Source organism: Giraffa tippelskirchi, chromosome 14 (genome assembly GCF_054371585.1).
Source record: "Giraffa tippelskirchi isolate mGirTip1 chromosome 14, T2T-mGirTip1v1.2.pri, whole genome shotgun sequence".
NCBI classification, from domain to species: Eukaryota; Metazoa; Chordata; class Mammalia; order Artiodactyla; family Giraffidae; genus Giraffa; species Giraffa tippelskirchi.
The window spans coordinates 64,853,606-64,997,778 of record NC_137288.1 but is presented as its reverse complement, the minus strand read 5'-3'; the positions used below and the strand labels follow the sequence as shown (position 1 = coordinate 64,997,778).

The 144,173-nt window shown below is 42.4% G+C and overlaps 1 protein-coding gene and 5 long non-coding RNA genes across 7 annotated transcripts; 4 read left to right on the top strand and 2 right to left on the bottom strand.

The window, feature by feature from the left end:
- Positions 1–22,703: 22,703 nt before the first annotated feature.
- On the bottom strand, positions 22,704–24,513 carry LOC145534523 (uncharacterized). Its single transcript, XR_014074715.1, has 2 exons — positions 23,501–24,513; positions 22,704–23,058 (listed from the first exon to the last, which is right to left on the bottom strand). It is a non-coding gene; the product is annotated as an uncharacterized LOC145534523 (long non-coding RNA).
- A 795-nt stretch (positions 24,514–25,308) lies between these two features.
- On the top strand, positions 25,309–89,110 carry MBD2 (methyl-CpG binding domain protein 2). Of its 2 annotated transcripts, XM_081562145.1 has the most exons (7): positions 25,309–26,017; positions 40,615–40,774; positions 58,350–58,487; positions 79,484–79,574; positions 80,856–81,033; positions 85,898–86,036; positions 88,635–89,110. In XM_081562145.1, exons 1-6 carry the CDS (start codon positions 25,467–25,469, stop codon positions 86,022–86,024), a joined length of 1,245 nt encoding a protein of 414 aa, XP_081418271.1. In that variant the 5' UTR covers positions 25,309–25,466; the 3' UTR covers positions 86,025–86,036; positions 88,635–89,110. The 2 variants fall into 2 exon arrangements, with proteins under 2 accessions (XP_081418271.1, XP_081418272.1); XM_081562146.1 differs by lacking the exons at positions 58,350–58,487; positions 79,484–79,574; positions 80,856–81,033; positions 85,898–86,036; positions 88,635–89,110 and adding an exon at positions 42,641–43,084 and having other exon boundaries at positions 25,393–26,017.
- LOC145534522 (uncharacterized) lies at positions 70,263–76,467 on the top strand. The gene is made up of 2 exons (XR_014074714.1): positions 70,263–70,382; positions 70,496–76,467. It is a non-coding gene; the product is annotated as an uncharacterized LOC145534522 (long non-coding RNA).
- Positions 89,111–89,389: 279 nt separating the features above from the next.
- LOC145534520 (uncharacterized) lies at positions 89,390–92,332 on the top strand. The gene is made up of 2 exons (XR_014074712.1): positions 89,390–89,490; positions 89,955–92,332. It is a non-coding gene; the product is annotated as an uncharacterized LOC145534520 (long non-coding RNA).
- A 4,664-nt stretch (positions 92,333–96,996) lies between these two features.
- LOC145534517 (uncharacterized) lies at positions 96,997–106,805 on the bottom strand. Its single transcript, XR_014074709.1, has 3 exons — positions 105,833–106,805; positions 101,479–101,572; positions 96,997–100,529 (listed from the first exon to the last, which is right to left on the bottom strand). It is a non-coding gene; the product is annotated as an uncharacterized LOC145534517 (long non-coding RNA).
- A 29-nt stretch (positions 106,806–106,834) lies between these two features.
- Positions 106,835–134,668, top strand: LOC145534515 (uncharacterized). The gene is made up of 5 exons (XR_014074707.1): positions 106,835–107,052; positions 108,138–108,207; positions 116,810–116,880; positions 131,193–131,223; positions 134,137–134,668. It is a non-coding gene; the product is annotated as an uncharacterized LOC145534515 (long non-coding RNA).
- Positions 134,669–144,173: the final 9,505 nt, after the last annotated feature.

Here is a 144,173-nt window from a genome sequence, read left to right as displayed (position 1 = left end):
TATTATTAGAGTACTGGAAAGAATAGGAACTTTGCTATAAATCAATTTCAAGTTTCCTCATTTATTAATTTTTAAATCTCTCCTTCAATGTTTGCTTTAAAAGATAATAATAATAATATCTATCTCTCAAATTTATTGTAAGTATTAAATATGAAGGATCTAGGCTTTTGCTGCACACACTGTGGTCTGGGGACCAGAAGGTAGCAGTCACTGAGAATCTGGTAAAAATGCAAAATCTCAGGCCCTGCCTCAGACCTGCTGAATCTGAACATACTTCTTAAGAGGATGCCCTGGCTGGGATGCCTGGTGGTCCAGTGGTTAGGACTCCACGTTTCCACTTCAGGGATGCCGGTTCGATCCTTGATGGGGGAACTAAGGATCCCACAGGCCCCAGTGCAGCTAAATAAATGACTAAATAAAATAATCTTGAAACACATCAGAAATGACTTGAAAAAAATAAAAGATGCCTTGAGTGATTCATACACACTTTAAAGTTGGCCAAGTGCTGACCTTGTCACTAAGTAAGGGTTCAGGAAATACTAGATTCTTTCCTTCTCATTGTATTTATTGTACTAATAATTCAACTCAACTAGGATTCCATGATTGTCACCACGTTACTGTTGCTTACTGTTGGTTTAAGCCCATCAGGTACACTTTCAGCTCTTATACAGTGGAAGCGCGTGCGTTACTCGCTTAGTTGTGTCCGACTCTTTGTGACTCCATGGAGTGTAGCCGGCCAGGTTTCTCTGTCCATGGGAATTCCCAGGCAAGAATACTGAGTTGGGTAGCCATTTCCTTCTCTAGGGGATCTTCCCGACCCAGGAATCGAACCTGGGTCTCCTGCATTGCAGGCAGATTCTTTAGCATTTGAGCCTATACAGTGGAAGGTTCAGCTGATAAAGAATCCACCTGCAATGTGGGAAACCTGGATTCAATCCCTGGGTTGGGAAGATCCCCAGGAGAAGGGAAAGGCTACTCACTCCAGTATTCTGGCTTTGAGAATTCCATGGTGTATACGTGGCTCAGATGGTAAAGAACCCGTCTGCAATGTAGGAGACCCAGGTTCGATCCCTGGGTCAGGAGGAGCCTCTGGAGAAGGAAATGGCAACCCACTCTAGTATACTTGCCTGGAGAATTCCATGGACAGAGGAACCTGGTGGTTTACAGTCCATGGGGTCGCTAAAGAGTCGGGCACGACTGAGCGGCTAAGATACAGTGGAAAGTCATTCCTAAATAAAGAAGTGCATGGGCTGGCCATCAGGCTGCTGCAGAAGGTTGACTCTGAGGATTTGACTTCCAAGCCTCTGCTCCCACACACTGCCACAGGTGCGAAGCCGACACCACACACTCTCCAGTCTTTCCTGAGGATTATTTCAAAGTGCTTCCCTGAGAAGCACTGAGAGCTTTCATTACTATTTAGCAATTGTTGGTAGCAGGAGAAGCCTACAACTTATAATTAAATTGGTTGCTATTTGAAAAAAAACAGGGGGAAGATTTCATAAAAAGGATTGGGGGCTTCCTTTTTTTTTACCCCCCTCCTTTTACTTCCAGTTTTTATCATGAAACTCCGCAGAGTCAGAAGAAGAGAATTAGGTACAACCTGTCTTACTGCCTCAAAGACATTTTCAGTAATTGCCTGCAGTTAAGGCGGAGAGCACATGTTAATACATGACAAATGAAAATGAGAACTATATTTTAAACTTTGGGGGTGTACTCAGTGAACAATGGAAAAGGCTGGTTGCTGCCATGAATATTTTAGCTGAAACGCTCTTATTAAAACCGAAAATAATTTTAGTTTAATGGTGAGAGATAAATGACTAGGATAATTCTCAGATTTCTCGATAATCCAGCCATACACAAAAAAGGCTTCTCCAATGCCATGTGTCTCTTAAAGAGTGTGCTCTCCAACAGGACGTATTGATATCTGGCATTTGTAAGTGTTCCGTCACCAGTGTGTTCATTATGGAAATATTTTTTAATTTTCTTTTTTATACTGATGGGCACCCAGCCTTGGAGGCTCCTGATCGCACTGTGTGCTATAGCTCAGCCAGCGGCCTGACTTCAGCCGCAACCACACCATTCCCATTTTGTACACTCTTACAGAAAGCGGGAAGATGAGTTCTCACCTATTATTACAGACCTTTCCAATAGATACATTGGAATACCTATTGGGTATGCCTGGAATACCGTTTGGTAAGTTTTTGAATTCACTGCCAATCCTTTGTAATATCGTGGTGGTGGTTGTTGCTCAGCTACTGAGCCGTGTGCTACTCTTTGAGACACCATAGATGGCAGCATGCCAGACTTCACTGTCCTCCACTATCTCCCAGAGCTTGCTCAAATTCATGTCCTTTGAGTTGGTGATGCCATCCAACCACCTCGTCCTCTGTTGTCCCCTTCTCCTCTTGTCTTCCATCTTTCCCAGCATCAGGTCTTTTCCAATGAGTTGGCCCTTTGTATCAGGAGGCCAAAGTATTGGAGCTTCAGCATGAGTCTTTCCAATACTGTGGAGGTCAAGCTACTTTCTTTTTCCCCATTTCGGTGAGATAGATCTCGCAGTGGAAACGAGACATGTCTTGAAATTGAAAGAGTGAAAAAGAAAGAACCATCTTTCACTACAATCAATGACTCATCAAAGAATTTGTTCTTAAGAAAAGGACTTTCCACCTACACTCACAAAGGAAACTATTCTTCATATTGTGGGTTTTGCCCCCAAATTCATGTGTTGAAGTTCTTACTCCCAGTATCCCAGAATGTAGAGAGAGGGTCTTTACAGAGGTGATCCAGTTAAAATGAGATCACTAGAGTGGACCTTAGTCCAATATGACTGGTGTTCTTATAAGGGGGAATTTTGGCACAGACAGACATAGAAAAAGACAACGTGAAAAGACGTAGGGAGAAGATGAGCATATGTGCTAAATCACTTTGGTCGTGTCTGACCCTTTGTGACTCTATGGACTGTAGCCTGCCAGGCTTCTCTCTCCATGGGATTCTCCAGGCAAGAATAGTGGAGTGGGTTTCCATGCCCTCCTCCAGGGGATCTTCCCGACCCAGGGATCAAACCCACATTTCTTAGGTCTCCAGGCATCCATAAGTCAAGGAGAAAGGCCTAAATAGATCCTTCCCTTACAGGAGGAAATAACCCTGCTGACACTTTGATGTGGGGCTTCCAACTTCAAGAACTGTGATACAATACATTTCTGTTGTGTAAGCCACAAGGTTTGTGATACTTTGTTACAGCAGCTCTGGTAAGCACACTTCATGAGTTATCATGAAGAGAAAACAACAGTGGATTTGTATCCATTAGGATTCAGTCCAGTTCAGTTCAGTTCCTCAGTCCTGTCAGACTCTCTGCGACCCCATGAATCACAGCAGATCAGGCCTCCCTGTCCATCACCAACTCCCGGAGTTTACCCAAACTCATGTCCATCGAGTCGGTGATGCCATCCAGCCATCTCATCCTCTGTCATCCCCTTCTCCTTCTGCCCCCAATCCTTCCAGCATCAGGGTCTTTTCGAATGAGTCAGCTCTTCGCATCAGATGGCCAAAGTATTGGAGTTTCAGCTTCAGCATCAGTCCTTCCAGTGAATATTCAGGATTGATCTCCTTTAGGATGGACTGGTTGGATCTCCTTGCAGTCCAAGGGACTCTCAAGAGTCTTCTCCAACACCACAGTTCAAAAGCATCAATTCTTCGGCACTCAGCTTTCTTCACAGTCCAACTTTCACATCCGTATATGACCACTGGAAAACCATAGCCTTGACTAGATGGACCTTTGTTGGCAAAGTGATGTCTCTGCTTTTTAATATGCTGTCTAGGTTGGTCATAAATTTCCTCCCAAGGAGTAAGCGTCTTTTAATTTCATGGCTGCAATCATCATCTGCAGTGATTTTGGAGCCCCCCAAAAATAAAGTCTGACACTGTTTCCCCAACTATTTCAGGGCAGCTAAATTGCCTATGATGCGCTTATAGTATTAAAAAAACAAGTTTACCAACTTGATGATTTATTTTCCAATGCTGACACTGGCTTTCTTTTAGCTTAATAGTAACAACTGTGTGAGAGTTATATCACCACAGTTCAGGAATGCTTTCATTTTTTATTGTTTCATTGTCTTTACCAAATACTTTCTCATTCATTAGCTCAGTCGGTCTTCAGGGAAACCTTGAACCAGATAGGAGTTTAGTTTATCACTCTCAGGAATGGGGCCATGTACCAGGACATAAACATCGCTAATACTTTCTCTCTATAACCTTTGCTGATTTCCCGTATCTTTACGGAACTCGGAGGGGTTTTATTCCCCATTCAGGAATAATTGTGTCAGAGAGCAACAGAAAGCAGAAAGTATTCTGGTTCGAGCTACACACACACACACACACACACTTTTTTCTGAGCTATTTGGGAGTAGGTTTCATACATCATACCCTTTACCCCTTAATTTTTAACTGTCATTTCCTAAATCATATCACTTTTTTTTGGCTGTGCAGGGTGTTCATTGCAGTGTGCAGGCTTAGTTGCCCTCATCATGGAGGATCTTAGTTCCCCAGCCAGGAACTGAACCCACCTGCCCTGCATCGGAAGTGTAGAGTCTTAACCACTGGACCACCAGGGAAGTCCCCATATTTTGGCATGTAATTGGTAGTTACAAACATTTTTATTGTAATCTAATCACCAAGTTTTTATCCCTCCCTAGTCTTCATTCTTTCCAGCATGGTCATAGTTGTGTTTTTCATATGCTATTATTTTTCAAATAGTTTTAGTCTCTGAGTTCTTCTCCTTTACCTAGCTTTAGGGCTTCCCAGGTGGCTCAGCAGTAAAGAATCTGCCTGCCAATGCAAGAGATGCAGTTTGATCCCTGAATCGGGAAGATCCCTCAGAGGAGGAAATGGCAACCCACTGCAGTATGCTTGCCTGGGAAATCCCATGAACAGAGGAGCCTGACAGGTTACAGCCCGTGGGGTCACAAGAGAGTAGGACATGACTTAGCAAATCAACAACAAGAAGTGGTCAGAGTTTCCTACTTCTTGGCATTTCCTCATGGCTTTGTCCCCGACCACTTGTACCTTATCACTACATTTCTGGTAAGGGGTGGCCATAACTGAATCATAACTTTCCTCCACACTGTAGCCTCAAACTCACCCACCCGGAGCTCAGCTGTTATCTTTCAATCCCTTGTAATTACCCCATATTCATATTACAATAAAGCACTGGCCATTTTATTACTTTCATTTCTGGTATTTACTTTTACTTTGAGTTAGTGTGGTTTGAGTAAAGGGCATTATCACCAGTAGAAGTAATACCCGCAGGTAATTAGTGATTCCAAACAGTCATGCTTTCTCTTGCATCTTTTTGTGGCCTATACAGGTGTTTGCTGGAGTCAGAAGACCCGAGTTCTTGTTCCAGTTCTGCCATTTATCACATAGGTAATCATTGCCAATCACCTAATTTCCCACAATCTTAGTTACTGCTTAGTTATCATCTTAGTTAAAAGGATACCCAACTTCTTTATCTTTTCTCCAAAGACCAGCCTTATCTACTTTAATGGTTCTCTTGAAGCCAAAATGATATGTGTATGTGAAAGGGCTTCATGAGAAATGCCAGAGTATTTTAAAACAGTATATTCAAATATTCTGAATTGGAAAGGATCATAGAGACTAAAATGACTGGGTCATTATACAGATGAGTAAATGAATGACTGGAAAGATTAAATAACTTGTTCACAATTGTTGAGCTCTTTGGCAGAATCAGGTTTCCTAGTTTTTTTTTAATTTATTTTTTTATCGAAGGATAATTGCTTTACAGAATTTTCTTGCTTTCTGTCAAACCTCAACATGACTCAGCCATAGGTGTGTGTGTGTGTGTGTGTATATATATATATATATATATATATATATATATATATCCCCTCCTTTTGAACCTCCCTCCCATCTCTCACCCCATCCCACCCCTCTAGATTGATACAAAGCCCCTGTTTGAGTTTCCTGAGCCACACAGCAAATTCCCGTTGGCTATCTATTTTACATATGGTAATGTAAGTTTCTGGAGAAGGAAATGGCACCTCAGTCCAGTACTCTTGCCTGGAAAATCCCATGGATGGAGGAGCCTGGTAAACTGCAGTCCATGGGGTCGTGAAGATTCAGACACAACTGAGCGACTTCACTTTCACTTTTCACTTTCATGCATTGGAGAAGGAAATGGCAACCCACTCCAGTGTTCTTGCCTGGAGAATCCCAGGGACAGTGGAGCCTGGTGGGCTGTCGTCTATGGGGTCACACAGAATTGGACATGCCTGGAGCGACTAGCAGCAGCAGCAGAATGTTAAGTTTCCATGTTGCTCTTTCCATACATCTCACCCTCTCCTCCCCTCTCCCCATGTCCATACGTCTATTCTCTATAGTTCTTATACCATTGCTTTTTAATCTCAGCAAGCTGTCTTCCTAGACAGAGTCTACCTCTCAGTTTGCTCAAGCTTATGCTTTGAGGTTGTAAAGAGCTTAATCCCAAGAATCAAATATTTTTAAAGTACTCATTGCACAGAGTATTGAAAAAATACAAGTATGAAAGAGAGACAATTTAAAGAAAATGCACAATGATTATAGGTGACTTAGAATTTCATTTGACATTATTTGAAACAGCTGTTAAGAAATTATTCTTGCTCACTGAGTTTCAGGCTTTGTAGAAGTGTCAACAACTAGGATCTATGTTAAGTTTGAACAGATCAATCCTCAGTTCCCTGATGCTGGGAAAGATTGAAGGCCAAAGGAGAAGGGGGTGGCAGAGGATGAGTTGGGTAGAAAGCATCACCGACTCAATGGACATGAATTTGAGTAAACTCCAGGAGCTAGTGGAGGACAGAAGAGCCTGGCATGCTACAGTCCACAAGGTTGCAAAGAGTTGGACACAACTTAGCAACTAAACAACAACAAAAACAACATTCCTGAAAAGGACTGTGGTTGGCAGAACCACTGTGGTTATGATCCTAAACATGAAGAAGATACAGCGTGAGGACAAAAATGCATGCCATAAAAATATGGTATGTGTTTTTAACTCAGTAAATAAAAGCAGAAGGCATCCGCTTTAGAAAAAAAAAAAAAGATTTGTTGAGTTTAAAGATCTGCTCCCTTTTCTTGAGTAACCTTTATCCATTCTTCAGGAAAAATTGCTGAGGTAGATACTCAAGTTAACAGCATGTTATCAAACCATAACTCTATTTAATGCTTTCAAATCAGCCTTCTCTACCTTAAAATTTTCTCTTTCTTTTCTTTCCTTTTTGCTTATGCTTTCCTTTGTTTTTCTGCAAGTCTCAGCAAATGCTTGTGTAACACCTAGACTTTTTACAAGATATCTCACTATTCAAGTATCAGGGGAGAGAGGAGTGAGTCTGGTTTTGACGGCATATCAGAGAGGGTGGGGCAAAAACCCAGAGCTGGCCCTGGACAGTAACCTGGGCCACGCCTCCCCAGGGGCCAGAGTGGAGCCGCACTTTGACAGACGTCAACCCAAGCTCTCCTCTCTTTCCTGAATCTCAAAGGCCATGGCTCAAATCCCCTCCAGACGGAAGACATGTGGATCCTAAACTATATTAGCAGTAACACTAGGTTTAAAGTTAGAAAGCATTTTCCTGAGGCCTAACCCCCTACCTCCACAGAGCCCCACCCACCGTGAATTGAAGATAAACAGCCACATGTGAACAGCCGAGCTGACTTTTCCACCCAGGAACAGGCTAAGAAGCTGGTTCTGAAAGAACAGAGGCCTGTCAGGGCCTGTGGAAGGGCAGACACATCTGCCAGCTCACCGATGAGAACCTGGACTCGCGGTGAACCTGCAGTGCCCTGGGGGACGCCGTCCAAGAAGGATTCTCAGGGCTGAGCCCGCCTGGCTTTAGGACTGTCAGGCTCTCCTCCCTAATTAAATAAATAACTGTTCTTGCCTTGGGGAAGAGAAAGGAAGGATGAAGAAAGAAAAAGGGAGAGAAAAGAAGTAAACACCCGGCTCTGGGAGAGCAGAAATCCTCTCCACAATTAAGGGCAAATCTCTAACAACCCCTGCCTGCCCCCCACACATACACATCTGCAATAGTTGGAAAAATAGATAACCACTATTATGTTGGATGCGACTCGCATCTTTTTCATCTGGATTTTGTTTTATCAGGTAGTATTGATTTCAAACCTGGAGGAGGAAATGGTAACCCACTCCAGTGTTCTTGCCTGGGAAATCCCATGGACAGAGGAGCCTGGCGGGCTGCAGTCCATGGGGTCACGGAGAGTTGGACATGACTGAGCACACACTCACCCATTAATTTCAAAGTCCAATTATGCATACAACTCAGAGACAGCTATTCAAGATTGAGACGAAGGAGATATCAGTCACTGTCTATAGGGTCCAAAGACTCTCCCCTCGGACTTCCCTGGGGGTCCAGTGATTAAGACCCCATGGTTCCAATGCAGGGGTGCAGGTCATTCCATCTCTCATTGGTCCACATGCCATGCAGCACAGTAAAAAAAAAAAACAACAAAATCAAAGAATCTCCCCTGAGGATAAGAGTGAGAAAAGAGAACTTAATTGTTTTTCAAGTTACCTTTCTTGTTTTAAATAGATAATTCTAAAAATTAAAGGTAAATATAAAGTATTTTAAAACTATTACTCACTCAGTCATGTCCGACTCTCTGTGACCCCATGGACTATAGCTGCCAGGCTCCTCTGTCCATGGGATTCTCCAGGCAAGAATACTGGAGTGGGTAGCCATTCCCTTCTCCAGGGGATCTTCTCCACCCAAGGATCAAACCCGGGTCCCCCGCATTGCAGGCAGATTCTTTACCATCTGAGCTACCAGGGAAGCCAATTTTAAAAGTACCCCCTAAAAAAAGTACCCTCTAGATTTCTACTGGCAATATCTCATTTATTAATAGATAAACAGTTGGAGAAAATTTTCTAAGTTGACATTCTCTCCTTAGAAGGATAAAATTTCCATAAAGACAAAACACCCAAAAAAATTTCTTCCATTCTACATTGATTGCAAGGGGACTTTCTATTGAAAGCCCCTGCACGAATTCTAGTGCTCATGTCTCCAATAACATTAATAGTATCTACCACAACATAGGTGATATAAAGAGGGTACCTGGTGGCTCAGTGATAAAGAATCCACCTGCCAGTGCAAGAGATGCAGGTTCAATCTTTGGATCACAAAGATTCCCTGGAGGAAGAAATGGCAACCCACTCCAGTGTTCTTGCCTGAGAAATCCCATGGACAGAGGAGCCTGTCAGGTAGAGTCCAGAGGGTCACAAAATAGTCAGACACAGCTGAGTGACTAAACAACAACGACCAAATTGTATCAACATTTTAACAAACAGCGCATGTCCTAGCAGAAAAGATATACATATAGAGATAGAGGACCTCTAACATACTAGGTGATTGGATTGAGCAGTCCAGAACAGATTCTTATTATACAGAAAGTATGAGTCTCCTCAAGTTTGGCAGAGATCAAAGAGGTTAGCTTATCATTTTCTGAGCCAAGATATTCAACATGAGGAAATGGGTAACTTGAATGCCAAATCTTTCCTAGACATCCTCATTAAAAACATACTGGATAACCTAGGGAAAAAACGGGCAAAAGATTTGAATACCTCACATACACACACAGACACACAAAGATCCTTAACATCATTTGTCACTGAGGAAATGTAAGTTAACACAACTACACACCCATTAGAAAGACTGAACTTCTAAAAACTGTCCCATGTGTGGATAAGGATATAGAGCAACTACAACTCTCACACATTTTTCATCAGTTCAGTTTAGTTCAGTTGCTCAGTCATGTCCGACTCTTTGCAACCCCACGGACTGCAGCATACCAGGCTTCCCTGTCCATCACCAACTCCTGGAGCTTGCTCAAACTCATGTCCATCGGGTCAGTGATGCCATCCAACCATCTCCTTTTCTGTCGTCCCCTTCTCCTCCTGCCTTCACACATTTTTTCATGAAAATGCAAAATGGTACAGTAACTTTGGGAAGCAATGTGGCAGTTTCTTAAAAAATTAAATGTAACACCTACTATATGCCAATTCCATTCCTAGCTGTACACCCTAGAGAAATGAAAACGTATGCCCGCATAAAGACCTGTACATGAAAAGACCTGTACATTTATTTGTAAGAGTGAAAAATTGGAAACAATCCTAATGTTCATCAATAATGAATGGATAAACAAATGTGACATATCCATTCAATGGAATACTATTCTGCAACAAAAAGGAATGGAAAAATTGATGCTCACCACAGGATGAATCTTTTTTTTCTAATTTTTATTGGAGTATAATTGCTTCACAGTGTTGTGTTAGCTTTTGCTATATAGCAAAGTGAATCAGCCATACGTTTATCCATACTCCCTCTTTTTTGGATTTCCTTCCCATTTAGATCACCACAGGGCATTGAGTACAGTTACCTGTGCTATACAGTATGTTTGAATTAGTGATCTACTTTATACATAATACCAGTAGTGTATATATGTCGATTAGAATCTCCCAATTCACCCCACACCCCTTTCCCCCTTGGTATCCATATGTTCTATGTCTGTATCTCTATTTCTGCTTTGCAAATAAGATCATCTATACAATTTGTCTAGGTTCCATGTATATGCATTAATTATATGATACTTGTTTTTCTCTTTCTGACTTATTTCAAAGGATGAATCTTAAAATGAGTAGCTGAGTGAAAGAAGCCAGGCAAAAGGAGAGGACAGAGTGTATGATACCATTTAATTTCATAAAATATTAATCTGTGATAACAGGAAGCAGAGTAGTGGTTCTGAGGGAGGGGTTGGAGGTAGGGAAGGATTACAAAGAAGCAAAGGAAACCTTTGAGACAGATGGAAATGTTCATTATCATGATTGTGGTGTGCACGTATGTTAAGATGGATCAAATTATACTCTCCAGATGTATGTGGTTTGGTACATTTCAATTATATCTCAGTAAGATTAGGGGTCAGGGAAACCCTTGAGAAAGCTAACACTTTAGGACATTTAGATTTAGGTCTTTCTTGACCCGATCCCAGGAGAGGAAACCTTAGGAGGCATAGACCAAGGAATATAGTGTTTAAAAATCTTGTCCTAGACTTTAGGCAGCCTACAGCCTATAATTAAAGCTATAGCTGACAGTTGAAAAAACCTACCTTGGCTGATAAAATGTGTCTAGATAGATCTTATATATTCAGATTTAAGGCTTACTCAGCGACACAAGAAAGGCTATTGTATATTTCTGTAGTAGAGCATCACTGGGGTCTTGATCAGGTTCAAAAAACCTTAATATAGGAGATAATATCAGTAGTCCTATATTCAGATTGGGTGAATATACAAATGCTCAAAGTATATAGAAGCTTCATAAGTCCTATTTAAGAAAGAACTGAATTAAATTATTAACTTGATTAGGTTCTTGAATTTCCTAGATTCATTTACTAACTGAAGATCCAGCCTTTCCAGTACTATCCTGTTCAAACTCTTCTGTGGCAAACTATTTTTTAAAGCAATAGGCTTTTCAACGAACCAAAATTTCACTTAAAACATCCACCTCAATCACTGCTGCTGCTGCTCCTGCTGCTGCTAAGTCGCTGCAGTCGTGTCCGACTCTGTGCGACCCCATAGACGGCAGCCCACCAGGCTCCGCCGTCCCTAGGATTCTCCAGGCAAGAATACTGGAGTGGGTTGCCAGTTCCTTCTCCAATGCATGAAAGTGAAAAGTGAAAGTGAAGTCGCTCAGTCGTGTCCGACTCTTAGCGACCCCATGGACTGTAGCCTACCAGGCTCCTCCATCCATGGGATTGTCCAGGCAAGAGTACTGGAGTGGGGTGCCATTGCCTTCTCTGACCTCAATCACTACCCATGCTATAAATAAAAGCAGAAACTTATGACCATATGTTTATTTTTTAAGGTTACATTTTAAAATCCATATCAACAAGTATAATGTAGGCAGAGATCAACCCCAGCAGTCATTTTTATATCTTGTTGGGATTGCAGAGTTTTCAGAAATTGTAGATTCATGCAGATAAGGAATTTCAAGTGGTATTTTTTAACCAGTGCCTGTAGAAAACTCTTCAGTTAAACTGATCCAGAAGCTTGCTGCTCCTGCTGCTAAGTTGCTTCAGTCGTGTCCGACTCTGTGCGACCCCATAGACGGCAGGCCACCAGGCTCCCCTGTCCCTGGGATTCTCCAGGCAAGAACACTGGAGTGGGTTCCAGAAGCTTAAGCAGATGTTAATAAAGGTTTGCCTCTTAGTGGTATCCCCAGTAATATCTAACAACTGATTTCATTCCTTACTGAAAAAAGGCAGGGAAAAAGCACCAGAGACTTACAAAAGTCAAAATCACCTAATATAAAAGTTCCACAAGTCCAGGGGCTGTGTATTTCCGCTAATGACACAGCCCCATGGTACATACACACAAAGCAAACATACCTGAGACTTGCCTGCTATTTCACAACAGTGCACACAGGTTATAACCAGTGTCTTTACTTGTACCGTTTTATGTGTGCTGACATGCAAAAACTTAAATTAATATCAAGAAAAGAAAAAGCTGAGTCAGAACCGAGTGACAAACCCAACAGCCAACTGATGCAGTACAAGAGGTTCAAGTGTGTAATCCAGATGGCAAAACCGAAGGGGTTTTGCAGGGGTAATTAAAATGCCTGATTAGTTTACACTGAGCTGATCAAAAACGGAGATGACCCATGGCGGCCTGACTTAACCAGGTGAACACTTTCATAGCGGGGCCTGAGATCGGAAGCAGAAGCCAGAGACTCTTTGCGGATCTTGAAGAAACAGACCTCCCTGAGTGCTGTGGCTTCACAATGAATACTGCCTACCGTTATACGGACTGCAGAAGACTGAGCTTCACGTGGAGACTCTGGGCCCAGTCAATGCCTGCAACATTCTAAAGGTCAGAGGACCCAGAAAACCATGCCCAGACTCCTGATCCATGGAAAATGTGTGATAATAAGTGTGTATTGTTTAAGGATATATTTGTGGTGATTTATTATCCAGCAGTAGAAGAATGAATACAGATGCTTTATTTCCAGGCAAATAATACTATGAGAATTTCAGGGCTGTCACTCAATGTTAAAAATTCTCAAATCTCAGAAATATGGCTGAGAGTGATCTCACATTAGCTCAGAAAGCTCAGCTAAAAAAAAAAAAATTATAAAGAATCATTTAACATTATGTTGTAAGAACCTGAGAAAAATAGTAAGCAACTGGCTAGGCTCTATGCAAACATGAGTTAAGCCAAAAACTGGAAATGGCCTCCAATATATCAAAATCTGATTTATAACATATATATTTGGGTATTTTTTATCATCATTAAATTTTTTTAGCCTATATATTAATACTAAAATACATACAAGCTACAAAAGTAAAAAAGGTAAACTTACAGGGGAGGAGCTTGCCAGACACCACCATCAAGTGATCAAAGTTAACACGACCAGTTGTGGGACAAATTGAAATCCTGGGTCTGCTGATGGGATGTAACGAGAACACAACATTGCTTCTACCATATTACTGCCCACGTTACATAGCTACCTGCATTTTATCACAAGGAAACATCAGACAAACTCAAAGTGAAAGATATTCTACAAAATAATCAACCTGTAATCTCCAAAAACTTCAAGGTCGTGAAAATCAACAAAAGACTGAAGAATTGTCCCACAGTTGAAGTAAACAAAAAGACACAACAACCGGATGCTCTGTTACTCTAGACTGGATTCATTTGCTCTAAAGACTATTGCTGGGACAACCGGCAGAACTTGAATGGGGTCTGGGGATCATGGTTATATACAAATGTTAATTTCTTGTTTGAAAGGTTCTACTTGCAATTGTTTTAGAGAAGAACATCCTTGTTTGTAAGAATTACACATAAAAGTATTTGGGGTTATAAGACATCATGTTAGCAATTTACTTTCAAATAGTCAAGACAAAGATGTTCTTTAAATTTTTTTGTAAATCTGAGATTGTTTTAAGATAAAAGATACACAGAAAACTATACACTTGGACTTTCAAGAAATTATGCACTTGGGCAACCCCTTGAAGTACTTCTCATGGAGCACTGTTTTTTAAAACTGTGATTTATTTTCTCCAAATATAACACAACGTTAAATAAAACTACTTCTCATCTGTATGGCAATCATACACTTTCCTACCTATTTAAAAAACTGTAAAACGTATCATTTTTCTTTTTTGTGGTTTCATTAATTGTTTTTTTCCTTTGTGATAGGTCATGATTTGTATAATCATACACTTTGAAAAATCTGCAGGAGGTATTTGCTAAAATAAGTACAAATTTCTTATATTTTCATGCATCCTTTAATTCTCCATTTCTCTCAGAAATATAATTTGGTTTGGAGTCTTTTTTCCTTATACATCCTCTAGCGCTATTTATTATTTAGAATCAGTTAATCACAGTATTCTATAAGTTGTAGGGTCTAACAACAAATCCACCATACATGTTCAAATATTATTTTAGGGTAAACAATAAAGAGTGTACAACTGGAAAATCATTTCTTTCTGAGTTAATTTTAAAGGCTAAAAAAGTCAATTTATAATCCTATCTTTTTATTGTGAACTAAGATTCCAAAAATAGCTTTCTCATGTAAAATTACTGGAGACAAGTCACATATTTAGAAAAGTCTGTAAACATTTGTTTCATGTGTTTTAAAGAAAAATACTTCCCACTAAATTTTTTGACGTTTAATATTTTCATATATTTTCACTGTCATGAAACTCCTATATCAGAATAATTACTTCCTGATTACTAGATGGAGGTAACTAAGGCAAGGGAATGAGGTTATGATCCTCATCAAGAGAGCAAGCTTTGCTCTCTCTGGCTCCCAAGGCTGCTGCTATATAATATTTGGCCGTGTAGTTAGTGAGCCTGCAGAATCTCTTCCCTTTCTAGATGCATCTCACCTTCTTCAATTAGCACTTTTCTTCACCGGACACCAAGGAATCCAACTTACAGCTGAACACTGTCCACAGCTCAGGCCTACCATTCAGTGCTAAAAATTTCTTTAAGCTCAGAGTTAGGGCGGAGAGCAACCTCTGAAACTCAAATCAGCTAAAAAAGAAACAATATGGAGTTATCCAAAGTGACACAGAAGGAAAGTGAGAAAGATAAGTATGCTGCTTGCTGAAAATGTCAACTTAAGGAGACCTTCAGAGTGGACTTCCCTGCTGGTCCAGTGACCCGGAGGGATGCGATGGGGAGGGAGGTGGGAGGGGGGTTCAGGATAGGGAACACATGTAAACCCATGGCTGATTCATGTCAGTGTATGGCAAAAACCACTACAATATTGTAAAGTAATTAGCCCCCAACTAAAATAAATAAATTAAAAAAAAAAAGACTCCGCCTTCCAATACAGGGGATGAAGGTTTGATCCCTGCTTGCGGAACTAAGATTGCACATACTGAGGGGCAACTAGGCCTGCCAAAGACCCAGTGCTGCCAAAATAACTGAACAAAAAGAGGGGTGATGCATAAAACCCAGGTAGGGCTTTATGTAAACATGTGCAAGACGTACAAAAATTAAAATTAATATAATCAAAGATAAAGCTGTATTCACCACAATGTGTAATTCAAAGAGCCTAGGTTTTGAAACCAGATGGCTACCCTCTAGCTTTCTTTTTTACCAGTTAGGTAAACTCTGATGGGTAATTTAACCTCTCAGTGCCTTAGTTTCCTCATGTATAAACTGGAGATAATACTATTAACTCTGCACAGTGTTGCGAAGATTAGATAGGATGCACAGGAAGAATCCAACATGAAGACTGGCGTGTAATAAACACCTGAGGAAAAACTGGTACTCATTCATATTTGTGAGGTGGTGAGTGATGGTACTAAAAGAAAGTCATGTGACAATTTAAAACATTGTTATATTTTTACCAAAATATACACGCACATGATTCAAACAGTTACATGATACTAAGAAGCATATAAAGAAAATATGCAGTGCTCAGCCCCATCTCTCTAATCCTCTGTCTCACCCTCCACAGGTAACATATTTCTGTTTTATTAGCTGCTTCCTCTAGTGTAGACTGACCTTCTCAATATTTAGTTAAATTACTCAAATATTACTACCTATTACATAATATCCCAATAGTATCATCATGATTATATTTCATTTATTTTTTTCCCTTGAACTTAATGATTACCTCTTCTTAAAAATGTTCTTAGTCTTCTATATAATTATCATTGATTTTTTCCCCCACAGTCTCCAAGAGCTTTTTAATTGTAATTTTCTGCATTTTTGTTGTTGTTCAGTTGCTAAGTTGTTTCCAACTCTTTGTGACCCCATGGACTGCAGCATGCCAGGCTCCTCTATCCTCCACTATCTCCTGGAGTTTGCTCAAATTCATGTCCATTGAGTCAGTGATTTTATCTAACCATCTCATCCTTTTCCGCTTCCTTCTCCTTTGCCTTCAATCTTTCCCAGCATCAGGGTCTTTTCCAATGAGTTGGCTCTTTGCATCAGGTGGCCAAGGTATTTTCTGCATAGGCAAAGTATTTTCTGCATAGGCATCAGCATGGATAAATGGTCCTTTTTTTTTTTTTTTTTCTTCTAGAAATGCACCTCCTACAACTTTTATCTCTTTTGCTCAACCTGGAATATTGCTCCCTGGGCCTCTTGCACGTCTCTTGGGAGCTCTTTTCCTGATCACCCAGGGCATTCCCTTGCCTCGCTCCAGTGTTATTGGAATCTCCCTTTCCTGGATTCCCTAGCTTTCTCAATCTTGTTTCACTCTCATGTTCTGGTAGAGCGCATCTTTCAGCAGCCTCCTGGTTAAGACCCGCTTAGCAGATTCATCTTTAAGACCTATCTTGGGTGTAGAATCAGAAGACAATGTACCTACAGAGGGAACCTTGAAGAACACCATCATTTAAGAAACTGTTCAAGAAAGAAGCTATAGCGCAGCACAGGGACCTCTGCTCAGTGTTATGTGGCAGCCTGGGTGGGAGGGGAGTTTGGGGGAGAGTGGATACATATGTATGTATGGCTGAGTCTCTTCGCTGCCCACTTGAAACTATCGTAACATTGGTAATCAGCTATATTCCAATATAAAATTAAAAGTTTTTAAAAATTAAAAAAATAAATGTAATGTCCATGTTTATTGACAAATAAAAAGATCTTTAAAAAAAAGAAAGATGCTATACCAAAAACAAGTGGAAAGCAGTAGATAGAATGAGAATTGGAAGAGTATGATGTCTGATAAGCCAAGGAAGGAAAGAATTTTAAGAAGGAGGGGGTCACCAGAGATGAATTATCAATTTCTCAGAAATCTCTTTGCTAAGGAAAAGAATATGACAAGGAGAGTGCGAGCTTTTCTTAACCTTGAGGGCACTTTTTCTCAACCCTGAGAAAGGCACATATTCCTTTTATGAGAAAAATATTATTGGGGGCCTCCCTCCCCCATGTTGAGTTAAATTATTGTTCTGATGTTACTTAAATATGTAAAAATATGAAGCTTGTTTTAACCTCATTACGCTTATTGTTCTTATGTAAATAGAAATGAACAAATCTATAGGTTAAATGTAAGTAAAATTATCAAATTAAATCAATTTAATATTGTAGATGATTCCCAAACCCTCCAATGCCCATGCCCCCTCCTCGAAGCCAAATTACTGATTTCACATTTAAATTTCACTGAAATGTACTGATTTCAGCCAAATTGCTGATTTCATGTGAATGTGGTACAAATTACCATAGTCAGACAGTTTGGGTTTCGGCCTAGGAACACCACTACATGCTTCAGGTCACAAGTTTTCGCACCACTTTTCTCTGATTGAAGGACAGAAAAACTTATCCGCTGTGCTCTGAAGTTACTTGGCTTTCATGTGGCACAATCTCATCACTCACATATTAAGTTGGCGTCTGTCCCCTTGTCATCAGTCAATGTCATTCAAAACAGCACTGTTTGTTACCAACTAGACCAGTCTTGGGCAGTGAAATTAGATCCCATGACTCAGACACCAGGTGTTTATTCTTATGTTTGGATTCTTTTTAAGTAAAAGATTTTCTTGAAATGGAATCTTCAGCTATAGCAACATTGATTAGGCTCTTTCTCCCCATGCTTATTACTCTACTTGAGGCTCGGATGATATGATCAATGAAGTGATCAAGTTCAAAGACAGTTTACTGAACCATATTCTCTGGAGTTGGACCTGTCATTGTGTGAAGTGAAAGTCACTCAGTCGCATCTGACTCTTTGTGACCCCAAGGAATTTTCCAGGCCGGAATACTGGAGTGGGTAGCCTTTCCCTTCTCCAGGGTCACTGTGAGAAGCAACGGGATAAAAATAGAGCCGAAGTAGGAGGGATCTCTTGGAATGCTTTCCTTCCATTGGAGTATGGAAGGAGGACTTTCCTGGTCTGCTACCAGCCATTCACCTTCCCTTTCTCTCTCCTCTTTTCCCTCACTGTCTCCCTCACCCTGTGCAATATGCCACCCTGAGGTCTTAAGCTCGAGAGCTGCCCAATTTCCAGCAAGATACACACATTTCACTGAGGGTAGGAATCATATCTCAGTAAAGGCTGTTTTTTGCTTTGGTTATCCAAAAATTCAACAGTAGTTTAATCCAGAAACGGTCTAGTGACTTCCCTTGTGGTCCAGAGGCTAGGACTCCACACTCCCAATGCAGGGGGCTCGGTTTGATCCCTGATTAGGGAACTAGATCCCACATGCCACGACTGAGAGTTCACATGCTGCAGCTAAAGATCCTGCAAGTCACAACTAAGAGCCAGTGCAGACAAATTAAAAGAGAGAGCTGTCTTTAAAAAAAAAAGTCTAATTTCTTACCTAGCACAGAAGTGTGGAGATAAAGAGTTGCAAGACTTGGTTCAGCTGCTGAATAATGCCTTTCAGTCTCCATCATCTGGCTCCATTGCTCTTAGGATGTGTGTCTTTATCTTTCTGCCCTTTGCTTCATAGTTGCAAGTGGCTGTCAAGGCTTCAGAAATCATGCCCATAGCAGGAACAAAGGGACGAGGGTAGTTCTGATCAAGTTTTTGTTTTGCTTTAATAGAGAAGTAAAAACTTTCTCAGAACCACTGCCAGCTCTTTCCTGTTCTTGTCTAAACTGTTCTGGGATAGCTAATATTTACATAGAGTTCCTTGGTGGCTCAGAAGTAAAGAATCTGCCCGCAATACAGAAGATGCAGGGGATCGGAGTTCAATCCCTGGGTCAGAAAGATCTCCTGGAGTAGGAAATGGCAACCCACTCCAGTATGCTTGCCTGGAAAATCCCACGGACAGATGAGCCTGGTGGGCTACAGTCCATGGGCTCACAAAGAGTTGGACATGACTGTGTGACTGAGCACGCACGCACATACTGCAGGCAGGCAAGGGAGACTGGTAATGGGTATTGTTAGACCAACAGTGTGTCAGCCACAGATGGTGACAGTTGCTGGATCGTGCTGTTCCTACCTTCCATCTCAGAGGACAGACTTGCAAGCTGTGCCGGAAATTATGAGACATTAATCACAGATGCTGGGAGATAAGCAATATGAGGGCTCAAGTTTAACTGTGCGATTGTGATTAACACAGAGTGTCAGGGTAGATGAAATGTTGGGATATAAAGTCTGAAAGTATTTCAGAATAGAATCATGAGCTATGCTAAAAAAAAAAAAATACCACAGATTAGGGGAAAATCAGAAATTAAGAATGCAAACAAAACAAAACAGAACAAACAAACACCACTCTGACAACCTTGTAAAAGATTCCAAAATAAAAAGACATTAAAATACATGTGTGCATATAATTTCAGAGAATACTAGAAGGAGTCAAGTTATTTGAAGTCAAAGAGGAGAAACATAAGTGTAGATAAGTATACAAATTCAGAAGTCGTTTAGAAGTGGAGTCTTATTTTGTGATTAAGGTCTTTTTAAAATTTTTAATTTTATTGGAATATAATTGCTCTATAATGCTGTGTTAGTCTCTGCTGTACAACAACATGAATCAGCTATATGTATACATAAATCCCCTCCTTCTTGGGAGGGCTGCTGTCACCCAACCCCCATCCCACTCCCCCATCCCATCCATCTAGGTCATCACACAGCACCAAGCTGAGTTCTCTGTGCTATACAGCAGTCCCGTGATATATATTACACAAAATTTTTGAGAAACTGATGAATAACTGCATTCAATTCACGTATGAGCGACTACCCAAAGAAAACGTTATAACTGTCTTGTAGTTAAACATGTTTGTAAAATGAATTTAAACCTCATTTTTAAGTAAGTCAAATTTATTGTTAAGTAACTCTTGGGACATGGAAACCTATTCAAATTTTCTAAGATAAGAACAGTTGTTAGCATTCTGATTTTACAGAATTCATGTGATTATATACATCGAGAAGAAAATAAGTCATTTGTTATTTTGAGAGTACACAATTTTTACAAAGTGTGTTAATTTGATTTATTCATCAAGTATCTAATAACCTCTCCCATGTTCCAGGTAAGCCCAGTAATAGGCATTGCAGATGCAATGGTAAACATGAAGAACAGCTGTTTAGGCTGGTAGCAGAAGAAAGACAATTAAATAACCAACTATAATAAAGGTCCCCAAATGGATGGGGCAAATACCTAACGGCAGTGTGGCATCCAGCACACACCCAGGGGGAGTGCAGGAGAGGAAGGTTAGGGGAGGTCAGAGAAGGCTCTGGGGGTAAGTGATGTCTAAGGTGAGACCCAAGGATAAACAGGAATGAGCCAGAGAAAGGTGCTGGGGTGGGGAGAGGGCGGAAGCAAAGGTTCCCACTCTGAAGTAGGGCACGTTTCGGGGTGAGAAAACCAGAGATAATGGGGCAGTTTGAAGGCAGTTAAGGAGACAAAGCTCTAAACTTGGAGTCCGGAGGCCTGGGTTCCAGTCCTAGCCCTGTTACGTCTGAGATATACATTGAGACATTGGGGAAGTCACTAACAGCAAGATCTCCTAGCGAGGTGCATATTCCGATGTATTCAGATTCCACTCTTCAGCCCTCTGGATCACCTGTCCTGGCATTCTGGTGCTGTTTGTTTGTTTGGGTTTTTCTTTTGGACAGATTCTGCCTCAGGTTTATTTGCACAAATAGCACAGGAGGACCCCAGCGCCATGCACACAGCAGCCCAGTGGTCACACCAGTCCTCCTGTCCTCACGTTGGCAGATAAGGGCCTCGACTCTGGAGGCTTTGTGGGGACGTGGGCACCTGTGAAAGCCTGAACTGGAGCCGAAGCTGAAGTTTGCTTCGGTTTGAGCCTTGGCCTGGGGCTTTGGCTGGGAGAGCCTGAGATGTTTGGCGATGTGGGCAGGAGCACGTTTCTGGAACTTGGGGTGCACAACGCAGGCTAGGCGACGAGCTTGCAGCTGCTGCCCTTTGGGAACTCGGGCTTGAGTGTTCTGGTGATTCACAGCCAGAATTAAGTTAAAAAACCTCATTGTTGAGCGTGTTAAATGGCATTCTAAGGCTCCTGAAACATAAATGAGGCTTTCTTTCTATTCTTAGTAGTGCGTTTTCTATTTTTAGGAAGTTAAATCAAAGAAGCCCCTCTCCACTCCTTAATCCTAAATGCTTAATACCAGCTACTTACCTATAGCTAATGTACCAACCCATGGAAAATTTAAAAAAATACAACATACTATCTTCTGAAATAATTTCCCTTGGTACAAAACTTACTTCTCCTTGTTTTCTCTTGCCTTTCAAGTAATTAACCCTTCTCTTTTAAGTTTTAACTATGCAGTGTAAGATTCCTCTGTAGTCATTCCAAGTGGCAGGTAATAATAATAAAAAAAAAACCCTTTATTTATACTGTATGTACTTGAAAGTGTCATTTGGCAACCTGATGTGCCATGCCAGCAGCATTTCGTTTTAGTTGGGAATTAGGTGAACAGTAGTCAGGCCAATTCAGTGAATCATAAAACCTGCTAATTGGAGCTGGAAAATGGTTTTTGGCTATGCCCTCACTTGTATTTAATGTCTTGATAAATTCTGACCCTACTGCTTGGACTCTGTTAAGAGAGGGAAAGTGACGTCCCTGTTATCTCCTGATGCAAATATGCTCATTAGAAACAAGAAGATGTCTAATATTTAAATCCTTCTTTTGCTGAGTATCACATTCAAAAATTCAAATGCAGGGTGTGTGTGTGTGTGTGTGTGTGTGTGTGTGTGTGTGTGTGTGTGTGTGTGTGTGTGTGTGTGTGTGTGTGTGCGCGCGCGCGTGCTCAGTTTCTTCAGTTGTGGCCAACTCTTTGCAACCCTATGGATTGTAGCCTGCCAGGCTCTTTTGTCCAAGGGATTCTCCAGCAAGAAAGCTGGAGTGGATTGCCATGCTCTCCTCCAGGGGACCTCCCCAATCCAGGGATCAAACTTGAGTCTCCTGCATATCCTGCACTGCGAGTGGATTCTTTACCCACTGAGCCATCTGGGAAGCCAGCAGGTTATGTATCTTTAACAAATACACAGGTCTTAAAACCAGCCTGTTGACTTCCCTGGTGGCTCAGACGGTGGTAAAGCATAAAGCACAAAGCGTCTACCTACAATGTGGGAGACCTGGCTTTGATCCCTGGGTCAGGAAGATCCCCTGGAGAAGGAAATGGCACCCCACTCCAGTACTCCTGCCTGGAAAATCCCATGGATGGAGGAGCCTGGTAGGCTACAGTCCATGGGGTCGCAAAGGGTCGGACACAACTGAGCGACTTCATTTTCTTTCTTTAAAACTAGCCACTACTTCACATTCTTTGAAGTTTCATTCTCTGAATTTGTTTCATTTTTCTCAATAAAAATCCAAACTAACACCTATTTTGTTGAAAACTACATTTCTGTAGTGGCTTAACCTCAGCTGTCTCTGGAAATAATGCAAGGAAAATATTTCAAAGAATAGATAGTCTTTCAGGGGTGACAGTTGGTGTTTCAGCACCTGCTTCTACACCTGAGAGTAAGAGATCCAAAGTGGTTAACTCTCAATTGTTTGCTTAATTGGCCAGATTTCATACATAATCCTCGCTGGTGTTGTCTTTCACGTTTCCCATAAGGTGAAGTTAGCAAGACCTTTTCCACTGTAAGAGAGATTAAAATTGAAAAATTTGGTCACAGCTTTCTTGCTTCAGAAAAACAATGTTGCTATTCTTCAAAGGGTGATAGAAAATGCATTCTCCCAGGGTTATAAAAGGATTATTATTTGTCCAGTATTTTAAGGGAAACAAAAGGATCCATCTCTTAGGTGTTTAGCATTTATCCTCAATACTTTTAGGTGTCAATCTAGTCCCTGCGAGAATTTAATGTTTTCTTAATTAGATTATTTTCTTCCTTTAGTGGTAGAATAATTAAGTGCTTTTGTTTTTATCCTTTGGTTTATGGTATCACAGCAGAAAAATTCAAGTTTGACCAGAGAAGCTTTTGAAATGCCCTAAATGAGAATTATCTTAGTGAAGGGAGCACTCCACTTTATCTAGTAGGATTCAGCAAATACAATCTGGTAGTAGAAGTCAAAGTAATTACCTTAAATTGATAGTGATTTGCTCTTTTAGACATGTTTTTACATCCATTGCATCATTTGATCCACAGCCTTGTTAGACACAGCACGGAAAGGTAAAAATTTGCAAAAGTATATCTTTTCCCTTGTGTTATCTCAATAATTAAGTGTGAAAGTCAACCCCTTCCTCCTACAGGGTGTTTGTTATCCAAACTTTTTTTTTTTGGTCGCACCACACGGCTTGGGAATCGAATCCCGTCCCCTAGCAGTGGAAGTAGAGTCTTAACCACCGGACTCTCAGGGGATTCCCTGTTATCCAAACTTTGATCTCATAAATCTCTGACTTTAACTCCTTCACCTGAGCCATAAATGTATGTGTTCCTTATGATTCAGTTCTTGGTTCCTTTTTCAATTATCTTTAAATGTTAAATTAATTAATTAATTTACGATGCATGCTCTTCCTTGGAGATCTTACTCACTTGCAGGGTTCCCTTCAATTATCACTTTCACAAGTTGAGTGTATCTTCAGAACTGACCTCTCTCCTGAGAACTTGACTTTCCAACTCTTCGCTAGACACAATTCTAAACAGATTTCTTCATTAAGCTATAGCTTAATGTAGCTCAACTCATAGACATTAAAAGCAGTCTAAGGTCAGGCCCAGAGACAAGTTTGTGTGTTTTAGTTGCTGTTTGTCTTAATAAATTGCAAAAGCAAATCAAATATAGATTTTCCACTACTTTATGTTCATCAGTTTTTTTATATCCATTAAACTTGGCCCTCAAGTTTTAGGTCCTGTGTGTTCAAAATCTGAAGATACCATAACACTGTTTTCAGTAACCCAACATTTCATAATGTATTCAAAAGGTTATACAAATACAAGTTGTACTCCTCTTAAATGGAAATCAGTTTTCTTAATCAATTTGGTATTATTCTTTAAAAATCACTCCTGAACAATGGGTTGGCACGTGTAAGTGAATTCCACGCAGATTCCTTAAGGCTAGTGAGTGAAAGAGTGAGTGAAGTCGCTCAGTCGTGTCCGACTCTTTGCGACCCCATGGACTGTAGCCCACCAGGCTCCTCCGTCCAAGGGATTCTCCAGGCAAGAATACTGGGTGGGTTGCCATTTCCTTAAGGCTAGTGATCAGGTTAAATGGGTCTTTCAGCACCAGGGTGCATTAACGAGGCCAAAGGCCATGGATATTTGTTAAAGGTCATTAGAAAACGAAGTATAAGTTTAAAAAAAAGATACTAAGAAGTTTGGTCAATTCTAGGTGGATTCAGGAATTCTGGTCATTTTATGGGGACGTTAGAGGTAAATCCTGTAGAACTGGAGGGAACTTTCCGGGCTGTCATTTCCCTTCCTATGGCCTTACAAAGTTCTGGGATGACAATCAATCCTGAGTCCTAAAGTTCCGAAAGCCGGACTCTGGAGGCTAGTGACAGTCTGCTATGAGGACACTTCAATTCACTCCATCAACCTGAGCTCCCTGGCGAGCTTCGACGTCGAGGCAGGAAAAGGTATCTCCTATTCATTAAATGAACAGTCGAGGTGGTAAATATAAAATAAGAGATACACTTTGTTTGCCGCTCACTAATTGGGAAGCAGACATAGATGAGATTGCACACCGAGCGAGTATAACCCAACTCGAAACAAAGGTACCGCAAAGGCCCTAACGTCTCTCCGCCCGCAGCCGGGGGCCTAGACGCGCACCGCGTCGGGGCGGGGGGCCGGAAGGGCGCGGCCGGAGGCACGGTGGGCGGGGCCGAGGGAGGGGCGTGTCCCACAGGAGGCGGGGCCAAGATGGCCGCTCGGAGGACCTGAGAGGCGGCGGCGGAGGCCCCGCCCCCCGGCGGGAGGGCCGCTCTGTGCGCGCCCGCTCTATGATGCTTGCGCGCGTCCCCCGCGCGCCGCGCCGCGGGCGGGGCGGGTCTCCGGGATTCCAAGGGCTCGGTTACGGAAGAAGCGCAGCGCCGGCTGGGGAGGGGGCTGGATGCGCGCGCACCCGGGGGGAGGCCGCTGCTGCCCGGAGCAGGAGGAGGGGGAGAGCGCGGCGGGCGGCAGCGGCGCTGGCGGCGGCTCCGCCATCGAGCAGGGGGGCCCGGGCTGCGCGCTCGCCCCGTCCCCGGTGAGCGGCGCGCGCAGGGAGGGCGCGCGGGGCGGCGGCCGTGGCCGGGGGCGGTGGAAGCCGGCGGGCCGGGGCGGCGGCGGCGGCGGCGGCGGCGTCTGTGGCCGTGGCCGGGGCCGGGGCCGTGGCCGGGGACGGGGCCGGGGCCGGGGCCGGGGCCGCGGCCGTCCCCCGAGCGGCGGCGGCGGCCTTGGCGGCGACGGCGGCGGAGGCGGCGGAGGAGGCGGCGGCGGCGCCCCCCGGCGGGAGCCGGTCCCTTTCCCGTCGGGGAGCGCGGGGCCGGGGCCCCGGGGACCCCGGGCCGCGGAGAGCGGGAAGAGGATGGACTGCCCGGCCCTCCCCCCCGGATGGAAGAAGGAGGAAGTGATCCGAAAATCTGGGCTCAGCGCCGGCAAGAGCGATGTCTACTACTTCAGGTACCGCCTTAGGGGGCGGCGGGGTCAGCCCGGGGTCGGGGGGTCGAGCGCTGACCTGGGTAGGGGGGTGTCAGCAGGACAGCAGAGGGGCCCGGGCCCGTGGCTGAGAGGTGACTCCCCCACCCCCCACCCCACCCCCAGTGCAGTGACAGTCACAGCGTCCGAATGATGCGAGCCCGTCGGAGGGCGTCTCCACCGGGTGGGGTCCCGGGGAGTGATGGTTTGCGGGGGGGAAAAATCAGGGTTATTCTGGCAGGGATGACTGGTCCACCGAAGGGTTAAAAGAAGGTGCAATTCATCGAAACTATAAAACCAGCCGCTGTTGGCTGCCGTCCCAAGCCCGTCCCAGATTCATCATCGCAAAGAGTGTTTAATCACGCACACGTGGAAGAAAGGAGCCATCTATGACAGTAAACCAGGTTTTAGTTACTTTGTTGGGATCCCCGGGGAAGTGTCATACAAAGTCACCATTGGGGATGCCTGAAGTTTTCTTGGAACCGCCCTTGTTGCAGAATTGACTCGCCTTTGGAAGCAGACACTGTGGTCAGCTGTCAGGCTCCTCAACCAGAGTGTGTCCCCCCAGGGGACATTTGGCACTGTCTGGGGACGTTTTTGGTTGTGGCACCGTGGAAGGGGGGTGCTACTGACATGTAATGGGTAGAGACCAGGGATGCTGCTAAACATTCTGTAATACACAGGGCAGCCCTCACTGCAAAGAATTAACTGGCCCAAAATGTCACAAGTGCAGGATTGAGAAATCTTGGTCCGAACGATGAAAAGTTTTCAGCTTGATGATGAATCCTGTGGTCATGCTCTCCGTGTCGTTAGTTTGGATGACCCAGTAAGCTCAGGACAGGATCTGTGTCTCTTGATACCAGTGGAATTTTCTTAACAACAAATTTGCGAATTTTTCTTATAAACTGTCCCATTTCTAGAAGAGAACATAAATGTGTTATACTCAGTGGCTTGGAGAGCAGCGTGTGTGGGTTCATTGAATCATTTTCAGGGACTAAACATAGGTGTTGAAGTAGTTGTCATCTGCCATTTAACCATCAGAGTGTGTTAGGAAGGGTTTCCTGTTTTCTGACATCAAGTAGGTTTGATTCATTACCCCTGGGAAAAAGTGTGTGTGTGTATTATAATACACATACAAATGCACACACAAAATACCATGTTTATGAATTGAGAATACTCTTAAATAGATTTAAGAGGTTAAAAAAAATACACATGTATGTGTGCATATGTGTACATATATACATATATCCAGGTATGTGTTCTCTACTGGCACGACATGTAAATACGAACACATTCCTGATGGTTGCTCAAATATATGGATGAGGAATTCTAGTAAAATTGTTTCACCTATTCAGTAAAAAAATGAAAGTTCACCTATTCAGGTAAAAAAATGAAAGTGGTGTTAGAGTTTATTTTGACATTAAATCTGAGACCACTCATCTGAAATCTTAAATGATGCTTAGAAAGCTTATTTTAAACATACAAAGGTGATAATTGTGTTTTATATTTCCCCATCATTACATATTAAATTATACTTTGGTAATACTAAGTTATTTTGGAGCAAATTGTTATTCCTCTCAGGCTCACGTTTCATGTTGTGCTTTTCACGATTGTTCATTTTTGCATATTCTTTCGTTAACAGCTCCTTTTGTTTTCTTTCTAATCAAGTAGCATGCCTACACTTCTTCACATGAAGTCTGTTTTGACGTCTTATAGCCAGTGATGTTTGACAAGAATATTCCGTGTCTGGGATTGACCTCCTTGAGGAATGGGTGACTAGTCTGTTCTCAGTAGAGCATCTTCAGCTTTGAATTTCACCCCTTATGACTTTTTCCTGGGATATGCTTTGTTTGGTTTTGGGATGATGTATTTGTTCAAACTAACTTGGTTCCTGCAGAGCTTTTTTTGTTGCAGTTCTTGCAGCAGCTGGAAAAGTTATTTCAAAAAGGCAGATTGTCATAGCGCTCATTCTGGCGTGTGCTCACCTTGGTGTATGGGTGTGTTGTCAATTTTTGATGTTAAGTTTTTAATATTAATAGATTATTTTATGATAGAAAAACTGATATAATCAATTTAAAAGTCTCTTTATGAGACAGTGCAGAATGATGTGCAGTTTTTTGTCTGTGCCAAATGAGAACACACGTTGAACAGATTTGTGCCACAGGCACTTAGCTCAAGGCTGGAGGGAGTGTTGGCTGTCATTGGTTGTCTGCCTGCAAAGCTTAGTTACGCTACAGGATTTCCTTCTGAGAGGTTACGAGGCAGGAGGACCCAGACAGTGTGATGTGATGCCTGTGATACAGTGCTTCCTCAGACTTTGACTTCTGCTTTCAGTGATGGATGACGGAAGTCACCTACTCATATTAAAGGTGAACACGTAGGGCTTCCTTGCCGGTCCAGTGGTTAAGACACTGCAGGTGGCATGCCTTCCATCCCTGGTCGGGGAGCTAAGATCCTACATGCTGCGTGGCGTGGCAAATAAAAAAAAAAAGTGAACATACTATTTTTCAATCCACAATGTCAGTGCTTTGTATATTAGCATCCGCATATACATGCCACTCATTAAAAAACCAATAACTCACAAAATTCTGGCCATTATCTGTTAATAGGTAGGCTGCGTTGACTCTTCCGTTGGTAATGTGAGCACCTGCACACACAATTCTAATAATGCGAACTCCTGATTTAGCCTGCCCCTCGGGAGAGGAATTTAAACAAATCTGTGCCTGTTAACCCAGGGTGTGTCTTACACTTATTAATTGGACTTCAATTAAGCTTATTCAAGAAAGCCTCAAATTTTGATAGAATTTTTCTTTTTTTTCCCCTCTTTGCTGAGATTGCCAGGTTCTAATAGGAAGGTGTGCCTCTGGTTGCCAGTTAAGCAATATAATTATGTCTTCTGTCAGGATTACTGGTAGTGCTGTGGCAGTTTGTGTACTATCATCCAAAGTTTGTTTTCTAAAAGGGTGTGGCTTGATCAAGTGTTGGATCTATTGGTAGAGTTTCTGAAAAAGTTCATTGCTGTCATATGAGCTGATTATTTCAACGATACTTTTCTTACTGGTCTACTTGATTCCTGTCATTTCTAGCTCTTGGTTCCCTGCAGTTGCAGATTGGTATTTTTTGAAATATCATTTTCCTTAGCAAAGGAACCTTTTAGTAGCTGCCTTATGCCTTTTTAAAAATCAATCCTCTTTTTGTGAACTGTGTATCAATATCTTGTTGAGTTCTAGACTACTGGTTATAAGTAGGTTAAAGGCCTGAGAGTCAGGGTAAACAGCTGCAGCTGCTGCCATAAAGTATCAGTTGGTTGGGTATTGGAAACAAAATAGTAACTGTTTTTGACTCTTGTATCAAATTATGATGTATTTACACCAGATCACTTCTCTGAAGAGATGAAATAGAACCAGAGGACATTTAAAATAATCACCAGGGAGCAGGTGCATGATGGAGAGACTCAAGAGATTTCACCTTGATCTGGAAAGAAGAGGACTCAGAGGCAATATAATTGAGAGCTTTAAGTCATGAGTGTGATGATGAAAGGAGGAGTCTCTAGGGAAGGCAGCAGGACACAGGGTGGAGAGGTCTGGAGCTGGTACCCACCTCTGCAGTTACTGGCGCAGTCTCGAGCACGTCACTTACTTCCAGGGCTGTGGTCTCTCCGTTTATGACGTGGATAGTGGGATTGTACCTGTACCTCATGGTGAACTCAATTCTAGAACACCCAAATACATATATAGCGCTCTTAAAACTTTGCATACGTTTAAGGACTAATTAAAGGGAAACAGTTCATTAACTCAAGTTGTATGGACTGAACATATGAATAGATTTTAAAAAGTGTATAGGCATATCTCATTTGTTGTGAAAGACTGGTATGGTTTTTGAAGCCATGAATTCTGAATCATTGAGGATGTCAAAGTTCAAATAGGGCCTGTCCCTCCTTTTTTTTTTTTTTTTGGTCTTAAAAATACAGACTCTTCTACATAGTCTTTGTTGGAAAAAACTAGCTCAGTGGACCAAGGGTCATAGTTCTTAATTGAAGTCTCATTGGTGTTCAGTAAACTATCAGTCGTGATATTTTCTTTCTGGTCATCACCATGGAGTTAAATGTGGTGTCTCCTGTATTACTCTCTTGTTCATTTCCCTAGAACCTGTCTTCCTCCCGGCTCCCCAGACACAGTGCTAAACACACAGATGCCAAATAAGTGTTTACCCATTGATATGGCACTTACAGTTTTGTGAAACAAGGCTTAAATGACTTCCTGGCCTTTGCTTTGTTATTATGCTGTACGGTTATCTCCATTTTACAGGTCGAGGAGTTAGGACAGGGAAGCTAAGTGCTGCTTGAGGTTGTACTGCTAAGAAGGGCAGGGTTAGAATCCTGACGCGGGTGCTTCAACCCCACGACTCTGAACCACCCTGCCCTGCTGCTGCCTCGAGAGATCCTGAGCTGTATCCTCAAGCATTGCGACTTGGGCTTCCCTGGTGGCTCAGCCGGCAATGCAGGAGACGTGGGTTTGATCCCTGGGTCAGGAAGATCCCCTGGAGAAGGAAGTGGCAACCCACTCCAGTATTCTTGCCTGGAGAATTCCATAGACAGGAGTCTGATGGGCTACAGTCCATGGGGTCGCAAAGAGTTGGACAGGACTGAGCAACTAACACTTTCACTTTCAAGTATTGCAACATCTCATGCTTAATCTGCTGTATTAAGCTTGGTGTACCACAAAATAATGTATTTATTTACTGTTATGCTTGCATCCTGAAGTCGACAAGGGATACATTTTAAATCCGGTTTTGTAGTGAAGCCATTGAACCAAAAGAATCTTCCAAGTTCTATGTAATATTGAAGGGGGAAAAAGTGGAAAAATGGTGATAAATTAAGCAAAAAGCTTTGTTTCTTTCAGAGTTGAGACACAGTTGAAATGTACTACAGACCAACTTTTTTAAAAAAGCATTTTTTTCCTGGGTAATAGAAGTGACCATTTTGTTAAGAAATATTTCTCTTTTCTCTTTTTCTTGTTCATCCTAGGATTGCCCCTTATTTATCAGATATTCAGATAGGCAACACATTACCTAAGGAGCCTTTTAAAAGCTTTCACTTAAATTGGAAGAAATCACATTGTAATTTGCAGGCTCACTGTGGTTTATGAGGTAGTTTTATATAGTTCCTGCAAAAAGCTTTGTTTCTTTCAGAGTTGAGACCCAGTTGAAATGTGCTACAGAAAAAAAAAAGTCCCAACCCTTTAGTTGGAGAAAGGATCAATATGCAATATTTATTAAATGCTTATTGCGTAATTGAAAGTTTGCCTTGCTTTTAGTTTCTTTTGTTGATAATGCTTCTTATCAAACTAACTAATGTTAGCCTTTTCTGATTGAAGCCTGGACCCAGAAATAATGTAGAAATGTAGAAAGCCTGGGCATGGCGGAGCTGTGCTGGGATGCTTCTTTCTCAGCTGTACCATCACATCTTTTTGTGATGCGCTAGAGGGATTTTTGTTAGGTTGCAACCTTACCGTCTGTCCTGCATCTGATTTTTAGAGTCTGACATGCAAAGTCTCACCTGCCAGGAGGCCCATAATACCTGTAGTGGAGGAAATACTTAGCTGAAAGGGAACTGATACACATACATTCTAAAAATAATCTCTAACAGAAATTGATGTATGATCTTTTTTCAGATTGCTGTTAAAATTTCATTTGTGAGATTTAGTCACAATTTTTTTCATAATTTAACTTTAGTTAGTGAAACAAACAGGCACAGTTGGTGGTGATTTTTTTGTTTTGTTTTTGTTTTACACTTTATAGTGGGACTAATAAAGATTCATAACCTTTAGCTTGTGTTTGAGGTTTCTCAGACCTGCAAGATGAATTAGAAATAAATCATCAGCTCTTTTTTCATGCACTTACTGTGTGACTTGATAGAAATTCCCTTTGCAGCTCTTTTCTATTGGTGTTTGCCATTTCCACTAAGGAATAACTAGAAATTGAAAATGAAGTTTAACTTAATTTACTTCCTAAAAACGAAAACTTCTCAAGGAAGGAGAATAGCACTATGAAATAGGTGAAATTTGAGTAATACATGGGGATCTTTTGATTTTACCTTATTAGAGTATAAATTCAAACTCATTTGTTTGGAAACTGAACTATGTGTAAGCAGTATGTAAATGAAAATGATAGTAAATGTAATTTAAAATTAGATCCTAAAATCAAATACTTATCATTTGTCAGGAACAATTATTAGTGAGTCTTGCTTTAGTGTTTTAACATGGACAGATTTTTAAACTTCTGTAAGCTTCCGATTCCTCATCTGTAAATCAGGGATAAGAATTCTGCTTCATGGAATTTTTTGAGATTAAATGAAAATACATGTAAGGTATCCGGCATATGTAGTAGATGGTCAGATCAGTAAAATATTAGTTCCTTTCTCTTCACTTAATTATTCAACATAAATAGAAGTATGTGCTTGTTAATTATGTGAAGATTCCCAATATTTTATTGTATTTTGAAATGTGAATAGGGTAGAGCTTAGGTTATACATGTTCACCAGAGTTTTAAAAAAATATTCCATTTTTCCCCTGATTATAAAAATAACCCATATTCAGTGTGGAAAATTAGGCAGATATTGAAGAGTATATAAAATATATAAAGAGAAATGACTGTCTTTATATAGTTCTAAAGAGAATCACTGTTACCATTTTGACATAATATTTTGACTTTCATCCTGCCTCCTGGATATGTTTGTCTGTGCATAAACATATACACGTATACACCCCCACACACGTATGTATATTCTTTTATAGTTCCTTTCATTTTGGAGGAATCCATAGATTAAAGCAAGGATAGTTAGTGTTAGCCCCTCAGTCGTGTCTGACTCTTTTGAGCCCGTGGACTGTATAGCCTGCCAGGCTCCTCTGTCCTTGGAATTCTCCAGGCAAGAATACTGGAGTGGGTTGCCATGCCCTCCTCCAGGGGATCTTCTCAACCCAGGGATCAAACCCAGGTCTCCCACTTTGCAGGCAGATTCTTTAGCATCTGAGCCACCAGGGAATGAATGAACTTAAAATTCTTTTTAACGCATATGCAGTGATGTGTGCATTTCTTTTAAACGGCCTTTCCCAGGGACCCTTAGCCTCTTTTTAAAAGAATAGTTTGTTTTGGGGGTGTTCCTATCTACCTACATGTATTTTTTTTTTATTATGGGAAAGTTCAAACATGTAAAAACAAGAGTAGATAAAAAAGTGTATTGAATCCCTCCTGTGCTTGTCTACCAGTTTTAACAGTTACCGACTCCTGGCCAATCTTGTTTCATCCCTTTCCCCACCTTTCCCGTTATATTTTGAAATGATTTCCAGACATGTTTAATTTCCAACATTTCCATAGCGGTGTTCAGTCCCCAGTTCAAACAAAATAACCAGTGTTTTTCCTTTTTCAGAAAGTGAGTGCTTATGGCAGTGGGATAAGATTTAGGGAGAATTCTACATTCATTCATTTTTTATTTTTTAGTGGCCCACCCTGACTTTTTAACCATTTTCTTAACCATGATACAGAGATAATAGAATTTGCTACCAATCATATGCTCTTTGCATATAATTCTTGTTAAATAAATGCTAGTTTATGGAATGATTGGTACAGAATTCAAATTCTACTGAAGATCTTTCATACCATTTAAAATTCTGTGGTGATTCCTTAAATACTTAAGTTGAAGGAAAAGGTGGAATGTTGTCACATCTTATGAGTAGCCAAATTGTTAATATAATAAATATTTGTCCTTACTGATTACTTTAATTCTCCACCTCAAACCCCACCCCAACTGTTAGGGAAATTATTTCATGCTCAAATTTACTTGCCTAGGCTCTTCATATTTTTAAAAAACTAGTTTTTGATTTTTAGGGGGACATACTCAGCCTGTATTCTTCAGTGTTTATATTTAAAAATTGTTATTGTAGAACATTTCAAACATACATAGAAGTAGAGAGAATTAAATAAAAAAACTACCAAGTATCCACTTCAACAGTTGTCAACCTTGTTTCATCCATACTCAAATCTACTACCCCTGACTCAACCTTCATTGTTTTGAAGAACATTTGAAATTCTGTCATTTCATTTGTTAAATAACTACACTTCAGTGTGCTGTTTGTGAAGACAGAATTTAAACTTGTAGCTATACAGAACTTACAGCTATACAGAACTCAGTATTTCAAACTAGAATACAAGAGATGCCAACAGGCAATTCATGATTATTTACCGAATTCCGGTTAGTTAATACTTTTTTCTGTTAAAGTTTTATGGAAGAGGCATAGGATGGATTGGGCTTCCCTGGTGGCTCAGTGGTAAAGAATCGGCCTGCCAGTGCAGGAGACAGAGTTCAGCCCCTGGGTCGGGAAGATCCCCTGGAGGAGGACGTGGCAGCCTCCTCCGGTATTCTTGCCTAGGCCCATTGGCAGGGGAGCCTGGTGGACCGCAGTCCATGGGGTTGCAAAAGAGTCTGACACTACTCAGCCACTAAACAGCAGTGAGGTGGATGAATGTTTCTGGACTCTCGGGAATTCGGGGTGGAGATGCGCATGCTGGACCAAGTAAAAGACATGTTTGTCTAGGGCTGAAGAGTGAAATCCTTCAGCCTGTCGATTCAGAATAGACTTGAATAAACCAGTATGGCAGGGGCAAAAGTCACTGGGTAAGAGAAGTGTAAAGTAGGGTTGAAAGGTTAAGAGAAGATTAAATGAAAAAGAATCTCAAATGCAAGGCTGAGATGTTTGGCTCCCTTTTGATGATGGGTTGAAGTCCAGTGAAGGCTTTTAAACTGGACCTGGGGTGATAGTGGGATTTGAGGAAGAGCAGTCTGGAAGGTTGCGGAGAAGGTGATGGCACCCACTCCAGTGTTCTTGCCTGGAAGATCCCATGGATGGAGGAGCCTGGTGGGCTGCCGTCCATGGGGTCGCACAGAGTCAGACACGACTGAAGCGACTTAGCAGCAGCAGCAGCAGTCTGGAAGGTTGAGGATGCAAAGAGACTAGTGAGTAGAAGATCAGCCCATTGTAGTGATGGAGGCTTGAGGTGATGAAGACTCGATTTAGGCAATGGCAGTGGAAATGGAAGAGGAAGGATGGATTCAAAGGTGATTATGAAGGAATTGGATTCAGTGATTGATCGGAGATAGGAGATACTAAGTAAGATACTGAGTAGATAACTTCTGCCTGGGATAAACTGTAGAGCAGTGCTGAGGATGGTTCATTTCAGGAAAGGCCTACACCTGAAGTTTGGGAGGAGAGGAGCGGAGGGGACGGGGAGCTGACATTTAGATAGATTTTCCTGTGTGTGTGTGTCATGTGGTTTTGAGGGGAAAAAAATGGTATATATTTTTTCAAATTAATTGGTTTGGCAGTTTTCTGATTGTGCCAAGGTACAAAAAGATCATTTTAATTTCAGAGTTTTAGTCTTAGCTAAAATTTGACTTCTGGAGACGATTGTTGTTTCAAGTTAGAGAAATCTTTCTTTCAATACTTACACTTTTGTAAGTAACAAGTAAACTTGAACTTACAGGGATTAAAAAAATAGGAAGTTGGTATTTCTTTATTCTCAACCTTTTCCACTGCTGTAGCTTATAGGATTATTATTCCCCGCAAAGCCCTTCCTGAAGTTACTGGAGAGCGGCGAGCCTCGGGTCTTGGCCTTGAACCCTCGACCTAACCGCGTCGGCCGTCCACACTGTCCCTCGCTGTCTTAGGCCAGTCCGTCTTCCTCGGCTCTGAGTTGCCGCCGCCCCCACAGGTCATCCTGGTGCAAACTGGTTTGAAGGGATGCCTGTGTTTGCTCAGACCTCTGGGCTCCTCATAATGGTTTGACTGAAGCATCGCGATTATCCCTGTTACCAGAGCCCTGAAAACGCATGCTCTGCTCCGTCACTCACTTTCAGAGCGCAGTCTCGCGCCCGCAGTGAGTCTTCGGAAGAGTTAATTCCCGAAGCGTAGACTGGCAGTTGTCTAAGGCGATACGGATGAGGTGATAGATTGACATCGTGGGAGTGCTAATGAGCTTTTTTGTTTTTTGAGTAAATGTATTTCTTTTTTAAAAATTCTTTATTTAAGTTTGGTTGTGCTGGGTCTTCCTTGTTGCCTACAGGCTTTCCCTGCTTGCAGCGTTGGCAGCTGCTCCTTTGCAGAGTGCAGGCTTGGGGTGTGTGGGCGCTGGCCGCAGCTCCCAGGCCCTGGAGCGCAGGCTCAGGAGTTGAAGTGCACAGGATTAGTTTCTCCACCGCGTGTGGAATCCTCCGGAACCAGTGATCAAGCCCGTGTCCCCCGCATTGGCAGGCGGATTCTCACCCACCGCGCCACCAGGGGAGTCTGCGGAGCCTGCTAAGTTAACGTGGCTGTTGTTTAAGTCTTTCTGGGATCCCAGTCAAGTTTTTTTAGATTTGAAAGTCAGATGCCAAATAAAATTTTCTTTCTGATAATCTGTAGTTAGAAACTTCTCAGGTAGAGTTAGGTTTAAGAAGTGCTTTAAATCAACTGTACTTCAGTAAAAAAAAAAAAGAAAAAATTTTAAAAAAAAGTTACTTTAAACAGCTTAATCAAAATGAAAGCAAGCAAAGACATAATTCAAGTGGTGGAATGTTCTTATATGAACTGGAAAAATGTAACTCACGCTTTTGATTTTCATTAATAATTACTTTTCTTCAGGGTATTTAGTCGGGAGGACAAGTAAAGGTGAGATCACAGGTCGGCTCAGGATAGGCAGATCTAGGGGGCAGTTGGTAGGGAATTTTTTTGTGGTTGAAAGTGAAATAGTAGTATTTCGTTACGGGACTAGAAGTACTCGCTTTGGGCAGAGAAAACTTAAAATGACTAATATCCTTCACTAGTCTACTAGAGGTTTTTTTTGTTTTTTTTTTTAAGTAATTTCCCTGAGTTGCAGTTGGATGCTTTTAGAATAAAAGCTTAGTCACGTTAAGTCCTGTGGTGTCTGACTGTTAGCTGACAGCTGCCATTTTGGAGAACAGGCAGATGATGACTGAGTCACTCCAGTGACCCTCAGTCGTTTTGTTTATCTAGCCCTGACTTCCTCGGCCACACTCAGAGTTGTTTTGCTGCTGTGAAGACGGTCCCCACCTGATGGACAGAATTTCTGCTTCACCTTAAGCTCCCATGGGCCTTGCCTTTCTAATAGGCTTGCCTCCGTCTCCTTCAGAGGAAGGTCCCTGGTCTTGAAATCCACTGGGACAGCCAGGTTGACTCTCCTTAAAGCCCAGAGCACAAGCTCTGGCAGTTATGGACAGAAAAACAGCTTGCACCGTATTCTGAAGGCAGCAGTGTGTGAGACTAGTACTTACAGCTGTGCAGTGCACATGCTTGTATCTGTATGTCAAGTTGTTCAGCAGAATCATGTTTACCAGTAGCTGGAGTATCTGGTTATACGGACTGTTATATGGCTATTACAGCTTAATTAAAATTAATTGTAATTATATTAAAGTGACATAATAACAGGGTACTCTTTACCAGTTTTTCACTAACTTAGATTTTTTTTTTTTGTAGTATTTCCTTTGTTATATAGTGTCAGATTAACCATGAGACAATTTTCCAGTTCAGTATTTTAAATTCCAGGCAATATATTAATGTTTTAAATTAGCATAGACTTTTCTGTTTCATTGTGTCTGCAAATGAAAACCATGTTCTTAACTATTCAACTGATGTTGTTCAGTCACTGAGTTGTGTCCAACTCTTTGCAACCTCATGGACTGCAGCACGTCAGGCTTTGTCCTCCACTATCTCCCTGAGTGCTCAAATTCCTATCCATGGAGTCAGTAATGCTATCTAACCAGGTCATCCTCTGCTGCCCCTTTCTCCTTTTGCCTCCAGTCTTTCCCAGCATCAGGGTCTTTTCCAGTGAGTCTGCTCTTCACATCAGGTGGCCCTTTGGAGCTTCAGCTTCAGCATCAGTCCTTCCAGTGACTGTTCGGGGTTGATTTCCTTTAGGATTGACTGGTTTGATCTCCTTCCTGTCCAAAGAGACTCTCCAGAGTCTCCTCCAGCACCACAGTTCGAAAGCATGAGTTCTTTGGCACTCAGCCTTCTTTATGGTCCAGCTCACACATCTGTACATGACTACTGGAAAAATCATAGTTTTGACCACATGGACCTTTGTTGGCAAAGCGATGTCTCTGCTTTTTAATATGCTGTCTAGGTTGGTCATAGCTCTCCTTCCAAGGAGCACGCGTCTTTAATTTCATGGCACAGTCACTGTCTGCAGTGATTTTTTTTTTTTTTTAGCCCAAGAGAATAAAACGTCACCGCTTCTACTCTCTCCCCTTCTGTTTGCCGGGAAGTGACGGGACCGACGCCATCTGTCTTAGTGTCTTGAACGTTGTGTTTCAAGCCAGCTTTTTCACCCTCCTCTTTCACCATTTTTGCTCTCAGAAGTTACTTTGTTTAATACTAGCCTATATAAGCTTTGCTTGAGAGTTTTAATAAGGGACATTGTAATTTTGGTTTGTTTGACCAATCAAGAAAATGTATAGGATTGTAATAAAGTAGATTTGAGGGATAGTAGAATTATTTCTAACTGGGCTTGCAGAATCACAGACGGCGTCACAGTTGGCAGTGACATTCTACCCGGGCTTGGAGGATTTAATAGTTTTATGATAGGCAGAATATTGCTTATGTTCACCCTTCCTCCTGGAAAGACATAGCTGGAAGTCAGAGGTACGTGACATATTTTTGGTGACGTTGAGTTCAGAATGTGGAGTGTCTTGACGTCTGGTAGGAAAAAGTCAGGAAAAAGTACTTGAACAGTTGGAAGGTTTTTGATGTTTTACTAAGAAGGCAAAGCTGTTTTGCCAGCATTGACGAGTGTCTGAGCATTTAGAACTTGGTGTGGCCTTCTAGCCGGAAGATGAGTTGCTGGGTAGACAGTGATGCTGCGACTGATGATGCTCCCGAAGATCAGGTTGGGGGGTGAAGTTTGCAGCGGCCAGAGGTGATTCACATTTGGACAGCATTGAGTGTTGTGTGCTGTTTATTTCGTGATACTGACCATGTTTGGAGATCCGGCCTACAATGGGAGTTGAAGCTCGTTCACACAGAACCGTGTATTCTCTCCTCTGCTGTGTTCTGGTTGCGCTTTGCTTCCTTCTATTCTGTTACATTCTGGTCTTAACCGGTTGTTATCTTCATCTGTGGGCTGAATTCTATACCTTGAATTGTGTTTCAGGAATAGCCACGTCATGTGATTGTGGAAAAAGAGTGTTGATACGATCTTCAGCTGCCTTGAGGTCTGCGGTGGCTGATGGAGTCGGTGGCAGGCTGGGGCGCGCTGCTTCCGACTTGACCCTGAGAGAAAGTTTTCCTATTCCAGGGAAATGTAAATTGCTTGGTTTTCCAACCTTTTCTCTTTTGTCTCTGGGTTGAATTATTTTTCTTTTATTGTGTTCACTTAGTGTAAGGTTAAGTTCTCAATATGACATGTTGGCTTTTTTGAGAGGTATTCTAGAATTCTCACAATTCTCGTCTGTTGCCATAGCTCACTGAAGTTTATTCTAGCACATTTGGTTCAGAAAATTTATTAGATAAGACTTTGGGGCATTCTTCCTCTAAATTTTTTCTTACAGTTCAGTGCCACATGGGAAATTTTTTTGTTTTTGTTTTAGGAAAGACTAGTTTAGTTCAAGCCTCTGTATAATTCTGGCACTTTTGTAATATTCCAGCTGTGACAATTTTTCTTACAAAAAGTAAGTTATCCTTGATATACTTCTCTCTGATAGGAGTTAGGCTAACGAAAGTCATGTCAGCATCATACAAACACATGTGCAAATGTTTACCTTAGTTTTTCTCCTTTTAGTAACATTAGGGAGCATTTATTATTGTCAGAATTGATTTTTTTTTTTTTTCCTATTTTGAGTTCAAATCGGTAGCCCAGAGGTTATATGGATTACAGGTGGTGTGTGTGTGTGGTATGTGTGGTGTGTGTGTGTGTGTGTGTGTGTGGTGTGTGTGTGTGTTTGGCTGTACTGCATGGCATGTGGGATCTTGGTTCCTCTACCAGGGATCTAACCCATGCCCCGTGCAGTGGAAGCATGGAGTCTTAACGTCTGGACCACCAGGGAAGTCCCTAAGTGTGCTTGTAACAGGAATTGTTGACATCAGAACAATTTGTGTTGAAGTTCTTTCTAGTTACTGTTGGCATTGTGTATATGTAATATAGGGGAAAAAGCATTTCAAAAATCAGCTTGGAAAATGGGTAAAATAGAAGACATTTGCAGTGTGTGTATTGTGCTGTGCGTGATCTTTGGATCGGCGTTCTGTTAATGGTTGCTGGGTGAGTGACGAGTGGGATAACCTGTATTAACATCTGTCATGTGTTCCAGCAGTTTATCTAGGGGTGGTGTGGTAGGTGACAGACACAGTGTCTCTTTCTTTAGGAAGTTAAGAAGTTCCTTTAAAACTTTTAATATTTCTTTGGAAAAAATAAACATATGTAAAGCCATGATGTGATACTAATTGGGAGCAGAAAGGAAGGCATGAAGAAAAGGTTTATGTAGCGATCTGGGGTATATATTGTTGCCTTTTATACAATTAATGTTTTCTTTCTTCTAGTCCGAGTGGTAAGAAGTTCAGAAGCAAACCTCAGTTGGCAAGGTATCTGGGAAATACTGTTGACCTCAGCAGTTTTGACTTCAGAACTGGAAAGATGATGCCTAGTAAATTACAGAAGAACAAGCAGAGACTGCGGAATGATCCTCTCAATCAGAATAAGGTTGGTTCATCAAATGAGTGCTGTTTCAGCTCTCCCCAAAGTATCTTGCATTGTATGTCACTGGAGTTTTGGTTGTCTGAATGTCCCAGTTTTTTTTTTTTTTCTTCCTTCTCCCCCCTGCAAAGCATTTTGACTTAATAAATCTGATTAATTTTCTGGTAGTTGGCTTACAGAGAGAGAGCGCCTAAGTAAAGATGTTGAAAACAACATTTCAGTATCTCCCTAGGCCAACATATATCGCACTTTGGGCCCATTGGGACTGTTGACAGAAAATTTCTCTGTTGATGTTAATTGCCTCCTTTTTTTCCCCATTAAAATAGTTCGTGTTGCCCATTAAGAGGCAAAATTTTGTTGTGGCTCAAGTACCCTTACTTACCACATAGTTTATTTATACTTCCCTGTTAATTTTCAGGATTAGGATTTGAGAAAGAACAGTTTTTATTTTGACTTTCTGATGGTGTTGCAGAATAATATTCCTTTAGGAATAATATTCACATTCTAATACTGTGATTGGAGATTTTTCCATTAGCTCTTACTCTTAGTGAGTTGCTTAGTTGATGATTTATCATATAAGAATTTACATGAGTAGCATTTGAATTATGCTAATTTGATTTATTAAAGCCCCCAGTATCTTTACAAAGAAAGTGCGCACCTCCCCCTTCCCCCAAGTGACTAATCTTACAAACCTTCTCCCCCTCCCCCAGTTTTTTTTCCTCTAAATTTCAGAGAAACACGTGTGTGTGTGTTACCACACGATTGTCTCACACTGACTGTGAAAGTGGTGGAGGGAACAGGAAGGACTTTTCTTTAGGGACGTGACTGGTGTAGGCCTGCGTGCCCCCTGGGAGCGCTGCATTCTCTTGAGGACCCGGGAGCCCATGTGTCGGGGGGCGGGCCGTGGGTCCAGGCAGGCGTGCGTTCATGCTTGGCTCTGCCTATTCCTAGCTCACACGGTCACTGGCACCTTGATTAACCTCTGATGGGCTCAGGTTTCTCATCTGTAAACTTACGACCATAAAATCTTCCCCTTAGCATTGTGAGCAGTAAACAGGAGTTTCCGTGAAGTCACCTAGCATGTTCCTTTCCTTTTCCCGTTATAGCTTCCTAAGCACCAAGCTGCCTCGGTGAATAGTGTTGCCCGGTGGCTAGGATGGGAAACTTTTTGACCCAGCCTGCCTTCCTCCTCGCCTTTTACTTTTCCTGGAGAATATGGGGTCTCTGCTTCATATCCCTCTTTTTTTCAGAATTTAGCTCAACATTTTTTTGTTTTTTTTTAAACAATATCTTGATTTCCAAAAGCATCGTGTGGAGGTGAGAAGCCCTTGTCCTCACGTACTGCATTAGTTACCTGGCCCAGTTTCCAAAGGGGCGTTGGCAGGTTCCTCGTTTAGAGAGGCAGAGCTGGAAAGGGGTGCTTGGAATTGCCTCCGAGTTGCCTACCTGACTGTGGTGTCGATGGTTCTGAAGGTGTTCAGGGGGCTGGGGTATAGTGGTAGGAGTATGGGGTGCTCAGGTTAGGACCTTGAGTGTAACTAGGGTCACTAGTATAACTAGGGGTGAAGCTGTGTGATTTCAGCTTAAGAAAATCTTGATTTGGGTTTAGTTTGCTTTTTAAATGTAAGAGGAAAATTAAGATATATTTTTCTGAAACTGCCTTTTTAAAGCTTTAAACAGTTCTGGACATCTTTTGGAGGGGCTTAAATATTTATGAAATGAACAGAATGCTTCCAAAGCACCCTGTTGTTACTAGAATCCCAGTTCACCTACGCTCAGTGTAATATGAAGATATACCTCTTGCTAGTTACGGTTCACTACAAACCTAAAACTAATTCATCTCTTTAGTTTGTGTGCACCTTTCCGCTCTAGCTGCGCTGGACCGCTCATCATCCTGCACCGTGGCATGTGCTTTCAAGACTCTGCTTGCTCATGTGCTGTTTCCTCTGCTTGGAATGTGCTTCCCCCCTTCCCCTCCATCTGGTGACCTGCTCCTCATCCAAGGCCCAGCTCCATTGTCTCCGTGTCTGTGAAGCCTGCCCTGCACCCTCCGCCCAGAGCCGGGCCCTCCTCTCGTAGGCCTCCCCGGTGCTTGGCCACGGGATTTGTGGCTGTCGGTCTGCTGCAGCTAGACTGTGAGCTCCGCGAGGGCAGGGCCCAGGTCTCTTGTTCTGCTTTGTTTTGGTGTATATATATATATAATCCAAAGCCCAGCACACGGTAGGTACTTAATAATGTTTGCTGAATGTTTGTTTATTATTTAATTCATTCCAGAAGTTTATTGAATAAATTAATATACCATACATATTTTGGAAATGCCTTTTGTTATCATTGTTTCCTGAAAGCGCTCTGTCTGGATTTTGGGGCCCTGATCTTATTTTTGCATCTGATTTTATTTTAGTTAAGACACAAAATGGGGTTTTTCCTTTTTTTCTAAGTAAGCTCTCTTTTGGAGTAACACCAACATTCAATATCTCTATAAAGCAGAAAACATATTTGTGGGTAATTAATAATAACTGTACCAGGTCTTTTTAAAGTAATAATGCAGTATAGAGAAAGTTGAGAGATACAGAGATTTAAAGAGATTTAAACAAGAATCTGAGGTAGTGTTTGCTTTGTAGCCAGATTGTGAAACTAGCTGAAGTTCATTAATTGCATTAATATTTTTAAATATTCACTGGTTTTATTTTTTAGATTCCACATATAAATGATAATATACAGTATTTGCTTTTCTCTGTCTCACTTTTTTCTCTTAGCATAATGCCCTCCAGATACATCCATATTGTTGCAGTGCCAAAATTTCATTCTTTTTAAAAAAATTTTTTTTTTTTTTTATGGCTGAGTAGTATTCTGGGGGTGGTGTGTGGTGTGTATCGTGTGTGTGTCTATTTATGTGTACATTTATATATCATGTCTTCTTTCTCCATATATGAGTTGATGGACACTTTAGGTTGCTCCCATGTCTTGCTTACTGTAAATGATGCTGCTGTGACCATTGGGATGCATTTTATCTTTTCAAATTAGTGCTTTCATTTTTGTCAGCTACATACTCAGGAATGGGATTTTTTTAAAGACTCTTATCTTGAAAAAAATTAGAAATGTAAATAACAATATAAACTTTGAATTATAAGCAATACAATTATAAACAGTATAAATTATAGTTTATATTGACTGGTATATCGATTTTAATATATCTTTTGTATCAAAGGGGAATTTACTGAGTGAATATCTTCAAGTGTGTTTGGAAAGATACCTTTTGAAGAACTTTAAAAATGGTTTTTAATTCTTTTAGGATTGATGGGTACAGTAGAGTGGAGATTGTCTTTCAGTTGATATTTACTAAGGCCTTTGCGGTACCTCTTCCTGTTTGTCTCAAACTCAGTCTCAACCTTACCCTGGAAATCTGTTCCATTCTTGATTATATTGTACCTTATTGATTTTCTTACCACTCTCATAATTATTTCCAGCCCTTACTTCCATCTCTTTAGTTGATAAAGTCGAATTAAAATAACCAGTTTGTTACTGAAGATACTCCATTTAGTTAATGGAAAAAGACTGGAGAGCGATTTGGAAGTCATCAGCCTCGAGCTGATTTGTTGAAGTCATGAGTGGCTTCCTCGGGGCTCACTCAAAGGGAGGAGTCAAAGGGCAACACTGTCAGTAGCAGTTTCTGTGATGATGGAAATGTTTTAGCCGCCAGCCACATGTGGTGCTGAGTACTTGAAAAATGCCTAGTGTGGTTGACTAACTGAACTTGTAGTTTTATTTAATTAATTTTAAGTTTAAATAGCTACATGTGCCTAGTGGCTACCATATTGGACTACATGGTTCTGGAGTGTGCCTCTTAAAAATGACTTTTGCTTCAAAATCTAAATACTGTTTAGGTGTTTATGCAGGCTTTGTTTTTCCAAAGAGGAGATGGTTTCAAGGTTTTAAGAGATATGATCCTTAACCTTTTAAGAAGGAAGTTAATTTCTTAAGATATGTTTCTTTAAAAATTGGAGAACAGTCTTAAGATTAGATAGAGAAGAGTACGGTGACCCGCAGTGCATGATATATTTAAAGAACTTTAGTAGCTTAATTTTCTTGCTAGAAATTTATTTTAATGTTTCAGATGTGTAAATATTAAACTAAATTCCTGTGTTTCTAGCTCTTAACAACACTGAAACATTTATGAATTAAATCTACAAAACTAATAAAATTCAAATTCCCTAACATTAATGTGACATATATTTTACAGCTTGCTCACGATATGGATCTGGTATGGAACAAATTATATTTCAGCCTGACTTGTCAATGTTGCTAATGCCTTGGAAAGACTCAGTTCTTTCATCATATTTCTCTAGTCACACAAATTGGATGTATTTGGAAATAAAGAGCATTATGGTCCCTTGAAGGAATTAATTGTATAAGTCTGCCATTATTTCTTCTCATGAATTACCTTGGTTTATGGTAGTATACTGGGCTTCCCTGATGGCTCAATGGGTAAAGAATTCGCCTGCCAAGGAGGAGACGCAGGTTAAATCCCTGGGTCAGGAATATCCCCAAGAGAAAGAAATGACAACCTACTGCAGTATTCTTGCCTAGGAGATCCCATGGTCAGAGGAGCCTGAGCAGGCTACAGCCCGTGGGGTTGCAAAGAGTCAGACACGACTGAGTGACTAAGCATGCTTGGTAGTCTACTGTTGTGACTATAACCACAGACTGGATTCTGTGTGGTTCTATCCTGAGTGCTCAATCAAATCATCCAGCAGGTGATTCGCTCTAGTTATCTTCAGCAAAATAATAATAACAAATTCTTGAAGTGAGCCAATATTTCTTGGGAGCAGTAGTGTTGCACATTGAGAAACTTCAGTGAGTTGGTGGTAGTGGTGGGAATCAGCTTGGGTGTCGGATATAGAATGGATACCATTTGGAAAAGTGGAGGCTGGAAGCAGGGAGAGGAGTTGGAGCAGTTTAGTCCAGAGAAGGAATGAGGGCCTGGATTAACGCTGTAGCCAGCAGGTGTAAAAAGGTGTGAGACTCAATCAAGACAAGTTAGTACATGAGTCCTTGATGATTGCAGAGCGTAGGAATTGTTGATGCCTGCTCCAGTTCTGGGTTGAGTCCCTTGGGACAGGGGTCAATGGGGAATAGGGCAGGAAGAGCAAGTTTGGGGAGAGGGTAGGTAAGGAAGACTGAGTCGAAATACTCTTACTGCTTGGACTCCGAAAGATCTCATAGACTTGCAGGGATTCCCAGGTCACGCTTTGAGAACTCCTGTCATTGTGGTTTGTGAAACATTGAGATTGCCCAGTGTAGGGGCAGATAGAAAAGTATCTTGTCACATTGTAGGCAGTGAATAAAAAATTAGTTATATGGAGAGGAAGAAGGAACTTCCAGCAAGGTAGTAGGAGAGTGAAGAGAATATGGTGGTGTAAGAGCCTAGGAGAGGTTTTTTTTGTTGGATGCCATGGAGAGCTCGAGGAGGGTGAAGACTTTGTAGTGTTCACTTGATTTTCAAATAAAAGTCACCTGGTGACTTAGATATAACCAGCATCGGAGAGGTAGAAGGACCAGAAGTCATGTTTAGAATGCCAGAAACTTTCTAGGAAACCAGAAATTACGAGCAAAGATGTAGCCTGCCGTTGTAAAAGTTTTAAAATTTTTTATTTAATCTTACTTGATTACAACTTGCACACACGGTGGAAAGGATATTCCATGAGAAGCATCTCTCTCCTCTCTGAGTCTGTCAGGCTCAGGCTCTTCCCTAGAGGGAATTATCGTCGGCCAGTTTTGTTTGTAAACCCGTTCAGAGCTTCTGTGCACTTACTGAGCATGTACGCATATGTGCATTTCTACCTCCGTCCTCAGAAAACGGTTAGACTGCTCTTGTGAAGTTTGAATGTGAGGTGGAGGCAAGAGGACAGTGTTCCAAAAAGAAGGCGCGATCACGGAACATTATTGTTGTTGTTTTTCCTTTAAAAGATGAAAGAGACCCATTTGGAACAGGTAGAGTCAGGAAGGTGTCTAACCTGAGAGTCCACATTTCAGGATGCTCTCCAGGAACCTTTGAAATGTGTGTAATATTTTCTGTTGTTTTTTTTCCTAAGGAGAAAGTCATCTTCACCAATTTCTCAAAGGAGAATGTAACTGAAAAAGTTAACTACTGTTTTACGACAGGAGAGGGAGCAAGGCTTTAGCAAAAAATGTTAAGGATCAGCTCACTTGCTGTAGCTCAGATTAGACCTTTGTTTAACTGATGAGGAATTTTTTCAGTTATTGAAGTAGCACCTTAGTGGGATGATTTATTTCAGAACTAGGGACCCCATTGTCAACTAAAGGGCCCTGTGATAGGATCAGTCTGATTACCAGCTCCTGGTATTGTGGTAAGGTCTACTCGTTGGCTTCCACCTTCCTAGTATCTTTCCATCTAAACTGAAAATAGAGATCCCATTCCTTCCATAAAACGTTCCTGACCAATAGGAAGGTAGCTAAAATCTTTCCCAGAGATGCTGGTGCTTTTTTCATCATTTATTAAGCCTTTGTTGAACACAGTGGCTTCTGGTCTCTGTTGGATACATTGGGGGTGGGAAGGGGAGAGAGTAGATCACAGGTGATGAATCCAGCATTTCTAGGCCTTGAAGTCCTTACAGGGGATTCCTGACATCTCACTTAAGTGTGGGCCACTCTGAAGTACAGGTTTTTGTTCAGGCGAAAGAAATGGACAAAAGCAGAAGTGAGGAGCGAGTAGCTGTTACAACAGTACAATGAGGAATGATGATGGCCTTGACATACGTGGTGAAAGAAGTGAAGGGATCTTAGTTCTGTTCTGAGTATGGAATTGACAGAATTCACTGATGAACTGGGTGTGAAAGATGACAGAGTACTCAAGTGTGAGCCCTTAGATTTTAGATAGATTGAGTGAAGAGGTGAATTGGGTTGCCATCTACTGAGATTGCCTTAGGAAAGAATTTATATGGGTGAATACAATGAGTTCAACTTTGAGTGTACAGAGTTTGAGATGCTTATTATTAAACATCCAAATGGATTTGTCGTGTCGTGTGTGTGTGTGTGTGTGTGTGTGTGTGTGTGTGTACTGATTGAGAGGTCTGAGCTGGAAAGTCATTAGGTAGAAAATCATGTAGGTAGTTTTTCAGGTAATGGGCCTGGAGAGTATAGGTAGGTAGATAGACAGAAGGATCCAGAATGAAGCTCTGAGAAAATCCAGTGATTAGAATTGAGTCAGAGTGGAAGGAATCACCAAAGTGGATTGTGAAAGGTAGGAGAGACATGGGAGAGGAGAAGGTTCAAAAAGGAGAGCGGTCAGTTACAATGATTGCCGCTGAAACATTGAATGGAGGACAGACATTCCCATTGAGTTTGGCAGCGGGAAGGTCATTAGTAACCTCGTTACTAGTGGTTTCGAGGGGGAAAGAGAAGTCACATTGAATTGGGTTGAAACTGAGTGAGAGTTAAAATTGCTCATTACGGACAATTGTTTCAGTAAATTTTCTTGGCTAGGAAGGAGAATCACTAGATGGCAGATGAAAGGGATGCTGATTTGGCTAATTTCCCGTTTTAAATACTGTGGAAAGGTAAGAATGGAGCCTGTGGCACCAGTGGAAAACCACAGAAGTTTAAGCGCATTGACAGTGTAATGATGCTGATGGACCATGGAATCTATACTGGGTGGGGAGGAATGTGGAAGAGGTTTTGAAAGAGTAAGAAAACAGGTCAGCTAATGGATAGGGAGTATTGATGGGTTCAAAGAACCTGGAGGGCAGTCCTCAGTGAGTTATAAGGATAGGAAGTAGAAATTGGAATTTTGGATGCTTGCCTGAGATGTTGGACACGGTATAGTTACCAGTGTAGACAAGCCCGTGCCTGTCATGGGGTGAGGCTGGGCACAAGACTAGGTCAGAGGACTCAGGATGTTGGGTGGATTATCCACGTGGGTATTGAGGCCTCTGAGAATGAAGACTTAAGAGCTGGGTTGGGGAAGAAAACATGAATCAGAAACTAAAGTCTTCAGTGAGTAAAGGAGAAATCAGGGAGGAGGAAGTCATACAGTCGGACCCTATGAGCTTCAGAGGAGCTCTGCTTTTTGAAGGAGGGAAAACAGAGAAGTGATGTGAGAAAGTGATGGGGAGAAGGGATGAAACCTACACCACTTAGCGGGCCTTAGAGATGCGGCCATCAGAGAGGACGCGCGTTAGGGGAGACAGGGTCTTTGAGGGATGGCAAGTTTAGGGAAGTCCAGGAACTGGAGAGGATGTTTAAAGAAGGTGTTGAGGCTGTAGGAGAGCCTGCTGACCAACCACCCAAGAGTGTACAGTGCAAAGACTGGCAGGAGGAGTGAGGGGGGTAAGGTTAGGGGGTGGTTTTCAAACTCAGCTGGTGAAGAATCCGCCTGCAGTGCGGGAGACCTGGGTTCAATCCCTGAGTTGGGACGATCCCCTGGAGGAGGGAACGGTTACCCACTCCGGTATTCGGGCCTGGAGAATCCCGTGGACTGTTACAGTCCTTGGGGTCACAAAGAGTCAGATGCAACTGAGCGACTTTCACTTTGTTTCGCTTGTTCCTGACTAGAATTTTTAAGATACGAGACAATGGGATAGAAAATAGTGCACATCCCATTTAGTAAGGCTAAGTATTCTAGGTGATTTTTGTGATATATACATGCTTGTGTGTACTGAGTCATGATTTAAAGTATATATTTCTACTCTTAGTTGAAGTCAAAAAAGTTTGAGGGCCACTGAACTACAGGGTGGATGTACAGAATATTATAGAGATGAGTGCTGCATGATGATGTATGATCTGGGGGAGCTGGCTGTTTGGTTATTATGAAGATAGGATGTGGGAAATTAATTGCTAGAGCAGAGTACAAAAACATTTCAAATATTATTGTCCTGATTTTTTTGAAAGGAGGTATGTGTACCTCTGCCAGATAACTATTATGAATGAACTTAGAAGAACTTTCTTAGGCAACTAGGACTTGTTTGGATCTCTGAGCCCCCAAAGAACTGACTATTCCTGCCTTAGTTCTCAGCCCCCTACATGCCTGATATGTTACAGGACTACTCAGCAGAGTATGGGCTCCTTAAACAAGCACCTTTGCTCACGTTCCTGAAAGAGAACAGTTTTACCATTTGGGGCAGGCTAAGTTCTCAGTAAAGTTTTTGGAATCCAAAGTTGATTAGCTCCGTTTATCTCCTTGTTGTCATTTAGTCGGTTAGTCGTGTCTGACTCTTTGTAACCCTATGAACTATAGCCCACGAGGATCCTCTGTCCATGGGATTTCCCAGGCAAGAATACTGGAGTGGGTTGCCATTTCCTTTTCCAGGGGACCTTCCTGACCGAGGGATCAAACCCACATCTCCTGCTTGGCAGGCGGATTCTTTAGCACTGAGCCACCATGGAAGCCCCTAGTTAATATTATCTGGTTTATCACCTAGTTAATATTATTATTATAGATAAAATTGTGTAACTCAATCAAGTGGTTACCTGTCTCATCTCTATTACTTAATCTGTTGACATCCTATTAATTGACCTTATACTTTGCCGCAAGGTTTTAATTTCCATACCAGTCTCCTCTGTCTAGAACTACTGCTAAATTTTAGGTTATTTTAATATACAGATGAGAAGTTGTTATGGCAAGTTATACTGAGGTGATCTAAGTTTTCAGATCCATAATGAACATTTTTCCTGAATCATGGCTGTCTTAAGAGCAGCATGGCATGCTTCTTGCCCATGTACATAGATTGCTCTGATGTCTTAATCTCACGTTGGCAGGCTGCTGGGTTATAAATTCTTTGTACTCTTTCATTTCCCATGATTTCATGATATAACATCACTCTAACTGACAGTGACTTTGCCAAAAACACCATCTGAGGATTATTTTCCCATGGGATCCTTTTGTAGGGCTGGCTATGGATCTATAAGCATAACTTCATGTTATATAGTAATTAATGGAACAAGTCTGGGGGTTATTTTACATTAGTAATCTTGAGGTATAGAGTACAGATGATTATGTTAGATAATTTTGACATGGATGTTGTAGACCACATTGAATTAGTAGCTTCCACTTACATAGCATGTGTAGCTTGAAGACTGACAGACTTTTTAGGAATAAGGACTGTATACCATAAGATCTTACATGTAACAGACATTTTATGCATCATTTACTCCATAAATTTTTTTTTAGCACATTTTGTGTGTGCAGACATTCCAGATTCTGGAAATACTGTAGAGGAAGATTCTGTGTTTGTGGAACTTTTTATTCTAGTGGGATGACTAACACAATTTAAATATTAAGTGCTACACAGTTAATTAAGAATGGTTGAGATTGACTCGGTGGCTGTGTTAGGCCGAATGATCAGAAGGGAATGATTTTGGGCCAACATCTGAATGAGAAGATTGAGCTCTACAAAAACCAGAGGGTAAACTGTTCTAAGCAGAGGGAATAACCAAGGCAAAATCCTTAAGGCAGGATATGTTTAGCACATGAGGACAGGCAGTAGGCTGGAGGTTAGTGAATGGGAGAGAGGTACTAGGTGAGGCCAAGGAAGCAGACAAACCTAATCACTGGACCTGGCAAACCAGGATGAGGAAGGGTATAGAATGCTCTTGTGGACTTTATGTAGGTAGCAATATGATTTTTTTTTTTTTTTTGCTGCTGTGTGGAGAATGTACTATAGAGGTACAGAAGTGGAAGTCAGGGGCCAGTTATAACAGGAGGCTGGAATGATGGTGGCTTGGACAGTGCTCATTTAATGAATAATTAAAGAAGGAGTAAGATGTAGCAAGAGACACTATAACTAAAGTTGACCTTTGAACAACATGTTTGAACTGTACGCATCCACATATATGCGGATTTTTTTTTTCATAGTAAATAACTGCAGTACTAGCGATCAGCAGTTGGTTGAATCCACGGCTGCAAAACCACAGATCAAGGTTTTCTTTGTGTGAAGAAGGGTTGACACTCCAAAGTCCCATGTTGTTCAAGGGCCATTCTAGAGAACTTCTAATTTTCTCATATGCAGAAATCTTTAGCTGAAAAATGAAGAGAGCTAAGAAGTTATTAACAACTAACAGCACTGTTCCATTTTTTGGCTAATTTGAGTTAGGTATTTAGATATGGATTGGATAAAGATTTCTAGGAAGCAAACAGTGAACAGAACTTTAGCCACGTTAGCAGACAGACTTGCTGATGAGAGTAGTCTGTTCAGTATAAGTAGGTTTAGCATGTTATAAGTTAGTTCCTCAAAGATACCAAAGGGCACTAGACCTTCTGAGAGGTTCTGGGCTTGACCTTTGTGCTAATAATGAGAGTAGATGAGTCATAGTTGCCCGTGGTATGGTTTTGTCAACATTTATTTTGGATGTTGGAGTTTCTGTCTCTGGTGGTCAGTTTCACTTAAGTTTTATAGGTCCTGCGCAGTTACCTGACTTTCAGACTCTAGGTCAATGAGAGAATGAAGCCCTGCAGAAAATGATTTGTGTGACTGTTTTCATAATTCTAAGGTTGTGTACTCAGCAAGTGCCAGCCCAGATGTAAAGGAGATGATGAATTCCATGCAGGAGAAGCCTTAGTTTGAGCAGAGCTGCTCTGGTTGAAACTCAAATGTCTTTAGCCATCAGTCCTTTTATGACCTCATATTAACTAAAGTTCCAAGAAGTTCTTCTTCAGACAAAACTCTTCAAAACTTGATTTCAATGATGCATTTCAAACCTCCACTTCCGTTAACTACATCCTTTTTTAAAGAGCTCAAAGTAGAGTCCACCCGTTTTACTATCTTTTACATATTCAATATTCCATTGATCTCTTTAAAAAGGTATTATCTTATTTATGATATTACATGAAGTGGATTTTCGTTACAAAATCATAGATCCCAGATACATATTTTCTTTACTTTTTCCAAAAACCTTTTTGCAAAGTTGCATGACTTTGTCAATATACTAAAAACCACTGAAGGTCAATATACTAAAACCCACTGAATTGTATAAAATGGTGGATTTTATGTTGAGTGAATCATATAAAAAAAAATGAAGGACTATAAAGCACTTTATATTATTGGCTTTTGACTTTTGTGGAAACTCATTGGCTACTGTGTATATTCGGAAGCAAATCCGAAATTAGGTTTTGAGGATAATCTTGGTTCCCCCTAAAGCTCAGGCTCCTCTCTGCATGAACCAGGAGGTGACTTTCTTTGTGGGGAAGCTTAATAGTTTAAGGTTTTAAATTTCAATATCATGTTCAATAAGATGATAGTGCCAATAATAGAGATGCTGCTGCTGCTGCTGCTAAGTTGCTTCAGTCGTTTCCGATTCTGTGGGACCCCATAGATGGCAGCCTACCAGGCTCCTCCATCCCTGGAATTCTCCAGGCAAGAACACTGGAGTGGGTTGCCATTTCCTTCTCCAATGCATGAAAGTGAAAAGTGAAAGTGAAGTCGCTCAGTCGTGTCCAACTCTTCAAGACCCCATGGACTGCAGCCTACCAGACTCCTCCATCCATGGGATGTTCCAGGCAAGAGTACTGGAGTGGGTTGCCATTGCCTTCTCCAGATAATAGAGATAGCTTCTATTTATTCCGAGTTTATGTACCAACATGACTATAAGCTATACCACTGTTTTGTCTCCTCTCTGCCCTGTGAGTGTAAGTTCTGAAGGATTTTGGTATTTGTGAATGACTGTTCACAGCGCATAGTCTGTACCTGGCAGATAGTAGGCATTCAATGTTTGTTCAATAACTGACTTAGTGAAAGCTGCTTGAGCAGCAGCATCACACATGCATTATCTTGTTTGATTTTTGTTAGAATCTCAAGAATAGTTACTGTATTTACCTCGTTTACAGATGAGGAAAGCGATTTTAGAAAAATAAAGTCTTTGCTTCTCAAATTGGGACATGGATATCTCTTGGGATATGCAAAACCACAGAATTAAAATGATACCTGGAAGTGTCCTGTTTTCTTTTTTTTCTCCATTTAAAAAAATGAAGTAGGTGGGGTTTATCTATTTTCAAAAAAATTAGGGAGTAGCAGTGAAACAGTATTTGAACGCTGCAGGTTAAAGACACATGATCTGCATCACCGCTTTAGTCTTCCTCTTTTCTAGCATTGTGTGCCTAGCCGCTAGGTCGTGTCCGACTCTGGGACCCCATTGACTGTAGCCCGCCAGGCTCCTCTGTCCACGGGAGTTCTCCAGGCAAGAATACTGCAGTGGGTAGCCGTTCCCTTCTCCAGGGGATCTTCCCAACCCAGAGATTGAACCCATGTCTCCCACATTGCGGGCAGATTGTTTACCAGCTGAGCTAGCACGGAAGCCCTTTCTAGGATTAATCACATTAAATCATTGAAAGGTTACACAATAATCAGGCCACGCTGGTTTAGTCCTTTTCAGAGTCCTCTTCACTGAGTTGTCCTTTAAATATGTTCTTGGCTTTTATGGAAGGTCACTGGAAAAAGAAAAAGCATTTGAAATCTGTTTAATATCTGTTGTGATGTTAAGTGTCTATTTTTTTTTCTAGATTTAATACCAGGATTTAATACCAGCTTTTGTTTTCCTCTTTAACTGGTATGCTTCCTCCTTTCTGAGTATGAAATCTATGTCATTGAATGTTTCTTTTTTTGCCCACACCCCTATAAAGTTCTGATCCACATCTGATGGTTAAGGCTAGTATCAATCACGGTTAACCATTTCAAAAGGAAATTTGTTTCTCCTTGTCCTTGATTAAAATTAATTTTTATTGTGTATTTGTTTTTTGAAGTTTTAAGAGCCATTTCGGATATTTATTAGAGATAAAGTAAAAGTTGAAAAAAAATTTTAGAAAGGTTTACTTTTGTGTTCATCCCGGGGGGATAGAATAAACTGTCAACAATTACTTGAGTTATTTGAAAACTTCCCAGCTTAATACACACATTATTATAAAATATACTAACTTTTTATTTGTGTGCTAGCCTGTATACTGAGAAGATATATCCAAGGTTGGAAACTTTGTTAGAATGTGTGTTTCTGTCAGTTTAGTTTTATAATATAAGGAACTTTGTTTCACTTATTCCTATATTGAAAGGAAAGATTTCAAATACACAAATAGCTTTAATCTTGTCCCATTTTGAAAAAAGTACTTTAAAGGCAGAAAATAGTAGCAGTCCCTTCTTTTCTGATCTGTTTATACAGTAAGGTTAAAATTTTGCTGTGATTTTCCAGATAGCTTTCTATTCAGTAATTCACATTTGCATTTTTGGATTGTCATGTGGCAATACACAGATATATTAACTGTGTTTTAGTATTGAACTCACATGTGCAAAAGTCTCAAAAAGAATGCTAAAATAACCACCACTATAATGACCATTGTTGTATCCACCAGAGTTTATGTGGGTATATTTCCTAAAACTGTACAAATGTTAGATTTTTAATCTTTGACAATATGATATTACAAAGAAATTGCTTTTCTTCTGTTATTGTTCAGTTTGGTCATCTTCATATATGCTTAATCCTTACTGGTCACTTCATTTTGTTTTTTTTTCATTTCCCTTGGTGTATCAATGTCTTTGTTACTGGTTTCTAAGAACTTATTTATGACTGAGGATGTCATGCAGTACAAATGAAATACCATATTTGATTGCCATCAGTCTATCATAATGTTTTGTAATTTGTTTTGTATTTATATTAAAATATAATCATGTGTTTAAAAAAAAAAAAGTTTGCTTTATAACTCCTAGGTTCATGGCAGATTGGTAGTTATTTAGAAAAACTCAGACAACTGGGTGTGAATTAACAGTGACTCTTTTGACAGTCCTCAGGAGAGAATGGTAATAAAATTTACTTTTTTTGTAACAGTTTCTGGAAAAGCAGTTAGTCCAGCTTTTCAGGATATTTTACATGATACTATTGTAGAATACAAAATTAAATAGTAAAAAATTTTTTCTTCAGAGCTTGCAGGCCAGTTTAAAAGAGGAAAAATAATAAAATATAAATAAGATCAACGGAAGAGAACACTCTTGAAAAATCTTGTTCCGTTCCACTGGGCAATAAACTGTCATTGTCAGACAATTAAATTTTTTAGCCAATAAATTAATTTTTTGTTGCATCAGAAACATAATGAAAAAAAGTTAGTCTTATTGTAGCAGCAGTAGTTTTATATGTTTTATGCTTCCTTCCAGTCTGTGTGGATGCAGGATTTTATAGTTTTTTTCCTTTTATAGTTTTGAATAGTTTAAGTTAGTCTCTACTTCCTCTAGTCATTCTTTGTAACAGAATCGTACAGGCTTGACTGTGTTTGTTCATACAAATAGTTGCTCTGTATTTCTTTGTCTGCTGAGCCCATCTTTGTTCTAATTACCAGCAGAGTATATTGTTCCTTATTAAAGTACAGAAACATTAAAAACCAAGCAAGGTATTTTTTCGTGGTAGATACTGCTTATAACAAATTAGTGGCAGGGAGAGTTCTTTGTAAGCCATATGTGTTAAGGGTCTTTTGGACTGAAGACTGACTGATACAGGTTGGGTGGCTTCACTTAGGGTCTTAGAATGCTCTTGATGTCATAAATCAGAGGGATCCAAACCTTCTGCGCATCACAGAATTACCAGAAGAGTTTTTAAAAATACACATTCCTGGGCCTCACGCTCTTTAAAGATGGAATCCTAAGCGGTTATTTTGCAGCCTGTTGGCCAAGTTTCCACACCTCTAAACCAAGTTTTGTTTTGTTTTGTTTTTTTTAAACCATAAAGATAAGAAAATGAAATGCCTGAGAAGTGGTATTGTTAGAATTTTTTAAGTTGACTATGCCTCTTAAAGGTAAGCATGTATGTTGGGAGAAACGTGAATGAGAGAAAGAAATGACAAATGCCCAGCGTGGACAGAAAGTAGTGGGCGTTGGGGGGGGAGTGGAGACACATTGATTAGGACACCCAAATAGTATAACTGATAATGATCAGATTAATGTCTGATGTTCTTTAAGCAGAGATCACAAACTCAATATCTGTAGGGTTCAGACAGGTAGCACAAATGTGAGCTGAGGCCTTTTGCAAAACAACAACCCTTGACACCTCTAGTGGCCGCCATTACTAATCAGTCATGTCCTGTTTTGGCCAAATCAGTCCATTTCTAGATCTTTGAGTTTTTAAGAACCTAGAATTCTCGATTTTAGTGAATTTTATTTGTAACTCTTAGCTTCATTCACTAAAGAGACTAAAAACTGAGCAAAACACATCTGTGGGTTAGACCTGGTCTCCCTGCTGCCAACTTGCAATCTTTGTTTTAGAGCAGTGGTGCCCAAGTGTGGTCCCTGGACCAACATCTCCATCACCTGGATCTTAATAGGAATGCAAATTCCCAGGCCCAGCCTCAGACCTCCTGAATCATCATTTCTAGGAGTGAGACCCAGTAATCTGTACTTTAATAAGCCCCCTGGGTAACTCTGATGCATGCTCAAGTTTGAGAAACACTGTTTTGGAGTCTGGAAGTTGATACAATTTTTATTTGGAGATAGTTAACAAAAGTTCATTGACATCCTGTAGATGATTTATCAAGTACACTTCTATGCTGAAAATATCTAATGTACTATATATTGTTTTCGGATATATTTGACCCTTTCTATTTTTCACCCAAATCTGAATGATGTTGTTTAGTCACTAAGTCATGTCCAACTCTTTGCGACCATATGGATTATAGCCCACCAGACTCCTCTGTCCGTGGGATTTCCCAGGCAAGAATACTGGGGTGGGTTGCTATTTCCTTCTCCAGGTAATCTTCCTGACCCAGGGATTGGACTCATGTCTCCTGCATTGCAGATGTATTCTTTACCGCTAAGCCACCAAGGAAGCCCAAATGAGAATACACAATGAGTCAAATCACTTTTTGTTCTTTTTCTTCACGCCCCCCCACACACCTTATGTTACAGTAATTCATGTGAATTTAATAGCAATTCTGTGCAACATTTTCATTTCATTCAGAAATGAAAATCTTACATCCTACATTGTTTTTTTACTGGTTGATTAAAAGTCTGTGTAAGTATGTTGCTTGCTTTTCTGAAACTTCAATTTTAAGTTTCTTTTTAAAAAGTAAATGTGCTATAAAATTAAAGAATATTTTATTACATCTTCCTAAATTGAGCTTTGTTTGTGGGAATTACAGCTTTCTAAGGGAAGATTAACCTTTGTAGTTTCATGTAAGCCTGGACCCCTAACAGTTGAGGAGGTTATTTATATTTTAATAGCCAAGTACGCCATTATTTTCCTACATTGTCAGAATGTAGAAATGATTGCTTTCCTGGTTATTGACCTGAAAGCCCTCCTTCCCTCTTGTATAACCCAACCATAAATATATATTTGTTTGCTTAAAAGTTGCTAGTATCTTGTTAATCAAATCAATTATGAATTTTATGTAGAGAATTTTTTGACACTTTAAAGAACAAGACACTTTTTATAATGAAACTTTACATAAGTCTTACATATTTAAGTGTTTAAAATGTACTTCAGAGTATTTAAAATGCTGAAATTGGGAAGTTGGGAATAATCCAAGTTAAAGTAATAGATATTGAATTAATAAGTAATTATATTTATATATATTTATTAATTAAAACACTTATATCCACAGGGTAAACCAGACTTGAATACAACATTGCCAATTAGACAAACAGCATCTATTTTCAAGCAACCAGTAACCAAAGTCACAAATCATCCTAGTAATAAAGTGAAATCCGATCCACAACGAATGAATGAACAGCCACGTCAGGTAAGGATCTAGTTGGTTCTCCAATTTTATTTTTCAGAAAATTGTGGTATCCTTACCAGTCATAGTTCAAGTTAACTCTGGTTAAAATGGAATATATTTAAGAAAATTGTTTTATATCCTAGGCTATTACATGAATGCTGGAGAATAGCTCTAAGACAATATTTAGATAAAATGTTTTAAGAAAAAATTAATTTAAAAAAATAAAAAATTAATTTCATGGACTACCTTTTTATGCTTTTGTGTGAACGTATATCAGACTTGGTTCTGCTCGTCTTAGCTTATTTTTTAAAGATTATCTTTCCAGGGAGAATATTTCCGAAGGGGAAGAAGCATGCAGTTTGTGTTGCTAAGTTTAAAAATATTTTCTATTATTTGAAAACTACTTTTTGTTCTGATTTCTTATTACACGAAAGCAGTCCCTCCCCTTTGGAAAAACAGAAGTAAATAAACTTTGTCAATAGGGTATATTGTCCTGTGACTTCCATTTTTGTATAAATGGCATTTATTTTTCTCTTTCTTTATTGCTTCAAGCTGTATTCCACCAGAATCTTTTCTCAGAAAATAAGTATTATCTGAAAGGCCTCCCTGCCGCTTAATAATGCCACAGCCAGGGGAGGGAGACTTGGCAAAACGCTTTAACTCTCCAAGTAATCTTGCGCACTCACTCCCTAATTGTGGTAAAAAAGTTCAGGTACTTGGTGAAATTTTAGTAGCAATTGGGGTGAGGGAGTGGAGGGAGAAACCTCGGTGCATTTTTTTTTCTCTCCTTTCTCTGCCTCCTCCCACTTAAGGATTAGAAACACTGATTTACCTACAGCCATTATCTTTGACTCTCGTGTTCCCCTTTTGGATGTCTCACTCCACCTTCTCATTTGAATTTTGTTTTTCACTAGTCCCTCAAGTGTCTCATCTGCAGACTTCATAAAGGACTGGGCCAACACTTTCAGACAGTTGCTCTAGAAGAAGCTACCTAAAGAAATGCAGTTCCCACATCCTCTGTAGTGTTTTTTCCTCTTCAGGTGAGCCAGGAAAACAGAAGATATTTGGAGCCACATTGGATCAGCATCTTGCTATAGATGTCTCAAGATTTGAAGTTCTAGACTTGCTTTACTGTTGGTCCCCAAGAGATTCAACAGGGGCCATGTAAGTGTATCACATCCAATATAAAAGATGCGTACCTGCATGTGCCTTTAGGTTCTTGCCACCACTCAGGTTTTCTTTGGGCCATTCAACTTTCTGTGCCAGGCTTTTCCCTTCTGTTTTACTATTGCACCCAGTGATAGTCACCCAGCCACCGGCAGTTTTAGTATATTCATTCCAACAGGGAAGGAACGCGGCCATTCTGAACTTTGCCCACCTTGACAAAGCCATTCCCCGATTGTGTTCTTTCTTAGATACTGTCTAAAGTCTTGAACATCTTGTCCTTTGGCTTTTTGGTGATTTTAAAATTGTTTCTTTGTAAAGATTTTTTTGTTAATTGAAAATTCTGCAAGTATGTAATTGGGTAAGACAGTTTGCTTCAAAAAGCCACAAAGATAAAGAAAGTGGAATAATGCATAATGTTAGTTCCATGTCGAAAATTTGAGTTGTCTCATTGAGAACAGATAGTGTTTAGTAAATTTTATCCCCCTTTGCCTTTGTCACATCATTCTCAACAGTCTCCGAACAAATATTTTGGTTAAAGACAAACCGACTAGCAAATTATGGTCATTGTAACAGGAATTTGTTTTCTGCACCTAAGTTCAGTCACAGATTTTAAAAACTGTACTTATTATATTCACTGGGTGTTTTATCTGGTTATAGTGGTATTGGCAACCTCGATGTTTACAGCTGAAGTAACCAGATTAGTTGCTCCTTACTCTTTGGTACATTGAGGAGTTTTTAAGTTTTCCTTCTTTAATATTCTCAAGTGAAAAGATCTGTCAAAAAATCAAATCCCCCCCAGCTCCCATACACAAAGCACTTTTATCATTTTTAACCCAGATCTTTTGAGGGTTTATCTTCATTTTAGCTCTTTCATAGACAGAAAGTATTAAAAATTATTTAGGAGGTTACTTCTGCAAATACTTGGACTGTTTTTCACATTATCCTCTTGTCATTTGACAGTTTTTGCTGGATGTTTTTGATTATACTGAGACATTAGTTGTCTCTCCCCCTTCCTCTTGAACATAAGAACTGAGGTCATATTTGACTACTGCCCCCCAGTAGGATTTCAAAATATAAGGCTGTGCCTTGAGTAAAAGTAGGAAAATGGTAAGGAGACAACTTTGGTATTAATGTTTTCAAAATCATGATCTTGTCATCCTGACTGTTGCAGTTTAGATTTGGGTTTTTTGGTAAAGGAAGATGCTGATTTTAATTACATTTTGACATTCATATGGCAAATGACTGCTGCTGCTGCTATTGTTGAGATAGGCAAAAAAATTCATAGGCAGAAATTCTTCCAGTTTTGCTACCTTTTGCATAGCTTCATGGAACTAGATTAGAAATATGAATTGCCAGATATTTCATTTGGAGGAGTTATTCTGATCATAGAGTAAATAAGTTAGTCAATGAGGTGTCTGTTTTTTGAGGTTCCTGTAGATATTAGTGTTTTTTATCTTAACTGTAAATATTTATCTACTTGGCTGTGGCAGGTCTTAGTTGTGGCATGAGGGATGGAGTTCCCTGAGCAGGGATCAAACCTGGGCCCGTTGCATCGGGAGCACAGAGTTAGCCACTGGGCCACCAGGGTAGTCTCTACCTTAACTGTACCACATTCTTTTAGGATATTTAAGCTAGTGGTTTTGTAATTCCTTTTGGAGTCTTGAATTTTGAGACCTAGAGTTAGGATTTGATTTTTGGATCTTTTACCTTGAATCGGTTTGAAATGTATAGTCTACATGTGAAGCAATCATAGAAATTAATAATTCCTGTTTTTGATAACAAAACTCCGATGCCTGAGTCTATCTATATGGCAGTCTATTTTGAATTCTTTAAAATAAATGAATTTCTAGTATATTAACTCCTTGAAAATGCCTTAATTTTAAAAGTACAACAAAAGTGCACTTTTAATGCAACAGAAGTGCATTAAACAGAACTTAGCAGTGATTTCTACCTATAATTAATTATAAAGTAAAGATGACTTTTGTAAAACCTGTTTATGATAGCATAAGTAGCTAGCCAGTTTTATATACACTGTGAACATATCTATCTCATGCTTGTCTTTTTATTAGATTAAAACGAAATCTGGAGTAGGGGTGGAGGGAACTCTACCAACTATAAGACTGTTATTCCAAACAGTAAGATCATTGAACTATCCTTATCTGGCCAGATATGTAAATCACATCCTAAATTCTTTTTAATCCAACTGAGTTGTGATTTTGCTGTTAAAAGGATGTCTTTCCTAGCATCCTTCTTTCAGTATATGAAGATCTCACACGTCTGTTTCTTTCTTATTTCTTTAATGCTGTCATCTTTGATACTTTCTGGTCTCCTGCTTTTTCTCTTTTTTTATCCACCAATCAAAGAAATTTCCATCTTTGAGCTTCATCTTTTACTTCTTCCTTTTAATTAAACTTGATGGGCTTTAGGTGTTTCTGATAGTCTTTGAATATAAATTACATTTCTTACAGAATATTAATTTTTTTTTACCCAAAAGTAAATATTTGAATCACTGAAGAAATGGACTTAAATCTTCCATCTGATCCTAGATTTTTTTTCTTTTTATTTTGTTAACTAATTCTTTGTTCAAAGGATATGAAACTTTCCTTTCCTCCCTTCCAGAAATGTCTTTTTTTTTTTTATGTTTTTTTTTCCAGCTTTATTGAGGTATAGTTGACATGTAACGTCATGTAAGTTTAAGGTGTACAGTGTGATGATTTGATATATGTATACATTGCAAAGTGATAACCACAAAAAACATTACTTAATACATCTATCTCCTGATATAATTACCATTTTTTTGTTGTGGTCGTGCTAGTGAGAAGATTTAAAATCTCTCTTAGCAACTTCCGGTTATACAGTACAGTGTTGTTAGCCGTAGTCACCAGACTGTACATTAGATCCCCCAAATTTATTCATCTTCTAACTGGTAGTTTGACCCCTTTGACCAGCATCTCCCCATTCGCTACCCCTCTTCAGCCCCTGGCAACCACCATTCTACTCTGTATTTCTATGAGTGAGTTTTTGAGATTCCACATACAAGTGAGATTATGCAGTTTGTGCTTTCTCCTTTTGCCTTATTTCACTTAGCATTCGATCTCAAGGTTAGTCTACATTATCACAAATGGCAAGATTTCCTTCTTTTCATGGATAATAATATTTCAGTGTGTGTATATATATATATATAGACATTATTCATTTGTCCATTGATGGACATTTAGTTTGTTTCCATATCTTGGTTACTGTGAATAAAGTTGTAGTGCATACAGGGGGGTGCAGTGTTTTTGAGATATTGATTTCATTTCCTTTGGATATATACCTAGAGGTGGGATTGCTGGATTGTATGGTGGTTCAATTTTTAATTTCTTGAGGAATCTTCCTGTTTTCCATCATGGCTGCCCCAGTTTACCTTCTCACCAGCAGTGCCTGAGGGTTCCCTTTTCTCTTCATCCTTGTCAGCATTTAGAGCTCGTCTTTTTGATAATAATCAAAAGGGACTGTTTTTAAATGTTAGAAGAAACTTTCTAGATGAAAGATAAATTTTAAAAGCATGCATTTTAAGAGGCATCCTATGTGAAAATTCATAAGATACTTTAGTATTCATTTATTATGACCGTGAAAATTCAGTCTTGCCAAAGAGAAGTTCAGTGCCATGCTGAATGTCTGCTCCTCCTTCATGGTCTTTTTTTCCTCTCTGAAAATGTTTAGTATGTGTGTGATTTTTAAAAAATTCACTGAATGTGTTTGTAGGCCTTTTTTAATTCACTGGGCACTTAGTAGGCGATAGAGGGAAATGTTTATCCTTTGCATGGAAAATGTTCTTGTCATTTTCTCCTCTTTGCTGCTGAATCCCTTAAATTTTCATTCTCTCTTTGTATCAGTTGTGTATTAGCCATCTTAGAATTTTTATATTTCTACTTTTGTATTTTCTCTCTTATTACGATTGTTGTTTTACTTTCCAGGATGTTTTCTTGATTTTAACTTTTTATCATTTTTTTTAAAATTTTGGTGATGTTATTTTTAATTTCCAGCAGCAGTTTTGTACGTAAAGTTTTTCTCTTCTTATTTTATAGCCACACCCTCTGCTCTTATCTCTCTGAACCTATTAACTATAAGGATGTTTTGTTTGGTATTTGTTTTTTCTCTGTTCCCTGCAGTGACTAGTCTCTCGTTGTTAATCTCAGTTTCTGTCTTTGTTGTTGACTGTTGCGGATACTGCTTCAGTGAATATTCTAGTACGTGTTTTTGATTTGGGGTTTATACTGGAGTAGTTTTGGGTCATAAGAGTATGCATACACTCAGCTTTGTTAAACGCTACCATCTAGTTTTCCAGAGTGGTTATACAGAGTTACCCTTCTACCAGCAGCGTGCAGTTGCTTCAAATTCTTGTCAACACTTGATATGATCAGTCTTTAAATTTTGAACATTGTGATAGTGTTTAGGGATACTTTTAGTTTTAGCTTGCATTTCCTTGGTATTTAATGATACTGTGCATTCTTTGTATGTCTGTTGGCTGTGTAGATACCCTTTCTTTTGAAGTAGCTACTCAGTCTTTCATGCATTGTTGTGTTAATGGTGTTTTTCTTTTCTTCATGGACTTGTGGGTGTTCTTTGCATATTCTGAGTATCAGTACTTTGTCAGATCTGTCACACACATCTTTTTCCAGTTGGCGGCTTGACCTTTTCCACTTCCGTAATAGTGTTTTTTTTGGTAAGTGTAAGTTCATAATTTTAAGAGACTTGGGAGGTGGGATAGAGACTGGGCAGGTATGGCAGTGGGGGCTGCTAAGGTGCTGGTGATATTCTGTTTCTTGATCTGTGTGATAGTTACATGAGTGTGTTTACTTGGTGAAACTTCAGTGAACTGTAAACTTTTTTTTTTTTTACATTTTTCTGTATGTGATACTTCAAGTTGTAAGAAGTAAAGGATATGCTTCCATCAGTCTCTTCCTTTTATTTCTGTGACATGTTTAAGAGATTTTTGCTTATTACTTAAAGTTATCAACATATCCCTCATTCCATCTTCTGAAAGCTTTGTTTTACTTTTCCATTTGGGTCTTTAATCCATCTGGAATTGACTTTTGTATATGATGTGAGGTGGACTTACTTTCTTCCCAAATGGATAGCCAGTTGACCTAGCGCCATTTACTGAAAGACCATTCTTTTCCCATTTCGTTGGTTGTCACCTCTGTCATATATGAAATGTGTAGGTGAAAGTCTTGTGAAAGTCTGTTTCTGGTCCCTTCTGTTCCTTTGGTCTGTTTGTACATGTGAGTTTGTTTCTGCACTGTGTTCTGTTTCTTTGGTCTGTTTGTTTTATTGAACTTGATATCTAGTAGTGTAAGTTCTGTAGCTTTGTTATTCTTCATTTGAGATTATCTTGGTTAGTCTTGGCTGTTGTCATTTCCACTTACATTTTAGACTCAGCTTGTCTAGCCTTCTTTAAAACCTGCCAGGATTTAAATCTATAGACCAATATGTGGGCTAATTAGCATTTTTGCAATATTAAGTCTTATAATTAACTATCCTCATATGTCCCACGATTAACATTTTATAGTTTTCAGTCTAGAGATCTGTTATGTCTTTTATTTGTTGGTATTTGTTGTTCTTTGATGCTATTCTGATAACATTAAAATTTTTTTCTAGTTGTCTGTTATTAGTATGTAGAAATAAGCTGAATTTTATATACTGACTGGGTGTTCAGTTATCTTCCTAGATTAACTTATTAAATAATCAGTGAGTCTCTCCAGCCTTACTCATGAACAAGCAAACATATCATCTGCAAGCAAGAGTTTTATTTCTTCCTTGCCAATCCTTAAACCTTTGATTTTTTTTTTTTTCCTTGTCTCTTTTCACTGGCTTGAAATGCCAGTATAATCTTGAATAAAAGTGATAGCAGATATCCTCATTGGTTATTGTAATACCAGGGAATATTTTGAATGATTATCCATTAAATATGATGTTATAGGGTTTTTTTTTTTGGTAAATATCCTCAAATTAAGGAAATTCACTTTAGTTTACTAAGAATATTTTTCATGAATGTGTGTTGAATTTTATCAAATTATTTTCTCTACATAGCTAAATGATAAAATGTCCTTTACTCTGTTAATACAGTGAATTACAGTGATTGGTTAGTGTGAGAAATTGCAGTGCTTGATTTTTTGATTGGAGAACATACCTGGAATTCCTGGATTAATAAGCTTAGTGTAGTCATGATGTGTTATCACTGTTTAGATTTACTGTTATTTTGTTTAGGATTTTTTACATTTATATTCACAAGAGAGATTGACTTGCATTTTTCCTTTCTCATAATTTTCTTCTCAAGCTTTAGTATCAAGGTTTTGCTAGCCTTGTGGAATAAGCTGGGAGGTGACCTCTCTTAATATTCTCTGGAAGAGTTTGTGTAAGGTTGCTACTTTTCTTTAAATGTTTGGAAGACTTAACTGTGAAGTCATCTCAGCCTAATTTGTTGTTTTTAAATGGGGAGGCTTGAAATTGCAGATTCAATTTATTTAATCAGTACATGGATGAATATTCATAGTTTCTATTTCTTGTAACAATTTTGAGAATGTGTTTTTTTAGGAATTTGTGCATTCCATAATTTTCAAATTAATGGTATACGTTGTTCACCATTATTAAAAATATTCAAATGGTGTTATATTTTCTAGTAATATTTTTTAGTTTTGTAGTATCTGTTGTGATATCTTCTTTTCTCTGATGTTAGTAGTATCTAGATGAAAGGTGGAATGAAGTATTGGGGAGAGCTTTCTTAACAAGCTTTGAATTCAGTCTGTACATGCCTATTTCCCCATGGAAAGCCAAACTAACTTATTAAGATAATATTTATTTTATAGAAGCTAGTTAGTTACACAATGGGTTAAGCTTTGTCTTATTTTCCACTTATTGCCTTAAAGTAATTTTCTAGTAATATTGAGACTTTTGTTTACTCATTCTGTATTTGCTATTTCTTTACTCTTCATTGTCATTGTCAGTTTTTTGAGTCCCTTTATCTTTAGGGTTTTTTTTTTTTTTTTTTGCGTAAAACATGCAGTTGATTTTTTTTCTATCTGATCCGATGGTCTTTTCTTCTTTTATAGCTGAGTTGATCATTACATTTATTCATTTTATAGATATGTTTGGTCTTGATTCTATCGTTCTATTTATATACTGTTTTTAATATTTTATTTTCATTTTCTGGTATCAATATTTTTGTTTTCAGGTCTGAGCTTTCCATTTAAATTCATGCTTCTGATAATTTTGAGGATTTGCAACCGAATTTTAGTTCTAGTGGTTGCTCAATGTCATGCTTTAAATAATATGTATATACTTTCTTGATTTATTGATATTAAAAAGGAAATAGAATCTATTAATGTGCCACTATAAAATGAGGAATTCATTTATACTACTGAAATTAGTTTCAGGAAAGCTCTTCTGAAGGGCATCTTTTCTGATAAACAGCTAATGATAGCTCCTTATCTATCAGAGACCAAAGTTCTTCCTGTTGAATGAGGTTTTAAAATCATTAATTCATTTATTCAACAGCATATATTGTTGCTTCTCTTATGGTGCTGTATGTGTGAGTGCTTGGTCGCTCAGTTGTGTCCGACTGTTTGCAACCCCATGGAGTGTAGCCCACCAGACTCCTCTGTCCATAGACTTTTCCAGGCAAGAATACTGGAGTGGGCTGCCATTTCCTCCTCCAGGGATTAGGGATCAAACCTGTGTCTCTTGCATCTCCGGCATTGGCAGGCAGATACAAACATATAATTCAGTCATGCATCCTGTCCTTATAAAGCTTCCAATCTAAGAAGGAAAACAAACACTGAACAGATACTCTTAGCTGTGTGGAAATGTGACCCAGAAGAAATAAAGGAGCATACCTGTGTCCTCATATGGACTCTTACGTATTAATAAGATTATTGTTACAACTTTTCCTGTGGGAGTGGCACATGAAAAACTTCGGGGCCTTATGAACGAGTATTCTGATTCCATGGTCATCTTAGGATAATAGTCCCTTTTCCAGCTGTATTACCTGCCCACTTCATGTAAGTTATGTTCATGACAAAGTTTAGCCGAGCAGCTGCCGCAGACAGCTACTGCACCTTCATCCTCCTCACTCCAGTTTTTGCCTTTTGCTTCCTCCTTCCATCTTCTCTAGCCCAAATTGTTATCTTTTGCCTTAGCAAGACATCTCAGTATAGTTTGCACAGCCACATGAATCAAGCTTTTCCTTGATTTAAGTAATAATTTTCTTGTCATTATCTAGCCTTTTCTTCCTGGGCCACTCCCCCAAAATAAGAGGGTAGCTCATGTTTGCCTTTTGATGTTTGCAAGCCATGGTATTTAAGTTAAGCTGTTTTTGCTGACCCAAACTAGATGACTCGGATATCATACGGGGTCGGTTTGAAATAGAGCGGTTTATAAACTGGACAGCAAATTCCTTCTGGGCAGGAAGCATCATTCTTCTGTGCAGCTCTGACCCCGTGTGTTGCATATTTAGCTTCTCATGAGTCACTGAATATAAACTGAACATTTTTGGGGTTTTGCTTTAGTCCGCAAATACATGACAAGATCCTTTGTTCTTTGATCAGATTTAGCAAGAGCCTTAGAAAAGTGAATAAGATATTCATTGAAATTATGAAATCCTAACATTAGAAAATACTCTGGGCAATTCAATAAAATGCTTATGTTTTCAAAGAACATCCTCACTTTTTATCAGTGATTATCTTCTGAGGTATATAAGGCAGTTATTAGTATTTCTATTTCACTAGTGAAAATACATTCAAAGGGGATTAAGTGACTTTCTAAGACAACAATTCCACTTAATGGTTGAGTCAGGACTGAAGCTTTAAACTTTCAAGCCCGGGTTTTTCCTATTACCCTGCTGCTGCTGCCCTTTAGTCGCTCAGTGGTGTCCAACTCTTTGCAACCCCATGGATGACCCCTCTGGCCATGGATTTTCCAGGCAAGAATACTAGAGTGGGTTGCCATTCCCTTCTCCAGGGTATCTTCCTGACCCAGAGATTGTACGTGCGTCTCCTGCATTGGCAGGTAGACTCTTTCCCATTGAGCCACCTGGGAAGTCCATACTTAGCCATAAATTCATCCCCCCAAATTTGAGTGTCTCACATCATGCTCTTGACAGAGATGAAGACTGTGCAAGTTAAAATTCATGTAATGATTAGATTCTAAAGGTAACTTTTGTTTCCTCTACTTTACGAAGTATTAACACTTCTGTCTTCAAATACTTTAAAAGGTATATTACATCTTACACATTTTAAATATCTTCTCTCAGTAGAAGAAAATGCTTATAGTCCTATTTCTTTGACGGTTACTATCAGGGGTATTAACTTGTTGCTTAACAGTGATAGAAAATACAGAAAACCATCATAAAAGGCAAACTTTCATAAGTTTTTTGATAGCAGGCGATGGCAACAGGGAAGTAAGGCAGAAGAGGGTTGAATCAGGAATTGGATTTGTGAATTAGAAGGTTACTGTGACCTTGGGCAGGTCAGTTAACATAATATTAGGAGTAGAACCCAGGTTAGAAGGAAGGAATGAATGGAAGATGAGGAAATAAGAAAGTTTCTCCCTTAGTGGAAGGAAGAAGACAGGTGGTTTAAAGGAGATGTAATAAAATAAGGGCTTACCAGGTGACTCCGTGGTAAAGAACCCACCTACCAATGTAGGAGACGTGGGTTCGTTCTCTGGGTCAGGAAGATCCCTTGGAGAAGGAAATGGCAACTCACTCTAGTATTCTTGCCTGGGAAATCCCATGAACAGAGGAGCCTGGCGGGCTACAGTGCATGGAGTTACAAAAAGAGTTGAACATGACTTAGTGACCAAACAACAACAGTCAGTTAAATAAGGACACTTTTTCGGTTAGCCGTGTTCCAGTGTATCTGCCACGTCATGGGAAGAACCCCAGGAGAGGAAGGAGTAAACTGGAAGGTGTGAGAGAAGGGTTTGGGCATATATATGGGCAGGATCAGAAGGAGGCAGGAGAGGACATGAGCAGGTATCGCTTGTAGAGAAGCCCTTAGAAGACAGCAGGGAAGTGACGGAAGGGCGAGGTGGTCCAGGGGCGATCTACGGGGCAGAGCGGATAACAGGAGAGAAGGAAGGGTGACGTGGTCCGGGGGCGATCTCCGGGTCAGAGCGGATAACAGGAGAGAAGGAAGGGTGACGTGGTCCGGGGGCGATCTACGGGGCAGAGCAGATAACAGGAGAGAAGGAAGGGTGAAGTGGTCCGGGGGCGATGTACGGGGCAGAGCAGATAACAGGAGAGAAGGAAGGGTGAAGTGGTCCAGGGGCGATCTACGGGGCAGAGCAGATAACAGGAGAGAAGGAAGGGTGAAGTGGTCTAGGGGCGATCTCTGGGGCAGAACGGATAACAGGAGAGAAGGAAGGGTGAAGTGGTCCAGGGGCGATCTCCAGGGCAGAGCAGATAATAGGAGAGAAGGAAGGGTGACGTGGTCCAGGGGCGATCTCCGGGGCAGAGCGGATAACAGGAGAGAAGGAAGGGTGACGTGGTCCGGGGGCGATGTACGGGGCAGAGCGGATAACAGGAGAGAAGGAAGGGTGAAGTGGTCCGGGGGCGATCTCCGGGGCAGAGCGGATAACAGGAGAGAAGGAAGGGTGACGTGGTCCGGGGGCGATGTACGGGGCAGAGCGGATAACAGGAGAGAAGGAAGGGTGACGTGGTCCGGGGGCGATCTCCGGGTCAGAGCGGATAACAGGAGAGAAGGAAGGGTGAAGTGGTCCGGGGGTGATCTCCGGGGCAGAGCGGATAACAGGAGAGAAGGAAGGGTGACGTGGTCCAGGGGCGATCTCCAGGGCAGAGCAGATAACAGGAGAGAAGGAAGGGTGAAGTGGTCCAGGGGCGATCTCCGGGGCAGAGCGGATAACAGGAGAGAAGGAAGGGTGAAGTGGTCCAGGGGCGATCTCCAGGGCAGAGCAGATAATAGGAGAGAAGGAAGGGTGACGTGGTCCAGGGATGATCTCCAGGGCAGAGCAGATAACTGAAGATGCTCAGGTCCTCGAGAGGCAGGTGTCTAGTCAGCCGTGGAATCAGTTACTACAGATTTCTTGGCCTCAGAGCTAATATTCAGCTTGTGGTTTTGAAAAAGAAGAATAGGAAATAGAGGTTTGGCTCTTTGGCAGTTTTAGATGAGTTTAGTTTCATTATTGAAATCTCCGGGTGTTTCTATATATATAGTTTAGTTTAATTTTTCTAATGGAGATTATAATTTCAAAAGCTGACAGTCATATTTTAAGACAAGATATGAAATGTATATGAGGATCTGAGTTTTATGTTTTCGTCTGGCTCAGTTTGGCAAGATGCTAGTTCCCTGGACTTTTAATTTGGAATTGTCCAGGTCCTACGGATAGCTACATACTAAGAATTTATGGAAGTTAAAATGGTAAAAATCAACTCATGATTCTGTACTGTTGTTGTACGTGTACTTGAGCATCTGAAGTCATTCTGAATAGAACTGTGTTACTCTCATTCATCAGTGACATCTTTGCACACACAGGTTCTCTGATCCTGTGGTTATAACAGAGAACTGCCTCTAAAATCTGTACACACAGATGCTTTTCACCTTACAGGTTGCGATATAAAATGTCATGTTTCGGTCATTTGGAACTTCACATCTTCCAGCAGAAATGATAATTATAAATGGTTCTGGCGTCCCAGAACAGCCCATAAAAGACCATTAAGTCTAAATTGAAAGTGAAAATGTTAGTCGCTCAGCCAGGTCTGACTCTTTGTGACCCCAGGCTCCTCTGCTCATGGGTTTTTTCCATGCAAGAACAGTGGAGTGGATAGCCATTCCCTTCTCCAGGGGATCTTCCCAACCCAGGGATCGAACCTGCATTTCCTTAGTGTGTCTGAATTATTAAAAATAACTACTGCTTATAGCCATCTTTTTATCAAGAAGTGTGTTCAATTTCAGCTCTTTCGGTAAGAAGTGTTCCCCCCACTTCTGCTTTATCTTGTTCACCCCCTGGCTGTCTGGCAGTGACAGAAGGGGCTCTCAGCCCCAGGCCACTTAGTGTGGTTGTGATAAGGCCCAGGAGTCAAGAGCTGGGGCAGAGACTCCGGAAGTGGAGACAGGAGCTGGCCGCGGTGATCTGTGTGCCAAGGGCGGGGTCTCCTTTCTGTTCCATCTGTGAGTTCTGGGCTGCTGCTGCTGCAAACCTTCTGTCCTCCCGTTCCCTTTCTCTTTCTCTGGACCACTGGTTCTCAGCCAGACCTGATTTTATCCTCCCTGTCCCAACCACAAATACCCTGGGGAAATTTGGCAGCATCCAGAGACATTTTTTTGTTGTCACAACTAGGGCGGTGCTACTGGTATCTGTGGGCATAGACCACGGATGTCGCTAAACATCAAGAAGCCAGAATTATCCAACCCCAAATGTCAGTAATGCCAAGATTGAGAAACTCCACTCAAGGCCATTGCTGCTGGTTTGAGGTTTTGTTTTCCCGCTTTTTGCTTCACTGTAGAACAGAAAAGTAGCTTATTTCCAGGTTTTCTCTGACCTTCTGTTCTTGAAACAAGCTCAGAGCCCTTTTGAAGTTTTTCTATTTTTCTAAGGGCTCTGCTATCATCACAACATGGAAATAGATGGGGTAAAAATAACGAGAAAATTACAGTTTCAGGAAAGGCTTCCATGTTATCCACTGGCCTTTAAATAGAACAAAACTCCCATCCTTCTTTAGATTCTGTCCTTCCCCGTTGTGGTCTCATCATTTCCCGGGCTTCCCCTCTTCCTGCTTACAGCTGAGCTGCTGAGTCATCGGCGGCCTCGCTCTGGCCGGCAGTGGGGAGGAGAAATCCTTGGGATGCTTTGATGAGAAGGGAGGGAAACCTTCCTCTGTTATTGCATAGATCTGGCCAGAGCGACTTTCCATTGTCCTGTTTCTTTTAAGGAAGTCACAGAATGAGATTACAGCCCAGCACTTCCCTAAGTGCCCTCTGCAGCACAGGGGGCTCCGGTCTCTGCTGGTCTCACCTCCTTCCCACCCTGCTCGGTACTCACCACCCCTTCTGGCTTCACGGGCGTGTGGCCCGAGCACTTGCTTCCTAGGGCTCCGCGCCTGCTCGGGCTCCGCTGTCATCAGGAATGGATCGTCAGAGTTCCTGAACAAGACCCTCCTGGGTCCATTTTGTACAGAGCCCTGCAACCTGTGTAGCTGCTCCTACTTACAGAGTTCTCCCAGCTAGCTTTGGGCCCGAGAGGGAGGCAGACCAGCTTATTCGAGAAAAGGAAAGGGAAGGGTTTTAAGATACTTAGAGTAGCAACAAAGCACCCCCCACCCCCCACTGAAAATCCGGGCAGGACTAGCAGATCTGAACGAACGCCATGTCTCAGTCTTCATTTGTGAATATGTGCCTATCAGAGCCAACTCTCTTTGCTCCGTTTATATGTATTAATTTTAATACATACTGGGTGCTGTGATGTGGTCAGCAGTACTAGACGCCATGGGCAAAAGCTAAGGAGTAAACTGCTGTTTGCTCTCTAGTGGTTATCTTCAAGTGTTAATAAAACCTCCTCACATAGTGTCCATAACCATTTGAGATTGCTTTTATTGTCCTGTTCTCTAGGGTTGGAAGCCAGAACACATTGTGATAGTTGTTTGAGTTTATAAAGCTAATGAATGACATAGCATGGATTTGAATCAGGGTCGGTCTGACTCTGAAGGCCAATCCCAGTTCACGCAGCTACTCAGAAGTGCAGTCTTCCTACCCTCCGAGCTGACTGTCAGGTTGAGGTCGGGAGTATACATGGCAAGTCAATTTCTTTTCATCGGTGAATTTTTTTAAAAAACACTACACAGTACTTTTCAAATGAAATCTAATGGTGGGTGAAAATGTGTATTTGATCTAGATGCTTTTCCATGTGTTTATGAGAAATCAGTATTAGCGTAAAAATGACCTAAAACAATATTATAGAAAAAACTCAAAAGCCTTCCATTCTGCATGCTTCATAAAGCACTCTGTCTCTCCTGTCTCATGAAATGTCTGCTGACACTCCATTGTTAGTGTGACTTCTCAGAAAGTGCTTTCTTGGAGTAGAGATCTCGCTCTTTAATGTCTATCCACCAATTTAAAAAAACAGGGTGTTCAAATGTCATTGATATTCGCAGTTAATTCCGAGAAAGCTACTTCATTGAGAATATGTTTTATACCGATTCTTCAGTTTTCATCATGTGAGCTACTCCCACGTCTCTTTTGAGATTGTTGTAAAAGTCTGTGCCAGCTTTGGCCTAAATACATCACACAGATGGGCTTCTTAATTCTGCGTGAGGAAGAGAGTGGCCAGAGAGAGGCCGCCTGCCGGATTGCCTACAATGCACAGTTTACACAGCATCACTTCGTAGGTAAATGGGTTAAAAGCAACCTGATAGTTTTCTCGGCAATGACTGATCTTTCATCCGCCTCTGATTTCACGACTAGAAGGGTCTCAGGCCTGTTAAGCACAGAGCCTGCATCTCAATGCTCTTCTAGAGCTGTCACTTGTTGGGATCAGGACTGTCTCACCACTGACCTGGGTTTTAATTCCAGCTGCACCCCTGACTAGTCGTGCACCTTTAATGAGTTACTGCAAGGGGGTACTGATAATGTCTTCTTCAAAACGCTGTAGGAAAGACTAACCAAATTACTGTATGTGAAGCCCTGAGCACAGTGCCAGGCTGGAGGGAAGGGCTCGATGGGTAAGCCGGGGTCGTCCTCTCCCGCCTCCTCATACGCCTGGGCACAAACAGATCTTTGGGTGAGCCCTTTCTCTGTTTACCCCTAAACAGTTTGGTATACTTTTAAATATGCTTTGACACACATCCTCCTGCAATGAAAAACAGAAAAACGAGTATCTTCCTCCAGTCCTCTGCGAGAAGAGGATAGCGTGATGTGTTTTTTAATCGTCTAGCAGAATCGGGAATGACTCGGAGAGCTCAGTAATTGGGGTATACAGACCCGTGTGTGCCCTGCCGTGCTCTCAGCACAGACCAGACCAGCCTTTCTCAGACCGAGATCTCCCACGTCCCTCAGAGTTACCTAAGACACTTGTAAAAGAAAATAAAACCAGCTCTCTAACCCCAGACCCACTGAACAGAATCTTGAGGGCTGAGGTCTTAGAACATGCCTATACAGTAAGCCACCCTGGTTATTCTTATGTATAAAAACCATCTAGAAATACAGACCCACACTCTCTCTCACCTCCTTGCCTTTGCTTAAGCTGTTTCCTTGGCTTGAAGAAGTCTTTCCTCTTCTACAGAATTCTTAACACACTTTTTAAGAGCTTCCTCTTCCTAAAAACCTTTCCAGATTCTCCCAAATTGAAGTTAATATTGTATCTTCATTATTGTGGTTAACACAGTCTCCCTTCTAGAGTTTTACTAGAGTTTTACTAGAAAACAGTATCACCAAACAGTAAGCAGCTAGTGGGCAGTGATTGCCGGCTACCCTAATAACCATCCCTGGTGGCCAGCAAAATGCTTTGTGTCTAACGGGCACTAAAAGAGCATCTGTTGAATTTGGATCGATTCTCTATTTACTTTTTCCCAGTAAACTGTTCTGTTCTGACATCCTCCCAAGAGCACAGATTCCTTCAGAGTATGTATTATTAAGCTCAGGGTGGTGGAGGATGGTCTTAATAAACACAATCAGCCTTAGTTCCTAGCCCATCAGATTAGGGGTGTGTGTGTGTTTCTTCATTTTCATCCTGGATACCACTTGTAAGGGATTTGTCTAACATGCAGCCATCAAGAAAAGAAAATGGTATAGTTGTATTCTGGGTTGGTTGTCCTTTCAGGAAACAGATTTGATCATTCACTAAATCAGCAGCTTTCACAGTCCACCGTCACGCTTGTCCTCTGGGGCCCTTTGATAAAGTACGTACAGCAGTTGTTTCCAGCAATGTCATGGAGGTACTTCCTACAGTCATATGAAGAGCAAAGGTGTGGAAATGAACTGCACTTTCTAGTAAGATGGTCTCTTCAAAGCTACATGGTCTCCGTCAGTGACATTTTAGACATTTTCTGTGTCTGTGTGACTGTTAGCCCTATCCTGTGCTTCTCCATTGGCTGGTTTGCTGGATAGGGCGTTGCCCAGACCAACGGCAGTAGAAAGTGCCCATAGGAGCTCACCATTTCTCTTCTCTACTGAAGGGTGATATCAGAGGAGGGTCTGATTAGTGGAGATTAGGGAGGGATGTGCTCACTTAGAGTGAAAGCACATCAAAGAGTTTCTCCAAATATTAGATCACTGATCCCTAAATTATGTTGATTATCTGACCTCACACCAGGCAGCAAGGTTAAGCTGAGAAAATCATTGGATGTGGCCGATGAAATCAGATTTTCATTGGCTTGGTTAGGATTTATGGAAGTAATAGCGTTCATGAAAGTATGGTAGACTCAAGACAACTGGCCTAGAGGGAGGACTCCTTTCAAATGTAGGGAGACTTGTCTTTTCCATATTTCTGCCTCAATTTCTAATGTTAATGCAGTAGGAAGAACTCCAGATGACCACAGTTAATCACCTGGTAATCCCATGGAATACATAAACAAGGAGATCTGAAATACGAATGTCAGGCAGAGGAAGACCCCTCCGTTTCCCTGAACCCCTCCAATACATTCAGGGCTCTAAAGTGACCAGAGACAATCAGAAAAGGTCACTGCATTTGGTGAGGGGAGCTGACTAAACTTTAGAGTAAATGTAATGGAAATTCATGGAATAGGGGGTAGGATAATACAGTTGAAATGGGCCTGAGAGAAAGGAGATAGTGCAAATTGATCATTCTTGAGCAGTTTGCTTGGAAAAACAAAAAAAGAAAATGGTAATTATATCAGCTGGATAAAGTTTGTATTTATGGAAAAAAACCCAAAACCAAGTACCGTTCCAGCACCCCCAAGGAATCCATTGTGCTGACCCCTTGCAGTGGAATCTTCCCTCCACCCCTGACTCCTGGCAACCACCCTTATAGTTTTCTTCTTTTTCATACAAATTCATTCATACAGTGTGTAAAAGACTGGCTTCCTTCACTTGGCATGATGCCTGCTTGATATAAGTTTTACACATATTTTAAAGTGCGAAGAACCCCTTCTTTCCAGAACAAAGCAAATAGGAACCTGAGAAGATGGGTGTGGAGAAGGTGAGTTAGGGAGACACTGAAATGTAAACAGACATCCAGCTCCCCTGGGTGAGCGTGTTAGCATTGAACGCCTGGTGGATACCATGGGGAGGAGGGAGGGGCGACCTTGACCAGTGAAATGTTTTCTTTTCTCAAACTAACCTCGTTTCCTGCTCTGACCTTTCCCACTTCCCAGGGAGTAGGGGGTGGAAGAAAGACACACACACATACACACACTTACACACACATATACACACACATTCAGAAATACATGTGCCTCCATTTTCATGGCTTAAGCGCTTCATTTACAAAGAGGTCATCAACCTGTCAGATTCAACTTCAGATTTTGTTGAGGGCTATCTGATGATGTGTGATGATACCAGGACTGGTAATCTAGAGCTGTACACTTGTTTCTCGAGCCAAGATTTATTTTGCAAAATATTTCATTCTAAATCTGTGTTTTCCTTCAAAATAATAGAAATTTAAACATTAAAAATTATAGAAAGTAAGAAGTTTAACTTTTGATATCTAGAATTGGGATTTTTTAGATGTAATTTATTAGTAATCATCTCTGTATGTAGTTTTCATAATGTTTTTGGTAGTGTTGATTTCTTTTACAAACTAAGTTATATATATAATTTTAAAATTATCATTTATATAATTATAAAATTACATAAAATACTTACTAATCTCATATTCACTGACTCCTCTGTACACTTTTTCGTTAGGAATTAACTGCATTTTAATTTTTGTTGGTTTTTTTTTTTCTGTAGTTGTGATATTCAAAGCATAGATGACTGTTATTTCCCCAGAAAAGCAGGCAGACTTTCTTAGGACATTTATCACATTCATTAACTATTACTTAGAAGAACTAACTACTTCTCCCTCGTGATGGTTAATGTATTCATGTCCTCATACGTGTTGACCACATATTCTTCTGCTAGTGTAATTTATATGGAGGTATGTGGAGATGTTAGCATATACTAAAGGTCTTAAAAGGACAGTAAAGAAGTTACTCTTGGTGCTAGCACCATGGTTATTACATAACCTAAGCTATTACTGTTCTGCCATAAATAGAATTATTTTACTGTATCTCCTCATTTGTCTGGAAAGATGTTATTTGATGCTTTTCCTGTATCCAGAAGTTAGAACATAAGCTTGGAAGCCCTCAGAGTGCTCAAAAATCTGTTAAAAGTAAACCTAATAAACCCTATGCCTACTGTGTGATAGGTGTTTGTATATATTGCTTTATTTAATCTCCACAGTCATCGTATGTAACAGTCATTCTTGCCACGTCCACAGAGGGCATTGAACATCTGAGGTTATAGAACTTGTCAAACCAAGGTCATGTGTCTATAGCTGGGGTTTCAACTTGGATACATGTGTCCCTCAAGATCCTGATTCTGAGCCCGTTTATTCCCACATCAGTCATTCACACAAATATTTTTTCAATATTTACTATATGACAGGCCCCCGGGTATCCAGGATTAAAGACAGATTTATCAAAGTCTAAGGAATTCCTTTATCTGTGTTTTGGACTGCAGTCAGTATGAAACAGAGTAGGAAAGAGATGAGGCTTGAGGACAAAGACTCTCTATCTTATCTACTGTTGCATTCACAGGCCAAGCACAGCATATAGTAGGCGCTCAATAAATACATTCATATGGATGAGTGACATTAATGACAAGTAATACCCAACTGGGCTTCCCCAGTAAAGAATTCGTCTGCCAATTCAGGAGACATAAGAGACACAAGTTCTATCCCTGGGTTGGGAAGATTCCCTGGAGGAGGGCATGGCAACCCTCTCCAGTATTCTTGCCTAGAGAAACCCATGAACAGAGGAGCCTGGCCAGCTACAGGCCATAGGGTTGCAAAGCAAAGGACACAGCTGAAGGGATTTAGCAAGCACGCACGCAGTAGCCGACTAGGAGAGAGAGTTAACTGTAGAAAGAATTTAAAATCAAGCAGCAGAACTGTCCTGGACTGCTTAGTGTATGAATAAGCAATTGCATATCTCACTAGACCCATGGGGTAGGAAGAGTCTTCAGCGTGCTCACTCATGCTGGAATGATGACCTGGGGCCACCTAGTGACTAAGGAGACCCAGGCTCTGTACCACGGAAGGAGAGGCACTCATGAAGGTGGCATCCTGTTTAAAAAGCAAGGAAGTATGCAAAACATTTTAGAAAAGTTTCTGTAGAAAATGGCTTTTGTTCCCCTTAAAGTAGGCCAAAGGGCTAAACATCTGTGTCTTAGAAAAATCACATAGGTGGAGAAATTCTTTCCCTAACGCTCTTGGATAAAGAGGTATTATGTAATACAGGTTTTCTTTTTCCTGATAAATTGTAACATTAAATTTTCATGCCAAATGAAACTTTGAAGAACTCAAGTTAATACTCTTTGGAAGATACCTTACGTCTTCCAAAGAACTGTTATCTATTTAGGACTGTATCTCATGCATAGCACATAGCAATCTTATCGGATGTAACAAGTGAATAGGCGGCATAGAATGAAAAAGCAAAGTTTTTGAGTCATATAACTTGAAAGAATTATGATGCATTGAAGTCATGTTTCAAGTATCATTTAGCTTTTTGTAAGGAAAAAAAAATGGAGACATTAGGAAACTACTGATATGATTTCAATTTCATTATTCAGCAGCATCGATGCGCTACTTTCTTGTCCCGAGAATGTATCTATTAACAGTGATGTTTTGCCTTACAGCTTTTCTGGGAGAAGAGGCTACAAGGACTTAGTGCATCAGATGTAACAGAACAAATTATAAAAACCATGGAACTCCCTAAAGGTCTTCAAGGTATTCTCCAAGTTCAGTTAGCAGTCCCTGCTGTGTGCCAGGCTCTGTGTCAGAGGCAGTGGAGGCAGATGTGATGAGGGTGACAAGTCTTTGCTGTGGGGACTGTTTGCTTTGCTGGGTGATGCTCCCCTTGGGTTTTAGTAAACCCAGAGGCAGTGTGCCTGAAACGCTTTGTAGGTTGCAGAACGCTTCTGGGCAGTGTCACCTAAGTTTTTTTTTTGCGTGTACCTTTTGGCTTGAGGTTAATTAGGCTTGTCATGTAACTTAATCCATGTTACGTGTTTAGACCCAAATGCAGCCTAAGTGGCAGACCATCCTCAGCTTCCTGCTCGAAGCAACATCAGGCCCCAGCACTTGCTTTTTCTCCCCTCCTCTTATCAGAAGAACAGCCAGCATCTCTAATCCTGCCTGTCCCTCCGTGACCTGCTGCTGCAAGCCTCAGATGCCCATGGGTCCAGTAACAGGAGCGAGCTGGGTCCGGGGTGGAGAACGCAGCTGCTGGCGTGCCTTGTGGTGTCACACGTTAACTCCCAAGTTCTAGAGAAGCGTTAGTTTCGTGTGTTACAGCTTTGGCTTATAAATCTTGATACATTGTGGGTTGCTCAAAAATCCTCATAATTCATGGTTAGAGTAGTGTTTCATCCCTCTGTGCTCTCAGAAATTATTGCTTTAACTGGTCTAACAAGTTTAGGACTGTAAGCAATGCACTTAAATGTAGCCATGGTTCCAGTCTCCTGCGTGCAGTCAAGGTGTGCAGTTATTAATCCTATTCATTTGGATATTTTATTAGTTGAAAAAGCTGTTAAAGGTGTAGGTACAGCCTCCTTGCATTGGCTTTTCCTTTGAAATCCCTGCACAAAAAAGAAGTGTTGAGACATGGCAAGCTACAGGGGAAGCGATTCCAGGACCCTAGGGACACATTAATAGGGATATTTGAATCTAAGATGACTTTAGAAGGGACTTAGATCATTAAGAATAATTGACCTTGCATGAGGAAATGTAGCCAACTTTTTAAGAAGTTTAATATCTTGGAAATGTATTTTTAAATTCTGTGAAAGTTTTATTAAAATACTCAAGTATTTGGTTACTATTTCCTTAATGTTAATTCTTTATTGCTGATAACTAAGTAAATGTGCTGTTATCTTTTGCTGCTTTGGCTCGTGTAAGTTTTAAATAGCTGATCTCAGATGAATATAAAGATAATCAGTTGTTTTAGGCTCCACAAGATTTGCTCAGCACAGCTAGAAATGTCCTGGAACTGATGTGTGTTTCTAATTGCAGGAGTTGGTCCGGGTAGTAACGATGAGACCCTTTTATCTGCTGTCGCCAGTGCTTTGCACACAAGCTCCGCACCCATCACAGGGCAAGTCTCCGCTGCTGTGGAAAAGAACCCTGCTGTCTGGCTTAACACATCTCAACCCCTCTGCAAGGCTTTCATTGTTACAGATGAAGACATTAGGTGAGAGCGGAACATGACTTCAAAAAACTTGTCTTCTACACTTGATATGCTTTTTATTGCTTGTTAGATTCAGTGACACATCCTAGTAAGTGATGAACCTTCTTTACAAAGCTGTTGTAAAACAGATGATATAGGATGTTTAAAATAAATGCATGCTTGAAAAAGGTAGCGTTGCTGTATAACATGTATCATCCTGGTTATCCCCGAAGGACAGAGCAGTCATACTCTCTCCACATGCTTTTGGCGGTATCTTATGCAATCTGGGGTTCTGCCTTTCTGCTCTGAGGAGTCCCTGCATTCCATTATGCCTGTTCTGATTGCTCCCTGCGTTGGTTTGTCTGCAGTAGCAGATCATTGCTGTGCAGCTTTGAGTTCATTTGTGTTTTCCAGATTCAGTTTACTTATCTTGATTTTGTTGATCTCACATAAACTCAGTTTAGAGATTTATTTATCGCTGCTTCACTTTGTTTCAAGTAAAGGTTTAAGGTGGCTCTGAAGAGACACACACACACACACACACACACTGAGACACACATGTACATACATCGAGTGAAGGCAGATGAGAAGCAAATGAGAAGAAAGACAAAGCAAAAGGTAAAGCTGTTATGTAAAATGGAGGTAAGAATGAGAAGCGGACACAAGCTGCATCCACTAACATCTTTTACTCTTTCTAAGGCTGGGCCACAAATTAGGTTTATAGCAGCAGATTATGAAAGGAAAACATATCTCTCAGATAGATAATGCCCAAAGAGTATAAGCAAGCCGTTGCTCAGGAGAAACAAAACTATGCCAGATACTAAAACCACAAAGAAATTCTTATATGGGGTTTATGGGTTTCAGTATTATTCTTTAGAATAATTGTATTGTGGTGGTGGTTTAGTCGCTAAGTCATGTCCAACTCTTGTGACCCCATGGACTGTAGCCTGCCAGGCTCCTCTGTCCATGGGATTCTCCAGGCAAGAATACTGGAGTGGGTTGCCATGTCCTTCTCCAGGGGATCGTCTCAACCCAGGGATCGAACCCACGTCCCCTACATTGCAGGCTGTTTCCTGCACTGCAAGTGGATTCTTTACCACTGAGCCACCAGGGAAGCCCAGAATGATAGTGTACTATACTGTATTTTCTTTAAGAATAGGACAGGATATATACTTCATTATTTCTATCCTCTGAATGTAAACCCGAAAGCTTTACTATTCCTAGACCAAGCCAGCAGATGGCACTTTTGAATTTTAAAAAATATGTATTATATTTGTTTTTTTGTTTTCTTCTAATTCCATCAAAGTTGGTATGAGACTGTTGTTAAATGCCTGCGTCTAGCCAGGTTTATAATTGGAAAGCCTTTCCTGGGTTTGAAAGTAGTTCCTTTTGCAAAGATGTGGAATGGTTCAAAGTTGCATTCTGATGCCTTGATGATGTAGAATTTAGATCAGTGTTATTATTATTTTTTTTTTTTTTAAAGAAAAAGTGTGAAATCAAGGAATCAGCTTGCTCTTTGGACGGTTCCTACCCTTGAGGGAGGAGATTACTCAGGAGGCCAGCTCCCCTCTGTCCTGGAATGAGGACCCAGTTCATCAGTCCGGGTCCTGCTTAGGTCCCTGTGGGTGTTGAGTGAGGTCCTCTGACTGATGACAAGAGCCCATGGGGACATCTTGGGACTGTGTTAGAATCCTGCTTACCACGTCCGGCAGAGGCTTTACTTTCGATTTTCATAAATGTGGGAAGCCTCGCTCAAGACAGAAGCGACACGGTGGCTAGTGTCAGATTTTAAGATAAACTTCTCTAGCCAAAGCTGGATCTGGACGCTTTGCTTTCAGGGTAAACTCGTCTGACAGATTGTCCGTTTGATCGCATTGTCATAACGGAAACCATCAAGCCAAACGTTTCTTCTCCGATTAGTACATATTCAAAATAAACAGCCGCAAGTGGAATTATCACCTTTTCTCCAGTTGTGTCACCAATAACCTGTTTGTGTTAAATCTTCAACTGAGGATCTCAACATTGAGCGCATGTTTTTTTTCAGCCAGCTTGATACTAGTTTCATTCACGAGTGTATTTGTTTTCTGATACCCAGTGATAAGTTCTCACAAACCTTGCTGTTTAAAGCAATAGCTGTTCGTAGCTCTCAGTTCTGTAGGTCAGAAGTCCGGGCTGGGTGTGACTGGATTCCCTGCCCCAGTCTTACACAGTTGAAATCTGAGTGTCTGTAGAACTGCGTGGCCTTCTGGAGCCTGGGCTCCTCCTAAGCGTGTTGCAGAGTTCGTGTCTTTCTAGTTGCCGGGATGAAGCCCCCCCCTTCCCTTGTTGGCTGTGAGATCGGGCTGTTCTCAGTGGCAGTTTGAAGCTGCCGGCAGCTTCTTGCCCCATGGCTCCCTTCACATTTCCTCTCCTGCTTCTTTCTAGAAGGGCCCAGCCGCTTTTAAAGCCTCTTCTTATTAGGTCAGGCTGTCTACGATAATCTCTTTCGATTAACTCAAGGTCAGCTATTAGTAACCTAATCATAGAATGATATCCCATCGTGTGTTCCCAAGTCCTTCCTGCCCTTAAGGGGAGGGAATTCTGCTTGGGGTGTGAACAGGGGCCCATGGGGACATCGTGGGACTGTGTTAGGATTCTGCTTGCCACATCCGGCAGAGGCTTTACTTTCAGTTTTCATAAATGTGGGAGGCAGTGCTCAAGACAGCAGAGGAGCGGTGGCCAGTGTCAGATTTTCAGATACACTTCTCCAGCCAAAAGGGCTATTTCTCTCATTTTCTTCATCTTCCTGACGGGGTGACGTTAGGGCAGCTGTGCAGAGACTTTGGTATTAGACATCAGAGACTGCCCATGACCGATGGGCCATTTATCATAAACCTGGAGTTAACTGAGCTGGGCATAAGACTCACTGTGCAAGAAATAAACATCCTGTTTTTCATGACTCTGCTTCACTGTGTGAAAATCTGTTGAACTCCAGGGACTTTCCTGGCAGTGCAGTGGTTATGTCTTCACCTTCCAACGCAAGGAGTGCGGGTGTGATCCCGAGTCCAAAAGCTAAGATCCCACATGCCTCAGGGCCAAAACATAAGACAGAAACAGTATTGTACCGCTTTCAGTGAAGACTTTAAAAATGAAAGTGGTAGATGCTCAATTGTGTCCGACTCTTTGCGACCCCATGGACTGTAGCCTGTCAGGCTCCTCTGTCCATGTAATTTTCGAGGTGAGAATCCTGGAGTGGGTACCTATTCCCTTCTCCAGGGCATCTTCCCAACCCAGGGATCGAATGTGAGTCTCCTGCATTGCAGGCAGATTCTTTACCGTCTGAGCTACCAGGGATCAAAATATCTCTAAAAAAAGAAAAAAATCTGTTCAACTCGAGTTTCTGTGAATATGATCGAGGCTACAGAGCTTGACTCTGTGGCAGCTCCTCTCTTTTCAAAAATTCATTTGAAAGGTGGAAGTCTAAACCTTTTATCTCTTTGTGCTGTTTTTAGAGTGTGGTAAAGATGACATCTAAAGTTTTTGTGGTTACACAACATATGTTAATTTCGCTACCTTGGACATAGACTCATGAGATAAAGAGACATGGAGACTAGACTACAGCAAACGTGACTTCACAGCTGGTTGAGGACCCAAGGGGCGAGTGCCCAGGGCATCTTAGTGGAGTCTGTGGAACGTTGCCCCTCTACCCTGCTGCTTTCCCCGGCTTGGGGCCGTGCCGTAATTTTTCTTCCTCGATGATGGATGGAGAAACTGGCGCTTCTTCCTTCCGCAGAGCTGCCGGTACCCCTCGCATCTCTTCCCTGTCTCGGGGCTGCTCCGCCTCCAGTCTGTATCCATCCCACCACCTTTCCTGTGGCCACTTTTCTAGTCAAGGCTCGCCCTCCCACCTTGGGCCTTTGCCTCTGTTCCTTTCTTGCTTCTTTTCTAAGCCTTTTACTTTCCACTCTTGTCCCTTCTCTCCTGTTTGTTCAACCATCGCCTCCCCACTGGGTTCTGGAGGCGAATTTCTATTTGCCGTCTTGGTTTGCTGGCACTGTTTTAGGAATCTCTCTCTTGCCCTGTCAGGGAGCCCGTCAGGAGCTGTCCTCCACTTTTTTTTTCTGCTTTTTAAGGATGGAATGTGTACCAGTAGGTGTGCTCCGTTTTTCATGTAATGGTTCTGCATCTTTCTGTGTGACTTGGTGTTTTTAACCATCGCTTTGGAGGCTCCTTTAGAGTCCCCAAGACACAGAGGGATTTGCATGTTCTTCGCATCCTCGGCTCATCTCAGCGCGAGGGTCCTTCCCTTCTCCGTCCTTGGTGCACAGGAGCGTGTGCTCTTGGCTCCTTGGTGACGCTGCGGCCAGCAGGCTGCGGACCCCGGGGATGCACAGGATCGTGTGGTCTTGGCTCCTTTGTGACGCTGCGGCCAGCAGGCTGCGGACCCCGGGGAGCACTCGGATTGCCCTCCCCGATGCGGCCCATCACGCCGCCGCCTCCATCCTTCTCAGCGCTTCACCCAGCAAATCTGTTTTCCTTCCTGTTTTCCGTATCACTTCCCACATTTATGTTACATTATCCTTTATAGGAATAACCCCGAACCTTCACATACTTGACGTTTTTGAAGTTGAAGGAAAGGTCCCTGAAATACACCGCCTCCTGCCGGAATTCTCTGTGAGATGAGGGCTTCCCTGCCTGTCCGAATGTCCCCCTTTTTGGGCAAAGCTTGTCTCCCATGAGACTTAGTGTTTTTGATGGTTAGAGGCTGCTTTTGCAAAGTCTAAGAAGGAAGTCTGTGTTTCTGAGGAATTTTCCTGACTTTGAAGTAAAGATAAACCGCATCGTTGGCAGCTTCGTCGTTCCAACGCTGGCCAAACCGTTGGTGTCTTTTTGCTTTGTTTTTACAAAGGAAACAGGAAGAGCGAGTACAGCAAGTACGTAAGAAATTGGAAGAGGCACTGATGGCAGACATCTTGTCACGAGCTGCTGACGCAGAGGCGATGGACCTCGAAATGGACAGTGGAGATGACGCCTAAGATTGGCATCAGGTAAAGCAACGCCGGGACGTGTGGAAACTCAGGTCTTTATTTCCTGGCTCCTGCCCTTGCAGCAGCTTCAGCGGCGCCTACTAAGCCTTCTCCACTGCCTGTCTTGCACGCGTGCTGTTGTTGGGCCGCCTTTGTGTTTAGGGACCATATAAGTGTGCATCCTTTTGTTTTCATGATGTGAAAGCGTTCACACTCCTGCGGCCGCTTGCGAGGGCTCCAAGGTGTCACGGGAGCAAAGCAGAGGAGGAAGGAAAGGAAAGGACTCTGCCAGGGAGAGAGGTGTTGCAGGAGACAAGGCAGCCGTCGCCTCCGCCATGGTTGCTTTCTGGGGTAAAGGGGTCTGTTGTCACCTACATAAAATTATGGTCACAGAGTAGGCAAAAATCCCTCCCTTTCCCCTCCTTTTCTGATCTCTGTAGCACAGACTTGATGCAGGGAGACCAAGTTAGGAGGCTGCTGTAGTCTGGCAAGAGGTGATGGTGGCTTCATGAGGGTCTTGGCAGTGAATGCAGAGAAAAATGGAAAAGCCAATCTGAAATGTATTTGGAGGTAGAATGGACTTGACCAGGCGACTGACTGATAAGGAGGGTGGGAGAGTGGGATGGATGCCTGACCCCAGGTGATTTCCTGGAGCCTGCTGGGTGGGTGGGGAAGGGTCCTGTTTGGTACAGGAGCAGACTGGAGGTATCGCACGCCGGGAGGAGGAGTTCCTTGTTCACGCAGGCTTTCCTTCCCATCAGTGCTTTTGTCTGAATTCAGAGTGGCTTATGCCACAGTGGCACAGAAATCAGGTAATAATTACAGCTTTTTACATTAACATGGCCAGCGGCAGCAGCGACCTTTGGCCGCACAGTTTCCTGACCATGCAGAACCATTCAAATCTAGTTTGGTGCTATTTTAGTAGTTTTCTTTCGGTTTCCGTATCGAGGACAGGAAGATGCTGTGTTGACGCTGAATCTTTTCTGCCCTTCCAATAGAGGTGTGTTTTCTGGACTGTGATGAGCGCACTTCATATGTGTGAAGTCTCTCAGGGGGAAGTCTGAAGTGTATGTTTTTTGTCCAAAGACTTTAGCGCAATGCAGAAATCTGGACCACCACACCTGTACCACATGAGGACTGATTCCAGGAAAGCCCTTTTCTTCAAGCTTTTAACTGTTTTCCAGACTTTTCCCCTGAAAACAATGTAGGACAAATCAAGGGTCGTGTCATTGAGGTTTTACTGGACCCTTGCCTACTTTACAGATTGCTTTGCAGGTTGACATCAAGGCAGCCCCCTGGTTCATGTAAGCGACCTTGTGTTTTAGGGACTAGGCACTTGGCTCACATAAAGGCTGGCATCGCTCATCGCCTGGCACAAAGGTGGTTAACGTGGAAAACAAACTAATTAATGTTGACTGATTAAAGTGTTAATATATATTTAAAAAGTAGCCAACACTTTGGCATGTTGGGTAGGGAGAAATTGGTATTATATATATCATATTCTAAACTTGAGAATGGCATTATTAGACCAGACCATTGGACTTTTGGGTTATAGAAGATTTAGAAGTACATCTTAATTATCAAAACTAAATTTACTTAAATCACTAATTTAGCCCCACGTACACCTAGAGTGTTTAATAAACCAGAGCACTGCCACATGACTTAATTAAGGGTTCCTAATACACTGTGGAATAGGTAGGACTTAGCTTGACTAAAGGTGGGGCATGGCCACGTTCAAATGCCTGGGAACATGCAGGGCTCTGCACCATGCAGCTCTGGTTAGGTATGTTCATTGCATTATGACAGGGCTGGTCTTTCTAACGGTCCTTATTAGCAGGATGGACCTTTATTTTTTTTATACACACACACAAAGTCCATGGGTCATAAGAGTTGGACACAACTTAGCGACTACATCACCACTCCCACCACCAGCGCACGCGCACACACACAACCCCCTCAATAACACGCTGAGGTTTGCTGTGTCACTTAAGATTTTATGCTGAAGGAGAGGGCCCAGGTTACTAAATATTTTAGAAGTGATTGTAAGAAGATAACTATAAAAACAAAAAGTGTTAAGATTTCAAGCTACAATTGAGATGAGTATCAAATACATAAATAATTGAATTGGCAATTGTACAATATAATTTCATCCAAGTTAAGCAGTAATAAGACTTGACTATGTTTCTATCATCTATAAATTCTCTGAAGTAAAATAAATTACGGTGAAATAAAAGAAATCATTGTTAGTAGAAATCTTCCTAAATTTTCCCAATATGTTTGGATTTGGCTATATCTATGATTTTTTTTTTTTATTTGTATGCCCTGTGATTTCCCATTTTATGCTGATTTACTTAATGATAGAAAATATTTTCGTAAGCATACAAAGGGGTACATATGATTTGTTTGAAAATGAAGTGAAGATTCTTTCAGAATTAAAAAAGTTAAAACAATGGGGGGAAATGTTGAGTCCTTTTTATGTACAAAGTGCTATAACTAAATGCTATCAAGGCTTTAAAAATCCTGTTCTACATGAAATTTGGTCTCTCACTGCTTTTCCAAGTTTTGCTGACCTCGCCTGAAAAATCATTGAATTACTTAAGTTTGTTTGTTTTCTTGCAGGTAACTTTCGACCAACTTTCCCCGAGAGCAAACTCCTAGAATTGAGCAAAAACGTTTCCACTGGGTTTTGCCTGTAAGAAAAAAATGTACCTGAGCACATAGAGCTTTTTAATAGCACTAACCAATGCCTTTTTAGATGTATTTTTGATGTATATATCTATTATTCAAAAATGATGTTTATTTTGAGTCCCAGGACTTAAAATTAGTCTTTTTGTAATATCAAGCAGGACCCTAAAAATGAAGCTGAGCTTTTGATGCCAGGTGCAATCTACTGGAAATGTAGCACTTCCATGAAATACATGTCTCCTCCCCCCCCCAATTTTAATATGAACAGATCAGGAGTACCAAATAAATTTCCCAATGAACGCTTATTGTGACTTCACTGTATATAAACAGATTTTTATACTTTATTGAAAGAGGACACCTGTACATTCTTCCATCATCACTGTAAAGACAAATAAATGATTATATTCACAGACTGGTTGGAATTCTTTCTGTTAAGGAGCACACACCGTGCATAGTCCCTTCTTAGGATTTCTGATTCACATTCAGTCTTCCCTGGGCCTTAGGTTTGAAATGAAGGTGGTGGGAAATAGTTCATACATTTGCAAAATGCCTCTGGATATCATGAGAATTGTGCTCAGAATTCTAAGTTGTTATGTAGTGTGGGTAATTTTTATTTTCCCTTGCCTGTAACGAGTACTTTTGTTATTTCTATAAAAATAAGGCATTTTCTTCCGTTGGACGTGAGTTAGGTACACACGGGCCCTTCAGATGTTACTGGAAGTCCGTGACTGTGTTTGAGAACATTCTGTATTTTCCAGCGTCTGCTGGCTGACAGAGTTAACAGGTGCAGGTGAGACCCTTTGCCCCAGAGAGAGGCAGCATTCTGGGCAAACTTGCTAAATGAACCAGATTGTAGTGCTTTGCTAATTACCACCCAGCCTCCAGTGTCTTAACATTTTTTTTTTCCTGTTGAAACTCACAAGCGTTAACTTCATTACTTCTTAAATTCCTTGATATCTAATTGCTCAGACTGGCACAGCATTAAGAAATGAGTTTTAAAAAGCAAAACAAGGTAATCCAATGCCAGGAAGTGGAACTAAGCAAGATTAAGTACATTTTGAGAAAAAAAGAGCAAAGATAATATCTTTATATGGGAAGGGCTTATGCACTTCTTAACTCTGAGTTCTTTTAAAATTACTCGCAAAATGATGTGATCAAGGATGTGACCAATTCCCTATAAATGTCACCTCTGTGTGTGTGTGTGTGTGTGTGTGTGTATATATATATATATATTTTTTTTTTTTTTTTAATTAGTATCTCCAGCACCCTTCCAGTTCCTGAGGAAAGAAAAGAAAATAGTGAAAGCAATATGACTGGCTAGGTTTGAGCTGCTGTCTCTCTGGACCTATGCCAAACTGCATAGATGAAACCTTCTTGGAATTCCTGATTCACATTCAACTTTGATCTTTGGGCCTGAGGCCACCGATTTCCTCAGAGTAATTCTGCTGGCAAATGAGCAAAGATACTTGTAGACTCGGGGAAGACAAGTGGCAGAGGCTCCCTGCCCTAGGCCCTTCCAGTGATTCTTTTTAAAAGCTACCATGACTAGTTAGACTGAATGCCCGAAGGCTTTTCTTGGCCTCCTCTAAGTCCACGAGTCTTCATTTGTCATCACACTTGGGGTAACTTCACCCTGGCCATCATACCTTCATTTCACAAAGCAGCCCAACCAAGACATACATGCTTTTATAAGCAACTTTTGTATTCAAAGGAAAAACACAGTGTACCCACATACAAAATTTTGATTTTTGTTATTCTGTTTGTTGCTCAGGTAGAGAATAAGGTTTGAAAGCCATTCCATGGTGTCCAGCTGAGCACCATAAGGCCAAGTGTTTGCAGTGCACCCACAGGACATGTCCGAAAGTACATTCACCATCTTATCCCCCCAACCTTCCACCATCTTGCATTCCCTAACTCGGGGAGAAGCAGATAATCTGATCCAGCTGCCTGAGGCAGACGCCCAGGAGTGACCCTAGAGGCCACTCTTGTCCTTCCTGCCAACATCCCATCAGCCCTGTTAGCATTATTAACCACATTTCTCACATCTGTTTATCAATAAACAGATGATCAGATGTCAACCTGCATCTCTTCTCCATTCCCACCACCACTGCCTTCATGCAGCCTCCTTTCCTTTCCTCTGCACTCAGCACCTTCTGTTTTTCTCCTGTCCCCTTTCCCTCCTCCATCCCTCTTTTCCTCCTCCATGGAGTCCTCAGTAATGGTCCTGGAAGCATCTGTGACCTCACCGTTTCCCTGCTTAAAATTCCTCCCTTGTGTACGCGGTTTCGAATCCCACTTAGTAAGAGTGAGCACTCTGAAATGGAGAGCACTTGTGCTTGAACCCTGCTTTTGCCATTTGTGTGACCTGTCAGGTTTACCCAATGTCTTTGAGCCTGTTCCTCCTCAGTGAAATAGTAATAATACCTACCTCATAGAGTCATTGTGAGGACTAAACGAGATGCTGTTTGTCACGTGTTAGCACAGTACCTGGTGTGTCGTGAGGGCTCTCGTTGGAGCACACTCTGATATCATCTCTGCAGGGGTCATTTTACGTCACTTCCAAGAGGCATATGCTGATAACCCTAACTACCCTCCACTCGATAAATACCCCCAATACTCTTATTTTCCGCCTTGGCACTCTGTTCATCTCCTTAGTAGAAATCTTCTGAATCTGTATTTTATTTGTTGACCTTTTTTTGTCTATCTTAGAATGTAAGCTCTTTGAGGGCCAGGATGTGTCTGTCGTTCCCTGCTAGAATCCCAGCGCTTAGCCTAGTGCCTGGCACGCAGTAAGCACTCAGTTACGGGTGCGTTGAATAAACGGACGAATGATTGAAAGGCTCTTCAGGATCTGATAGCCGCCTGCTTGTCTAGCTCATCCTGCCACTGTCCCCACCGCACCTTCAGCTCAAGGAAAACCGCACCAGCTGCTCCTTCGAAGTGCCGCTTGGGCCTCTGAGTCTTTGCCTCTGTCGTCCCCTCTGCCTGCCTGCGCGGCCGGCTCTCGAGCACTGGTCCCGTCGCAGCTCCCGTGTCTACCTCCTCTGTGAAGCTGTCCTTCATCCCTCCAGGCAGATGTGCTTTTTCTCTCTTCCAGATTCCTACTGCACTTTGTAAATACCTCCACGGAAGCACTTTATTGTATTGTAAATTTGTTTGCATGTCTGTTTCTACTTTTAGACTGTAAGCACCGTGAAAGCAGAGATTGCATCTTTTCATGCTTGTGTGCCCAGGGCCTAGCTCAGTGCCTGGCACAGAACAGTTTGTCAGTAAATACTTGTTGAATGAATCTATGAACACCGAGTCTTGCAGTTGGAAAAGTCCTGCAAGTCGTCTGTGTTACCATGGAAAGGAATGCCCCTGCTGGCTTCTGGGGTAGTTTTTTTTGTTGTTGTTCTAGAGAGGAGATCAAGAAAGCATTATGTAATCTCTTTGAATATAAGATGACTTGTTTGAATTTCTGAAGTAAGTTGAACTATGTAGATCTTCGTAAATGTTTGCGAAAGTTATCAAAAAGCTTTGTGATCCCTCAAATGCTACAAATTCCAAAATAAATATTTGCACTATTAGTATTTCCATAGTCAATGCTATGCGAAAATGTACAGCAATAAATTTCAAAGCTTTAAAAATGTCTGTGTAAGTCATCTTCAATGACTTAATCTGTGGAGGAATCTCGGACCTGTGTTATCCCGGACACGGGGCGGGCGTGCGGACTGGGGTTAGGGCCCCAAAGCTTTCAAGCTTATCTAGTGATAAGCTTGCAGTTGTTACTGAGACGCTGGGTCAGCATTTGGCCGGCGCGTCTAGTGAACAGAAAGAGCTGGCAGGATTCTCAGGATCAGGTGGTGGCCATGCTGGACCTTGCGAGCCCATAGCCTCCGGTCCTCCACTGGGACTGTCACAGCTCCCTTGTCCTGCCCGCCTTCATGGCTGGGACACATACATGACCCCAGTATGAAATCTGCTTCAGTGGCTTCTACCACTTACACAGGCAGAGCCATCACATCCGTTAGGACAGGATTAGCTACGGGATTGCGAATTGCAGCTATGGCTTATCAAACCTGCCTGTCTGAAAGGTCTGGGGGTGGACTTTATTTTTTTTTAAAGAGGTTTTTTTTGTTTTTGTTTTTCTATTTATTTTTTATTTGGCTGTCCTGGGTCTTCACTGCTGTGTGTGGGCTTTCTCTAGCTGCGGTGAGCAGGGGCTACTATGCGTTGCGGTGCTCAGCCTTTTCACTGCAGTGACTCCCCTCGTTGCGGAGCACAGGCTCTGGGGTGCCTGGCCTTCAGGAGTTGTGGCACGTGGGCTCAGCTGCCCTGAGGCTGGTGGAATCCTCCAGGGCCAGGGATCGAACCCGTGTCCCCTGCACCGGCAGGCAGACTCTCCACTGCTGGACCCACCAGGGAAGTCCCTGGGGTGGACTTTAAAATTTCAAGTTGCATACTGATTTTTCCAGAAGGGCCCATGTCAGTGAAAAATTGAAAGTGTTAGTTGCCCTGTGTCTGACTTTGCAATCCCATGGACTGCAGCCCGCCAGCCTCCTCTGTCCATGGAGTTCTCCAGGCAAGAATACTGGAGTGGGTAGTCATTCCCTTCTCCAAGGGATCTTCCCAACCCGGGGACTGAACCCAGGCCTCCGGCATTGCAGGCAGATTCTTTCCCATCTTAGCCATTCCAGAAGAGTCCATGTAAGTGACGGTTAATTATTTAGGTTTGGTTTTTAACGGCAGGAGGACACAAGTTTTTGTTTGCTCTCATTTATAGAGTGGTTTATGATGTACAGAACAGTTTTACCTCCGTTAATGTCATGTTTGAATTGCAAACCACAGATAAACCACGTCGTATACACATGCTACTATCCCCAGTTTGAGAGTCGAGGAGTCTTAAGCAGCAGACTGGTTAAACGACTTACTCAAGCCGGTAAGGTGCAGAGAGGGAGCAGCTGAAGAAAGAGATGGTCTGCTTTTAGAACACCATGCAGCCTTTCAACGTTCTTCCCCACTCACGTGCAAAGGTGCCTTTCTCTCTGTGACAGAGAACAGAACAGTCTGGTTTATCAAGTACAGCACGATGGTGGCCTGAAAACGTATACAGGGCAGAGTGGCTCTTTATGGGAAGCTTGGTTCTTTTCACACTGAATAGTCAAAGCTTTTCCATTGAATTCTTCGGCTGAGAAATCTTCACTGTTACGATTTATCTTCTGTAAGAGGTGGAAAGAGCGCAGCTTCTCGGTCTCACAATGTTGGGAGTTATTTTTATCTGGGGGATTAGCATTTCCCTTCTGCTCTAGTACTTTCAGTGTTTTGCTTCATGACCTTGCTGCTGTGAGAAGTCTGGCATCGAGATGCAACTGGACTGCAGGGCCTGGGGAAGGGGCTGCAAAGTGGGGCGCCTGCATCTAGGGTTGTGTATAAGCATTCGCTGGGGGAGGGAATGTTACCGATCCAGTGTTCACACCCATGGGTGGTAAAGCCAATCTATTGACACTGGGTTGTGGTGAAGCAAAGTGCAGCGTGTATTGCAGGCTCCAAGCAAGGCGTCCAGGAGAGCTAGTGTTCAAAACACCCAAACTCCTCGTGGGTTTCAGCAAAGCGTTTTCAAAGGCAGTGTCCCAGGGTGCGTGAACAGCTTGTGCACAGTTTTGTGACTGGTTGGCGGTGAGCCAACAGGACTGTGTCACGGGGGTTAGCATTATCAGTCCTCAGGCTCTAAGATCTGGGCTCTGTGTGCTCATGATCATTAAGTAGTTAATTTCTTCCACTTGGTGGTGGTTTTAGCATCTGAAAAACTCAGGAAATATGCATCAGATACTATTATCTGGATCCTTCAGAGAGGAGGTAACAGCAGAGGATATGGGGGAGGGGGTCTTTTCCAGGAAGTCTCCATCGGGTCCTGCACGGTTGTTGCCATCTGATCTTTTTGAGATTTTAATTTTTGAGTAATTAAAGACATAATATATTATCAGAGTATAGACATGAGTTTGAGCAAGCTCCAGGAGTTGGTGATGGACAGGGAAGCCTGGTGTGCTGCAGTCCATGTGGTCGCAAAGAGTCAGACACGACTGAGCGACTGAACTGAATATTATCAGAGTAGTACATGTATACAATTTGTAAGTAAACATCTATAGATTGAGAGCTTATGCTTTTGTTTTTTAAAGGGCTTGAAACAGGAGGGAAGGGGGTAGGCCACAACCTCTGAAAGAATGCCATATAGCCCTTGAGGATACCACATAAACTGGTTAGAACCAAGTCCAAGATGACAGAAGATTTGACTTCCAGAGGACCTTGAACCTCATCACACGCTCATTGTAATACATCAGTGTCTAAATGACACACCACCTGCACCATGACAGTTCTGAGGCTGATCATAAAAGGCCAAAAAAATGGACAGTGGCCCAATTCCTGAAAATCCCTGCCCCTTCCCCGAAACAGTTGAAATAATCCTCCCGCTCATTAGCCTGTGAAATTACTCAGCTCAGAAAAACTAACCAGCCCATATTCTGGGAACTCTCACCTGTTGAGACAAACTGCACTGTCTATGGAATGTGGATCTCTCTAAGAATTCCACTTCTTACCTATCACTTTGTCTCTCACTGAATTCTTTCTGCCATGAGACTTAAAGAACCTGAGTGTAAGTCCTGAGATCAGGTGTGCAATCTCATTCAGAAGACAGTGGGTTCAAATCCCAGTCTGGGTTTTGGCTGTGTTTGAGTCCTGACCCATGGGTTTGAGTCCCAATCTGAGTTGCACGGTTTCAGGCTTATTATTAAAGGGTTTATTATTAAATTCTTCTTATTAAAAGAGGTTTGAGACTAGTACTCCAGCTCAGGACTCCTCATCTGGGGTTCACTACCCTGGAGTCAAGGAGCCTGCCAATCTTTTGCCATCAAATAAAATTGCCATCAAATTGCTTTGTGACAATGTACTCTTCTCCTGGGCTAGTATCCACAGCTTCTGTGGAAAAATTCTCAATAGGAAAATACGTCTCACATGCCTGGTATATGGCCTATATTTCATAAATGGTGACAACCCCTTTCCTCAAAACACACCCTGGTATTTTTGAGATTGAAATCTGCGTTGGGGGGAGTTATCTTGAATTTTTCTGACCAGACAGGTACCTCTTGAACCTAAAGAGAACCAAGGTGATGACTTGGGTGTGTCAGTGGGGGAGGTTGGGGACCGGCTTTCAGTGCCTTGTTGATCACAGCATGACTTATACCCAAGGGCCTTGGACTCAACAATAGCGAGTTGTGTAAAAATAGAAACATTTGGAAACTTAAAGATATGAATAGCAACATGGTAGATAATTCTATTTATGATGAGACTGGATGCTTTATTTTAAAGCCTTTCTTTCCTCTGTCTCCCCCCAAAATGTAGAGTCACTTGATAAAATACTGTAAATGAGAAAACCACGAGCTTACAGCTATGACTGTTATTTTTTAAAAATAACACTGTGACTCTTTGGAGCAGGCCAGATTTTAGTTTATCAGAAGCTGCTGTGAGAAAACGATAGTCACCTAACTCTAAAAATACTTGGCACTGGGGGGAAATGCAGTATTACTCAGAGAGTCAAAAACATACTCAACTTTCCTGGAACTTTAAATTCATTCAGGGAATAGTCACTATCTTTTTTCTTCTAATTTTTTTTTTTTTAAATGAAATCCCACAGATGTAGAGAACAAAGGTATGGACAGTAAGTGGGGACAGGAGAGGGGTGAGATGAATTGGGAGATTGGGATTGACATATACAGACTGTTGATACTATGTATAAAGCAGGTATTTAATGAAAATCTGCTGTACAGCACAGGGAACTCGACTCAATGCTCCGTGGTGACCTAAATGGGAAGGAAGTCCAGAAAGGGGGGGGGCAATATGCATATGTATGTCTTCACTTTGCTGGACAGTAGAAACTAACACAACATTGTAAAGCAATTATACTCCAATAAAAATTAATAGAAAAAAATGAAATTTGGTAGGCTCCCTCACCATATCCTTAAAGAACAATAGAGAGAAAAGAGGAAATATGAGTGAGGGTTAAAGAATGGAGAGTAACTGGAAACACTTGAGGAGATTCCTGCCTGGCACAGAGATATCTCTGGAGAAGGAAACGGCAATCCACTCCAGTATTCTTGCCTGCAGAATCTCATGGAGTGTAGCCTGCCAGGCTCCTCTGTCCATGGAATTGCAAGAGTCGGACACGACTTAGCGACTAAACCACCACCACAGAGATATCTCAGAGGACATTTGGGGAAGAAATAAATGTGACAACGAAGAAATGTACACTCTCACAAGCACGTCCACTTAGTACTCGTTTATTAATTCAAATGTCTACAGCAGTGTTGGCTCGTATCCTCAAATGAAAAGGGAAAAACCTCCTTTTTTGTTTATTTAACCATGTGCTGTAGGGCAGACACAGAAGGTTGGCTGATCCAGTAGCCCGTCACAGATGTACTGGTACCAGCTTCATGCTTCTAAGATCTGATACCTGGATCTTCAGCAGCCATTGCTAATTGGTACACACCCAAACTTTAGACTCAGCTTTGAATGCTAATATTCAGCTAATTGCTGCAAGCCCCACCCAGTTTTCTTTCTCATTCTCGTGGTTTCATATGCTGTCAATCATACGTAGGCTTTTGTGAACCCCTGCCTGGTTTCCTACAGCGACATCTATCTGCTCTGTATGCCTCTGGTTTTTCCAGTCCTGTTCCATTTTGCTGTTGCTGCTAGATCTTATTTACCTCTTCAGTTCAGTTCAGTTCAGTCACTCAGTCGTGTCCGACTCTTTGCGAGCCCATGGACTGCAGCGCGCCAGGCCTCCCTGTCCATCACCAACTCCCGGAGTTTACTCAAACTCATGCCCATTGAGTTGATGATGCCATCCAACTATCTCATCCTCTGTCGTCCCCTTCTCCTCCCGCCTTCACTCTTTCCCAGCATCGGGGGCTTTTCAAACGAGTCAGCTCTTCGCATGAGGTGGCCAAAGTATTGGAGTTTCAGCTTCAACATCAGTCCTTCCAATGAATATTCAGGACTGATTTCCTTTAGGGTGGAGTGGTTATACCTCTTAGATGATCTGATGTTCTTGGTCACGTTTACTGTGGGCTTCTATTCTTTTGGACCAGGTCTGACTCCTCAGATGACCTCTGGCCCTCGGTCTACACACCTTACCCTGAGGATACTCCCAACTAAAACCCTTCATGAGCTCAGACACCGTGTATTTGTTTCCTGTTGCTGGGGTAACAAATTACTACAGTTGTAGAAATTTAAAACAGTCCCTTTATCATCTCATGGTTTCTGTGGGTCGGAAATCCTGGCACAGTGTGACAAGCTGGTTGAAATGGAGGTACTGGCTGGTCTGAGACTTTGTCTGGAGGCTCTAGGGGAGATTTGCTCCCAGGTGCACTTGGGTTGTCAGCAGAATTCAGGTACATGTAGTACAGGACTGAGGTCCCTCTTTCCTTGATGACTGTTAGCCAGGGATTATCCTCAAAGTCTAGAGGCTGTCCACATTCCCTGGCTCGTGGTTCCCTTCATCTTTAAAGCTAACTAAAGGGACTTCCCTGGTGGTACAAAGGTTAATAATCCACCTGCCAACGCAGGGGATATGGGTTTGATCCCTGGTCCAGGAAGATTCCACATGCCGTGGGACAAGTAAACTCATGGACCACAACTACCGAGCCTGCAAGCTGTAGAGGCCACACTCCACAACCGGAGATGCCGCCACAGTGGGAAGCCAGGCACCACAGCAGAGAGGAGCCCCTGCTCGCCGCAACTAGAGAAAGCCATGCGCAGCAACGAAAACCCAGAGCAGCCAAAAATTTATGAATAAATATCCCTTAAAAGCCAACAAAAGCAGGTCAGATTCATTCGATGTTGTGAATCTCTCTCATCTCCCTTTTTACCTCATGTCTGCAACTCCAGCCAGAGAAAGTTCTCTGCTTTCATGATTTGATTAGAGTGAGTCCACCCAGATAATTGAGGATGATTTTTCCTATTTTAGGGTCTGCGACTTTAATTGCATCTGCAAAGCCCCGTTCTCCATGGAACCTAATCTACAGATGCCGCTAAGGATGACAGCGTGGACATTTTTGGAGGGGTCATTCTGTCTGTCACACACTACTAGCTGCAAGTAACAGAAAAGTCAGTCGTAAGTGGTTTAAGTAATATAATATTATATTAAAGGTATTTAAGAGACAATCCTCGTGGAGGACAGATACCCAGGGCAGACCATCAGGGCTCCAGCTCTGCTTCTGCGTAGTCTTCCCACTCTGGTCTCCTCTCCACGGGTTAGCTTCATCCTCATCTTCATCTTCACCCTCATCTCAGCAGCAGGATTGTTCCAGATGACATGTTTAGTCGCGACAGTGGCCAGAGGAAGGAGGTAGATTATTGCTTCCTATGTCTGCGTTCTTTTTTTTAATATTTATTTATTTATTTGACTACAACAGGTCTTTGTTGGGGTGGGCAGGTTCTTTAGTTGTGGCATGCAACTTCTTGGTTGCAGCATGTGGAATCCAGTTCCCTGACCAGGGATTAACTCTGGCCTCCTGCATTGAGAGCATGAAGTCTCAGCCACTGTACCACCAGGGAAGTTCCATATGTCTGCATTTTAAAAGCCCCCCAAACACTTTCCTGCATGCCTCATTGGCTAGATTTGGGTATATGCCCGTTCCTAGACCAGTCACTGAGAAAGTGAAAGTCGCTCAGTCGTGTCCAACTCTTTGCGACCCCACAGACTATACAGTCCATGGAATTCTCCAGCAAGAATAGTGGAGTGGGTAGCCTTTCTCTTCTCCAGGGGATCGTCCCAACCCAGGGATCAAACCCAGGTCTCCCACATTGCAGGCGGATTCTTTACCAGCTGAGCCACAAGGGAAGCCCAGTCACTGAGAAAAGGGGTTGGAATTACCCCAAGTGGCTTAGATTAATCATATGGGACTAATATGGCTCTTAGGGGTCAACCACAATATCTGCTTCAATGGCTCGCTATTATTCTGTGTCATGCTTTCCCCACTTTTGTGCTTTCATTTTTACTTTTTTTTTTGTAAAAACTAGCTTGTCTTTCTCACAGTGAGTCCAAGTCCTTTATTTCCTTTAGCCCAAGAATATCACATTTCTTTTTGGAATGCTTGCCAAATGCTTCTCTCACTCCAATGTATCCCTTCTGGGTAGCATGACTCTGTCTGACACATTGTATGTGATTCCATATGGCATGTTCCTCCAGTGTTTCTCATCTTAACTAAGTGATGTTTCTCCTGGATGTGACCTGTGAGTTTCACAAACTGAATTTGGGGGCAAGTTCATCAATTTTGTACCTGGCATTAATTGCAAAGTTTGAGGGTGCAGTCCACATAAGTCCACCCGCACTTCTGATACCAACTGCAAGTTCAGGGGCTCCTGAAACCATGCTCAGTTTTGATAATTTGATATAAGGATCCACGTGCTAAGTCGCTTCAGTCGTGTCTGACTCTGCTACCCTATGCACCATCGCCTACCAGGCTCCTCTGTCCACAGGATTTCCCTGGCGAGAATACTGGAGTGGGTTGCCTTTTCCTCCTCCAGGGGATCTGTCCGATCCAGGGATTGGACCCAAGTCTCTTGCATTGGCAGGTGGATTCCTTACCACTGCACCACCCACTTTTATGACACCGGAATACTTCCTTGAACTCCAAATGCAAAATAAGCAGGAGTATCTCTGTTGTTTTTCTCCACAAATTATAAGGTAATTAAGACGTAATCGCTTTCTTTTTTCTTAATCTGGGGCAAATAGATGGCACAAGAATAAACAACAAGGCCACAGACTGAGTAATCTTGCAAACACTTTACCTCCTGGAAAGAAAAAGCAGTAATCTCCATTAAACTTTAACAATAATGCTTAATTATTGGAGCAATTACCAAGTCATTGGTATTTCCTACCTCTAACTTAATATTTTTAGACCTTTTACAAAATCTATCCTTTTATCTATATCACATTAGTGCTTTCTTGATGCTAATCTTATGATGCTGGTCATAAAAATCTAGTAAAAGAGATAAACCAACTAAATGAGGTTATAGGACAGGAGAACAACTGTTGACACATATTATTTCTACCATCGAGTCATGATCTCTGGGGGGTCCTGAGGTTCCAAAATATATAGTGTTAAGGGACTTCCCTGGTCCAGTGGCTTAGACTCCACCCTCCCAATGAAGAGGGCACAGGTTCAATCCCTGGTGGGAGAACTGGTATCCCGTATTCCCCACGGGGTGGCTAAAAGATAAAAACAAAAATATTATGACAGATGTGTACATATACTCAGGCTTCCCTTGTGGCTCATCTGGTAAAGAATCTGCCTGCAATGTGGGAGACCTGGGTTTGATCCCTGGGTTGGGAAGATCCCCTGGAGAAGGGAAAGGCTACCCACTCCAGTATTCTGGCCTGGAGAATTCCATGGACCGTATAGTCCGTCAGGTCGCAAAGAGTTGGACACAACTGAGCGACTCTCACTCACTATTCATATACTCAATTTACACTCACAATACCCGCTGTGAGAGAGACAATACTGTCCCCATTCTGTAGATGGGGAAATGGAGTCCTAGAGGAGTCATGAAGGCCACCCAGCTGGTGAGCATCACAACCGGAGCTCAGACCCAGGCAGCCTGGTGCCAGAGTCCATGAGGTCACCACCTTCATCCCCTCACTCTGTCTCTGCGGATCCGGTTAGCCTATTCACAGAAAGAGGCATGAGGCAGTGCCCCTACGCTAGAGAGGGATGGATCATGTTAAAGTGGGAGAACATACTTTTCGGCAACGTTCCTGTGAAAATCCCTGAACTGAGAGCAATGGCATGAACTCAGATGAGTGAAAGCAGGGAGATTTCAGTGGAGTAGTGGACCTGGGAATGAGAAAACAAAATGAGAAAGTTGAGAAAATATGACTTGAAATTAAAATATGCTTATATTTTGCTTTATCTTTTTCTGTGTTAATTTTTTGTAAATTTTTAAATTTTAAATGGGAGTATAGCAGATTAGCAATGATAGATTCTGGTGGACAGCAGAGGGACTCAGCCGTACACATACACGTATTCTTTCTCCCCCAAAGTCCCCTCGCATCCAGGCTGCCACAAAACACTGAGCAGAGGTCCCTGCGCTATACGGCAGGTCCTTGTTGGTTATCCATTTAAATACAGCGGTGTGTACATGTCCATCCCAAACTCCCTAACGATCTCCTCCCCACATATTTCCCCCTCCAGCAACTGTTAAGTTCATTCTCTGAGTCTGTAAGTCTGTTTCTGTTTCACAAATAAGTTCATTTGTAGCATTTCTTTTTAGATTCTGCATATAAGGGATGTCTTACCACATTTCTCCTTCCCTGTCTGACTTTATGTATATGTTTTAAAACAGGGAATGGTAAAGAAAATTGTAAAGAAAAAAGCCCATGTCAAAATCTGGAAAAAAATAGAAGCAAGAGTCCCATGTTGAAGGAAGCCGCACTTAGGTACTTTAGAAAATGTTGCTTCTTCAGCATTTTGCATCTTTGCTCAAATGGCCTACTTTATTTCTCTAATGCTTCACTTTTCCTGGCCTTTGGTTGGAGAGGCAGCGTCATTACCTTCATTTTTTACCGGCTGTCGAGATAGCTCAGGTTCAGTTGGACCAAGCCGAGGTAATGACCCAGGCAGGGTAAATGGGAAACTTTTTGTACTCTCGGGAATAAGTTCTCAATTTAAAACATTTCCTGAATGCTACGTTCTTCCTAAAAATAATATGTAAAATCTGTGCAAGCTAGGTCCAGAATTGCTTTTATTCAAGAAAACTGAAGAGCAGCATTGCCCGCTTATGTATCAACATCCGAGAACCACCACAATGTTGTAAAGTATGCTATGCTATGCTCTGCTATGCTAAGTCGCTTCAGTCGTGTCCGACTCTGTGCGTTGCCTTCTCCGGTTGTAAAGTAGTTATCCTCCAATTATAATAAAGAAATTAATTAAAAAAAAAACATTTACAATCAAGTGTGCTCCAAGAGGCAGGTGTTGACAAGTCAGTGCTGAGTCTCCAAGAAACCTCTTCTGAGGTTCTATGGAGCAGACTCTTTCTGAATTTTGTTCTGAGTCCTCTCCGGAGCTGGTAGCAATTCTTGCCCGGGATGGATTGCAGGGAAGCGATTCCATGATGGGCTGCTCCTCCTTCTTTGCTTTTTCTCTTCTTTTCTTTCTCTATCACTTCCTTCTCATCGGTCATCACCATAACATACAGACTTTTATTTCAGGGCCTGTGCTAAAAGAGAAAAAAATGGCCAGGGCTGGCTCACAGAATTGGGCTATTGTTTTCTTAGAAGCAGCATCTGGGGTGACTTCACGTCCAGTCTGCCTGCAGGAGCAGCCCTCCCATGACCCTCAAGTATGTGTGGCCAGAGTTCAAGTATTGTGCAGGGAGATTCCATTTCTGCTCTCTGGTCAAACGTGACAAGTATTTTGACAAAGGACAGCTACAGTGTCCCCCCAGCCAGGAATACCTATATCTACATCATTCATGTTTGCATGCACTTGCCTGCCTATCGAACCTTTTCCTCTTACTACGTAATTAAATTCACCTGGATATGAAAGCTCTGAATTAACTGCTGGCTCATCTGGACATAGGGTCTCAAAGGGCCTCACATGATATGATAATTTAGGAATTCCAAAGGATGTGCTTCAAACAGGATCTCAGCAGAATTCATAACAGCAACTGTTTTTCTTTACCTTTTTTCAATATCCACACATCAAAATGTAAAGGGGGACTTCCCTGGTGGTCCAGTGGTTGAGACTTTGCCTTCCAAAGCAAGGTGTACCGGTTCGATCCCTGGTCAGGGAACTAAGATTCCACATGCCTCAGCACCAAAAAACCCAAAACATAAAACAGAAGCAATATTGTAACAAATTCAAGAAAGACTTTAAAAAATTCTGTGTGTGTGTGCTCAGTCCTGTCTGACTCTTTGCAACCCTATGGACTGTGTCTATCCAGTCCATGGATACACGCTGCTCTATCCATGGGACTTCCCAGGCAAGAATACTGGAGTGGGTTGCCATTTCCTTCTCCAGGGGATCTTCCCCACCCAGGGACTGAACCTGTGTCTCCTGCATTGGTAGGCAGATTCTTTACCAATCTGTGCCACGTGGGAAGCCACATCAAAACAAAATCTTTAAAAAAAAATTGTGAGAGGATAAGTGTTCTTCCTCTTTCTTTGCAACCCCTTCAGCTCGCCAGTGTGGCACACCCCTGTGCTCGCCCTGTTCCTGTTACCCCATGTGTCCGTTTGCCAGGGCTGCACCCTACGCTGGGCATGGGGAAGGTGGTTAAACAGCAGAATGTTGTTTTTCTCCCAGTCCTGGAGGTTAGATGTCCAAGATCAAGCTGTCAGCAGGTTTGATTTCTCCTGAGGCTTGCCTCCTTGACTTGCACGTGGCCATTGTCTCTTTGCGTCTTCCCATAATCTTCCCTCTTGACATGGCTGAGTTCCAATTTCTTCTTACAATGACCCCAGTTCACATCGGATTAGGGTCTGCTCAAATGATCTCATTTTAAGTAATTTACCTCTTGAAAACTCTACCTCCAAATGAGCTACATTCTGAGGTTACTGGGGGGTTGCGTCTAGACATATGGACCCGTGAATTTTAGGGGAAAGGAACCGAGTCCATAACTCCCTAAATCCTTGATAACACATCTTAGATTTTGAAATTTAAAAAAATAGGTTAATGTTCACTGTGCCAGTATGTTTTCACTGTAAACCTGGTTCCAGTTTAAGGCAAGGCTTCTTATCTAGAGCCCATGAACTACGTGGGGCTCATAAACAAGCCGAAATCGTAGGCCAAAACCTGTGTCCTACATTATGAGCACACTTCCATCAGACTCTTAATGCATTTGTAGCGTGACAAATGTTATGATCTAATGGCTGACATATGGATGTTGTTGCCAGAATCTTGACCCCCTATTCCCCAATGCTGAATTAAAAAAAAATACAGAGACAGAGTTTAGAGGAAATAGAAAAATGGCTTTATCTTCGCCTGTCAAAGGACAGTACGCAGCAGGCTAGAACTGTGTCTCCCTACCCTGACGAATAGGGAGAGGTTTATTAATATATCCTCATGAAAATGTATATTTTTTTAATGCAACCTGGTCTGGTGTCCCTGAAGTTATTTGCTGTGAGCTCCTTTCCTTTGAGATGCAGAATCCTACCAGGGCATGTAGGTGGAAAATGCCAGGTGCAAAGTATAATCTATATAGAGCCAGAGAGTAAGTGGCTTTGTGAAGGACAAGTCCAGCTGCAAGTGTTCGTAGTAACAGCTAAAGAATAACCAAGACTGTACAACCCTCGGGAGCCTGTTTGGCTGGTATGTGCCAAAGGCTGTTTGTTTTTGCTGCTATAATATTGCCAGCAGAATACCTTTCCTTTAAGTAACAAGCTCTGTACATTCTGTCTCCACACTCAACATGCACGTATAGAACATTGTACAGGCCTGATAATGTAACCAACACTGTTTTAAGAGCTTCACAATATGAACTCAGTTAATCCTCACAGGCGCTCTATGAGAAAGGTAGTATTTATAGATGAAGAAACCAAGGCACACAAAGGTTAAGTAACTTGGGTCATAAATTTAGCAAACAGCAGAGCCAGGATTCAAACCCAGGTGATTTGGTTTGAAAGTGCTAACTGTTACACTCCACTGACCCTCCTATCTCATCTTGTGCATTGCGAGTTCCAAGCCATGTTATTTGCACTCATAAAACCAGAGATCTCCACAATCCTCTGGGTAACTTACATTTTTACCCAGAACATACAGTAGGAAGGAAATTGAATGTGATATAAAAGGCTTTGCAGTGTATGCATGCCACTCTGGGCAACCTCTAGCATTAATACCATTTAGTCAATAGTTCTGTGTGTGTTTCTGCAATTATGCATTCAAGCAATTCTCGTCTCTTTTAAATTAAACTCTTTAGTTGGACTAGGATGTACAGACAGTGATAATTGCTTCTAAATTGACTAACAGTCAGTGATCACGTTAATAATACAAAAAATAATCTTGAAAACTCTACCAGGCTTTCTACCGTGTCATAATCATTTGGTATTGACCCAACATTGTGAAGGGAAAGAAAGACATTTGCAATAGAGTTCTTACTTTCCCCATAGGCTTTGGAAGAACAATAGTTTTGTCATTCAGTTCGGTTCAGTCGCTCAGTCGTGTCTGACTCTTTGCGACCCCATAAATTGCAGCACGCCAGGCCTCTCTGTCCATCACCAACTCCTGGAGTCTATCCAAACCCATGTCCATCAAGTCAGTGATGCCATCCAACCACCTCATCCTCTGTCGTCCCCTTCTCCTCTTGCCCCCAGTCCTACCCAGCATTAGGGTCTTTTCCAATGAGTCAACTCTTCGCGTGAGGTGGCCAAAATATTGGAGGTTCAGCTTCAACATCAGTCCTTCCAATGAACACCCAGGATTGATCTCCCTTAGGATGGACTGATTGGATCTCCTTGCTGTCCAAGGCACTCTCAAGAGTCTTCTCCAACACCACGGTTCAAAAGCATCAATTCTGCAGTGCTCAGCTTTCTTCACCGTCCAACTCTCACATCCATACATGACCACTGGAAAAACCATAGCCTTGACTAGACAGACTTTTGTTGGCAAAGTAATGTCTCTGATTTTAAATATGCTACCTAGGTTGGCCATAACCCTCCTTCCAAGGAGTAAGCGTCTTAATTTCATGGCTGCAATCACCATCAGCCTTATTTAAATACAGTTGGAGGAGGTCAGAGAGAGGGTGTGACTGCCAGTTGACCAAGAGAAGCAGAGGCTCCTCACCCACCCCCGGTCCTTGAAGGTGTATCTTCCACCCACTGTTCTCATACTAACAGCCATTGCAAAAAAAAAAAAAAAAGTCTTGAGAGAATAAAGTCTTGTTAAGATCACCTGGACTTTGTATGTGACTGAACTGCATTAAGGGCTCTATAAAAACTTTTAAGATTCTGGTGGGCAGTGCCGAGATAAGCCTTGTAGGTAAATTTCCTTGCTTTTTACGCCTGCCACCTCCCAATCTGGATTCACCTGGCTATGGCCTCTCCTTGTGCTCTGCATTCAGGGGCTGCTTGTGAATTTCACCAGGGCAACTCCGGAAGGTGCAGACAAACAACATTCTACCACTTCTAGGTGAAAGATGAAATTAAAGGAGCAATTGGATCCTTGGGCTGAGGTGGAAATAGGAGTTAACCAGTCAACACTTGCTTTTGGCAGCTTTATCTTCTACTTTCTTCAAACTTCCAAGCCCAGGGAACAACTAGAAACTCCTTATTCCTTTGGATAAATGGCGCTTAACTAATAAAACAAAGCTGAAAAGGAAAGTAAGTATAAGTCACCTCTTCTTGTAACTTGGGAAGATTAGTATTCTCCCAGTTTTTGTTTTTTTTAGAAATTATAGATGTAGCTATGAACCCATACAAGTTGGTAGCAGGTGCTTGCTCTGATACTTTTTAAAAACTCAAAATACACATGGGGAAAAGGGATGCATTTGAAGGCACAATTAGTGCTATAAACCTTACGACTGACCGTGTCAGATTTCCTTGTAAATGAAAATGGGACTGGCAGAAACTCAGACTGGCAGGAAGGTAGATACATTTGACAAGGGCTCACATACTTACGTATTTCTTTGGCTTGGCTTCTTGACATACTTTCTGAGTGACAACTGCGGTGGGGCACTGGAAGATTTTGTGAATAATACGGTGCTGTATGACTCTACTGAAGGAAATGCATGAGATCCTCGTGGGCAAAAGATGGTGTGTCATCTGTGGAAACCGTCACTCCAGTTATTTCAGCTAGTCACCCATCAAATCAGATCACTGCCTGGTCAATTACTACACTATCAATAGTAAAGCCTGAAATTCCAAATGGCTAGTGTCAAGGACAGTGATCTTAACAGCTGTCATTTTCAGGAAAGGGCAATTGGTTTAGCCACAAGACGTGAATTGTTTACTTACATTCTATGTTTCTATTTTTGGTGTCAAGTGTCTAGAAGAGAAGTCACCCCTTGCTCTCCAGAGGTACTCATTTTTAAAAAATGTATTGGAATATAGTTGCTTTATGATGTTGTGTTAGTTCCTTCTGTAAAGTGAATCAGCTATACTATACAGGTGTTTCATTTTTCAAAAGGAGAAAAAAGTCACCCAGGTATTTGCCGGCTTAAAATTCCTTCTTCCACAATTCGTAGGGATAAAGAGACTCATCTGAGATTATATTTCTCAGGCTTATCGGTTTTCAGTAAATTCAGCCTCTTCCCAGGTATATGCTCTGGAGAGGCCGGCTTTGCTTGAGATGCTAACGATTACCACCGCTGAGGAAAGGAGTCTCAGCGTAGCGATAGTGTAGATGAGACTATTACTGCCCAGAAGAAAATCGATTAGAAGCCTCATCCCAACTCTTGCCTTCTCAGACCCAGGCAATCGAGGACCGAGGCGTGGACACCATGCTGCGTCTCCCACTGACCGCCATGACCTGTCCAGGTTAGTCGGCCAGCCCTTTGGGGCGCATCCTCCACTTCCGATCAGGGGGCCCTGAGCGCCCATGTACACCCAGGTGCAAACAAAGCTGCTTGAAAAACCCGGGGTGTCCTGTGAGGGGAAGGCCTCTTTAGGTGGGTCTGCGCTGCTTCAAGGACGAAGAGGCTTCAAGAACGTTTAGAGAGTGACGGAACTACTGTTTCAGAACTGTTTGTTTCCAAACTTCCTTATATTTTTCCTTTGCTCCTATTTGCGATGCTATGTAGATGCCTTGACCTGGCGGGGGATCATTTGAATGTTAGCGTAGGGTCCCATCCCCTTCTGGAAACATGGGTGTGGGCTGTCTGCCCATAGAAGGGTTCATTCCTTTCTGGAACCTTCCAACCCACCCCCAGCTCTCTTGTCCCTCAGAGTTAGAGCTGCAGACTTGGAATCTCAGCTCCCTCAATATTCCACATACTTGCTTTCCTTCCTTCTCCCCATATGCGTGTTAGTCGCTCAGTGTGTCTGACACTTGATTACCCCATGGACTGCAGCCCACCAGGCTCCTCTGTCCTTGGAGTTCTCCAGGCAAGGATACTGGAGTGGGTTGCCATTCCCTTCTCCAGGGGATCTTCTTGATCCGGGGATCGAACCTGTGTCTCCCGCACTGGCAGGCAGATTCTTTACTGCTGAGCCACGGGGGAAGCTGATTTGCGTGTAAAATTGGAAAACTTCAGTTGCCAGAGTGTGTCATTAAGATTCTTAGGAGACGCTGACACGCTCCAGGCCTCCATCCACCCCATGGCGATGCCGCAGCTTGCGTCATTCCTCAACCCCGCCCGGGGCCCCCTCCCAGGTTCGTAGCCCCGCGCCGCTCTCCCTGGGCAGGGAGGGACTGGCACAGTTGGCAGCTGGCCTGGGGTCTCAGCTGCCACTCGGGGCAGGAAGTCAAAGACGCACGTTTAAAATGCAAGTGCTGGTTTCCACTGTCTGACGCACACAGCAGCAAGCTGAACTGCTGGTGCTTCGGGCAGGAGAAATACGCTGACAAAGTGTGCTCCTATTAAGGCGGTTTGAAATGATAGCTCTTAGCAGTGAGATCCCGCTCTCTGCTTTACCGCTCCTCTCTCCTCCCTTTTTAAGAAAATAAAGCAATCTTTCCTCCTTGTTTTCTTTCTTTTCCCTGGGGCCAAATGCCCAGCGCGTTCTGAAGCAAATAAAGAACCTCTAGGGGTCAGTGCAGCATAAAAAATGGCCAAGCCTGGCAACCGAGCTGAACCTGGAGGTTTCCGTCACAGCTTTGCCCCTATTTCATCCTAATGAAGAACTAGTCCTATTCCTTCCTGCCTAACCTGGCTCCAGAACAGTCCTCCTGATGACCGCTTTCCTTTAATGTAACTTTAAACATCTGCAATCAAAAGCAGCTCTGACTTGAAATTCAGGACTATTTGTGCTGTTTTTAAAGACGTCGTAGCTTTTCAGCTGTTCTGTTTGGACCCGGAAGGTTCTCCCAAACCAGTGACCTTTCCAAGCTTCATCCCAGGATGGGCAGAAGGCTGCTGTCCTCTCACCTCATTTTACCTCCCCTTTTTTCCTTGTAGTAAAAGAACCCGTGTGTGTGTGTGTGTGTGTGTGTGTGTGTGTGTGTGTGCGCGTGTGTGTGTGTGTGTGCGCGCGCGCGTGTGCGTGCGTGCACGAGTCCTTATGTATCCTGTGCTGTGCTTAGTCGCTCAGTCGTGTCCAGCTCCTTGCTACCCCATGGACTCCTCCGTCCACGGATTCTCCAGGCCAGAATACTGGAGTGGGTTGCCACGCCCGCCTCCAGGGGATCTTCCCAGCCCAGGGAAGGAGCCCATGTTTCTCACGTTGCAGGTGGATCCTTTACTGTCTGAGCCACCAGGGAAGCCCATGAATACTGGAGTAGCCTATGCCTTCTCCAGCGGATCTTCCTGACCTGGGAATCGAACCAGGGTCTCCTGGATTGCAGAGGGATTCTTTACCAGCTGAGCTACCAGGGAAGCCCTGTTCTTTTGTATACATTTGTCAATTGGGCCTTTGTCTTTCAAAGTTGAAAAGTCCTAATTTCTTTTGTCATTTTGTCAAAGGATATTTCAGTCTTTGGGCCTCGTGGGGGCAGTGTGGGGTGTGGGGGAGAGAATGGTAGAAACGCACAGGACATCCTGGAATGTCAGGTGGGGATGGAGAGCTGAGAGCTCCCTGGAGACCCTGCAACGTGCAAAGGATTCTGGGGATTTCTTGAGCCATGGTCCCTGCTTATTGAGGTAGTTATGACTCTCATTTCCTCCTCAGCTTTCCTCAGTTCTGCCTCCACTGCATCACCAAGATAGCTCTCAAGTCATAGACGTCTGAACTCCAGCATCCCTTTTTCAGCCCTTGATTCTATTAGCACTCTCTTTTCAGCCCTTGATTCTACTAGCTCTCCCCAGGGGACTTGCTTCTGTTGAACATTTCTTTCAGAAGGGCTTTCTCATTGGATTTTTGCACTGCTGTGTCTCACAGCCTCCTAAACCCGGGATGGTGGCCACATGGTATTGCAGCCATCACTAACAACCTTGTGAATCCATCCCAGCTCCTGTCTGTGGTCCTGGCACCCTCCCTTGGGGCTCCCAGCTGCCACTGCCGTTGATCAAAGTTGACAGAATGAGCGATACCTCCCGTCCAGCCTGCCTGAGTCGTGCCTCTCCGACAGTCTTTGATTCCATTTCATTCTGATAGCCATCCGTTCCCCGGGTGACACCATCTCTCCCCACAGTTCCCATGAGTACCCATATACTGAGAACACCCCAATCTCTATCTCCAGAACACATCTTCCCCGGATCGCTAACACTGATATTTCTATAACCGATTAAATATTCCCATCTGGAATGCCTACAAATACTTCCCATCCAGCGTGTCCCAAACCAAATGCGTCGTCACACCTCCCCAAATCTGGGTCTACTACCTTCTCCAATTTTGTTAAAAGCAGCATAATCCACCTAGCAGCCCAAGCTACAAGCTTCTCTGTTTCTTTCAATCCTCACCACCCACCCTGTGCCCTGTTCACTACTGCTGTCCTCTCAGAATCCACCCAGGAACAGAGACTGCATGTGTGATAAATAACAAATGTGTATTTGGGTGATTATCAAGTGGATAATTACCTCATGGATAATTATGTGGTGGGAAGGGCTTTAACTTCTCCACTGCTGCTGCTGCTGCTGCTGCTAAGTCGCTTCAGTCGTGTCCGACTCTGCGCGACCCCATAGACGGCAGCCCACCAGGCTCCGCCGTCCCTGGGATTCTCCAGGCAAGAACACTGGAGTGGGTTGCCATTTCCTTCTCCAGTGCATGAAAGGGAAAAGTGAAGTCGCTCAGTCGTGTCCGACTCTTAGCGACCCCATGGGCTGTAGCCCACCAGGCTCCTCTGTCCATGGGATTCTCCAGGCAAGAGTACTGGAGTGGGGTGCCATTGCCTTCTCCGACACAGTCCTCCTTAAACCATCACTCCCATCCTGCTATCCCCTATAACATACACTCTAAGTGTACTTACTGGTATACTTAATATCCAACCTCTCCTTACAGGAAAGCAGCCCTTAGCCCCCCTTGTATATGAATTTCTGAGTTTTCTACGAGAAAGCCTAAATCTAATCACATCTTCCCTCAACTTAATAAACCTTTACTGGTTTCTCTTTGCCTATAAGATAAAGCCCAAAACTCTGAACATGTTTTCCTGGCTCTAGTCCACATTTTCAGCCCTGTTTTCTGCCCTTTCCCCTTCCATATCCAGCCCTCATGCCTGGCATATTTATTATACACTCAGTTAGTTTCTGTTTCCAGGACATTGTTCTTGCAGTATCTGCTGGTGTAGCTTTTTTTTCCTAAATCTCTGTTTGGTCACTGTGCTCAAAGGTCACTTCTGTGAAACCTTCTCCAACTCAGCCCAGTAGACCAATCAGAATTAAGTATTCTCTGCTCTGTGTCCCCCAGCACACAATACCTTTCTCAATAGCACATGTCGTGCAGAATCCTGAGTGGGTATCTTTTCTGCCACCAGAATTCTAAGTTCCTACAGGGAAGGAGGTCCGCTTATTTTTTTGAGTCCACAGCACCTTGCATGGTGCCTTGCACAGAGCTGATGCTCATCCATTGTTTTGCCATTGAAGGAGGCAGTGCATGCTCAGTTGCTTCCGTGGTGTCCGACTTTTTGCGACCCTATGGACCGTAGCCCTCCAGGCTCCTCTGTCCATGGGATTCTCCAGGCAAGAATACCGGAATGGGTTGCCATGCCCTCCTCCAGGGGATCTTCCAGACGCAGGGATGGAACCCCCATCTCTTGTCTCCTGCACTGTCAGGCAGGTTCTTTACTACTTAGCACCACCGTGGAAGCCCAAAGGAGGCAGTGGATGTGCTAAAAAAGAGAAACTACACGTCATCAGTGACAAATTGTTAGGATTTGGTTTCAGACCAATCCCTAGTACAGACATTTAAAATCGAAATGTTCTGGGTTTTGCGGGACGCCCCTGGCCCCGCCCACGTGGAACGAGGCGCGCTGTGAACACAGGTCTGCAGATGAAGCTAGGATGTGTGCTCTGGCCGCACCGTGATTGTGTGTGCCTGTGAGTGTGTGTGTGTGGTGGTGAGTTGAGTAGGTAATTCCCCACTGAGTGATCTGTTGGGCAGACCGTCTGTGACAAAATAGGCATTCCTAGCTTGCCCTTTGTCCAATAAGACCTTGATTTTCAAGGCTATTTGAGCTGCCACTTTGGGCAAATGTGTAGCACCTACCTGCAGAGGGGTCAAGTGAAAGTGAAAGTGAAGTCGCTCAGTCGTGTCCGACTCTTTGCCACCCCATGGACTGTAGCCCAACAGGCTCCTCTGTCCATGGCATTTTCCAGGCAAGAATACTGGAGTGCATTGCCATTTCCTTCTCCAGGGGGATCTTCTTGACCCAGGAATTGAACCCAGGTCTCCTGCATTGCAGGCAGACACTTTACCATCTGAACTTCAGGGGTGTGTGATAAAATTCTCATCTCTGAGTCGCTGACGGTCCTGCTCCAGTGGTGAGATTCTTGGGAAGTCAGGTTCGATAAGTAGGATGATCACATTTCATCATCTAGATGGAGATTTTTTTTTGAGCGTGAAAGCGTCAGCACTATTAAGTGAAATATTGAATATTTCACCAGGAATATAGATGCAAAATATGAGCATCCCCCACACACCGGGTCACACTCAGAAAGCCTGTCAGATATTTAATGCAGCCTGTAAATGTCATAGTTTCAGAGGAGGATGTAACCATAAGGAGGTTGGGGGTCTTGGATTCTCTGGAGAGGGTCTGTTTGTTTAGGTCTTGAAGCAGGAGGAGGCTTTGCTGAGGGGAGAGGAGGTGGGAGAGGATGCTGAAGTGTGGAAGAGGGAGTGAGTGTGGATATGATGGTGCAAGATCCAGGGGTTTGTGTAAGGGAACCGAGAGCAGGTCCATCTGTCTGGATCAGAGGGTTCCCAGGAGGTGGTGATGCGTGGAGTGGAGTGGGGCTGCACAGAAACCAGAAGGGAAGGTGAAAGCTGGGTTGGCGGGAGGACTTGGGCCATCAGACTGGAACATCAGGATTTCTTACTCCAGGCGGTGACAGTTTTGAGTGGAATGATTTGCTCAAAAGAAAGCAAATGTATGTATTTAAATTAAGGTTAACTTTGCAATTTTTTTCAGGATGTAGCAGGGTTAAGCTGGAGGTGAAACAAAGTTGCAACTGTCTAGGCTAAGGTCCTAAGGGTGTTACATGGCAGAGGAATGGAAAGATAGATGTTTGCAACAGACTTTGTGAGGAGAAAAAAAATATGAAATCTGAAGACTGTCTGCACAGGGGAGGCAAGCAATGGGGAGAGGGAGAATCCAGGAAAGATCAAGGTTTGGGAAGGAGTGTTTTTCCGTGTTATTGTTTTTTGAAGGCGCTGGGTCTCAGTTGCACCATGCCGGACCTTTTGATGTTCGCTGTGGCCTGAGGGATCTTTAGTTTCTGCATGTGGGATCTAGTTCCCCAACCTTGAATCAAACCTGGGCCTCCTACACTGGGAGCAGGCAGTCTTAGCCACTGAACCGTCAGGGAAGTCCCAAAGTCAAGGTTTCGACAGTAAGTGACTAGGAGGGTGGTGGCACCAAGTTAACAGAGAATAAAAAAGGATATGGAAATGCTTGGGGAAAAACAATTAAGCTGGGAGAACTGGGAATGTTTTTGCTTTCAGTGTTAATAGTAGCTGCATGCTTACTTTGGAAAACTTGGATAGTGCAGGAATTATGGAGGAGAATGTCAGCATTTTGAGACTTTGATGCTTCCCACTCCTGGAATATTCCTGATGTCCTCTTCATTCTAAAGAAACAGATGGGACAGCAGGAGGCGGGGGTGAAGGTGAAGCCTATTTCTGTGGGAGTTTGTCAAATGGTTTGCCTTCTGTGCCTTAAAAAATATTTCACTCATAGAAATAGGCTTGTTTAAAACGTATTGGTCCCTGACTCTGTGCCAGGCACTGCAAAGGAAATGGCATTTAAAAGTAGCATGGGAAGATTTACAGGTGGAAACGTGGAGGCCGGTATGGCAGGAATGGTAATCAAGTTTACAGAATCAGGTACTGGAGCGGAGAGTCCTATTGAAATATGCTCACCAGACGTGAATCCCAGGGGTGGGAACAATTAAGTACAAGGAAGATGCTGACAGGCTGCTTGTGTATTTGAGATTTAGACAACAGGAGATTCTCCAGGGTTTAGCCTCTATGAAGCCTGAGTTGTTCCATCCGTAACCAAACTAGTTTTTTCCAGCCTTCTGTTTCCTTCATGTTTTTTAAAATAGATGTTTAACTTATTTATCTTATTTATTTATTTTTGGCTGGGCTGGGTCATTGTTGCAGTGTGGCTTTCTCTAGTTGCGGGGACATTTTTTGTTGCAGAACACGGGCTCTAGGGTGTTCAGCTTCAGGAGTCGTGGTACTCGGGCTCAGGTGCCCTGAGGCATGTGGGATATTGGTTCCCAGACTAGGGATTTGAACTCATGTGCTCTGCATTAAGACTTCCCTGGTGGCTCAGACAGTAAAGCGTCTGCCTGCAATGTGGGAGACCCGGGTTCAATCCCTGGGTTGAGAAGATCTCCTGGAGAGAGAAATGGCACCCCACTCCAGTACTCTTGCCTGGAAAACCCCATGGATGGAGGAGCCTGGTAGGCTCCAGTCCATGCAGTTACAAAGAGTCAGACACAACCGAGGGACTTCACTTCACTTCACTTCTCTGCATTGGCAGGCGAATTCTTAACCGCTGGACCACCAGGGAAGTCCCTGTTTTCTTCACTCTTGATCTAGGTTTTCTCATCAGAACTGCTGCTGTTTTATCAGCAACAGTATTTGTGCTGACTGCCTGTGAGCCATGACAGGGCTGAATTCCATGACATCATCTAAAGGTTCTCAATTGTGCACACGACTGATGTCACTTTATCAGGTCACATCAGTTGGAGCTTAAAAAGATGCTGATGATAATAGTAAATACTACCCTTCTGGCTCTCTTCTATCCTCCAATTTCAAAATCTCCTGCAGCCAGTTATTCCAAAGGGTCTTCTGAGATTCTCATGTGGCTCATGAGTAGAACCCTTTTTGGGCTTCCCTGGTGGCTCAGCTGGTAAAGAATCCACCTGCAATGCAGGAGACCCTGGTTCAATTCCTGGGTCAGGAAGGTCCCCTGGAGAAGGGATAGGCTACTCACTCCAGTATTCTTGGGCTTCCCTGGTGGCTCAGATGGTAAAGAATCCCCCTGCAATGCGGGAGACCTGGGTTTGCTCCCTGGGTTGGGAAGATCCCCTGGAGGAGGGCATGGTAGCCCACTCCCGTATTCTGGCCTGGAGAATCCCACGGACAGGGAAGTCTGGCTATAGTCCAGGGGGTTGCAAAGAGTCAGACACGACAGAGCGACTGAGCACAGCACAATGGCAGAATCCTTGCAGCCCCCGCGGACACCCTCATGTCTCTTCTCTCTGAACGCACATCCAGATGTTTTCTGCCAAGGCTTCGAGTGATGCTCTAGCTTCCAGTGTTGCTGCTGGCAGGGCTGCTCTGGGCACCAGCACCTGCTGATGCCCCCTGAAGTTGTGCTCTGCCAGCCTCAAAGGGCCCTGCAGCATTGCCTTCTGCTAAAGCACGGATGCTACTGAAGCCATTTGATGCCTGCCCCCTCGACGTGACGGTGCTTTGCTGCCTGGACAGGTGAACCGAGAGGACCTTCCTCTAGCTTCCTGCCACATCCTCTTGGTTCCGAGGCAGTGCTACCTTCTGCTTCCCAAACAACATGGAAAATAGATCCTTCAGTTTTTGTAAGCAACACGTCGCTTTCTAAGACCCTAACATCGGCCCGGAACTCAAAATTCTTCCTCCCGTCGATTAGGACACCCCTGTGTGACCAAGTGTAGTGCCTGTGGGCTTCCCACAGCATTCGCTGTTTCTTACCCAGGGTTTTTCCATTTCTCCTGTAACTCTGTCTCTGCAGAGCTGACTCTATTATTCTGAAAGACACCCCCAGCTGTGTCTTTGACATCAACTCAGGATGGAATCACACTCTTCTACTGGCTCCATAAAGATGTCCCTCTTGTTGCAGGCAGATTTCTGCGGCGGGATCTGCAAGAGTAGTGCCTGACGTGCTAAACCTATCTTTCCACCAGAGGGCAGGTATGTCATAGCTATCAAAACTCTCAGGTGATGTTGTTTTTCAATAAAGATAAGGTAAATACAAAATGTACCATAAAAATTATGTTCCTGTGTCTTTCTTGGGCTTCCTGGGAGGCTCAGCAGTAAAGAAGCCTCTTGCAACACAGGAGACTCGGGTTTAATCCCTGGGTTGGGAAGATCCCCTGGAGAAGGGGCTTGGCAACCCGCTCCAGTATTCTGGCCTGGAGAATCCCATGGACAGAGGAGCCTGGCAGGCTATCGTCCGTAGGGTTGGAAAGAGTCAGACAGGACTGAAGCAGCTTAGCGCACATGCATGCACAGGGCATATTAATACATATAAAACTGATACCTATCCTAAGTGAATGTGTGTAGTTTTATGGTGATTTTACTTGTACGTTCACTGATAGCAGTTTTATGGATCTGGAAACAGTATTTAGGAATAGACAATGCTTTGCATTACCCAGATTTCCTTTGAAGCATAGAACATACGTCCCACAGGAGATTTTAAGATATGAATGTAGAACTAACTGGCATGGCATGCCATTTTGCAAGAATATCAACTGTCCTATCCATACTTTTGCCTAATACATATTTGAAGCAACAGTTCTGATATACTGATTTATTTCTGCCTCAAGATTTTTGTGTGCAATTTCTACATGGGACTATTTTGATTTTGAATGTCCTTTTCACTAATTTACTTCTACAATCTGAGAGGTTAAATCCCAGTGTACATTATGGCTGATTTTGTGGCTTTAGGAAATTCTCTAAACCATGCACACATGGAAACCTTATAATGGCAATGTGAAGCACATCTAATTGTGTAATTCTCTTGCACAATTGAGGAAGCCAAGGTGTAGAAGTTATCCTGAGGCCCAGATAAGGGGAGGGTCTTTGGGCCAGGGCTTGCTTTATTTACTTGTTGGCTGCACTGGTATCTTCCTTGCTGCGCTCAGGTTTTCTCTAGTTGGGTGAGTGGCTGCTGCTCTTCACTGTGGTGCACAAGCTTCTCTTTTTGCGGAGCGCCGGCTCTAGGTGCAGAGGCTTCAGTAGCTGTGACATGCGAGCTCAGTAATTGTGGTGCACATGGGATTTTCCCCAACCAGGGATCGAACCCATGTCCCCTGCATTGGCACATGGATTCTTACCACTGCACCATCAGTGAAGTTCTGGGCCCGGGCTTTTACAACACTTGTGCAATAGCATACCTGCAATGTTTTTCAGTAAATATGTGTTTCTAAAAATATAGAGCTCTAGTCTCATCGTTCATTTCAAAGTTGATGCAGTGCTTAGAGCCCAAAGGTGTTCTGTGGCTTACGTGCTCCCTTTGCCTTGGTTCAAAGGAAAGACTTTCCATGTACAGCACTATTGTTCCAGAGACATCTCAGGAGAGGGAGAGAGCCAGAGTAAAAGACTCTGCATTAATTTTTCTCAAAAGATGAGCATTGGATGTCTTAGAGAAATGATATTGTGTGAGATCAAAGCTGAAACCTTTGACCAGCTCCAGTGTGCCCTGCCTTTTCGTGGCTGCTATGAAAAACCATGAAGACGCTGCTGGAAAATGTGATGGTAGCAGATTCCTTGCTCCAAATAAAGCCCTCTCCAGCCAAAGTGAGGGTGGGGATGGGAGTGCAGGAGAGAAAAATCAAACCCTGAGGAACAGGAAATACTGTCTCAGTGAGTTCCTTTCTTCTCTTGATCTTTTTCATTCACTAATATGGTTTGAAGACCTCAAAGTCATTTTGCCTGGAGGTTCAAGTTGCTGATAAACTGCATAGCACCAGGCATGCTTCTAACCATCTATTTTAGAGACTTAGCTTACATCCTTGCTGCTTGACATGTAGTTCATGGCACCAGCACCCTAGGTATCACCAGCAACTTGTTAGAAAACAGAACCTCTGGGTCTCACCCCAGGCCCCCGAATCAGAATCTGCATTTTAACAAAATTTAGGTGACTCATATTAAAAAGCATAGACAGCATATTAAAAAGCAGAGACATTACTTTGCCAACAAAGGTCCATCTAGTCAAAGCTATGGTTTTTCCAGTAGTCATGTATGGATGTGAGAGTTGGATGGTGAAGAAAGCTGAGCACTGAAGAATTGATGGTTTTGAACTGTGGTGTTGGAGAAGACTCTTGAGAGTCCCTTGGACTGCAAGGAGATCCAACCAGCCCATCCTAAAGGAAATCAGTCCTGAATATTCATTGGAAGGACTGATGCTAAAGCTGAAACTCCAATACATTGGCCACCTAATGTGAAGAGCTGACTCATTGAAAAAGACCTTGATGCTGGGAAAGATTGAAAGCATGAGGAGAAGTGGACGACAGAGGATGAGATGGTTGGATGGCATCACTGACTCAATGGACATGGATTTGGGTGGATTCCTGCAGTTGGTGATGGACAGGGAGGCCTGGTGTGCTGCGGTCCATGGGGTCGTAAAGAGTTGGACATGACTGAGCGACTGAACTGAACTGAAGTGACTCGTGTGTGCATTAAGTTTTAAGAAGTGATGAGCTAGATCATCCCTTTTCCTTCCTCTGCCCCTCTTTCTCTCCCTTTCTTTCTTCCCTTCTTCCTTCCCTCCCTCCCTTCCTTCCTCCCTCCCTCTCTCCTTCCCTTCTTCCTTCCTTCTCTCTCTTTCTTTCCAGGGTTGTCTGCACCTCCGTTTTCCCCTTCTTAGTCTGCCTCTGTCCTGAGATACTGGTCTACCTCGTGCAAGTTATTTAAAACTAGAACAACTGATCTCACCAACTTAATGACTAGAATGCATCTGGAGATAAAGTCAGCCAGTGTGCTACCATTTGCTTCATAGTAATTACTTTTTTCACATAAACTAGAAGGTGTGGTTTGCCTTGCATTAGGTAGACTTGACAGAACTCCAGCTTACAAGACATAAAATGAGGAAGTGATTATTCACATTGTAAAACAGTCTCTGCTTTAGGAGGAGATTTACTAAATTATTTCTTTAAATTGCCCTGGGGTATATCTGAAATAGAATTTGACTCAAACATTGATTCGCAGTCCAATTTCTTAGATGGCATGTAATACATAAATTAAGGCATGATTGCACAGATAGTAGTTTAGGGACATCTTATTAATACATTTCTGCAAGAGCTCTTGACCACCCTTCTCATTTCTTTTCACCATTTCATTCTAATTTCTCTAAGTCTACAATATGGAATGACTTCTTTTTATTCATCTCCCAACTCATATAAATCTATCACTTCACATCCCTGTGAAGTCAAAGACTTCACTGAGATTGAATTAGCACAGAAGACACCTAAAAGATGAATCCAAGAAAAATGACCCTTTATCCTGATGAATAGTAATAGTGGTATTATGCTTTGTTTGAGCCTGTAATCCTCTCTGGTAGTAAAATCCTGCACAGGGAAAGTGGATATGTTCCTGCAAAACAATGAGCAACAGCCCAGAACTGTTTATCAGACCCCAAAATGTTATCTATTATTGGGAAATCACATTGGAATAGCCGCTAAGATCACCAGCTTCTCCATGTTCTCATGTCTTTGTTCAGATCTCTATCATGGTGTTAGTGACTCAGTCATATCTGACTCCTTGTGACCCTATGGACTGTAGCCCACCAGGCTTCTCTGTTCATGGAATTCTCCAGGCAAGAATACTGGAGTGGGTTGCATTCCCTTCTCCGGGGAATCTTTCTGACCCAGGGATGGACCTGGGTCTCCTGGGCTGCAGGGAGATGCTTTACTGTCTGAACCACCAGGGAAACCCCGTATTATGGTAGTTATGCTTCTTTAGAGCATTCTACATTTTTGACGCTTTCCCTTAAAAGTTTTAAACGATGGGAACTTCATTTTTCTCATCTGTATGCATCCAGTGCCTAGCACATGGTAGTAGTTGGCACAAGCTTGTTCGATGGACTTGGGAATCAACTGCACAGTTACTGATTCCTTTGGAAAGGAGCTGGGATTCGTCATCTGAGAGAGCCTCTACACCAGCGGGTGAAACACTGATAGGTTCTTTCTTTTCAGAGAGGCAGCAGGAATATGGTTCCTCTAAAACATCAGATAACAAACATTAGTACTTGGCTTAGAAATGGTGACTATATTTGAATATTACTAACTGTGAAGCACTGGAAACACTAAATGACAAGAAGGAGGAGGAGGAGGAAGGGGAAGAAGGGGAGGAAGAAAACTATGGCTGTTCCATTGAGAAGCTTTGACTCTGTAGCTACTCCTGGAGACTGTGTTTATCTCAGTGGCTGATCCCCTCTGTGAACTGAGTCACTTCTGAGGTCAGTACATAGAACTCCATTTGCTGAAAACCTGTTCATATAGGCAGATCAGGTTTTAAAATATAAGACTTCTTTTTTTCTAGGCCTTGCTCAGAAAGAAGAATCAGAACCTCATCTTTGTCATCTAAGCACCAAACTAAATGCAAAGAGTATTCTTAGATTAAACTCCTGCTAAGGAAACATATGGGCTTCCCTGATAGCTCAGTTGGTAAATAATCTGCCTGAAATTCAGGAAACCCCTGTTCAATACCTGGGTCCAGAAGATCCCTTGGAGAAGGGATAGTCTACCCACTCTACTATTCTTGGGCTTCCCTGGTGGCTCAGGCAGTAAAGAATCTGCCTGCAATGTGGGAGACGTGGGTTTGATCTCTGGGTTGGGAAGATCCCCTGGAGAAGGGAACCACTACCCACTCCAGTATTCTGGCCTGGAGAATTCCATGGACAGAAGAGCCTGGCGGGCTACAGTCCATGGGATCGCAAAGAGTCGGACACAACTGAGCGACTCTCACTTTCACTTTCAAAGTAACATTTTAGAAGGCACTGACATTCTAGAACATTATTCTTTATGTCGTTGGTGCCTTCCCCACCAGGGACTGGAATCCTGACTTCTGTAGTCATTTGGATCCACCATATTCAAGATATCTCCTTTCATGCCATCTGGAGGTAGTCTTTAATTTAGAAATATGTGAAGGTATATTAATTAATAATTACTGAACTTATACTTTTGGATGAAAGCTACACAAGTTTTCTAGACTTAAAACAATTATGTATAGCAAATCAAAAGTGTATATATATGTATATATATATATACATATAGTAGTGTCTGCATGCTAAGTCACTTCAGTTTTGTCCAGTTTTGTGTGACCCTATGGACTGTAGCCCTCCAGACTCCTCTGTCCAGGGGATTTTCCAGGCGAGAATACTCGAGTGGGTTGCATGCCCTCTTTCAGGGGATCTTCCTGACCCAGGGATCGAACCCCATGTCTCTTGCAGCTCCTGCATTGACAGGTGGGTTCTTTACCGCTAGTGGTAACTGGGAAGCCCATATATATATAGTAGGGTTGTGGTCTGATTCTTTCTCTAAAGGAAATGATGGGTGAGTGTGAAGAGAAGTGGCCCTGCTCTGGTCTAATCTGGGCATCTCTCCCCCCATGACATAAACTGTGGTCATCCTCTAATGTATTTTTTATACTGTACTTTTTCTGTATTGGTATATCCAGAGCTTTTGCTTTGTCATGACCCTTGCTGGTAGAAAATATTGTTTCTGTTTTTAAGAAGATGTCCCAAATTATTTTACTTACATTATTTATCTACTATACTCCTAATGAATATACTTTCAGAAAACTGTTGGTTATTGATTATTATTATCCCAAGAATGAGATAATAGCTGTTTTTTCCTATAGTTTTCTCATCCTCTACTCCAACTCTTCTCAAGGTTTTGGCCATTTGCTCTTGTGTTTTCCATGATCTGCACTTTAGTGCTTGGAAGAAGAATATTTCATTACTGTTGATAGAAAAATTAGCTTTCTGATCAGAAGTAGAGCTGAAAGTGAATCTCCTATTGGGTAGAAATAGGGGCCCCCAAGTACTTCCCAGGCAGCATTGAATACCTTCCTCTCCCCAAGGTGACAGCTAAGTAGTGGTTCTCTTTAAAAATACCAAACCCAATCAGTAAAGAATCCACTTGCAAGGCAGGAGGCACAGGAGACCCAAATTTGATCCCTGGGTCTGGAAGATCTCCTAGAGGAGGAAATGGCAACCGACTCCAGTATTCTTGCCTGGAGTATACTATGGACTGAGGAGCCTGGTAGTTTACAGTCCGTGGGGTCACAAAGAGTCGGACACAACTGAGCAACTGAACAAGCAAACAGGCAATATCCCATAGGGTTTCAAAATGGAGTTGGTGGCAAGAAGAATTAGGACGAAGGAATGCAGAAGAAGATTAAATATAATGGGAGTAAATAAATAAGCAGAATAATAAGGTAAAGCTTCTTCATTAGTGATTCTTGGAATTATGTGACATGCAGTCCTCTTCCTCCCCCTTGGGAAATCTGACGCTTGAAGACGTGACACTGGGAATATTCAGTTTACTCAGGTCTGGGTTTCTTTTCTTTTTTGATTTTAACAACTTACAGCCATATTTAACTGAGCATTTCAGAAGTGAAACTAAATATACACTTGATAGATTCCCTGGAATGTCAGTCCCCTTTTTGCTTGGGTGGTGCGTGGGTAAAGGATGAGAGCGTGTGCTCTAGGCTTAGTCCTGGGAGGGAAGGGGAGTGTCTGAGATGGGTGGCTGGGTCCTCAGCATCTTCTCACTCTGGTCTTTCCAAGCTGCTTGATGCCATGGACTTTAGAATAAGCTTGTGCATCTAGGGAACTTTTTTGGTGGCTGTCAGAGGGATGACGAAAATTGTTACGAAATGTAGCTCAGGCAGCTGACCAGCGATAACACAGTCGATCTCTAATCTTTCAGGGGCTGTTTGAATACTCTCAGCACTCTCTTGAAGGAGCTAGGAAGCAGAGCTATTGATTTTTGCTCCATTTAGGGGAGGTGAGGCTGGACTTGTATTGACAGATACTTTTCCCATGGGAACTTGTCGGCAGAAATAAATACATCTCTGGGTCTGACAGGCCCTTTCTCTAGAGGGTTCTAATTAAGAGCCAACATGGAAATATTCCTCAGACTTTTGTATTTTATACTACAAAGGATTGCCACCACTTAGTTGAGAATGTTGGCTGTTACTATTTCCTTTGCTAAAACAGGTTTAGAATCTTTGGGATTATCCAGTAATTTAGGGTCATCAATCTCAATTATCCAAACAACAGAACCTCTTGCCATTGGCTAGAATAATTGGAAGAGCTGTCTAATCATGCATCCAGGTTCTTCAGAGATCTGCCAGCCAATCTAGAATTACTACATTTGTCTATAATTGTTGGTCTCAATGTTCAAATTGTTTCCAGCTAGGAAGCGACTTAGCAGCAGCAGCAGCAGGAAGCTATTGGAGTACACGATGTACTTCCTAGAAATATTGATAAAAGAAAAATCAAGCTTTAGCATATTGGAAGGTGTATACAGCCAGGTCTGACTCCTGAAAAAGCAGAGAGGAGCACAAAGATCAACTTTAGCACCTTGGGTAGTCTCTTTGAGTGTTTATTTCTCTTTTTTATGTTCCCCATCTGGCCTGGTGATGCCTACCTTTTTTTTAAACCTTAACGATAAATTGTCTACATCTTTCCATTTCAATGAAATATAGGTATTCATCAACAATTTTAATGGCTGCTTATTATTCTGCTGGATACATGTTTTAACCAAAAACAATGCCCTAACTGATGGACATTTACATTACTTTTGATTTTCTTTTTTCTTACAGTGCTCAGATGGGCATCTTCACCATATACAACTTTGTATTCTTATCCATTTTTTTGAAAGGATGATTGTGTGAATCTGTTTCTGTTTCATATATAAGTTCGTTTGTGTCATATTTTAGATTCCACATGTAAGTGATATCATACGGTAGTTGTCTGTCTCTTTTTGACTTCTTTTAGTATGATAATCTCTAGATCCATGTAGGTTGCTGCAAATGGCATTATTTCATTCCTTTTTATGGCCAAGTAGTATTTCAGTGTGTGTGTGTGTGTGTGTGTGTGTGTGTGTGTGTGTGTGTGTGGTGTATACACATACACCACATCTTTATTCATTCATCTGAAAATAGAAATTTCTTAATCTCTCTTGATTTTGGAGAATGACATGAAATGAGTTTGTGATGTGGGACCTGGCATAGCACTTTGGGCATTATGCATCTTTTATTTACTGTTGTGTGAAGAACAATCTAGATCAGGCAAAATTGTGGACAAAAAAAATATTAGACTTATATACTATTATGAGCAAAACCATCATAAGACAAATATGGCTTGAATTGAAAAGAAGCAGGCACAATCCTTAAAAACATAGGCTGCTCAGTCAACTCATGAGTGGCTTTCAAATAAGAGAGTGAAAGTATTCCAGGATGTGCAGTGGTCCATTGGTTTGTGGAAAAATAACAAGGTTATGGCCAACCTAGATAGCATATTTAAAAGCAGAGACATTAATTTGCCAACAAAAGTCCGTCTAGTCAAGGCTATGGTTTTTCCAGTGGTCATGTATGGATGTGAGAGTTGGACGGTGAAGAAAGCTGAGTGCCGCAGAATTGATGCTTTTGAACTGTGGTGTTGGAGAAGACTCTTGAGAGTCCCTTGGACTGCAAGGAGATCCAATCAATCCATCCTAAAAGAGATCAGTCCTGGGTGTTCATTGGAATGTCTGATGTTGAAGCTGAAACTCCAATACTTTGACCACCTCATGCAAAGAGTTGACTCATTCGAAAAGACCCTAATGCTGGGTAGGATAGGGGGCAGGAGGAGAAGGGGACGACAGAGGATGAGATGGTTGGATGTCATAACCAACTGGAAGGACATGGGTTTGGGTAGACTCCGGGAGTTGGTGATGAACAGAGAGGCCTGGTGTGCTGCAGTTCATGGGGTTGCAGAGTCGGACACGACTGAGTGACTGAACTGAACTGAACTGAAAACTGACACAAAGAAAGCATTTAATGAATATTATAGCTACAATTATTGTTATGAGCACTATACTGTTTTGTAATGGGAAAATGAGAGCTTTAGAGCAAACAGCTGAATTAAAAAAAGAAAGATGAGTGTTGATGAAAGTTGGGAAGCCAGGACTTGATATGATGGGAGCTGTGTCAGGGCCTAATGAGTGATTCAGATGAAATCATTCTGTCATACTGATTAACCCAGTTGCTCTGAGGGCCCACAAACTAGGTACAGGATGGATCCTGAGAGCTTATTCCTCTGAATATAACATAAACTCAGAAGACTGGGCCATTTCAGTGGAAAACTTTCCCATCACTCAAGTTAGTACCAAGGGACACTGTACAATCTATTCTGTCCACATTTTCCCTTACATACATTTTGAATTGCATCTGTTTCATTGTCTTATTATAGCATATATGTGGAGCACCTCAGGGGGAAATAAATCTTTTAAGAAAAATGATGGCTGGCAAAGTTGCCCCAAGGGGAAAAAACAAAACAAAAAATAAAAGTGGTCTTTGAAAATGCCTGTCAATGTGCATTTTCCTATGTACCAGTTATTGTTTTGGAGAATTGTTTTCAAAACCATGAGCAAAAATATTTTTTCTTTTGCCATCTCAGAGTTCCATTTAAGCAGCTCCAAGTTCCTTGAATAATTATTTTTAAAAGATTTAAAAAAGAAAAAGAGGGACTTCCCTGGCGATCCAGTGATTAAGACTCTGTGCTTCCACAGTAGGGGGTGTGGGTTTGATACCTGGTTGGGGAACTAAAATCTACACGCTGCATGGCAAAAATATAAAATAAAAATATGGTTGTTCATTTGCTCAGTCGTGTCCAACTCTTTGTGACCCGGTGGACTTAAGCAAGCCAGGCTCCCCTGTCCTTCACTATCTCCCAGAATTTGCTCAAACTTGTGTCTGTTGAGTTGGTGACACCATCCAACCATCTCATCCTCTGTTGCCCTCTTCTTCTGCCTTCAATCCTTCCCAGCATCAGGGTCCTTTCCAATGAGTTGGCTCTTCGCATCAGGTGGCCAAAGTATTGAGCTTCAGCTTTAGCATCAGTCCTTCCAGTGAATACTCAGGGTTGATTTCATTTAGAATTGACTAGTTTGATCACCTTGCTGTCCAAGGGACTCTCAAGAGTCTTCTCCAGCACCACAGTTTGACAACATCAATTCTTTGGTGCTCAGTCTTCCTTATGGTCCAACTCTCACATACATACATGACTACTGAAAAAACCATAGCTTTGACTAGATGGACCTTTGCTGGCAAAGTGATGGCTCTGCTTTTTAATACACTGTCTAAGTTTGTCATAGCTTTCTTTCCAAGGAGCAAGTGTCTTTTAATTTTGTGGCTGCAGTCACCATCTGCAGTGATTTTGGAGCCTAAGAAAATAAAGTCTGTCACTGTTTCCATTGTTTCCCCATCTATTTGCCATGAAGTGATGGGACCAAATGCCATGATCTTCATTTTTTGAATGTTGTGTTTTAAGAAAGCTTTTTCACTCTCCTTTTTCACCCTCATCAAGAGGTTCTTTAATTCCTCTTCACTTTCTGCCATTTAGAGTAATATCATTGGCATATCTGAAGTTGTTGGTATTTCTCCTGGCAATCTTGATTCCAGCTTGTGATTCATCCAACCCAGCATTTCTCATGATGTACTCTGCATATAAGTTAAATAAGCAGAGTGACAATATATAGCCTTGATGTACTCCTTTCCTGATTTGGAACCAGTCTGTTGTTCCATGTCTAGTTCTAACTTGCTTCTTGACCTGCATACAGATTTCTCAGGAGACAAGTAAGGTGGTCTGGTATTCCCGTCTCTTTAAGAATTTTCCAGTTTGTTGTGACCCACACAGTCAAAGAAGAAGAAGTAGATGTTTTTCTGGAATTCTCTTGCTTTTTCTATGATCCAGTGCATGTTGGCAATCTGATCTTTGGTTCCTCTGCCTTTTCTAAATCCAGCTTGTGTGCCTGGAATTCCTTGTTTCATGTATTGTTGAAGCCTAGCTTGAAGGATTTTGAGCACTACCTTGCTAGCATGTGAAATGAGGACAATAGTGCAGTAGTTTGAACATTCTTTGGCATTTCCCTTCTTTGGGATGGGAATGAAAACTAGCCTTTTTCAGTCCTGTGGCCACTGCTGAGTTTTCCAAATTTGCTGGCATATTGAGTGCAGCACTTTCACAGCATCATCTTTTAGGATTTGAAATAGCTCAGAATGGAATTCCATCACCTCCACTAGCTTTGTTTGTAGTGATGCTTCCTAAGGCCCACTTGACTTCACACTCCAGGATGTCTGGCACTAGGTGAGTGACCATACCATTGTGGTTATCTGGGTCATGAAGACCTTTCTTGTATAGTTCTTCTATGTATTCTTGCCACCTCTTCTTAATCTCTTCTGCTTCTGTTAGGTCCATGCCATTTCTGTCCTTTATTGTCTTTTACTTTTATACAATAAAATTATTAAAATTATTCCAAAAGGAAGAAAACCAACCCCCTCATCCACTTTCCCCCTCTTTTCTACCAACTTTTGCCAGCCTGCAGCTTCATTGAAAATGCTGTGTTTTTAGATTTTTATTTCGGACTCAAAGCCTTTGAGAGTCATGCTGTGTGCTGCGCTAGGTCACTTCCGATTCTTTGTGACCCTGTAGACTGTAGCCCGCCAAGCTCCTCTTGTCCATGGAATTTTCCAGTGAAGAACACTGGAATGGGTTGCCATTTCCTTCTCCGGGAGATCGTCCCGACCCAGGGATCGAACCTGGGTCTCCTGCATCCCCTGCATTGGCAGGCGGATTCTTTTCTTCTCCACTCCCTGGGAAGCCCTACCATTGAGAGGGTTCTGTGCAATTTCAAGGCTATTATAAACCTTTAGGATCCTGTTGTTATTATTTATAACAAGCTCTCATTAGTTGAGGGATAAGTTCCCTACTGCTGCTGAGGTAATCTTTTCCTTCTTCTTTGGAGAAAAAAATATCTTAGCTCTGTTGACAGGAAAATTAGATCATAAAGTACAAAATGGGACAGTATGGTTTATTTTGTAAGCAGTACCTACTTAAGAGAAACATTATTTAATACGAATTTTACAGCACTTCTGGCTGTGTTCTCTCCTGTCATATTTAGTCAGAAAGTTTACAAGCCAAGCATTAAATTCTTTCAGGTTTTGCCTCAGGCTTCATGTCTCTCTGGCACAGATCTCAGCAGAGGTCAATATTACTGTATTTTATTTAGAGTTTTGTTTAAGGCAATGAGCTGAGGGTTATTGAAAAAATTTCTTTAAACAAGCCTTATAGGTAGGAATCTTAAAAGGCAGAAATGAGGTGTAAGTTTTGTTTTTGAACAGGATTATTTGGCAGAGTGCCAAGAACATTGAACAAGGAGTCGGGAGTTGCTAGATTCTAAGTATAGCTCGTGTTGGCTGTGTGTCTTTGGGCAAGTTGCTTAGCTTCTCTGGGCTTCAGTATACTCATACACAAAATGGGGGCACTAGGCTGCATCACTGGTGGTTAAGTGTTTCCGGTTACAGCTCGAAGAAAGAAATACATTTTATGTTATAACACAGTGTGCATATACACATATACGAATAGATGTATAAGTGTAAATTAAAATTTTGTGAAAAAATAATAATCCCTCTTGCTGTGTCTGATTCTCTGATATCATCTAATTCATTTCATTCCATTCTATCTCATTTAGAGCAAAATGCTGGTTGAGAGTCACGGAATTCATTTCACTCATAGTTGGCTGCAATCAAGTTTCCTCAACACTGGGCTGGAGAGAGTGATTAAGGTCTATTTTTAGGTAGAAAAACACCAAAGTAGAATAATGAGGGATCATGGAATTGCTCTTAAGTAAGAAAATACCTCTTTGCAGTGAATGAGTAGCTCTTTTCCTTTTATGAGGTTTGGCAGCACATTTGAAGTCATCAGCTAGATTTTGCCAGATGAGAATGTGAATTGCTGCATCTTCTCTTTGATGGGAGGCATGTTAGCTCCTGGAATCTTGGATGTTAGTGGCTGCTCACTGGCCACCAGGCCTGCTTTAGGTGAAATCCTGAAACAGGACACATTCATTTGCAGAATCTTCTCCTCTACCTCTGCAAGCCTCCTCCTCCAGATTCCTGCTTCATTCTAGAAGGTCCAAGAGAGAGACATGGTCCCTGTGTATTGCAGGTGAGCTTGGAGCCCCTGGTGGCTCAGATGGTAAAGAGTCTGCCTGCAGTGTGGGAGACCCGGGTTTAATCCCTGTGTTGGGAAGATCCCCTGGAGAAGGAAATGGCAACCCACTCCAGTGTTCTTGCCTGGAGAATCCCACGGACAGAGGATCCTGGCGGGCTACAGTCCATGGAGTCGCAAAGAGTCAGACAGGACTGAGTGACTTCAGTTTCGCTTTGGGGCAAGCATGTCCTTGGGCAGCCCATTAGGTTCCATCTGTTTTACATCAAAGGATTTGGTAGAACACAGACTGAAGTTTACCAAGTTACTCAGGCATGTCTCATTTTCTATGTGTAAGCCCTTCTGTCACCGTCTTTACTGTTGGCTCATAATTCTTGGAGCTATTTTAATCCACGTCACTGTTACTCAGGGTTCCAGAAGAGTTCTTGTGTCTGCCATTGCAAAAAAATCTCATGAGTCTGAGCCACAGTGATAAACGAGAGATAACAGGTTTGTTTACTCCTAACGATCATTGTGAATCTCTGATAAGGGGATCTTGGATGCAGTATTTACCGTACTTACTGATCATGAAACCCTTTTACAGTCTCCTCCTTGGAAGAAAAGCAATGACAAACCTAGACAGCGTAATTAAAAAGTAGAGACATTACTTTGCCTACAAAGGTCCATCTAGTCAAACCTATGGTTTTTCCAGTAGTCTTGTACAGATGTGAGAGCAGGACAGTAAAAAAGGCTGAGCGCCGAAGAACTGATGCCTTCAAACTGTGATGCTGGAGGAAGACTCTTGAGAGTCCCTTGGACTGCGAGATCAAACCAGTCAATACCACAGGAAATCAACCCTGAATATTCATTGGATGGACGGATGCTGAAGCTGGAGCTCCAGTACTTTGGTCACCTGATGCGGAGAGTAAAGGACAGGGGAGCCTGGCACGCTGTGGTCCGTAGGGGTTGCAAAGAGTTGGACACGACTTAGCACGTGAGCAACAACAAAGTAAACAGGTGTTTCACAAACGGCCTTGCATTATTTGCATTAGTATCACCTGGGAACTCCTGGAAATTCTTTGGAAAAGAAGTCACATAAAATGTTACTTTTTTTTTTTCTACTGGGAGAAAATATCCTAGAGGTTGACAGTATTCACCCTCAGAACTGTATATGGCTCCCTAGATACTGGTGACCTAGGAACTAAAAGAACAAGATCCTTGTCCCTATGCATCCAGTGTATGAAGGTGAAATGGCTGATCTTCTAAAGATACAAACACACTTTTCCTGTTTTCTTTCCCCCAGGACCCTGATTCCCTGGTGAGAGGCTGTAAAAGTGAGTAATGTAAGAAAAGGTGTTAATGACTGAGAATGGTCTGTTAAGTTCTCTCTTCCAAAGATTTGCCTTGCAAGTAGCGTTGTTCTGTATTGTCAATCAAGGGAATGATTCATTTTGAATTTTAGTTCTGGGCTTGAGGAAAAGATCTGGAAGAGTTTGTGTAAGAGGCTGCTAAGTCATCCAGGAAAAAGGCTGGCCCTGCCTGGAAATTTCATGGACAATGGGATTTCATGATTCATAGACAGGAACAGATTGTGGTAACTAATTAGCTTTACCCTCTTACTATTACTACTATTTGGATGAACCAAATACAAAATTCTTAAAATATCAACATATTGAATACTTTGCTCAGACTGTGTCAGGGAGAGTGACAGAGAGGATTGTGCAATAATTATAATAATAGTTGTTAGTTGCTGTTTTTCAGTCGCTAAGTCATACCTGATTCTTTGCTACCCCATGGAATGCAGCATGCCAGACTTCCCTGTCCTTCACCATCTCCTGGAGTTTGTTCAAATTCATATCAATGCTGCTATCTCACCAGCTCATCCTCTGCTGCCCTCTTCTCCATTTGCCTTCTGTCTTCCCCAGCACCAGGGTCTTTTCCAATGAGCTGGCTCTTCACATTAGGTGGCCAAAGTACTGGAGCTTCAGTATCAGTCCTTCCAATGAATAATAGTAGTAAGGATGCTTAATTTGCATAGCAAGTTACAAATTGACAGATTGTGTGTATACATTGTTTATATATGTAAATATATATATACATATATTGCTTATATACTTAGTCATATTTAACCCATCTGTCATGTACATGTACATGTTATTCTTGTAAGTAAATAAATCAAGTCTCTTTAAGAAAAATTTTTTTTTGAACTATAACTGATTTACAAAGTTGTATTAGTTTCAGGTGTACAGCAAAGTGATTCAACTATGTATCTACATATATCCAATCTTTTTTTTTGACAATCGTATTTTTGTTTATTGAATGTTCTTTCATGTTTTCTGATATTCATTCTTTTGTGGAATCCTCTTTTTGTTTTATGAATTAAATATCCCTTCAGTCTCTGAAATGCCAGAGGTTCTTTTCCGGTTCTAGATTGTTCACCTCAAGGCTCATTTCACGTGACTTGCCCATCCAAATGCATCTCAAATGTGGAAGAGTTGGGATAGTGTAATTTGTAGTTAAATGCCTGCTTGAAGTTGCTACTTAAGTGTGAATTTCTTTTTTGTCCCCTTAATCTTTGGCAAACATTTTAGCAAAGGATACCATATATAAACACAGTGTTGATACGAAGAGTTTTCACAAAGTGACCACAGTCATGAAGTCAGCACTGGAACCCACCCAGTCCCTCAGCGGACCCCCTCACGCCTCATCCCAGGTCCTGACCCTCCCTACCTCGGCCACCAAGAAAAACCACTGTCCCGTCCCTCGACATCATGTCCTTACACTCGTGTGTTCTCGGACATTATGTAGCTGAAATCATAAAGGATGTACTTCCTTGTGTATGTATATATATATATATGTATATGCATATATATACACAAACATATATTAAGGAAATATTAGGAGCTTACAAATATTTCTTTAGTATTATCTCAGATGATGTTAATTGGTTCCATGTGATGAGCTGTTTTGTTCTCCCCTGATGAGTCAAGAAGTCTGCCTTTAGATGAAGATGAATACACTTCTGTCAAAGGGATGTTATGCTTGATTTGGAGTTCTGTTTGAACAGGTCAATTAATCAGATCGTAGTGGTAAAATATTGCCACTTTCAGGAATCATTGCAGGTGGTATTAAATTATAGAGTCTAGTCTTGATGTTTATGAATAACTCATAATAAATAAATAGCATTTTTACAGAGTGACTAATAGAGTTTGACTTATTCCTGTGGGCTGATTTAATGTGTTCAATCAGCTGCCGGGAAAGAGTGTCAGAGAAGCATTGATGGTGAACAAAGTCAGGAAGGGGCATTTCTATTAAGGGAGGATAGGGCCTTGCTCTTAAAAGATAAAACTGTCAGAACTTTTATATAAACCATGTGGGTTTCATCAACTTGGAGATTCTCTTCATGCACTGGACAATTGGCTTTAGCAACTAAATTGGTTTTTTGATGTATCTAGAGAGTTACTGTTATGGTTTGAGAGGAAGTCACACAGACTGGATCTCGGTGCCTCAGTTTCCACATTTGTTAAATGGGATTGATGATTAGACTCGCCTCCTAATATTGTTGTGAGGATTCGGTGAGCGAGTTCATGGTTTGGAATAGTCCACAGTCAGCACTCAGTCAGTATTAGCGAGTAGAGATAGGCTGATGTATATGTAGATATATGGCTGCCCACATGGCATCTTTTGAGCAGCACCAAGAGAGTTCCACCTCCAAAAAGAATTTGTGACAACCCCCATCATCCCTAAGAGATTTACTGTCAGTTTTGTCAAATGTTAGGGCAACACTTTGGAGGGCAAAGATGTCAGACCAACCCATTGCAACTCAGTCTCTTCTGACATGTCTACTCCGTCTTCCTATGCCCTCTCACTATTCTATTACCTTGTGGAGACTGTCTCTTTGCAGTCTAGACACATGCCCTTGAGCCTCATCCAGCCATATCCAACTCTCTCTGAGGTAACTTGGGCTTCCCTGGTGGCTCAGCTGGTAAAAAATCCACCTGCAATGCAGGAGACAAGGGTTCAATCCCTGGGTTAGGAAGATCCCCTGGAGAAGGGAAAGGCTACCCACTCCAGTGTTCTGACCTGGAGAGTTCCATGGACTGTATAGTCCATGGGGTTGCAAAGATCGGACATGACTGAGCGACTTTCTCTTTCACTTTTCATGAGGTAATTTTAGTAGAATATCCTACGGACACCTCAAGCTGGACAGGTTTGAACCCAACTTCATCATCTTCTCCCTTCTTCAGGACTAACCAACGCCTCACTTGTATACTCATCATAAATATATTCAGTGCCAGCACTATCTGAGGTGCTGGGAACACAGTGATGCACACCGCAGCCTTGCTCCCTGTCCTCCTGGAGCTTTCAGTCCTGTGGAGCGTTTGGACAAGTCAGTGTCGTGACAAGAAAACGAATTCATCCGGATGTGAGCAGATCGGAGGACTTCCTGAGGAAGCCGTGTTTAAGAAAAGACCTGAATGAAGTCAGCTGGGCCAAGTGAAGTAGGGCAGGTCAGCCCCAGAGCCCAGGTGAGCACAGAATGGCATTGGGCTTATTCCCTATCTCTCATTTCTCACATGTATTCACAAAAAGCCTTTTGACTCATATACATATGGTGTGATTGTGTGTGTGTGTATGTATGTTGAGGTTATTTTTCAGTTGCTTTGTCGTGTCTGACGTGTTGCGACCCCATGGACTGCAGCACTCCAGGCTTCCCTGTCCTTCACCATGTCCTGGAGTTTGCTCAAATTCATGTCAGTGATTCCTTCCCACCATCTCATCTTCTGTTGTCCCCTTCTCCTTCTGTCTTCAATTTTTCCCACCATCAGGGTATTTTCCAATGAGTCGGCTCTTTGCATCTGTGGGCTTCCCAGATGGCTCAGTGGTAAAGACAACCCACTCCAGTATTCTTGCCTAGGAAATCCCACTGACAGAGGAGCCTGGTGGGCTACAGTCCATGGGGTTGCAAAGAGTCAGACATGTGTAGAGTCAGCAACTAAACAACAGTAACAATACAAGCTGCACAGTTTCTTAGCATTTGACACATTTAGTATTCACAACCTAACAGGTAAAACTTGTAACTATTCTCATTTTTTTTTTATTAAAGAGAGGAAACTTTTAAAACAGTTTTATTTTTCTTTCTTTATTTTTGGCTGTGCTGGGTCTTTGTTGCCTTGCAGGCTTTTTTATCTAGTTGTGGTGAGTGGGGGCTACTCTCTAGCAGTGGTGGCTTCTCTTGTTGCCGAGCACAGGCTCTCGGAGCACGGGCTTCAGGAGTTGTGGCTCAGTTGTTGCAGTTCCCGGGCTTTAGAGAGAAGCTCAATAGTTGCGGTGCACTGGGCATGTGGGATCTTCCTGACCCAGGGATCGAACCCATGTCTCCTGCAATGGCAGGGGGATTCTTTACCGCTGAGCCACCAGGCAAGCCCCATGACTGTTCTCATTCTATGGGTAAGAAAACCAACGCACACAAAACAGGTTAAATAACTCTGTAAATGCAACACGCCGTGGAAACGGCAGCACTAGGATTCCCGCCCGTGACGGGCTCTAGAACTTACCATCCTCCTCCATTCTGCTGCCTGTACCTCTCCAGTCCACCCTCCTCTCCCCCTCCTCAGCGTTCTCGTGCAGACTGCTCACTCGCCTCCTGATGATTCCATCTGCTGGTGTTCTTGCTTTTTCCATACAACCCCCTGTACCATCCCTGGAGTAATCTTCCTGAAAGATAACTCTGATCATACAACCCCACTCTGCTGACATTCTGCAGTGTTTTCTCCAAGCCCGAAAAGTCAGGTTCAGAGCTCTCATCTCGCACCTCTGCCCCTTCATGGGTAATGGGTCCTTGGTTCCCACCCCAGCACCGTTGCTCCCCGTGTGCACCCCACGGTTTTCCCCACGAGTCTTCTTGCCTGGAGAATCCCATGGACAGAGGATCCTGATGGGCTACAGTCCACGAGGTTGCAAAGAGTCGGACACTGAGTGACTAACACTGTGTGTGCAGTCCATGAAATTACACTCTTGCGTTTGCGGCTCAGCACAGTCTTGCGTCCCCTTTTTGTCGGACTGGTTCCTACATGTGCTTCAAAGCTGGCCGCCTTCTTTAGTCCCCCAGTCCCTCCCAAGTCTGGCCTTTATTGCCTGCTCTCCAAGCAAGCGTTCCCCCTGCCCCAGCCCTGAAAGACTCTCCACATTGAGGCACCGCCCACATGCTAAAGAACATTCTATTTCTTATCTTTCTGCTCCACTAGATTTTGAACTCTGAGCAGGCAAGGACTGCCCGTATTTATTTTTACATTTCCAGCCCATTGCCTGGCCCACCGTAGTGCTTAAGCAGTGACCGATGAATGAATGAATAGAAGGATGTCATATGGAGAGCAGGGCCCTGGGGCTGTGGGACTGAGGAGGGGAAGGGCCGGGCTGATGGAGGAGGGGGTGGGACTCGAAGATCAGGGCACCCCGTGCCAGTAGTTGGGGGAATATAGCAGAGGGCAAGATGCCACGACGAACCAGTCAACGTTGTGACCGTGCAGTGTGGAGAAGCTCTGTGAGCTCTGTTGCTGGCTTCTCCACATTCACTTAATCAGCCGTAGTTTTTATTCTTTCATTCAGTATGTTCCATGGCCTCCTCCAAGGGGGCTAACAGTTAAAAAAAAAATCAGTCTCACCATCCTTCCTTCCTTCTTTCTTTTCTTCACATGATCTTTTAAAGCTTACAGAATGACATATGTGCCTTGTTGAAAGCAAAAACTTAACAGATCAGCCAAAGTTTGAAAAGTTCCACTGTACTGGTGTCTTAGGGCTGCTGCTACAAAATACCAGCGATTGGGTGGCTTTATTAAAACAACAGAAATGAATTTTCTCACAGTACTGGAGCCTGGAGTCTAAAAGTTCAAAAATCAAGCTATTGGCAGGATGTCCCTTTGACAAGGATTTCAAACCCTACAGGGAAACCTGGAGGGAGACTCCTTCCTGGCCTCTTCCTAGTTTCTGACTGTTCCCATGCTCAGTCACTAGTTATGTTTCACTTTGTGACTCCCATGGGCTGTAGCCCGCCAGGCTTTTCTGTCTATGGAGACTTCCAGACAAGAATCCTGGAGCGGGTTGCCATTCCCTCCTGCAGGGGCTCTTCCCGACCCAGGGATCAAACCCAAGTCTCCTGCAGCCCCTGCGTTGGCAGGCGAATTCTCTACCACTGTGCCCTCTGGGAAGCCAGTTGCTTGTTAATCCTTGGCTTTCCTCGCCTCGCAGCTGCGTCACTCTAATCCGCCCCAGTCGTCACTTGACATTCTCCTCGTGTTTCTCTCCTCTGTGCCTCCTCCTCTTTTTTCTTTTCTGGATGCATCTCCTGGCATGTGGGATCTTAGTTTCCTGACCAGGAACTGAACCACACCCCTATACTGGAAGCCTGGAGTCTTCACCACTGGACTGCCAGGGAAGGCGCTCTCCTCTGCTTCAAAAACAGCCGTAGATTGGCTTAAGGGCACACCCTCCTCCAGTATAAGCTTCTCTTAACTCACACCAAGTTAATTACATGTGAGCGAGCCCTATTTCCAAGCAAGGGCACATTCTGGGGGTCTGGGGGTTAGGACTCCAACAATTTTTGGGGGCACACAATGATTCTGTAACAATTGCATTTCTACCCTTCAGAGATAACCACTGGTAATAATTTATCATACATTTTCCCACATGTTAGAAAGTACTTATCTATATCTAGGCATGCTTGCTAAGTCTCTTCAGTCATGTCCGACTCTTTGTGACCCTATGGACCTTAGCCCACCAGGCTTCTTTGTCCATGGGATTCTCCAGACAAGAATACTGGAGTGGGTTGCCATGCCCTCCTCCAGGGGGTCTTCCTGATCTGGGGATCGAACCTTCATCTCTTACGTCTCCTGAATTGGCATGCAGGTTCTTTACAACTAGCGCCACCTGGAAAGTCCCATCTATATCTATACACACACACACCCCTATACATATTTTCCCACAACTTAAGAAACGCATATATACATATATGCAATTTTTAACCAAAATAAGATGATATTATATGCTATTTCATAAGCCTGCCTTTGGTTTTTCTCTTTTTTTTTTTCAATTAATGATCTAAGGAGATTAACTTTTATTATCTGATTTCTTTTCTTTCACTTTGCAACCCTTGTTTTCAGGCTTATTTCCAGTGGTTTTTCGCCTTTATATCTGAAATGTGATCCTGTAATGCTCTTTTGAATTGCTAAACATATTTTCTGATTATTAAGGAAAGTTGTTGGGTTCCCTGTGGGGATAAAAAAAGAGAAACAGATTTAAAGGCCCCATTTCATTATGTTTAATCCACGTAAGCATGTCTCCTGGACGTTTTGGCTCTAATTGACATTCTGGAATCGAGGGCCAGGCTGAGCTTCTATTCTCCACCCAGTGGAGGAGGCCGAGGTCAAGTGTGACCTTCGTCGGAACCTCTCCGATTAGATTCAGTGAGCTGTGTGCCTAATAAAAAGATTCATCTAAGGGCTCATTTGTTCAGAGGAACTTTTTCTGAACCTTTCTCTCCTCTACCTAATGCGAAAGTCTGCAAGGAAAAGCCAGGAGAAGGAAGCTTTGCTGTTTAAGCATAATTTAGATGACTGTTGCAAGTACACTAAAATAAAATGAGACAAACTAGATAAGAGAGGATCTTATCTTATCTTTACTTTCCATCTTTCTCTCTCTCCCTTTTCCTGCTGACCCTGGGGCTTTCAGAAATAGGAATGTGTTTTCTGCCAAAAAAAAGTAAGAATATATAATGTTTGTGATGGTAGTGATGACTGAATAGGAGCTGTCTTGCTGGGCTAATGGAAAATTGATCCCCTAGTGATCCCTCTGAGACAGGGGCTTGGCTCTGAATGCTTTACAAAGAGACGGTGGTAATCACCCATGTGGGAGGATTTATGAGACACTGGGAATAAGCTTCCTGCCCAGAAATAATTTTTTCCCACTGACCCACCAAGATGCCTGCAATTATGACATGATGTACTTCTTGGGGCGATGTCACTGAAGGGCAAGTTTAAAGCCCAGAGGTTAGCTGAGCTCCTTGTACATAAAACCATTGTCTTCAGTCATACAGTAACTGTGAGAGCCAGGGACTGTCAGAATCAGCTAATGCAGAACACAGCCCAGGAGTGTTAAGCTTTGTTGGGTGATGGGGATTGAGTGTATGCAGGCGTTTAATTGTGAAATGCTACAGATGAGTGGGTGTCATAATGGAAGCAGAAATTGAAGGGCTCAGGATGAAAGTGAAAGGGAAGATGCAGCTGTAAGAAAGCAGATGTAATGCTACCAATGGCAACGTGCAGCCCCGTCTCATGGAGCCAGGCTCAGTTCAGTTCAGTCGCTCAGTCGTGTCCTACTCTTTGCGTCCCCAGGGACTGCAGCATGCCAGGCCTCCCTGTCCATCACCAACTCCCGGAGTTTACTCTAACTCATGTCCAACGAGTCGGTGCTGTCATCCAACCACCTCTTCCTCTGTCGTCCTCTTCTCCTCCCACCTTCAATCTTTCCCAGCATCAGGGTCTTTTCAAATGGGTCAGTTCTTTGCATCAGGTGGCCAAAGTATTGGAGTTTCAGCTTCAGCATCAGTCCTTCCAATGAATATTCAGGACTGATTTCCTGTAGGATTGACTGGTTGGATCTCCTTGCAGTCCAAGGGACTAGAGTCTTCTTCAACACCACAGTTCAAAAGGATCAATTCTTCAGCACTCAGTTTTCTTTATAGTCCAACTCTCACATCCATACATGACTGCTGGAAAAACCATAGCTTTGAGTAGATGGAGCTTGGTTGGCAAAGTAATGTCTTTGCTTTTTAATATGCTGTCTAGGTTGGTCATAGCTTTTTTCCCAAGGAGCAAGTGTCTTTTAATCTCATGACTGCAGTCACCGTCTGCAGTGATTTTGGAGCCAGGCTACTTGGGTTCAAATCTGAGCTCTGTCACTTACAAAGTGTGAGACATTGGTCCGGTTACAGACTTAGTGTCTCCATCTGTAAAGTGTGGGTAATAGCAGAGCTATCTCACAGGGTTATGTGAGGAGTAAATAAACTACTGAATGTAATATGCTTAGTACAGAGTTTGGAACATAGTAAATGCCCAGTAAATACTAGCTACTCTTAATACTGGGCTTCCAGGTGGCTCAGTAATACAGAATCCACCTGCCAATGCAGGAGACATGGGTTCAATCCCTGGGTCAGGAAGATTCCTTGAAGTAGGAAATGGCAATGCACTCCAGTATTCTTGCCTGGGAAATTTCATGGACAGAAAAGCCTGGTGGGATTTCAGTTCATGGGGTCTCAAAGAGTCGGACACATTTGAGGGACGGAGCACCCACACACGCACTCTTAATACTAATGTTAATATATTAGAGGAAATATGTTCAGCACTAAGGTAGGAATGCTTAAAGTGGTGACTTTTAGCAACATTATAACTTTTAATTCTCATAACAGTTCTTTGCCACTATCCCCTTTTAGAGAAATAAGGACATTGGAGCTTATGAAAGTTACAAAAATTCGCCAATTTGAGGTATTAATAGCTAGGAAATCCCAGAACGGATTTGGAATCTGAATCCCTCCGAGGTTCTCTGCGTGGGGTGTGGATCCTGCACACCCTCTAGTTCAGTGTCTTAGGCTGAGCTCCTGAGCCGCAGAGCCCAAGATGGGAATTTGGATGAGAGAGATTAAATGAGGGATAACCCGTCAGGAAAGAACCCATAAGAGAGGGAGAAGGGGAGACAGGAAGGAGGGCGCCCAGTGGGGATGTGGTCTCAGGGGAAGTCTCGTCTTGACGTGGTCCACGGTAGGGAGAGGGGGTCAACAAAAAAATCATGCATCAGCGTTGTCCCTCCCAGAGGTGAACGGGCTGGCTTATGTCCTCATCGAATCGGTCAGTCTCTGCCTTTGGCCCCTTCTCCGCCTTCCCCCCTCACAGTCGGGGTTGGGGCGGCTCTCTAGGAAAGACTGAAGGCAGGAGGAGAAGGGGACGACAGAAGATGAGATAGCTGGATGGCATCACCAACTCAATGGGCATGAGTTTGAGCAAACTCCAGGAGATAGTGGAGGCCGAGGAGCATGGCGTGCTGCAGTCCATGGGGTCACAAAGAATTGGACACGACTTAGCAACAGAACAACAACAGCAACAATCCAGAGAAGGGGGAATCTGTGAGCCATTAGCTTCTGGAACTCCCAGCAGCCAAGATGGGCCCATCAGCCAGCACAGGTGATCTGGGTGGGGTGCCAGTAAAAAATACCCGGCCGGGAAGGTCAGATACATGAGCCCCAGGTAGAGGCAGTCTACCTGGGAAGAGTGTTAATTTGAGGCAACCCTTGGAAGTGTACCATCATGTGGAATCAGAACCTGATTAGGAAAGTTGTATTCATTGAATGAATCCAAGAGTCAAAACGAGGTATAATGAAAGAAGAATACGTGAAGGTATTGCTAAATACATCATTGTGAAAAAGCCGGTGGGGCCAGGTGAGGAGTGAAGGCTGACATCAAGGATGACCCTGCATCTCTTACAGGGGCTGATCTGCAGACTTCAGGAAATGTGATCGGATCAGGGGCTGTAAAGGGAGAGGATGATCCTGTAAAGTAACTCCCAGCATATCCTGGAGGGCAGGGTGGACTTGCCTAAAAGCAGACCAACTAACACGTGTTAGTCCTCCCTGAGGACAGGTGGAACCAGCCTGAAAGGAAGGCAGGGACAGAGGAGGCAATGGGGATACAGCAAAGTTTCAGCTCTGTGTCTTTGACACGCTCATTTGGCTGAGCCTCACTACCCCCGGAACACGGGTTTCTCACCTGGAAAATGAGGGCGTCCCTTCCCGTTCTCAAACTCAATTCCATTTTGTTGGCACACAAGCCAGACAGCACTAAAGTGTGGCTTTCATGCAAATTAGATGCCACATTCTCTATATGCTTCACCCGTGATGAAGGATGGGCTTGCTGCTTATTCTTTGTGGTTCACTTTGAGAAATCAATAAAAAGCTTTGAAAAATTAGTTTTAAACAGCACTTAGAGAGGACCGGAGAAGGCAATGGCACCCCACTCCAGTACTCTTGCCTGGAAAATCCCATGGGTGGAGGAGCCTGGTAGGCTGCAGACCCATGGGGTCGCTAGGAGTCGGACACGACTGAGCGACTTCACTTTCACTTTTCCCTTTCATGAACTGGAGGAGGAAATGGCAACCCACTCCAGTATTCTTGCCTGGAGAATCCCAGGGACGGCGGAGCCTGGTGGGCTGCCGTCTATGGGGTCGCACAGAGTCGGACACGACTGAAGCGACTTAGCAGCAGCAGTAGAGAGGACATTTTGGTAAAGGTGGATAGTCATGGCACGGAAGCATTCTAGATTGGGAAGTGAGAGAGGCCATGAGGCTTACTGGTCCATGGTCTTCGGGACAGGCCAGACAGCTGAGAACCACACATTCCCTCAACTCTGTGCAAGGCCACTGGATGGGGCTTTGCTGTTTCATAGTAAAAGGGTGCCCCCAAGTGGTGACTGCTGAGCACCACGGTTCTGGAAGCAGGGCTGTGCTCAGTCTCTTCAGCCACATCCGACTCTGCGACCTGTGGACTGTAGCCCGCCAGGGTCCTCTGTCCATGGGATTCTCCAGGCAAGAAGAATGGAGTGGGTTGCCATGCCCTCCTCCAGGGGATCTTCCCGACCCAGGAAATTGAACCCATGTCTCTGGTGTCTCTTGCATTGTAGGCAGTTTCTTTATCCACTGAGCCCTCTGGGAAACCCATTAGCGCACTAAGACCCCCTAAACCTGGTTCCCCTTAGCTCATGGTATCAGCAAGTGGAGAGGCAAACTTACCGATCTGTCTCCTGACTACCTTCATAATGCATGTAACTGGTCTGTTATCAACTGCACACAGGCCTCCTGAATGCATGGTTTCTCCAGCCTTGCAGAGCCCCTTAAACTGCGGCTGTCAGCCACAGATGCAGTAAGCAAGAGCACCGGTATAAAGACGAACGCTAACTGAACGGTGTCGGAGCAGCACGTCACATCCTCCCATCAACACAGGATACGAAGTAAGTGACGAACAGAACCAGGAGAAATCATGTCCTAAATCTGGAAGCGGTACTCTAGCATTACTCATTGAACATTCAGTGACTGCGTTGATTTTTAGGATCTCTGCTGTTGCTGTGGTCATTTAACTTTTACTTTTAAGGGGACAGTATCCTCTTGGTCCTCTCTGTGTTCACAGTACACTCTTTCCCCCTGCTCTCTGTCCACTTGACTCCAATCTGCTTAGCCTCAACTCTGGTGATTGAAAAGCAGTACCTGAATGCGTGGTCTAACCCTGGAGTGGGAAATGGCAACCCACTCCAGTATCGTTGCCTAGAAAATCCATGGATAGAGGAGCCTGGAGGACTACAGTCCATGGGATCACAAAGAGTCAGACATGACTGAGTATACGTGTGCACATGAAAAAAAAAAGTGAAAGAGAAAGTCGCTCAATTGTGTCCGACTCTTTGCGACCCCATGGACTATACAGTCCACGGAATTCTCCAGGCCAGAATACTGGAGTGGGTAGCTGTTCACTTCTCCAGGGGAATCTTCCCAACCCAGGGATGGAACCCAGGTCTCCTGCATTGCAGGCGGATTGTTTACCAGCTGAGTCACGCGCATGCACATACACAGGGTCTAAATCATGTGCAAATGTTTCCCTTGTGTCTATTGAGAGTGACCCATGGAAACTCAAACAGAGACAGTCAGAGGACACCCTTGAGCTGACGTCTGGTCTCCTTGGATTCAAAGATAGCCCTTGAGTTTATAGCAGTAAACGGCAAGTCTTATATAGGTTGGTTGTTGTTGCTGTTTAGTTGCTAAGTCGTGTCTGGCTCTTTTGAGATCCCATCGACTGTAGCCCTGCCAGACTCCTCTGTCCATGGAATTTTCCAGGCAAGAATATTGGAGTGGGTTTCCATTCCCTTTTTCAGGGGATCTTCCCAATCCAGGGGTCCAACCTGAGTCTCCTGCATTGGCAGATGGTTTCTTTACCTCTGAGTCACCTGGGAAGGCCGTGTAAGCTGAAGTACTTTCTTAATCTTCCACTAAACCTGAAGTCTTCTTCAGTAATATACATAGTACCATACTAAAGTTGTTTTAAAATTTTTTGTGTTTTTCCTGCCATTGCTATATGTTTGGAAAATGTTTGATGCTCTCAGAGAGATATGGGTCTCTTGATTGCGTTGACTTTTGATGATGAAAAGAATTTTCAGCCCCCAGAGAGTGTTGGGGGTGAGCATGTGCGATTCTACCT

Coding starts and splice junctions, on each gene's coding strand:
- MBD2 (XM_081562145.1), top strand. CDS start 25,467: ATGCGCGCGCACCCGGGGGGAGGCCGCTGCTGCCCGGAGCAGGAGGAG. Junction 79,575..80,855: donor ACTCCCTAAAGGTCTTCAAG/GTATTCTCCAAG, acceptor TTCTAATTGCAG/GAGTTGGTCCGGGTAGTAAC. Junction 81,034..85,897: donor GTTACAGATGAAGACATTAG/GTGAGAGCGGAA, acceptor GTTTTTACAAAG/GAAACAGGAAGAGCGAGTAC.